We start from the raw sequence: 144,179 nt of genomic DNA, 5'->3' as shown, positions 1-144,179 counted from the left end.
CACATCTCTGATGAAGGAATAAAGGAAAAAAAATATCGCCAGGCTTATAGCTACTACCACTGGCCCTCTCCAGGGAGTGAAAAGTCGGAGGGGCAAATTTTCAATCTCTCTGGCTGATGATAATGATCCCAGGTCAACGGGAACAAAATTCAACTGTCTGGCAAGTTCGATGACCTGCTGTCGTGCTTGAATATTGTTGCTGCATATATAAACCTGCAGAAAAATACACAAGATTGATCACTACTCTTGATATTTACAAAAAAATTATCCAAGTATTCCACCAAATCACTTAGTATTTGAGGATAATAAAGTGATGGGATATTTAATACTTATCTGCAAGGATAGAGGGAGCAAGGAAGGACAGGCGGAGGAAAGTAACATTTATTTATTTTTTATTTTTATTTTTATTTTTTTGCTTTTTGGGTCACACCCAGCGATGCTCAGGGGTTATTCCTGACTCTGCACTCTGGAATTATTCCTGGCGGTGCTTGGGGGGACCATATGGGATGCCGGGGATTGAACCCAGGTCGGCCGCGTGCAAGGAAAACGCCCTACCCACTGTGCTATCACTCCGGCCCCAGAAAGTAACATTTAAAAAACTTTCTGTGCAAGCAAGGAAAGACAACACCTTAACCCTTGCCTTTTCTTAAGTGAGCTTGTGATGAAGGCAACCACTAAATTGTTTTCCCCTTATTCCACATAATTTTGAGAACGGACATGTTCCCTGCCAAGGTAAGGACAAACATTTTCTGGTGCTCATAAATATCAAAATAAAAATCAACACAAAGTATCAGAATTTGCTTTTGTGGGTTGAGCTATTTTCAGGATCCAGCACAGATTTTCCTTTTCTTGATTTTATGAATGGTAGGTTATATGGTTGTTGGCTGTGCATTCTACATGGAAACAATTTTCCCTGATTAAATTAAATTTTCCACTCAGGGCTACAGACATAGTATAGAAGGATGCTTGCCTTGCACAGACTATGGTGCAACCCCCACCAGGAATGATCACTGAGCACAGAGCCATGAGAGAGCCCGTCAGCAGTAAGGGTGTGCCCCACCCCAAACCCCAGAAAGAAAAAAAGCAAACATAAATCTCTCCTATGTATGGAGAGAGAATACAGCAGGTAGGGTGCTTACTTTGCATGCAGCCAACCCATGTTCAATCCCTCAGACCCCATAATATCTGAGCACAGAACTGGAGTAAGCCCTGAGCACAGCCTGTGTGATACAATCTCCCCTACCCCCATCTTTTAAAAAATTTTTCCCCCACTCAAAGATTTCTTAGTGCAATATTCTTTTAAAATAGTTTTAGTCACAAAATACCTTACAAATGGGAATAAAATTTAAAAGATACATACCCGTCGGCTAGCATCCTTAGGTCCTGACTGAAGTGCCCAGGCTGAGACAACATTAAATCCTTTGACAATCAAAGAATCCGGGAATAATGAAGCCAAATATTCAGCATTAGATTCTGGGTATTGGTTTACCTTCAAGTTATTGCTCACATCAATCAGGATTTTACCCACTAGCAGATGTCTCAGGTCCCACAAGGATGTGTAATGCTCTCTATGTATAGCAATAAATATTATATTTGTTTTTGTTAGAGTATCTTCATGATTAGTTACATCTACTACATGAGGAAAAAATTCAGAAGCAAATTTAGGGTTTCTACTTCCTATGACCACATGATAGCCACACCGAATAAGTCGAATGGTCAGGGACTTGGCAAAATCTCCACTTCCAATTACACCTATGGTAACCTTCTTTGCATCTTTGATTCCATTGATGCCATTAGGCAAAAAAGTTTCACTAAGGCTCTTTGGGCTTCCCATCATAGAGATCGATTCCATGATATAAGCTCTTCCAATATCACCAGGAATATTCTAGAAGATAAAAGAGAGTAACATCAATTATTACCTATCACCATACATAAATACATTCTGAGCATTCAATAATGTTCCCTGTTTCTAAATGAAAAATGCTTGCAAGCTAATCATAATGCCCAGAAGTGCAGTTGCGGGGGATGGGGGGGGGGTGGGGGGTGGAGAATGGGGAGAGAGGGAGGGGGAGGGAGGGAGAGGGAGGGGGAGGGAGGGGGAGGGAAGGAGAGGGAGGGGGAGGTAGGGAGAGGGAGGGGGAGGGAGAGAGAGGGAGGGAGAGGGAGGGGGAGGGAGGGAGAGGGAGGGGGAGGGAGGGTGGGAGAGAGGGGGGAGGGAGGGAGAGGGGGCCATGGGGGAGAGAGAGAACCCATAGAGGCAGGCCTGGGAGAAGGGGACAGGCAGCTGGGGAGGGGGGAGTGAGGGAATCTGGGGACATTGGTAGTGAGAAATGTACACTGGTGAAAAGATGGGTATTGGAATATTGTATGGCTGAACCTCAATCATGTATGATTTTGTAACCATGTGTCTTATGGCAATTCAAATTAAAAAATTACACCGCCTCAAAAATGACTGCAAACTATATATCCTAGAATAAAGCAAGACATGATTCATAAGCTAACAAAAGGCCTCTTAGTGTCACCTAGTTGATAAGCTCAAGAGAAACTTTTCAAACTTAAAAGGGGCACTTGAATGAATCATCTGAGAATTGTCAAAATTTAGATTTTGATTCTGTAGGCCCAGATTCTGCATTTCTAATAAGACAATGGTCTTTTTAAAAATCATCATGCGGTCACAGGTAATAGGAAGACACTATTATGCTGGTCTGGAGATTTCTTTTTGAGCAGCAAGGTACTTCAGCTCAATAGGGAAGTTTTGATCTAGAGCATCTTTTCAAACAAGTGCGATTACCCAGCTTCTCAGCACATCAGAGACAGCGATCAGAAATGCCACTGTGGGTAGCGGGTACAGAAAACTTTATGCAGAGATAGAGATTAAGATGGGAAAACTATAAAAAATAATGAACTACGTGAAGTAAAACTGGAGTCCTTTGGGGTGAAGTCTTTAAACTATGCTGTACTTTTTTTGCTTTTCGGGTCACACCTGGCAATGCACAGGGGTTACTCCTGGCTCATGCAGTTAGGAATCACTCCTGGCAGTGCTCGGAGGACCATATGGGATGCTGGGAATCGAACCCAGGTCGGCCACGTGCAAGGCAAACGCCCTACCCACTGTGCTATCGCTCCAGCCCCCTATGCTGTACTCCTTTAACATTAAATCATAGCAAGATGAAAGAGTAAAAATAAACTCTGGCACTAAAATCATGCCTTAAGAAAAATAGCTATTGCTATAATAAAGGATTAAATACTACAGACTTTTACCATTCACCCTTTATCCTATAACTTACCACTGAGAAAGAGTAATAATGCTTTAAAAGTATGTAGACTGGGTCTCTACTCCCAGCTCCCAAGTTTTCCAGTACCTTGGCAGTCACACTCACAAACTGCCGCCAGTGCCATATAATCAACAGCCAAGATTCAGAGACTCTGAAATAAAGTGTCACAAGCCTTGCCCAAGAGTAAATCTGCTCTATAATTGTATTCTAAATTTCAGAATTCCTGGAGCGCACACTGCATTTGACATCGTGTGACAACTCATACTCTATCCTACTGATGTACCAAAAGTAGCACGTATTTGTTTTGGTTTAACATACATGTTTGCAATCTCTTATACAAGGGCTCAATGGTTCCAGGATGAAATGCAATCTTCTCACACCTTCCTCTTATGGTGGAGGGAAGGTGCAATGGTGGTGAGACTGGTGTTTCAATATTAAATGTAATGAATTATTGTGAACAACTTTATAAAAATTAAATTAAATTAAAAAAATAAAGGTGATGTGCCCAATTAATCCACCCTTCATCATACATTATTTAAGGTTAAAGTTAAATAATGTACTAGACTCTCACAAGAACCCAAGTTTCTTATATCCATCAGAGTAGAAATTATAGCATCCCTCCAAATACATAAGGCATAAAATTTAAATCTGAAAATCTCATTAATGGGGCCAGATAGCACAGTACATAGGGCACTTGCCTTGCACAGGATTGACCTAGGTGACTGACCTGGGTTCTATCCCTGACACTCCGTATGGTTCCCCAAGGCCACTAGGAGTGATGCTGGAGCAGACTGCAGAGCAAGGAGCGAGCCCTGAGCACTGCCAGGTGTGGCCCTTAACCCCAAATTCAATAATGATTAAGGTCTTTCAAATTAAAACAATAAAAATATGAAAATCACCTATTTATTTCAATAGCAAGCTCAAACCCCTTCTGTGTGAAAAGGTAAAACTACATTAGGATTTAATAATGTAACCTAAGCCTTTCATTACATTATATGTTAATAAATGACCGTTTAACATGCTTGCAACTTATTCACATTGTTATTTCCAATGGCAAGTTCTAACTGAACTCTGAAAGCGTGACTGCGGTTACTATCAGAATTTGGTCTAATGATTGAGTCTCTTCTGGTAATAGTATTAAGGAATGTAAAAAAGCATCCGTAAGAGAAAAAAAAGAACACTTTAAGGGATCTAAGAAATGGGTTTATGCATTACTTAAAGTATGTAATAATAGCATATGTCATGTGCTACTTCATAATTTGCAATGTTTATTATACATATATTATATGACTTATTGGATTCACAACTGCTATGACGCATATTTAATGTCTGACTTAAAATGAGGAATTTGGTACTGGAGAGATAGCACAGTAGGTAGGGCACTTGCCTTGCATATGGCCAACCCAGGTTCAATACCTGGTGCCCATATTGTCCCCCAAGACTGTAGGGAGTGATCCCTGAAGGCAGAAGCAAGCCCTTAGCGCTGCTGGGTGACCCCAAAACAAAAACAAAAAGAAAGCAGTCTAGCTCATGATAGGAAAATTTTCTATTGGTTTTTGAGTCATACCCTGTGATGGCAGAGCAACTCCCAGCTTGGTCCTGGGGCACCATGCTGGTTCTGGGATCTAATTCTGACTCCACCCAGCCCCATGCAGAGCCTGAAGAGCATGTCCTCTAGTCCTTTGAATCATCTCACCAACTCCTCAATGAAATTTATTTGCTAAGGATTTCAGTTAATAGTTTTAGGATCTGCTTCAAAAAATTATAGCAACATCTCCCCAATACTGCTGCACCCGTTTTTCTTCTATGTATAGAACAGAGAAATGTGGTACAGATCCTACCATCTGCTATAGAGGGAAGTCTGCTATATAATCATATACCTAGTACACATTTGGGCTTTCAGAGAACTGCCAGTTAACAAGACCAGGAATTACGTCTAAAATGAAGGTGGGAGAAGAAAGTCATTGAACAGCATGATATGATAACCTTGTTGCAGATGTACTTGGAGATGAGGCAAATTCATTTGGCTCTCTTGTAAATAACCTATGACACCAAGACCCCGCAGGCTGCTAAAAGCTTTCAGAATCTCCAAAATATCAGTTTAGAAATCAAGTCTAAAACCAAAGATTGTAATGATTCTCATCCACCTATCCACCCTTTTATTCCCAACCATTCAGCTATCCAATATGTACCACCAGGCTTCTTCAGCGAGGTAGTGACACTCCAAAGGCATAAAACAGTCACTGGTTTCTAAGCCATCTAATTAAATATGACAGATTCCATTATAACCATTACTCAAGAAGCAACTGTAAAAATCTCTATCAGCCATAGTTTACATATTCTAAAATGCACCCATTTTTAGTGAACAAAGGATTTTCAGTACAATTTACAGTTATGCAACCATTACCACATCCAATTTTAGAACACTTCATCTGTGATAACTGCTAATACTCAAATTTTAACACAACTGGCTGAGAGAAAACACCTCTTTAAAAAAATGCTACCTCCCTTTCATGCCCAGAGTGTGACCTAAGTTTTGCTGCTGCTGCTATTACTGCTACAGGAGTCATAGTGGGTTCCCATTGCTCAGGTAAGTAAACGCAGAATCATGATCCCAGAACAGGTTCTTCCTACACCAAAGCAGTGGTTCTCAACCCTAGCTGGACACTGGAATGACTTAAGTAACTCTGTAACAATGTAACACAAGTTTGTAATAATGAAAAACAATGCAAGGGGGTGAACAGTTGCCTTGGAATGCAGGAAGCCGGGCAGCATGCATGCAGCCGCTTTCTCTTACCCACTGTGCCTCAGCAGTATCACAAGGTCAACTCACTCCCGTCTTTGCAGTTTCCTCTCACCCTGTTCTTTAAAAGTATCATCAGCCCACCACTCCGCAAACTCCATTCCCATAGTTTCCTAATCAAAATTCAGAATGGGGCAGTGATGCTATAACTTCTGTCTGACAAAGGGCTCCTCTCTTCAGCAACCAAGGCTGATCTGAACAAGGAGTTTCCTAGTAGAATGACTTGCTCCAGAATAGCACTGGTCACACTTTAATTCCAGTATTATTGTATGGGAATAGAAAAGAGATAGTACAATGGTTAAGGCACTTAACTTGCATCCCCTTGACCAGACCTAATCGCCTAATCGCCCCACCACCGGCACTATGAGACATCTCTCTTGAGCACAGAGCTGGGAGTAGTTCCTAAAGACCGCAAGGTAAGGCCCCAATGTCCCCATTCTCTGAATAAAACCCAATATGATCACATTTATTTAAGTGCATACTCTGCATTTAAATTCTTAAATTCTTTTCTGAATTCTGTAGGTCTGGCCTCGGCAATGGGTCATGTCATTCAACATGTTGACACTGGCCAGCGATTTGTATTTATTAAGCTACAGTCAAGTGTGAGTCAGCAGTGGCGGGTGCCAAGATCTATGTGTTACACCATATAGTCTATGGTATTATTATAGCAGCCTAAAGCATAGAATGAGTTTTACTTTTCATTTTATCCACTAGGCATGTCACTAGTCTTGGAAGAACACTGCTATTCTTGTTCATTTTTTGTATCCAAGTTGATGAAGGCTGAAGAAAATAACACAACTGAGCTCACAATTTAACCCTGAATTTATCATCACCAACTATCATTGGTCAGTATTCACTTCTGTCCCAGAGATGATCCCTTTTCTTTTCCCAAGGAAGTTTGGTAATTTCCTTCGCAATCTGTCAAACTATTTTGTTTTGTTTGGGCTGTACCCAGAGATGCTGGTCCATGCTGTGCTGGGGCCTCCCGAATGCAAAGCATGCGCTCAGCCTATTGAGTTAACTCTCAGGTCCAGCAGCAAATAACTCTACCTACCCAGAACTGTCCCTATCTCAGTAAACAGTACCTTAATGGCCCGTGGCTCATATTCCAAAAACACTGTGTGGTGGGGAAGGGATGGAGGAGGGGCAGTGAGGAGCAAGGGAGGCTTAGAGACTACTCCTAGCAATATTCAGTGAATAGGGACGAATTGTCCAAAACTCGGGCCTAGCAGTGCTGGGACAGCAGGGGAATATGATGCTGATGACTCAACTATTCCCGCATGGGGCTGGAGCAATAGCACAGTGGGTAGGGCGTTTGCCTTGCACGCGGCCAACTGGGGTTGATTCCCAGCATCCCACGTGGTCCCCTGCGCACGCCCAGGGTAATTCCTGAGTGCAGAGCCAGGAGTAACCCCTGTGCATCGCCAGGTGTGACCCAAAAAGCCAAAAACAAACAAACAAAAAGAAAACAAAACCTATTCCCTCAGTCTCCCAAAACATTTAATTCATCTCCACTGACACAACTTAATCCAGATCACTATCATCTCAACCTGAACTCTGGAAACATTTCCTAATAGGTGCTTTATGTTTTGCTGGAGCGACAGCACAGTGGTAGGGCATTTGCCTTGCACGCAGCCAACATGGCCGACCCAAGTTCGATTCCTCTGCTCCTCTCAGAGAGCCCTACCGAGAGTATCTCGCCCGCACGGCAGAGCCTGGCAAGCTCCCCGTGACGTATTCGATATGCCAGACACAGTAACAACAAAGTCTTCAATGGAGACGTTACTGGGCCCGCTCGAGCAAATCGATGATCAACGGGAGGGCCTTTTTACTTTACCTTTATCATTCTCCTAACAGCAGCTAAGATTACCTTAAAACATCAATCAGATGAAATCTCTCCTCTTTAAAATCATGGATAACACAGGAGTTTAGCCCACTAACTTGCATACAGCCAACCCCAGTTGATTCCCTGTACCATAAATGGTACCCTGAGCACTGCTGGGTGTGGCCCAAACATCCTCCCACCCCAAATAAACAATAAAACCATGACTTTGTTTTCTGCTTTTTGGGCCACACCCAGAATTGCTTGGGGCTCAGTCCTGGCTCAATGCTCAGGAATTATTCTGGGTGGGTCTTGGGGAAAATATCAATATACTATCACTGCTGCCCAAAACAATGACTTTCTGATGCACTTAGCTACAGCTAATTTTTCTTTAGTTTTTTTCTTGGCCACACTTGGCTAGGCTCCCGGCTTACTGCTGGCTTGTGCTCAAGGATCACTCGGAGACCATCTGGGGTGTCAAGAATCAAAAGGGCCACCTGAATGCAAGACATCCCACCCGCTGTATTATTGCTCAGGCCCCTACAGCTACTTTTCTGAACAGCACTTTGAAAAGGCTCACTCCTGCTCAGCTCTCCAATCTCATTCTATCTGGCCATAGTCTGCTTTCCTAGAAAAAAACTCCCTTCCCTCCTTTCAGGCCTTGTTAAATTTCCTTTGTCATTATCTCATGTAATTGTTTTACTCTTTCTATCCCCAACCCCCACTAGAATAAGCTTAAGGGTAAAACCATGTTTGTCTGGTTTATCACTGACTTCTCAAGCTACCCAGAGCAATCCCACCTGCACAGCAGAACCTGACAAGCTCCCAGTGGTGTATTGGATACGCCAAAAACAATAACAAGTCTTACAAAGGAGACGTTACTGGTGCCCGCTTGAGCAAATCGATGAACAACGGGAGGACAGTGCAACAGTGCTACAGTACTATCACTGCCTCCACAATGCTAACAGGAAACAAGTATGCTCAGTGCTAATAGTAGGAGCTGGAGTGATAGCACAGTGGGTAGAGTGTTTGCCTTGTACTCTGCTGACCCGGGTTCGATTCCCAACATTCCTTATCATCCCCTGAGGACCACCAGGAGAAATTCCTGAGTGCAAAGCCAGGAGTAACATCTCCATCACTGGGTGTGACCCCCCCCAAAAAAAAGCTAATAGTAAACAAGCATGCTCTTATTTGCTCAAAGATTCTGGGAGCCCTTCTCTATTCCTTGAGTTCAATAAAAAAAATTCCAAAAATCAAGGTTATTATTCCAAAAAATTTGTCCCTTTATCAATCTCCTCAGCAGGTAGTTTTAGTTTTACCTTAAAAATTACTAAAAATACTAAATATTTTAGTAAATATTTTGTTACTGAACATATAAACTGTCAAGACCCAAAACAGATGTAATGGGTCTCTAGGTGAAATCCGTCCTTTTGTGCATTAAGATATGTGGGACCAAAGGGAATAAGAGACAGGTCAATATCATGCTTTATCAGTATGGTTGCTCAAAGAGTACAGAGAAGCTATTGACAGTAATCTTATGTCCTAAATCAAAGTTGCAGTTTTTCTAATCTTTTTGGTATATCCTTTTTCTAACATTTCTTTCTAACTCATTTGAAATCTGTTCTTTAAAATTCATTTCTGTTGGGGCTGGAGCGAGAGCACTGCGGGGAAGGGGTTTGCTCTGTATGCAGCCGACCTAGGTTTGATCCCCGGCATCCCATATGGTCCCCCAAGCACCACCAGGAGTGATTCCTGAGCAAGGAGTGACCCCGGAGCATTGCTGGGTGTGGGCCCAAAACTATAAATAAATTTCATGTGTGGGGCTGGAGAGAGATATTACTAAGTGTAGAGCCAGGCGTAACCCCTGAGCTTTCCCCATGTGGCCCAGACCCTCAGTCCCCCCCCAAATTTTTGTTGGCCAGGAGATAGTACTGTTAGGGTACATGCCTGGCATGCACCCTGACCCAGGTTAAATCCCTTGCGCCATGAAGGATAGTACGGTGGGTGGGGTGCTGTCTTGCATGTGGCTGACCTAGGTTCAACCCCCAGCACCCCATATGATCCCTCAAGCACCACTAAGAGTGATCCCTGAGAGCAGATTGTAACAATCAGCTCAATTTATCAGCTCAATTTATCACAATTGGGTTTATGATATGTTCACTCATCCCCAACCCTTAAAAACTAAGAAACTGCAGCCATCTGAATTACGTTTCTAAATAGTCTGCAATAAATATATCTAGGATGGGTTATTTTTCTTCTATGAATAGCTTTTAAGTTTTGAAACAACAAAAAGTAGAGATGCAGAAGAGCATATTTTTTTTTAAAAAAGCATGGGGGGAGGGGGGCGGGGAAGACACAACAATAAAGGTGGGGCAGAACTGAACACTTTTTTTTTGTTTTGGGGCCACACCCGACAGTGCTCAGGGTTTTACTCTTGGTTTTGTGCTCTGGGCTCCTATGGGGCTCGGCCTATCTATAGGCCACCAAGGTTCGAACTCTGGTTGGAGTAGTGCAAACAAAGCCTTCTATGCACTGCAGACTCACTCTGGCCCCTGAGACCTGAAAATCTCAAACTTGGAAGATCTCGTAGGATTGGGTCAGTCACGAAGGTAGGCCAAGGGGAAAGAATGAGTTATCTCCCTTCCGATTTCCTTTTTAGCAATGAGTGATAATTAACCATGGCCTGGAATAAGATTCCCCCATCTAATAAATGAACTGCCTGAGGAGTTTAATCCCTCTCCATGGGGTGGGCAAGGCAGAAATCTCACGAAAATTCTTTTCCTCTCTGCTCTATTTTAAGAGAGGGATTTTGAGGGCATACTTTTCAACAAGTTTTAGCTGAGGCTGAAACAGGGCTCAAAAATAATTTAGGACAACCGGAGCAGAGGCAAATTACTTTCTGACATTAAAATGGCCTAAACACACACAACGGGCACACAACTGGGTAATAAATGAACTGCTGAGAACAGTTCGCAAAAGAAGCCACGCGTGATATTCAAACGCAAGGACCGACCGGCGGACTCTTGGGGAGGTTGAGGTAGCGTGTCCGTCCCTGTCCTTTGTGGGGGGGGGGGGGGGGGTGCTCATTCTACCTGGGATGAATGAAATCTGTCCGGGTATCCTTTCTCCTGGGCCCAACCTCCAGACTTCCTGGGGGCAAGGTGGGGGTAGGGGTGGGGGGAGACCGAAAAGGAGGTACATTTCCCCACCCGTTCCCGACTCCACACGTCGAGGGAGGTAGCAGGAGATCGCCGCAGGTCGCCCGCAGAGGGCGCGGGAGCCCCGGAGGAAGGATGCTGCGCGCGGCTTCCCGGTGCATCTTTGACCCTCCACCTCCCTGCGGCCACCTGGCCTCGCGTCCTTCCCCGACCCGCTCACCTCCGCGTCCTCTGCGCCGGGCAGGGGCCAAGCCGGGCAGCTGAGCCGGCGCGGCGTCGATTCTCCCCGGGGCCGGCTGGAGCTCCAGGGCCTAGGGACTAACGCCCGGGGTTGGCGACGGCTCGCAGGGAAGCTGGCGCGGCGGTCGCGCTCGGGCGGCAGCTTCCCCGCCTCCCCCGGCTGCTGGGTCACTTATACCCGGGAGGACGCGCGGGAGGGGCGCGGGGGCGGGCCTAGGCGGTGACGCGCCACCCGGAGCCGCGCGCGGGGAGGAGGAGCGCGCCCGGCCACTACGCGGAGAGCTCAAGCTTAAGGGACGCCGGGTGGGGGGCCCCGGGAGGTCAGGGAGCGTGGAGGGGCCCGAGCCTTGCACCTGGACACCTCGGACGCCTGGATAGTGTTTGCACGTTTTTCGGCCGCGGCTCACATCCCGCGCGGGGGCAGCTGAGTAAATGGCCCCGTGGCCTGCGCCCCGCCTCCCGCCCCCACCTCACTCCGCCTCCCCCCAACCCCCCTAAGGGCTCCCTCGGGATTCCTTCCGAAATGCAGCCGGCTTTTCCCTTGCACGGCTTTTGTGGAGCGTGTTCATCTTAACGCTTCTCCACTTTGCTTTTCATGACGGCGTCCTCAGCTCCCCACCGACCCCCCTCCCGGACTCTTTCCCGGCGCCGAGTTCCTGGACAAGTCTGCAAAGAAACTGCGCCTTTCCTCCCGCACGTGTTCTTTCCTTCACCTCTGCCCAAGCCGAACGTCTTGCAGCCGAACTTTGTCCTTGAGAGAAGATGTTCAGACAGGCCCTCTTCTGGACCACGTCGCGACTCCCTGTCGCAGTTAGAGGACCCCCCACAGCTGGCTGACTGCAGATGCGGCTGCTGACTTTGACCTTCACTCTAGCAGGCGCTGCACGAGCTTTGGATAGCTGAGAAAGGCGGGTTAGACCGGGACTCAGGTAGATAGATCTTCACAGGAGAGCCACGTAACTCCCCCCATCCCCTCCCCCCCCCCCCCCTCAGTGGCCTTGAAAGTTCACCTTTGTCTCTGGAACTCTGTAAATGTTCCCCCGGCGGATTACCGAGCAATCAGATATCCTCTTCTGTGTAGAAGCAGGAGATCATTCTCAGATGCAGCATTGATTTATCGAAAAATTTCAAATTAGGGAGTTTTAAAAAACTGTGTTAGTAAATTTCCATTTTAGCAAATTAAGGTTTAAAAAGTATCTTCCTGCCATTTATAGGGGTGGGGGGCGGGTGGAGTAACTAAGAAGGGGGTCTTGGATGGCTCATTGGACTCTCTGCGCTTTCCCCTGTGGTCCATAGGGATTAACCTTTGCAAAGCCTGTTTTGGAAATATCCTTTAATTTCACAGTATCCCCTCCCCTGTCGCCAAATACATATTATGGGGGGTGGGGGGATGGTAGGGGAGAACATACCCCAAAATGCTTACTCCAGACTCTGAGCTCAAGGATCGCCCCCAGCGGTGGCCAGTGGATGGAGCCCTTATCAGCTGTGTGCAAGACAAGTACCCCAGTACCATCTCTCTGGCCCTTTAAAGTTTAAAGTTTAGGAATAAACTTTTTCACTCTGTTTTTAGTGATGTGTCATGGCCTGGGGACATGGGGAAAGGAAAATCTTTCAAGTGTTTGGTGACAGGAAAAACTTACTTTTTTAAAAAAAATTTTATTAGTGAAACACCATGAGGTATAGCTGTAGACTAGCAAATTTTTGTGCTTGTGTTTCAGTTATACAATGATCGAGTACCCATCTTTTCACCAGTGCCCATTCTCCACCACCACTGATCCCAGTATCCCTCCCACCACCTGTATTACCTGCCCCCTCCCCATCCCACCCCGCCTCTGTGGCAGGGCATTCCCTTTTGTTTCTCTCTCTCCTTTTGGATGTTGTGGTTTGCAATAGAGGTATTGAGTGGCAATCATGTTTGGTCTATAGTTTACTTTCAGCATGCATCTCCCATCCTGGGCGGATCCTCCCAACACCCTTTACTTGGTGTTCTATTCAAAAAGTAAGCTTTTGACTTGTTTGTTCATTGCAGCACTGGTCAAAAACTTACCTTTTTTTGGTTTGTTTTTTAGGGGCCGTGCCTGGCAGTGCTCAGGGGTTACTCCTGGCTCTGAGCTCAGAGATTACTCCTGGTGGTCTGGAGTCCTAGATCTCAAACCCAGGTCGACCACATGCAAGACAAACACCTACCCAATGTAGTATAGTTCCTTCCCTCCTCCCTCCCTCCAGTAATTGCCCCAGTAATTTTTAAATGCATTTTATTATTTCACCACATACAAGATTTTCACATAGTGGTGTTAGCACGTTTTATGAGCACTTTTGGAATTCATTCAAAAAATACAGGAATCTTAAAAGTGCTCAGATATTTTTTAAGGCATATGATTTTCACAAAAGGATAGAAAAAGCATTTTCTAATTATGCTAAAACATTACTTGATGTATAAGAAATATAGGCAAGCCACTATATTTATAGCTGGCACCTTGGGATAGTACAAAGGTTAAGGCGCTTCCCTTGCCCGCGGCAAACATGGTTTTTGATCTCTGAGACTGCATATGGTCCCAGAAACAAAACCAGGAGTGATCCCTGAGCCCTGCCTGAAGGACTAAAAAACAAACAAACAAAAAAGTAATCGTGAGTCTCAGCATTACTGAGTTGTGGCCCCAAAACAAAACAAAATAAAGTTATCTTAGGGGCTGAAAACAAGCAGAGTGGGTAGGATGCTTTCAGGGCCATACAGGTTTGGCATCCTATATGGTCCCTCAGGCAGCACCAGGAATAATTCCTAAGTGCAGAGGCAGCAGTAACACCTGAGTGTTGCCCAGTGCAGCCCCAAAACCAAAATAAATAAATTAAAAAGAATTTTGAAAAGTGATCTTAAAGCAGGTTCTGACTTGGTAACGGTAATTTACTCATCACAAAAAGTAATGGTAAATTACTAAAAAAGTGATGGTAAATTACTCATCCTAAAAAAAGAGAATCAATAAGCCAATAACTAGCTTCCAGAAGTTAATATGTTTTTTTCATGAAATGATTTCATCTCTCTTTGATGAAGATCTCATATCATCTTAGTGTGTTAGAAGAAAACTGTGCTTGTTGATGTACTAATCTATGATTCCTTTGAGCTCATTCCATGGGAGCTGTCATTTTCTTGCTGTTTTTCAGTTTGAGTATTTCAGAGTATAAAAGCATTTCGCAAGATTTTCCAGGTCATGACGTGCTCTCTGAGAAATCTCTTCAGTTCCCTGAAGTAGTAATTGATTCCACTGAAGCGCAGCAATAATTTATAAAATGGATCTCTAGTGGCCTCGAGGTGTTAGCACATTTTTTTTCTTTGAAGTTATTATACAATTGAATCTTGTAGAGAAGTAATTTCCAAATTGTGTAACTTCAAGCACTAATCCCTTCAGATGCTCCTCTAGTAATTCATTCACCACAAACATATTTATTGAATTCCTGCTCTATTCCCTGACTGTAGGAACAACAGCAAGGAGCATAGTTTTTCTTACCTGTCCTGGTAGAATGTATTATTTGGTGAGGTAAAATAAGTAAAAAAAGTAAGTGTAAATAATGATTAAAATAAGAATTTTTGAATTAGTAAATTCTTTATATTTACAATGAATTTTAATAAATTAAAAAGTTGGAATTTTCTTATTGAAATCAAAGAAAATTACCTTTGTTGATGTATTCATGTATCTTAATAAATTTTAATATACATATAATACAAAATCTTAGTATTATATTTATATTATAAATAAAACATTTAAAAATATTTCATATTATTTTTATATTTTATATTTTTTAATATTTTAATAAAACATTGTAGCACTGTCCTCCCATTGTTCATCAATTTTCTCGAGCGGGCACCAGTAACGTCTCCATTGTGAGACTTGTTACTGTTTTTGGCATATGGAATAAGTCATGGATAGCTTGCCAGGTTTTGCCGTGCGGACGACATACTCTCAGTAGCTTGCTGGGCTCTCTGAGAGGGGCGGAGGAATCGAATTCAGGTCAGCCGCGTGCAAGGCAAACGCCCTACCCGCTATGCTATCACTCTGGCCCTTAATAAAACATATTTAATATATTTACTTAATATTTATATATATTCAATGGGCTGGAGCGATAGCACACCAGGTAGGGCCTTTGCCTTGCACACAGCCAACATGGCCGACCCAAGTTCGATTCCGCCGCCCCTCTCGGAGAGCCCGGCAAACTACCGAGAGTATCTCGCCCGCACAGCAAAGCCTGGCAAGCTACCCGTGATGTATTCGATATACCAAACACAGAAACAATTGCCACAATGGAGACGTTGCTGGGTCCACTCAAGCAAATCGATGAACAACGGGAGGACAGTGACAGTGATATATTCAATATTTAATATGTTAAATAAATATATTTACTATATTTTATATAATTTGTATTTTATGTTATTTTGTATATTTTATATTATTTTAAAAATATATTATACAATAAATATTTTGTATTATTTTATATTATACATATAATACAAAAGTTTTTTGAAGACAAAATAGTATAGATGTATGAATATATATATTTTAATGGAGTTATAAGAACAAATACATTTTATGGTCTGAAGACAGAATAAATCCCTTAAAGTATAAGAATAAATATCTGGGACTGGAGTAATAGTACAGTGGGTAGGGCACTTGCCTTACACATGGCCAACCTGGGTTCAATCCCCAGCATCACATATAATCTCCAGAGTCCCACTACAGCAGTGACCACTGGAGAGTCTGGATAAACCCTGAGCACCACCTGATGTGGTCCAGAAACAAAACGAATAGCAATAATAAAATTCATCCTTAAAAATTTGCCAGTCATGGGGCCTGGGAGAGCACAGTTGGCAGGACACTTGCCTTACACACAATTGACCTAGGTTTGATCCCTTATGATCACACTGAATCATCAGCAGTGATTCCTGAATGCAAAGTCAGGAAAAATCCCTGAACATTTCCAGGTGTGACCCCCAATTTGAAAACAAAACAAAACAATAATGTTAATATTTTTGGCATGAGCAGACTTGATTCTGGACATCCTGGATGACCACCCTATAATTATAACTGTGCAATTTCAAAGTCAGGATGTTTTTATTTTAACCTTACACTGGTGCCTAGTATTACCATCTCTATTAAAATTTAATGACAGGAACTGTAGCAGTATTACAGAAAGTTTCAAGTTGCAAGTTTCTTTCCTTGCATTCTGTCAATCCTGGTTCAAATCTGCAGCACTACAGTTATTTCCACCTGTATAGCCAAAGTTACTCCTTGGTATGGGTATGGCCCCAGAACCATAATTAGAGTACTCTGTTCTCAAAAATGAATAATAAATCAGCCAATTTTAAAATGCTAAAAATAGTTGGATAGGTATAGAGGTGTAGATATACTCTTCTCCAAAGAAGATATGAAGGCATCAATAAGGACATGGAAAATAGATCAATACTATTATTAACCCTTAGAGAAATGCAAATCAACCACCTAAGATATGAATTCATGCACACTAGGATGACTAAAATTGAACAGTTAGGTCTTGCAGAAGACTCAAAGGCATAAGTGCTTGCTTTGTATGTGGGAGACTTGGACTTGATTCCCAACAAAGCCAGGAGTCACCCAGAGAACTGTGTCAGATGTAGACCCCAGAACCCCCAGGAATGTCCCCAGAGCAATGATGTCAGTATTAGAATATCGAGTACTGTTGAGGGACCCAGAGAAATTAAAAATATCATCCTTCACTGGTTAGAATGTAAAATGGTGAAGCTATTTTAAAAAATAGTTTGACACTTCCACTTTTATACATACACTTACGAGAACTGAAAACATCTACAGAAGGACTTGCACTCAAATAGTCATTGCAGCATTATTGTATCTGAGAAGCAGAAACAATCTAACTCTTTATAATCAATGATTGCCTAAGTGAAATGTATAGTCATATTGTGGGGAATTATTCAGAAAGTGTTTTTATAAAACTGGAATGAAGGGAGCTGGAGCGATAGCACAGTGGGTAGGGCTTTTGCCTTGCATGTGGTCAACCCGGGTTCAATTCCAGCATCCCATATGGTGCCCTGAGCACCTCCAGGAGTAATTCCTGAGTGTAGAGCCAGGAGTAACCCCTGTGCATCGCTGGGGTTTAAAGCAAAAATAAGTAAATAATAAAAAACCTGGAATGAAGTACTGACACAGTTGTTAAAAAACAAATGAATCATGAAAAATTGTACTAAATGACTGGATAACCCTCAGCACCATGGGGCCCCGAACAACACTGCATCCTCAGGCCCTCAAATCAAACAGCAGCCTGGTTGACCAATAATCAATAATTACTGGGAGGGGCCCCAGGCCTCCTGAACATCACATAGGAAGTCTCCCCCCCCCCCCACCATACACACCCACAAAATAAAATTGTATTAAGTTAAAGGTGCCAAACACAAAAGCCCATAGGGCAGGTCCAGATTAACATTTGTATTTAAAATCCTTTAGTTTTGATGTCCATGAAAAAAAAAGTCTATTGTCCTTGAACAAATTATCTTGAGAATCTACTCTTGTTTTGTCTAGTTGCCAAGAAATTATCAATATATTTAAGGGATGGCTTATTACATAATATGATTTTGTCATATAAAATGTGCAGAATAGGCCAATTCAGACAGAATAAAAATTATTAGTTACTAATTTACTGAGCAAAGGAAAATGACTATTTAACAGTAAGTGGTGCGGGTGGGAGACGTGACCCCCATCAGAAAAAGTAGGGCTCCCAATAAACTCATGTGTGAGGGTGACTCCCCCCATTACCTACAACAGTAAAGAAAATATTAGATTGTTAAAGTAGTACAACTTTAAGAGTATATTAAAAACCACTAAATGTAAACTTTAGAAGGGCATTAAATTATACTTCAATAATAACAAAATAGAAATCAGAATTGTCTCAAAATAAAAGTAATGATTGGGACTGGAGTGATAGTACAGTAGGTAGGGTGTTTGCTTACACACAGCTGATCTGGGTTCGATCATTGGTATCCCATATGATCTCCTAAGCAGGAGTAATTCTTTTTTTTTTTTTTTTGCTTTTTTTTGCGGGGGGGAGGTCACACCTGGCGATAATCAGGGGTTATTCCTGCACTTAGGAATTACTTCTGGCGGTTCTCAGGGGACTATATGGGATGCTGGGAATTGAACCCAGAACGGGGGCATGCAAGGCAAATGCCCTACCTGCTGTGCTATCGTTCCAGCCCCCACGAGTAATTCTTGAGCTTGGAGCCAGGAATAACCCCCAAGCATCACTGGGTGTGGCCCCAAAACAAAAACAAAGTAATGAGACCTCCAGAGAGATAGTACAGGGGTTCAAGAATTTGCCTTGCATTTAGTTAACGTTGGGTGGATCCCTGGCACTGTGTATGGTCCCCTGAGCACTGCCAAGAATGACCCTTAAGCAGCGAGCTGGGAGTAGTCCCTGAGCAGTCCCAGGTGTGACCAAACCCAAACATGACCTCCCAAAAGTAATGAGTGAATAGAAGGCTTAAAATGTAACAAAGCGTACCCTTCAAGTAAAGACCACTGTAGCACTGTAGCAATGTCCTCCCTTTTTCATCAATTTGCTTGAGTAAGCACCAGTAATGTCTCCATTGTGAGATTTGTTGTTACTGTTTTTGGCATATCAAATTTGCCACGGGGAGCTTGCCAGGCTCTGCCGTAGGGGCGGGATACTCTCGGTAGCTTGCTGGGCTCTCGGAGAGGGACAGAGGAATTGAACCCAAGTGGGCCGCGTGCAAGGCAAATACCCTACCCACTGTGCTATCGTGAATTATCGTTGTTTGCTAAAGACCAAATAACATTAATTTGTGCACTATTAATGTATATTTAGCAGCTAAGTGGAAAGAAAAAAACCAACGGAAGAAATTAGTCTCTATCCAGTCCATTTTAATTTGGGTACGTTAAAGCCAGAAAATCTACACAGTTATAGCCAGTAATACCACACTGTTATTAAGAAATATAATTTAATTTCTGTCAAACAATATAATTATTTACATTCCCTTTATTATCTTTTTTTTAACTTTTAAATTTTTGTGAAACCTAGCTTTCCCATCTACCAGTTGCATAGAATTGGATAAGTTACTTTCCTGGTCTTAGTCTTGGTTTCTTCGTCCATTAAGTGGGCACAATAAAAATTCCCATCTGATATGGGAATTTTTGTTGTGACTATTAAATGAATTTATAATTGCTAAGTGACCAGTATGAACAAAATTTGGATTTCCTTTTAAGAAAATTCATACTAGACTCAAATCTGGGTCTAGATAATCTAGAGACAATGTGTATTTTATCTTGCTATATTCCACTCTCTCCTCTTCACTGCCTTACAACTGTCACTTTTGCACTGTAGCATTGTCCTCCCATTGTTCATCAATTTGCTTGAACGGGGATCAGTAACGTCTCTTTTGTGAGACTTGTTGTTACTGTTTTTGGCATATCCAATATGCCATAGGGAGCTTTCCAGGCTCTGACGTGCGGGCGGGAAACTCTCAGTAGCTTGCCAGGCTCTCCAAGAGGGGTGGAGGAATCAAACCTGGGTCTGCCGCATGCAAGGCAATTGCCCTACCTGCTGTGCTATCGCTTCAGCTCAACTGTCACTTTTATTATTTTTTAAAAATTTTTATTAGAGAGACATCATGAGGTATAGTTGTAGACTTACAAATTTTTGTGTTTGGGTTTCAATTATACAATGATCAAATACCCATCTCTCCACCAGTGCCCATTTCCCACCACCATGGATCCCAGTATCCCTCCCACCCCCCATCCCCCCCCACTCCACCCTGCCTCTGTGGCAAGGCATTCCCTTTTGTTCTTTCTCTCTTATTGGGTGTTGTGGTTTGCAAAAGAGGCAATGGGTGAACTGTCACTTTTAAGTCTTAAAAATGAACAGGAGTTGAGGCAGCTGGAAGCTCAGCAGTCAGGTGTACATATGGAACCTGAGTTTGAACCCTGGCAGCACACAGTCCCCCAACCATCATCCCATATTACTTTGAGCACCAACAGGAGTAATTCCTGAGAGCAGAGCCAGGAGTAACCCCTGAGCATTGCCAGGTGTGGCCCACAAACAAACAAACAAATTAATAAGTTAACTGGAAAATTGGCACTTGTCCACATAGTATTAAAAGATTTCTTCCTGTTTTCTTTCTTCACTATTTTGAATCATATATACTTTTTATGTCATTTGGCTATCATTTTTGCCAGATTTTATGTAAACAGTTGTAGAAAACTTTGTAGCTACAGTGGTAGCTACTCACCAAACATGGTTGCCTAGTGAGACACTCTATCCTTCCACTCTTTTTTTTATTCTCTTTGGGTCATACCCAGCGATGCTCAGGGGTTACTCCTGGCTCTGCACTCAGGAATTACTCCTGGTGGTGTTCAGGGGACCATCTGGAATGCTGGGAATCAAACCCAAGTGGGGCGGGTGCAAGGTAAATTCCCTACCCACAGTACTATTGCTCCAGTCCCTCCTTTGACTCTTGAGGCACCTCCCTCCCCCTATGTTGACTCTATATTTGACCCATGTGACAAATGGAGTAAAGTGGTAGAAAAGCTGTGTAGATTTTCTGGATTTAATGTACTCAAAGGTTAGCTTGCCACAAGGTTTGTAGCACTTATCTTGGTCTCTTGGAATACCAGTTCTAAGGGAAGCAAGTAGCCATTTGAAATTTGCCTTGGAAATACAGTGTTCTAAGGAACACTAAGGCTCATAGGGCAGCCATGGAAAGGGAGGTTTCTGAGTGGTCTGCTTGGTGAAAAGTGAATCATCTGAGTAAAAAGGCCATCTTGGCTGTCCTATTTAAGCCTTCAGGTGACTTCCGGTTCAACTGACGGCGAAACATGAAAGACTCCAAGGAAAGTCACCAAACTTAGGCCAACCAATTCAGAGCACTGTGAAAGAGAGGAGCTTGTCATTTTAACTTGGGATAAGTCTGTTATGCATTAAGAAGTAACCAAACCAACGAAAATAGATATTATTACTCATTTTCTTATGAGTAATGGTATCTATTTGGTCTTTTCATATGAAAGTTAAAAAAAAAAGTACAGCCATAAGCCCTTTTTACCCAGTAGACTAACATCTTTTCATTTTTGTTTTTAAAATCACAAATATGGGTCCAAGTTATAGTACAGTGGGTAGGGTGCTTACCCAGATCAGTCCCCAGTACCCTACATAATCCCTGTGCCCCACGAAGAGAGCCAAGATTAAGCCCTAAGAACCACAGACGTGACTTCCAAACAAGACAAAACAAACAAATAAAAATAACAAAAATATTTTTTCATTTTTTTCCTGTCATTTCATCATCTTTTTGATCACTAGTTTTAGACAGTTTCTTAGAATAATTGAGTCAGCTATCTCCAACTTCACAAATCCTGATCTTTTATGGCGTGGCAAAAGAAATCCGCTTTAAATCAGTTTTAAATCAGCTTAAGAAATGAAATCTGACTGTTATTTCTACAAACATAAAATGTTGACCTTTGTGACTATAAAGAGACAGAGAGGATTTGGAATGGAAGGGAGTGCATTTAAATCTATTTTTAATTATATTTTACTTAGTTCCTTTATTTATTTACTTACTTATTTGTATTATGGGCCACGCACAACTGTGCCTGCGGTTTACGCCTGGCTCTGTGCTCAGAGATCACTCCTGGCTGTGCTTGGGGGACCATATGTGGTGCCAGGGATTGACCCAAAGTCAGCTGTGTGCAAAGCAAGTGCCTTACCCACTGTACTACCTGACCAGTTCATTTATCTCACACACATTACATAAAACTGAAATGTTCTTAAAAATGTTAGAATTTTGACCCAGAGACAATCCATTTCTGAAGAGATTGTCGTTTATTTTTTATTGAGTGTTATAAACATTGATCACAATGTTCAGAAAAAATAAAGTGCCTTAGGGACTAAGAAATGGCTCAGCAAGTAAAGCACTTACCCCAGCAGTGACCCCTGAGCACAGAACCAGGAGTAAACTCTTAGGAAAAAATGGGAAGTTGAATATATGCGTCTGGTGTCCAGGTAAAAGAGTTTGATAGTTACTGACATAGACATGTAAGTCATAAAGGCACCAGTGGAGTGAGAGTAATTGCAAAGAAGAATTCCAAAGATTAAACTTTAGAGCATAACAATGTTAGATAGTAAGAGAGATAGGAGTTAAGAACAAAGAAATTAAGGAGATGCCACTAATGGGATAACAGAAAAGTGGGACAATCAAATGTCCTGAAAACCAAGTGAGAATATTTTAAGGAAAGGGGAGTAATTAGTTGTGTCAAATACTTCTGAGTGATCAAGCAGAATATGAAGTTAAGAACAAAACTTGAATGTAAGGATCATTGGTACCTCATAGGAATTGGTTCAGAGAATGGAGAATTTAAGCTGGAGACAAGATTTTTAAAAGTTTTGCTACAGGACTGGTGCTATAGAACAGTGCATAGAGTGCTTGGCTTGCAGGTGGCTGATCTGAGTTCAATCTTCAGCACCACATGTGGCCCTCTGAGCACTTCCAGGAGTAATTCTTGAATGTAGAGATAGGAGCAATCCCTGAGCATCTCTGAGTGTGGCCCCGAAAACAAATAAAAATAAATTAAAAATTTAAAAAATGCAAAAAGTTCATAATTAAAAATATAATGAAAAGGAGAGAGGGTCAGAGAGACGGAACAGGTGGCAAGACAAGATATTCTCTAGCGCCATCATTGTTTAAACAATGTAGGAAGTTAAGGAAAGGAAAAACATATGACAATTGATAAGGAGGGGAAAATTGTCATTATAAATACATGAAATGACTCTATAGGTACAGAGTTCACTGATAATTTATGAAATTTAGTAAGAGTCTTTAAGATTGCTAGATTAAACTATCTATAAAGCAGCAATGAGCAGTTAAATAATACAAAAAGAAAGGCGTCTTTATTCAAAGGTTTCCACTTAAAGATCTCATAAGCTCTGTATGGAGAAATGTGTAATTATTATTGAAAAGGGATTGAAAAACAGAGAGAGAGATACAAAGAGAGATGGGGTGGTGGAGACTAGTCCTTTTTTGGGGGGGAGGGGTCACACCCGGCGATGCACAGGGGTTACTCCTGGCTCTGCACTCAGGAATTACTCCTGGCGGTGCCTGGGGACCATATGGGATGCTGGGAATCAAACCCAGGTTGGCCACATGCAAGGAAAATGCGCTACATGCTGTACTATCGCTTCAGCCCAGGTGGAGACTGAAAGAGACAGGAAAATGGAATTAAAACTATCCAAATGAACAAAAAGTGTACATAATTATTTATTTATTCATTCATTGATTCATTTATTGTTTTCTGGGTCACACTTGCTGGTGCTTAGGGCTTACTCTTGCCTCTGAGCTCAGGGATCACTCCTGGTGATGCTCCATACGGGATGCCAGGGATTGAACCCAGGTCTGCCATGTGCAAAGGTAATGCCCTACCCTTTGTACTATCACTCACGTCCAGCCCCAAGAATGCCCATAATCTTTTTGTTTGTTTGTGGGTCACAGAGCTGGAGCGATAGCACAGCGGGCAGGGCATTTACCTTGTACTCAGCCAACATGGCCCACTGGAGTTCGATTCCTCCGCTCCTCTTGGAGAGCCCTGCAAGTAACCAAGACTATCTCGCCCTCACGACAAAGCCTAGCAAGCTACCTGTGACGTATTCGATATGCCAAAAACAGTAACAACAAGTCTCACAATTTGTTGTGAGACGTTACTGGTGCCTGCTTGAACAAATTGTTGAACAACGAGAGGACAGTGCTACAGAGCAGTCACAATCAGTGGTGCTCAGGGCTTACTCCAGCTCTGGAAAACACCCTATCTGCTGTGTGCCAGGTCTCATGAGTGCTTAGGGCTTACTCTTGATTCTGTATTCTGGGATCACTCCTGGCACTGTTCAGGGGACCTGATGCAGTGTTGGAGATCCAACCTTAACCAGTTGCATGCTAAACAAGTGCCTTAACCCTTCTACTACTGCTCCAACCCTTTAGAGAAACAATGCAATTCAATAAAAAGCATTGGTTTCCTGAGAACTTGTATGAAAAATCTGACAAAATAATAACTATTGAGCTGGTATATTCTAGATGTTTCTACAGGTCACAGTTAGGGTCATATTGACTTTTATTCTAATTGCAACTTTCATATATTTTAATGTATTACTTAATTTTTCATACATATCTAATTAAAAATGCCATTAAAACACACCACTTTCCCAAGCTAATTACTATTTTTACAGCTTATAATTTATTAAAATAATTATGAAATTATTTAAATAATTAAAATTTTGCCTTTTAAGTTCAAAAGCTTTAAAAATAATTATTCTTGATTGTAATCTTACAGGACCTAAAATAGACTAAATACTATGTAATTTTGTTTTCTGCATGACACAGAGTCATTATCAATGTAAATTACTTTGTATAGTTATAATTTTATATGCAAGTAGCTGTTTGCACACATGAATCTGGGGAATACTTTAACTGGTTAGTGTAATTTGCTCTACTGTTTCCTTTTTTTTTTTTTTTGGTGGGGGAAAGATTTGAGCCCAGGTCTGCTCAGGACTTACTCCAGACTCTGCACTTAGGATCACTCCTTGCAGTGCTGGGGGAAACATAATGGGGTGCAAGTCAAGCACTGAAACAAACTTTCTGGTCCCTGAGTCAGATTTAAAAACATGGTTCTGGGGCTGGAGCAATAGTACAGTGGGTGGGGCATTTGCCTTGCACACAGCCGACCCAGGTTCAATTCCCAGCATCCCATATGGTCCCCCGATCACCACCAGGAGTAATTCCTGAGTGAAAGAGCCAGGAGTAACTCCTGTGCATTGCTGGGTGTGACCCAAAAAGCAAAAAAAAAAAAAAAAAATTAAAAAAATTAAATAAAATAAAAACATGGTTCTTTTTTGTCATTATTCTGAACGAAAGATTTGGGGTGTTTTTTTTTATATGCTTATTAGGGATTGTTTTTGTTTAATAGGGATTTTTTTGTTTTGTTTTGTTTTGTTTTTAGGTGGGTCCAGCTGTGCTCAGGGATTATTTCTGACTCTACTCAGGAATCACTCCTGGTGAGCTCAGGGGACCATATGGGATGTTGGGGATAGAATGCAGGTAGGCCACTTTTAAGGCAAGTGTAAAGCAAGATTTTGTTTGTTTGTTTGTTTTTTACCTAGAAAAAAGAGTATGTTTTCTAATACTACCAATATATCAGCTCCTTGTACCATAACTATTTTGTTACATCTAAAGTGCAATATACTTACAAAAAAATTGATAAAACTATGCTAAGACTATTTTCTGGTAGATTATGAGTGAAGCTCTTTAAAATATGTCAATTTAAGAGCAAAGGTTTTCTGGGACTGTAGAGATAGTAGAGCAGGTAGGGTGTTTACTTTTTATGCAGTTGAGCTGGGTTTGATCCCAGCATCCCAAATGGTCCCCTGACCACTGTCAGTAGTAATTCCTGAGATTCCTGAGTACAGAGCCAGGAGTAACTCTTGAGCATCCGGGTGTGGCAACCCCCGCCCCCCCAAAAATTCCCATAGGTTTTCTATATTCCAATCCCAAGAACAAAGGTTTTCTATATTCCTTTTTATAATAACAGCTTTATTATTTTTACTTAAACTTTCTTTCACCAAGTTCCCATTTCTATTTTATACAATAATTTACAGCAATAATTATGAATTATTTTATAAGCATAAAAAAGTACTAAATGGGAATAAAATGATGGAGAATTGTTTAGATTGCGTACTATTATTATTTACATTCCAGTCATTAAAATATTTTAGTTTATGTACTTACCACTTATAACATTGATTTTATATATTATTAGTTCTTTCCCTCCTATCTGCAACTTCTATTAAAATTGTTCTATTTGTAGGGGCCTGGGATATGGCTCACATGATACAGCACATATCTGCATGCCTAACAAGTGTGAAGCCCTAGTTTTAATCCCTTTCTTTCTTTCTTTCTTTCTTTCTTTCTTTCTTTCTTTCTTTCTTTCTTTCTTTCTTTCTTTCTCTTTCTTTCTTTCCCTCCCTCCCTCCCTCCCTCCCTCCCTCCCTCCCTCCCTCCCTCCCTTCCTTCCTTCCTTCCTTCCTTCCTTCCTTCCTTCCTTCCTTCCTTTCTTCCTCCTTACCTGCTGTGCTCAGGGCTTACTCCCGAGATCAGGGATTACTATTGGCAGTGCTCAGGGGACCATATGGGATGGTGGCAGGGATTGAACCCAAGTCGGCTGCATGCAAGGCAAGCGCTTTGTCCTCTGTTCTATCTCTTCAGCATCCCCCCACTAGGTTATTTCTTTACTTCTGAACTCTGTCTTGGGTTTTTCTAGCCCATTCAAAGCTTTCTCCTCTTTTTATGGCACTTATTCAGGCAGAATTCACATGATATTTTTTATTGCTACTCTTTCTAGGATAAACTTTGGATGATTTTTGTGAATCTTTAATACAAAAATTAGGTAACTGATGAACAGGTATATTTCCTTTGAGTACACATCAAAAATCAATCTAAGAGAGAACCCGTATTTCTGTGAGGAAGTTGTGGGCCTGTTTGGAGAGGTATATTTGCAGCTAGGATATTGTGTCTACATTGTTCTACCAGGAAAGCAAACTAGACAATGCAAGCCAACACTCAGGTAATTCTGGCCAAAGACACAAACTGCATACATCTTTTAGAAGTGAGTTCCTAGAAGTAATTTGCATTGATTGTGCTTCAGTCCAAATGAGTTCCTTTAAAAGTAATAAGTCAAAATATGGTATATCTAATCATTGCAGATTGCTAGCTTGTAGTAATACTATTTAACTGTTGACTAAACTCATCTAATTATTGCAATCCAATCTAGCTCACTTTGGAAAGTCACAGTTCATTTTGTACAGATTTGTGATATAAAATACATCTCATTTTAAAATTGGAATACTGAACAGCCTGGTGTGGAAGGGATTTATTTTTTTAAGTGTGAGTATCATTATATAGTGAATAAGAAGTCAGTGAAAAAAAAGTGAGTGGAAACTTGACATATTTCCTGAAACGACATATTTCATACATTAGTTGGAAAGTAAAATTCTACTACTTGACCATAAGAAAAGATAAAGTTATGCAATTTGCTGCAATGGGATGGATCTGTAGAATATGGTGTTGAGTTATATCAGTCAGAGAGAGAGGAACAGACTGCTCAGAATGATCTCTCTAGTATGTGGATTATAAGAAAATTTTGTAGGGGAATATCCAAATGCCCAATGGCAATAGAAACAAAAAGCAGGAGAACTGGTCTTCAGCAGGAAGCTTCCATTAGGGAGGGAGATGGAAAGTGCCTGTCATAGAGGCAGACTTCAGGCCAGAGGGAAACTGGGGACATAGTTGGTGGGTAGTGGACACTGGTGAAGGAATGGGTATTGAATCAATGTACTCCTGAAGTTCAATCATAAATAGTTTGTAACTTTGTAATTCACAGTGATTCAATTAAAAGTAATTCTGTGGAAAATGCAAAAGAAACAAAAGGGAAAGTGGTTTTTTTATTTTGCCACTTTTAATTCTGGCTCTGGACTCAGGAATTCTTTCCTGGTGGTCCTGGTGAGGGGTGGAGGGGGTGTGGAGAGGTCTGTATGGGATACTGAGGGTAGGCCACTTGCAAGGCAAATGTTCTTTCTGCTGTACTCTCTGCTCTGGCCCTGAAAGTCAAATTCCCTTTTTTTTTTCTTTTCCTTTTTTGAGTCACACGCAGCGATACTTCTGCCTCTGCACTCAGGAATTACTCTTGGTGGTGCTGGGGAACCATATGGGATGCCGGGGATTGAGTTCAGGTCGACCACGTGCAAGGCAAATGCCCTACCCACTGTACTATCTCTCTAGCCCCCCCAAAAGTCAAATTCTTAAACTAGATTAAAGTCATTCATTTTTATAACTATTCAGGAGTATACAATTTAAAATTAAGTAAATATTTGTTAAGTTTACATTAAATATTAGGTTGGTATGAAAAATATGTCACAGTTCTTGTCTTTAGGAAATTAACTACTCAAATGGGTAAGTAATATGCACTATTTATTCAAATATGAATTTATTTTAGTTTGATGAAAAAATATTTACTTGTAAAAGAATGACACAGTTAAAAGATTATTGTGAGAGAGAAGGGAAGGGGAAAGGTGTTTTTAAAGAAAGAAGAATTTGGAGCTGGAGTGATAGCACAGTGGGCAGGGCATTTGCCTTGCATGCAGCCGACCCGGGTTTGATTCCCAGCATCCCATATGGTCCCCCAAACATCGCCAGGAGTAATTCCTGAGTGCATGAGCCAGGAGTAACCCCTGAGCATCGCTGGGTATGACCCCAAAAGAAAAAAAAAAGAAGAATTTAAGCAATATGAACAAGGTCACAATCAAAGCCAGTTTTCTAGTAGACTAAGTCTATTGGTTTGATTTTTGAGCGAGGTGAATGATTATAGGGTAGAAAAGAATTTGGGATCAGGATGTGGAAAAGTGTGAAAATCATGTTAAGAACTTGCACAGTAAGCAATGATAGACAGTTTGGGAGGGATATTTGGGTAAGAAAGAAAGATGATTCAAGCAGAATTTTAGGTAGATTAGTTTATCAGTCTTGTGTGATTTGAAAGGGAAGGCAAGGAACACCCAATGTCAGAACACTTTAAGACCAATAAAGTAGTTGAATGTGAGGTAGAATAGAAGACAGATGCTAGTTTTCTGGCTAACAACTACTATTTTCTGACTCGGTAGTTGTCGTGGTGCTGACTCCACGCTCTCTGAAGAGCCACACATGAGCACATAGCTGACCTGCTCATCCAAGTTATTCTGTCCCTGGGATTATAAATATTGCTGTGTGGATGGACCCACAATCTGCCAGAAACAATTAATGCTGTTTCTAGAACATTTCTTGCTAGATCTATCGAGGAATACATTATCTTCTTCAGTGATTCATTATTGTCCCCAACCTTCTTTTCTATGACATTGTGTGACAGATAGCCAGTTTCCAGGATGGCCAAATGTTTTTCTGCTACTCTTCCCTTGGCTTAATTTCCTTCCATATTATTTTGTGGCTATTCTGTGTTAGGAGTGAGTGTATGGCAGAAGTGATGGTATAAGGGAAACCTAGAGGTTTCAAACTGGAATCAACACGGCTTGGTAATTGATTGGAATTTTAGATGTGTAGGGATAAGTCCTTTTCAAATTTGGTAAAATGGTTGTATGCGAAGTAGATGTACCAATGTCTGGAAGGGGCGTATTTTGTTCCTGTTGTTGCAGGAGGTAAGGGATTCCTTTTTGGGTAGGAAACTTAAATAACCATATTAAGAGAATGGCTCATTTATATAAAAATGGAGACTACAACTGGGGTGATAGCTCAACAGGTAGGGCACTTGCCTAGCATGTGACCAATCTAGTTTTTGTCCCCAGCACAGCATATTGTCCTCTGAGTCCTTCCAGAGTGACCCCTGAGTACAGAGCCAACAGTAAATACTATGCACCACCAAGTGTCACCCTCCACCCCAACAAAAACAACAAAATAACAAAAAAGAAGGAAACTGTCTCACAGAATGAGTGTTTGATGGATAGGTTTTTTTTTTTTTTTTTGCCCTATTTCTTTTTTTTTTTTTAATTAGTGAAAGACCATGAGGTACAGTTGTAGATTTACAATTTTTTGTGCTTGGGTTTTGATTATACAATGATCAGATACCCATCCCTCCACCAGTGCCCATTTTCCACCACCATGGATAATATCCCCCCACCCCCATCCCCCCATCCCCCCCTGCCTCTGTGGCAGGGCAATCCCCTGTGTTCTCTCTCTCCTTTTGGGTGTTGTGTTCTGCAAAAGAGGCATTGAGTGGCAAACATGTTCAGTCCATAGTCTACTTTCGACATGCATCTCCCCTCCTGGGAGGATCCTCCAAACATCCTTTATTTGGTGCTCCCTTCTCTATCTGAACTGCCCTTTCCTCTAGGATACCCGGCTGGCCTCTAAGTTATGGAGTAATCCTCCTGGTGCTGATCTCAGCTATTCTTGGGTATTAATCTCATACTTTGTTACTTTATATCCCCCAGATGAATGCAATCTTTCTATGTCTATCCCTCTCTTTCTGACTCATTTCGCTTAGCATGATACTTTCCATATTGTACCACTTGTATGTAAATTTCATGACTTCATCTTTTCTAACAGCTACATAGTACTCCATTGTGTAGATGTACCAAAGTTTCTTTAACCAGTCATCTGTTCTTGGGCATTCAGGTTTCTTCCAGTTTCTGGCTATTGTAAAGAGTGCTGCAATGAACAAACAAGTGCAGATGTCACTTCGACTATACATTTTTGTCTCTCTGGGATATATTCCCAGGAGTGCTATTGCTGGGTCAAATGGGAGCTCAATTTCTAATTTTTTGAGAATCGTCCATACTGTTTTCCAGAAGGGCTGAACCAGTGGACATTCCCACCAACAGTGAAGGAGTGTCCCTTTCTCGCCACATCCGTGCCAGCATCGGTTGCTTTTGTTCTTTTGAATTTGGGCCAGTCTCTGAGGTGTGAGATGGTATCTCATTGTGGTTTTGATCTGCATCTCCCTGATGATTAATGATGTAGATCATTTTCTCATGTGCTTTTTTGCCATTCGGATTTCTTCTTTGAGAAAGTTTCTGTTCATTTCATTGCCCCATTTTTGGATGGGGTTGGATGTTTTCTTCTTGTGGATTTTAACTGATGGATAGTTTTTTTTAAAACTTTTTTTATTAAATCACTGTGAATAGACCATTACAAAACTGTTCATGATTGGATTTCAGTCATACAGTATTTCAACACCCATCCCCCTACCAGTGTACATTTCCCAGCAACCAGTGTCCCCAGGTTTCCTCCCATCACCCCCCATCCTCCACCTGCTTCTATGACACGTGCTTTTCTTCTCTCTCTCTCTCTCTCTCTCTCTCTCTCTCTCTCTCTCTCTCTCTCCCTCTCTCTCTCTCTCTCTCCTCTCCCTCCCCCAACCTCTCTTCAGCAACACATATACTAAAATAAGGTGGATAGTTTTTGGCTCAAGTGGTCTAGAACATGTTTTACCTGTGGGAAGCCCTGGGCTTGATATCCACTACCACATGTCCCACCCAGCACCTCCATAAGTAACCCCATAACAATCATAAAAAAAAGAGTTGTCTTTTTATCATAGTTCTTTATTAAGTCTGTTGGAGAGCAGACTTCTTTTTAACAATACACTGTGTAAAATTGCTTCCAGGGTTCTGAGGATGTGACTCAGTGATAGTGTAGTCAATAGTCATAGCAATGCCACTAATTCTGTCCCCCACATTACTAAATGCAATCATGTAATCTACAGTATCCCCTGCCAAGTATGGCATTCCAGCCCCTCCCCCAACACACACCACCACAGTGAAAAGAGGAAAATTCTCTCTCTCTCTCTCTCTCTCTCTCTCTCTCTCTCTCTCTCTCTCTCTTCTCACCCTCTCCACGCTCTCTCTTCATTTACCTTTCTTCCTTGAAGGAAGGAATAGTAAAACAATGGAATCAATGTCATTAATTTCTTATAAAAGTAATCTTAGGGCTGGAGTGATAGTACAGTGGGAAGGGGTTTGTCTTGCACGAAATCAGTCCCATATGGTACCTCATGCACTGCCAGGATTATGTCATTCGAGTGAGCCAGGAGTAATCCATGAGCATCACTGGATTCCAAAACTGGGAAAAAAAAATCTTAACAGAGGACCAGAGAGATTGTACAGGGTTTAAGTTTCTTGCCTTGCATTCTGCTGCATCCACGTGGTTACCAGGTGTGGTCCCTGACTGCAGAGCCAGGAATAGGAAGAGAACAGCTGGGTGTGGACCTAAAAACAAACAATCAAACAAACAAGCAACAAGTTCTTAACAGCTTTTTACCTGTTTTTTTCTTGCCTCAGGTGAATTTTAATCTCTGAGCACTGCAATCAGAATCTAGGTACTTGTGATCGCACCCTTTCCTCTATTTGACTATGCTTAATAAAACTGGAAAATGCAAGAAAATATTCATAAAGACAGACAAAAACAAAAAATGTCTTCACAAATCCATACGTAAATCATAAATGGACAAGATTTTATGCCTTTTGAGTAACTTTTCTACAGGGGCTGGAAAGATAGCATAACAGGCAAGGCATTTGCCTTGTATGAGGCTGATCTGGATTTGTCCTGCACCCCATATCCCCTGGCACTGCCAGACTCCTTACCACAGAGCCAGCAGTAAGCCCTGAGCACAGTTGGGTGTATCCCAAAAACCAAAAACCAAGCCAACAAAACAAACTTTCCTATAATGCCAAGTATACTTTTGTCTTTTTTCTTGACTTTCTTTTAAAGAACTAGTTATAATCTATGGTTTAGTTTTGAAATTTTCTCCTTTTATTTTTATACTCTTGAGAAAAAAATACAAACAAAAATTATTAGGAATAATAAAATAAATGTAGGAAATATGAGAAAGTTAGTTTGGACAATTGCTATGATTGTGTTCAGTTTATAAAGAACAAATCTAAGTACTCTGTGTTCAGTAACGTTGAGTTGCTTTTAACAAAAGCTAAAAATATTGTAATGTACCACTTCACTATTCAAACTGCTTTCTTAGAGGGGACAAATTGTTATAGAACTCTGAGTTCTATAACACTGACTCTAGGTTTGCAGTTTGCATTAATTAAATCATTTTCAAGTGTGAGCCATTGATGGTACATGCAGGAATTAACATGTTAAGAGGCCTTTAAGGGTTTGAAAAAGAAGCTAATATACTTCTTCATTAAGAATCTTATTCATAAGAAGCCAAATCTTGATATTCAATCGGATTTGTGCAACACAGCAAACAAGGAAGTGTGACAATGCGAAGAAAACAGGTTCATCAGACTTAACTCATTCTCCTACCTTCCTATATCCCACCCAGTGGATTCACTGAGTGCTTTTTCCTTTCAAGTTGAAAATGAAAATCTGTTCTGCCTTCGTGATTTGGTAGATGCCTGCCCTAGAGATTTACTATTTGATCTCCCTGCCTCGGGTATAATAGTTAAATGAAAAATAGAATTTTTTAAAGAAAATATTTGTTTTAAAGAAAACATTAAGGCAAGTGTGAAAGAATTAGCAAAAACATAAACCATTGTTGAAAACAGGCAACATTTTTTATATGTAATCTAGGAATGTCAAAAAGGTCAAACTGGGATGCAGCATTCTCTTATCAGGTTTTTGATAAGAGCAGGAGAATTTCTACTCAATCATTTCTTATTACATAGTCCCTGACTGAAAAATCTATTTGACTTTTTAAAACTGCTTGCGTAAATAAAGACAAACCCAGAGATTATTATGGATCAGTTGCCTTCATAGTTTTTCTTCTTTTTCTCTGCCCTTTACCCCTACTCCAGCTTCCTCTCCTTGTTAACTGTTCATCTCACCATGCACTATTACAATATAGAAGAGATTATCTTTCAGGATAAAGGTAGAATGCCAAAGTGGGAGGAGAATTTGGCAGTATTCTGGATTTTCTTAAGGACAATGTGCATTCTTCTTCTTTTATCCCCTTAAAAGTGAGAAATAAATCTCACCAGCTTTTACTGAATAAATTTAGCTCAGCCCTCAGTGGACAAAGTGTTCTTTTCTTCTTCATTTTTCTAATCTTCTCAGGGAAAAGATTTTCAAGCACTCACTGCACAAGATTGTTAAAAAAATATTTTAGTCTGACTTGTGCCATATGCCAACATGATTTAGTAGTAAAATTCCAGTTTCCATGTTGCAAATTTGGTTGCCCTGGTTTAAAATTATGTGTTGAATTATTAATATCAAGCCTTTGATAGTCAAGGAAAAGAAAATACTAACTTGGAATTTTGTCTATACCAGCTTGGTGCATTTCCCACTCATACATTCTTTCCAGAATGCTGTTTGGTAAACCATCCCTCTTCTACTAGTGAAATTGTACTAGCATAAGAAAAATTTGAAAAAATTTTGGTTTACATGGACTTCTTAAAACACTGCCACAGTTTATATTTAATTCTGTGAAAAGAATATATATATATGTATATATATATACATATATAACTATAATTTGGGTGTCACACCTGGTCCTATGTCCAGGGCTCACTGTTGGTATTGTTGAAGATAGAACCTGGTCTGAAATTATTCCAGGAAAACACCTTAAAACTGTGTACTATTTCTAGCACTCAAAAGATACTTTCAAGTGACTATTATGAGGAAAGCAGTTAGGTTTGGCAATAACCACAGAGATTAAAAAAAAAGGGTAAAACAATTACCTGTATTAAAATAAATGGCCTTAAAGAAAATCAGAGACAAGATATAGCAAAATGATAGGTATTGAAAACCTAGGCATTTATTTATGTTTTTATTTTTCTAGGCATTTAATGAACTATTTTGTATGTGAATTTCAAGACTTTGAAACAATGTTCAATACATTTCACATTAGGTTTACTTTATTTTGTAGGTTAAAAATAAGTTTGTAAGAGGAACAAACAGTGACTCTTTAAAAAAATTTTTTATTGAATCAAGACTGGAGTGATGATACAGTGAACAGGGTGTTTGCCTTGCACGTGGCTGACCTGGCCCAGGCTCAATCCCTTGCACCCTCACCCCATATGGTTGCCCAAGCCCCACCAGGAGTGATCGCTGAGCACAGAGTAGAAGCCAGCCCTAAGCATTGCTAAGTGTGACCTAAAATTAAACAATTGTTTTTGAATCACTGTGAATTACAAAGTTATGGAGTTATTTATGATTGGATTTCAGGCTTACAATGAGCGATAGCACAGCGGAAGGGCGTTTGCCTTGCACACAGCCAACATGGCCAACCTGAGTTCGATTCCTCCGCCCCTCTCTGAGAGCCTGGCAAACTACCGAGAGTATCTCGCCCACACAGCAGAGCCTGGCAAGCTCCCGGTGAGGTATTCGATATGCCAAACACAGTAACAACAAAAGTCTCCAATGGAGACGTTACTGGGCCCGCTCGAGCAAATTGATGAATAACGGGAGGACAGTGCAGACAGTGCAGTGCAGACAATGTTCAAACATCAATCTTTTCCTTCACTAATGTCCATTTATTTCCCTCCACCAGTATCCCCAGTTTCCCTCTGGCTCCCTAGCCTGCTTCTCTGGCAGGCACTTTTCTGTATTTTTTTTTCCCAGATCCCCCTTTTGGATAGTGGTTTGCAATACTGTTATTAAAAGGTGTCCTGCATATCACTTTACCTTCTTCCAGCATCCAGTCCTTGTCCAGAGTGACCACTTGTCTCTATCGTTGTTGTAGTTGTCCTTTCCTTGACCGATTCCACCTCCCCACAGTAGCAAACTTCTACTAAGAACCAGTTCTCTTTCTATTCCTTGCTGTTGCCTTTGGGCAGAGTTATCCCCTGACTCTTAATTTGAAAGTACCTCACAATTTTGACAAGTTCACAGGATTTTAAATGATTATTCTGGGGTTGGCTTTGAAGAGAACATTTTGTGAGAGTCCTTGATTAAATGTTATCCACAAATCCCAGGAATCTGAAAGCTGAGATGGGTCTGGAAATCACAGAGTTGACTAATGGGAGAATCAGACAGCTGTGGCCTTCTGTGTCAACAGAAAGAAGAATTTTGTCACAAACTATTTACACAACTCCTAGGCATGTATTTCTCAAATGGATCTTTTCCCAGCACTTCACCCCTGGAAATCAGAAACAATCTCAGAATTACTGTTTTAACTCGTAAGCACAGGATTGAGCCAGTTCTGGGGGATTTCAGAAAAGACAGGGGAGATTTGCTATGTTTTGAGTCCCTGAACTCTCCTTCAAGACATCAGATAAAAGTGACCAAACACGGGACTCAAGAATGACCAATGTTAAGCCCTCAGCAGGACACTGTTACAAAGTCAGGCATTTCCTATCTCATTCTGTTATCTCCAAATGTCTGAACCTCCATAAAAGTCTCCTTTCCCTGGACCCAGTGTCATTTGTTGTAAGTGAAATTTCATGGGAGATTTATAATATGGAATTATCCTGTTTATGAGATTTTACACAAATTATTTTTGGTTATATAAATGTAGAGATTTTTAAATGTAGTTTGACTTATCTTTGTTTTTATTGATCGAGGCTCTGTGATTTAAAGTACTCTTAATGATGGTTTCTCATGTGATCTTGAAAACCCAGCTTTTTACAAGAGGTGGATAGTAAACCAATTTTTTGTGAAAAATTGATGTGATGGTGGTTTGACATTTGGCAGCAGTCCATTTGTTAGGGTTTATAATTGAAATTGCCAGTTCCTATTGGAATGTGAAACTTTATGAGGAAAGTGATTATTTGGTATGGTTAGCCGATTTTTAATGAAGAGGCTTCTAGAAATACCATCTACTACCCAGCCTTTTTTCCCCAGACCCAAATTTTAGGAATGTGCACAATCACCTTAGATTGTTGCATTTTTTTGATAAAGTAAATATAGCAGGTCTTCAATTAATTGTCATGTTTATTACAATACAATATACTTCTAGTTTCCTGAAATCTACAGGAAAGAAAAAGCAATCCTTGGGGAGCAGTAGGACAGCAGAAAGGGTGCTTGCCTTGCACGCGGCTGACCCAGGTTCAGTTCCCAAGCCTGCAGGAGTGACACCTGAGGGCAGAGACAGGAGTAACACCTAGTACAGTCCAAGCACAGCCAAGTATAGTCCCCCGTACTCCCCACACCCCTAAAAACTAAAACTAAATCAAAGAGAAAGCAATCCTTGCTGAAGTTGAACTAAATGACAATTGGTTTGTAGAGCTTAGAGGCAGAGCCCTTGACTACAAAACAACAATTCAATAAATCAAGGAACAGCTTTTGTTATTCTCCATTTTCTCTTAAAGTGCCAGTTTCCCTTTAAAAAGTGTCTGTCAAGGTGACTGACTGGGAATATTAGGGGTGGGAGGGAACTTGGAAACCCTGGTAGAAGGAAGTTGACACTGGTTGTGGGATCAGTGCTAGAATATTATATGTCTAAAACTCAACTATCACTAACTTTGTAAATCAAAGTTTTTTTTAATTCAATAAATTTTTTTTTTAAAAAGTCCCAGTTTTCAAGAATCTGTTCACATCAAGTAAGGATTCTTGTAGTCTACTTATTTCCTTGATGGAAGGTTTTTGTATTCCATTCACACCAAGTCCTTGTCCTTGACACTGTCATTGTCCTGTTGTTCATCGATTTTTTGCTCGAGCGGGCCCAGTAATGTCTTCACTGTGAGACTTGTTGTTACTGTGTTTGGCATATCGAATAAGTCATGGGTAGCTTGCCAGGCTTTGCCGTGCTGGTAAGATACTCTCGGTAGCTTGCCGAGCTCTCGGAGAGGGGCAGAGGAATCGAACCCGGATCTGTCGGGTTGGCCCTGTGCAAGGCAAACGCCCTACCTGCTGTGCTATCACTCCAGCCCTCGTCCTTGTCCTTGATGGCTTGATGGCTTGATGGCTTGATGGCTTGATGCCCTTGTCCTTAATGGCTTAAAATTTCACCAAGATTGAATCGTCTGGATACATCCTGTGCTGTCCAGTGGATCCTAATAGTCTTAGTAGTCCTTTCATCTTTCTCTAGCTCCAGCATGTTTTATTACACTCCTTTTTTCTATCCTATTTATTTTTAGCTTTTTATTTATGTTTTTGGATTTTGGGCCATACCAGGTTGTGCTCAGGGTTTTCTCCTGGCTCTGTGCTTCTCCTGGAGAGGTTCAGAGACTCATATAAAGCGCTGGGGATTGAACCGGGGTTGACTGCATACAAGGCCAGCTCCCTATCTGTTGTACTATCTCTTCAGTTATTTTTTTCCTCTCCTTTCATCTTCCTGAAATGCCTATGAAAAATGCTTGAAATAATCTCTTCTCCATGTCCCCTAAGTAATCTTCAACATTTTTCACTTTATGAAATTTTCTTTTGCACTTTGTTCCAGGAGACTTCTTCAACTTAGTATGTTTTGTAAGTTAATCATCACAATCATCTATTCTAGAATTGTTTCTCCATTAATATTAATATTTTTCCTTTTTGAATTTTGAGTGTAAAAGAAGAACTTGACTATAATTCTTTAACCTTAATTCATATGCCTATAAGAATCTGACTTCCTCACTTATGTTTAAGTTTCATCTCTGATTTCACCCCTAATCTCCCATGCAGTATTTCTACTTAAGATGTCTGATATATCTACTTAAAAATATTAGTGTGTGTCTTATAAATCCAAAAACTTTGTGTATGCTTTGACCATAACCTAGTAAAGATATAATAACATTCTGATATAATAAAGTTAAAAATACTTTTTTTGCAACAATAGTTTAAATTTCTCCAAACTCAATTTATTTTATTTATTTATTCATTTATTTTTAATTTGGGATCATGCCTGGCGATTTTCAGGGGTTATCCCTGGCTCTGCACTCAGGAGTTACTCCTGGTAGTGTTGGGGTACTGTGAGGGATGTCAAGGATTGAAACTGAGTTGGTCTGCAAGCTCCTTACTTGTAGTACTATTGCTCTGGCCCCAACAAGTCATTTTATTTTAAAAAATAATTTATATTTTTAATGAATGTAATATCTTCTCAAATCTCTCCAGATATATTGTTATACTTATTTTAGACTTTTATTCTATTGCCTCCTTTATTTTTCTGTAGGTTTTCATTTTTCTGATCTATGAATCAGACGAATCATCTGATGATGTTAACTTTCCACAAACATTTGGCAATGATTATTTGTTCTTAAGACTAGTGATACTCTATTTCCTTGTCCAAATAAGAATCCTTGTTTACTTGTCTGTTAATACATGCTTCAATTTCATGAGAAAGGTGTAAAACAGCGGAACATGTGCCCTGTGCCCCCCCCCCCCCCCCAGAACATGTGTATGCGTTTCTCAGGGCTGACCTAATAAAGTATGGCTGGTCCTTCAATAGACTTTCCTTCAACAGGTTTCATTATAACGTTAATGAGAAAGATCTGTTCTCCTTAGTGACACTATCTGTAGGGAGTTAGCATATTCTCCTGAAAAAGTCTGTATGAATTTCTGCTAACATCCCAGAGATGCACTCCGAGTTAGCTCACCTATGTAACTGTGGCCATTCAAGAGAATGTGGATACATTTGAGTGTGCCCTATATCAATGGAAGGAAGACTGCCAAAATTCCTTCCTGCCTTTGTGCTCTAAGCTGCCTGGGTAAGACTCTGGCCAACTCAACTATGAACTTCAATAAGGGTGAGTGGGTGGAGTGGGAGTTGAAAAATGAATGAATGAATAAAATTTCTTGCTTGATATTAGAAATGTTGGAGCTGGAGATAGAGTACAGAGGGTAATGTACTTGCTGTGTACATAGCTGACATAGTTTTGATCCCTGGCATCCCATAGAGTATCCTGATCATTTCCAGGAGTAAATTCTGAGTGCAAAGCTAGGAGTAACTCCTGAGCATTACCAGGTGTGTGCCCCAAACAAATCAAAACAAAAATGTTGTGGTCTTTCTAACTTTGAACTTGTTTTTATAACCAGAAAAATAAGTTAAATGAAGCTAACTTTCTGTTTTGTTTTTATTCAATAAGCTTATGTTAAAATTCACACACAGGGGGCTGGAGCAATAATACAGGAGGTAAGCCACTTGCCTTGCATATACCTGACCTTGGTTAGATCCCTGGAGCCTCATATGGTTAGTTCCCCAGAGCCTCTGAGTGCAGAGCCAGGAGTAAGTACAGCACAGCTCTGTGTGGCCCAACCCTTACCCTACAACAACCCCTTAAATGAGTAAAATTCACACAGTTTTGGATAATCATATTTTGACCTATCAATGGCATTAAGAGGGGGCTGGACCTATAGTACAGCGGGTAGAGTGTTTGCCTTCCACATGGCCAACCTGGGTTCGATTCCCAGCATCCCATATGGTCCCCCCCCAGCACTGCCAGGAGTAATTCCTGAGTGCATGAACCAGGAGTAACCCCAGTGCATTGCCAGATGTGACCCAAAAAGCAAGGAAAAGAAAAGACATTAAGGGATATTACTATATTTAAATTTTCTGGCATAGGAAACAGACTGTATGAAGAAACTAAGGTAGGAATGACTTTGTGTTTGAGAAAAAGAGGAAGACCTGTATAATGGGAAAGTGGGGTCAAGAGTGTCAGACAAAAATCTGGAATCGTGGACAAATGGCATATTTAGATATTTTTAGGCCATGGCAAAGACTTAGCATTTCATTTTAAGTATTACTGGAAGACATAAGAGATTTTCCTCCTCAGAGGCCTAATTTGACACATTACTGAGGCATCACACTAGTTGCTGGGTAGAACGTTTTCTGCGGGGGTGGTGATGGAGAAGCACTGAAAGACCAGCTGGCTGACTTCAAGAATTCTAGGAGAGTAACTAAAGTAACTTGGGCCAAGATGATTTTAGTAATGAGACACAGTTGGATGCAGAATATATTTTTATGGTTGAGTCAAATAGAACTTGCTGACAAACAGGATATGAGTATATGGTAAACAGCAGAATCCAAGATGGGCTCTTTCGGTTTGCCTTGAACAACTTGGAGGGGATGAGAACAAAATCAAGATTTTTATCTTTAGAAATTTATATTTGAGATGTTTTTTAGGAGTTCAGATGAAGTTGGTTAGTAGGTATCAGATATAGTAGACCAGAATCCTGGTGAAAAGATAAGGCTAGGTATATAAACTTAGTTCTCACTAATACAATTTAAAATAAAATTGAAGCCATGTTTTATTATAACATTATAAAGGATCAGGCAGGCATCATTGAAAATAAACATGTGCATCCTCTTTATCCCCAGACTCTCTTTATCCTCATTCATTCTAGCAATCACTCGCTGGTTTTATAGTCGAATTTGTTTTATTTAGTTCATCTGCTTATTTTCTCTATATATCACAGGGGTGAATCATGTTTATCACTCTCCATGATTTATTTCACTAAGCACAACATGCTTTAACTCTATTCATATTGTTGCACATTGCAGGAGTTTGTTTTTATAGTTGAGTAATATTCCAGTTTGTATATAAACTATATCTTAATCTCACATCACTAAGCATTTAGGTTGCTTTCAGTTCTTACCTACAGTGACAATAAACTTGAGTGAACATATCAAATCTTTTTGAATTAGTGTTTCTAGTATTTTTTTAAGTAAGTACCCAGTGTAAAACAAGTGGCATATTGTGGAACTTAAACATTTTATTTGTTGTTATTATTGTGGGGTCCGGGCTGGAGTGATAGCGCAGCAGGTAGGGCATTTACCTTGCACGTGGCTGACCTGGGTTTGATTCGTCCACCTTCTCAGAGAGCCCAGCAAGCTACCGAGAGTATCCCGCCCAAACAGAAAAGCCTGGCAAGCTTCCTGTGGCATATTGGATATGCCAAAAACAGTAACAACACGTCTCACAAAGGAGACGTTACTGGTGCCCACTCAAGCAAATGGATGAACAACTGGAGGACAGTGCTACAGTGCTATTGTGGGGTCCATATGCCGTGGTGCTCAGGGGCTAGCAGAGTAATGCCTGTTTTGCTCAAGGGAGCAATGGGTGACTGGAAATCAAAACTCACACATACAAAGCATATATTCTTCTATTTTTACCACATCTTTAGATCTGGACCTAAGTTTTATTTTCCAAAATTTCTCCTAAGGTTATACCAATAATATAGAGCATAAGGATTTTCCTCTCTCCGCATTCTCTCCAGCACTTATTTCTTCTTGTCTTTTGAATAATAACCATTTTCACAGGTGCACTTCTCCAACAATAAGAGATGAACATATTTTCATGTGTCAGTTTATCAAGTGTATGCCTTCTGTGGAGAAATGTCTATTCAGATCTTCCACCCATTTGAAAAAATTAGGTTGCATTTTTCGTTGTTGAGTTTTACAAGTGTCTTTAAAATATAATTTTTAGAGTACTAATTCCTTGTCAGAAGTATCATATACAGGGGCTGAAGTGATAGCACAGCGGGTAGGGCGTTTGTTTTGCACGCGGCCCAACCTGGGTTCGATTCCCAGCATCCCATATGGTCCCCTGAGCACGGCCAGGAGTAATTCCTGAGTGCATGAACCATGAGTAACCCCTGTGCATCACTGGGTGTGACCCAAAAAACAAAACAAAAAAAAAGTATCATACACAGAATATTCTCACATTCAGCAGAATGTCTTTTAATTTTCACACAAGTATTTTTAGTTCTGCAGAAGTTTTCTCATTTTATATGTCCCATGTGCTTTTTATTGCTTTTGTTTTCCCTTGCTATTGGAATTGAGCCCCCAAATACTAAGCATGATTTCAGATTTCTGTATTTGTTGTTTTCAGTTTATCTGGATCAGTGACTTAGAGAGTTGAACCATTTTTACAACTACTTATACCTGTCAAGCAGGTGTATTTTATTGTATTATATTTGGCCTTCTCTGGCTGCCATAAGACCTGTATTTATATAGCTATGTTAACAGGGTGGGGGAGAGGCATGGTTGTGTTCAGCCTCTGTTGAGTCTATGCAGGGGTGGGGACATATATTCTTCCTCCTTGGGGACCCAGATTTAAGACTTGGTAGTTTAGGGGCTTACCGGGGTTGACCGCGTGCAAGGCAAATGCCCTCACAATGTTATTGGGCCCACTTGAACAAATCGATGAACAACGGGAGGACAGTGACAGTGACAGTGGCAGTTTAGGGTCCACTTCATGGGTAGGGTGTTTGCCTTGCATGCGGCCAACTTGGGTTTGATTCCCAGCATCCCATATGGTCCCCCGAGCACCGCCAGGAGTGATTCCTGAGTGCAGAGACAGAAGTAACCCCTGTGCATGGCCGGGTGTGACCCAAAAAGCAAATAAATAAATAAATAAATATAAAGACTTGGCAGTCTATCCACTGTCAGTACACTGTATGAGATTACTCGAAAGAGTGGAGGAGGGGGATTGTTATCCAAAGAGTGTTCTCAGTAGTCCTTGCTGTCATCTAGACCCTCTTCAGGGACTTCACCTGCAATAAGGGCCAGTACTTCCACACCATATCTTATCTCTCTCCCAGACTCTCAAGCAGGGTCAGCTGTCTTACTGTCTGTACTCTTGATTGCAACCTCGATGCCTCTCCAATTTTCTGTCCAGTGATGTGTGACTCTCCCTCATGTCTACTTTTCTACAAGATTCTAGAATAAGCAATTGAATATTTGAGAAACTGAGCAGCACTTTTATTGCCCCTGGGGAGTAATAGGACAAAATCTCTAATCCAGTGTCTGACTAGGAGGAAAGGCAAGTGGTCACTCAACTCATCTCCAGTCTTTGAGTTACAATTCCAAAGAGAATGCTTGCAAATGAGAGAGAACCATGGCTGGTTGCTCTCTGAAATTAGAATGGGGACGATTTAAGCACCTTTGGAAGTGAGTCCCATGGCTGAATTTCAAACAGTGGGAAACAAACTCTGTAACATGTTTTAATCTTATCAGTTCCTCTCTTGACTTGAGTGACTTTGGTAGATTTTTGGACCAAGCAAATAAAAACTGAACAGAAAGACTCCATTTCTTCTGTCAGAATGAAGAAAAAGTGTCTGCAGGAGGGTGGGTGTTTTGATCACATTGGCAGTACTGGAGATTTTACCAGCTACTCTTAATCCATCCAAGGTGTGCAGGGGCCACTGGGTCTGGAAAAATCAAGTTTCCTTACATTGTACTCTGGCACCTTTGTTAATTTCTATCTTCCCTTTTCAATGCTGTTCCAAGTTTTTGTTGACAGAAGTTGCATTTCAGAAAGGTCATGCCTCCAGGCAAGGGATTAGAGAGTTCTGGTAACCTCTTCAGCTCTTTTTCAGTTCAGTAATTTATATTTATTATAGCTCTATGACCTGGCAACCAGTTTCAACTTCATTCAGAAACAGGCACCCATGAGCAATCCTGAGCTGTCACATTCTCCATAGCAATAAAGAAAGCACATATCTACTGAACAAGCAGTAGCAGAAGAATGAGCTGAAAGGAAGGTACCTGACTTTAACCTTGGATCAAGTGACCACAAGCCAGTGATTTATTAATTTACTGAAGCATAAGAGTGCCTTTACCAAATAAGAGATCAAATAATTTTTCATCTTCAAAGGGCCTCTCAAAGACAAAACAAAACAAAACAAAAATACAAAAACAAAACAAACCAAAAAATCCCCAAACCCCAAAATTCAGGAAACAAGGGGTCAGAGTGATAGTAAGGTCGGAGGGTGCTTATCTTGCTTGTGACCTACCCAGGTTTGGTCCCTGGCACCCCATATGGTTCCCTGAGTCCAGCCAGGAGTGATTCCTGAGCACAGACCCAGAAGTAATCCTGAGGATTGCAGGTATGGCTCCAAAAATAAAAAATCAAACTAAAACGTGAAAAATAAAGGGCCTCTTGGAAACACAGGGGAAAATTGTCATGAAGAAGGACTTTTCATGAAGAATAAAACTTAATACTAATTTCAGACTGGAAAAATTTTGAATGACTACTTTTACATTGAAGAACTGTTTTAGAGAAAAGGAACTATTACATCTTGATCATTTCTTTGGTGTAAAATTTGAGCGTTGATGATACCAGTGAAAAACAAATATTTTTATTATTAATATTAATGTTTAAATTAATAGATCCATCCCATACTTAATAGGCCATAATTTCTTATTACTACATTTAGACTATGGTCTATGATTTAAAAATCAGATTAGTATCATGTATTTCTTGAGAAAGATTTTTTTTTTTTTTTTTTGCTTTTTGGGTCACACTCAGAGATGCACAGGAGTTACTCCTGGTTCATGCACTCAGGAATTACTCCTGGCGGTGCTCGGGGGACCATATGGGATGCTGGGAATTGAACCTAGGTTGGCTTCATGCAAGGCAAACGCCCTACCTGCTGTGCTATTGCTCCAGCCCCGAGGAAGCATTTATTTTACCTCTTTTTTTCCCCCTGCTTTTGGCTTCTGGGTTGTTCCTGGCAGTGCTCAAGACTTACTCCTGGATCGTTCTCAAGGGTCTTTCTGGGGTGGGGTACCATATGAGTGCAAGGGATGGAACCAGATTTTGACTGGGTGCAAAGCAAATGCCTTAACTCTTGTATTACCTCTCCAGCTCCAAGACAGATTTTTGGTTTATGCAATTCATAAATTATTATTTTTTGGTACCAGATATGAAAGAGTCAAGATACAGAACTGAGGGGCTGGAGTAATATTATAGCATTTATGCCAGGCAAACACCCTACCTGCTGTACTGTTGCTCTGGCCCTTGTGTCAGATGTTTTCTACAATGATGACTTCTAAAAAAAATGAGCTTGACCTTAGCCTGGAGAAATAGTGGAGGGGCTAAGGTGAGTTTAATTGCCTTGTATATGACTCAGGCTAATTTGATCCCCAGTACAGAACATATCCTACTTGAGCATTGTTGGAATGATCTGGGAGCACATAGCCTGAAGTAAGCCCTGAGGACTGAACTGTGGGTGTGATCTGCCCTCCTCACCCTCCCCACCCCACAACAGAAAAGAAATTTAGAAAAAAAATTTTATCAGGAGAACAGGTAAATTCCTTCTTTTTCCTTGCCACTGCCCCAAACTATATCCTTTTCTTGGTTTTGTTTATGAACTCTAAAATTGAAAAAAATAAATCACAGCATTCCTTAGGAAAAGGGATTATTCTAAGTTGTTTCCAATGTACAGAATACACACTCTTTTTTTGTTGTTGTTGTTATGGTTAAAAATCTGCTTCTCACATGGAATTTTCCTGGATAATGGCACCTTTCTTTTAGTCATCCAAACTACAAGGACCCAAGTTCCACCTTAATCTCCTTCCTCTCCCTCACTCCACATAGTCTATTGGTCATGAGTTCCTGGAAATTCTATCTTTCTACTTTATATAATCCTCTTTTTGTTAACTCTCCTCTTTTATTCATCCTTCTTATTATAGTCTTTGTTTGCATTTTTGTGTGTGTATGTTTTTGTTTTTGGCTTTTGGAGTCATGCTCAGCAATGCTCAGAGGTTACTCCTGGCTCTGCACTCAGGAAATACTCCTGGCAGTACTCTGTGGGCCATATGGGATGCAGGGGATCAAACTCAGGTCCACCACATTCAAGGCAAAAGTTCTACCTCCTGTACTATCTCTCCGCTGTCCCCTTCCTCCTCACCTATCTTTGTTGGCAAATCTTTGGTTTCTGTCCTGAGGTATTTGTAGTTAGGTCCTAATACCTTTCAGTCTTTAGCCTCCACAACCAGTTCTATCTCTTGGACAGTCCACAGATAATGTTATTTAAAATGTAAATTTGATCATGTTAAGCTCTGATTAAAAATTTGACTTCCCTATTCCCTGTAAAGCCAAGCTCAAACTTTCATGTCATACAATACTCTGGATCTATCTGGTCTGTGTCTTATCCCCATCAGGTATTTCCTTTACATATATTATCTGGGCTGTACACGTAATGAGGTTTAGAGACGACCACTGACTGGATTCATTACTGACAGAGCCATTACTGACTGGATTCCACAGGACGTCAAATGATCGCGTAGACGCCCACCTACAAGATGGTCAGACTTCTTCGTCAAGACCCTGAATGATCGGTTTGAGGCTCTGCATGTTCCTAGAACAAGCAGATGCCATTGGGCTACGCTAGCACGCAACAGGGATGAATGGAGACGTTACTGGTACCCACTCGAGTAAATCGATGAGTAACGGGGTATCAAGTGATATTATCTTTAGGACTTTAGTCCTAGGATTTCCCTTTCCTTTCTAATCTTTTTCCACTGTCATACTGTTCATTGCTTCCTATTTTCCCATTTTTTCTGAAGAACTTCTATTTACATTTCATTTGTTTTGGGAGGGGCAGAGGATGCTAACACATCAATGTTCGGCTCCTGGTGGTGTTTCGGTGACTCAACCTTTTCAGAAAAGGATATGGACACTTCTCAAAAAACTAAGAACCGAGCTTCCATGTGACCCAGTATCCAACCCGCTTCTCAGCATCTATGCCAAGGATCCAAAAAACTGTTCAGCAAAGTCATTTGCACTTCTATATTCATTGTAGCATTACTCACAATAGCCAAAATAACCCAAACTTTGAAGAACAGATGACAGGATAAAGAAACTGGTATATGCACAGACAACAGAATACGACTTGGCTATAAGGAAAGATGAATCACACATTTTTACTGCTATGTAATGAGTGTGGAGAGTATCATGCTGACTGAAGTTCGGAGGAAAAGATCCTGAATGATCTCTCATATGTGGGGTAAATATTAAAAAAATCGCTGTGGGGAACATAACCTGAGAACTGGTCTACAAAACTGAGTGTACCATGGTAGGGTGTCCAGGTTGGGTTGAGAAGGGGAAACTCTGGTGAAGAGTGTAGTTTTCAAATGTTGTGTATTTGAAACATTAATAGCGTTGTAAATCACAGTGCCTAAAAAAAAATTTTTTTTTTTTTGTCTTTCCTATGAGGCTATGGGAGGGTTGAAGTCATTTTTATCTGGATGCTTTCTGCCTGGCATCGAGACTAGTATATGGAAGGTACTCTACAGTCTTCATTGAAGGAGTGAAAGGAAATCCAAGTTTATACCATTGTGTGTGTATGCGCACGTGCGCGCGCACGCCCAGCAATATTCAGGGTTAGTTCCCTGGCTTTTGTGTTCAGGGATCAGTCCTGGCAGGCTCAGGGAACCTTATGGGGTGTCAGGAATCAAACATGCGTTGATTCTATGCAAGGCACTGTACTGCTGCTACAACCCAGGGTTATACCAATGTTTTGTTTCAATTTTGATTTGGGGCCAGCCACACCTGGCATTGCTCAAGGGTTATTCCTAGAGGGGATTGGGGTACCATATGGAATGCTGGGGATCAAACCCTATTGCTTGGGGATTGCTAGGGGATTCAGAGAATGTAGACTGGTGTTGTTAATCCCAAGGCTAGACAGGCCTTCAATAATCAAGTCAGAACTTGACTGTTGTCCTTGATGGGCTCACTGAAGTGCCTACAGGTTAGATTTCTGTTCGCCCACTGATGTCTGTGTCTTGTACAAGCAAGGGTTGAATGTTTTACTTCCCAGTAATGGAGATACTAGCAGTTTGCCAACTTAAAATGCTGTTCAGAGTACAAGTACTTGAACTGGTTATGTCATGTTTAAATGGCTCCATAAATTCTACCCCTTGCAATTAAGTACTAGAGCCCTTTTTCTTTTTGGAGTATGCAATGTGGAGGTAGAGTTTGGACTACACCTGACTGTGGTTCAGGGCTTGATTCTGGCTGAGCTCACGAGACCATACATTATTCCTGGATTAAAGCCAGGTTGACACCATGCAAGGCAGACTCCTTGCCTGCTATACTATTTCTCTGGTGCTACCTTTGCTCTTACATCATTTCTCAAGGGCACCATTTCTGCTTCCAGTTGTACTGCTCAACTACTTACACTATCTCCAGACATTCTGTTGTAACACTATTCTATTATCTGTGTTTCAGGGCAAATTCTATCTGTAAAATATATAATATATTTGTGTGTGTTGGGGGGGCACTGAGGGCAAGTGCCCTACCCACTGTACTACAATTCTGGCACTCTTTAAAATAATTTTTTTTTGAGACTGAAATTTAAAAGATCTGTTATCATGGGAATTTTGAAACATAAAATAAGGCATGTTATAATTAATCCATATTCCCATCATGTAGAATCAATAATTACATTTTCTAATCTTGTTTTATCTAGGCATTAAACCTCCAGATCCCAAACAGAATAGACACATACTTTTTCAATCTTCAAAAAAAATTTAAAAAATTCAATATACCATTAGCTATGTGATTTGAGAAAGGACATAGTTCAAGGCTTTTAGATGGCAAATCAGATATTGTCATGCATAGCATTTCTGAACATAGAACATACTAAAGACGGTTTTGATCAATTGCAAGAAAATACAAACTCAGTTCATTAAGATCCTCATGCATCTTTTTATTAAAGAAATATACATTTGAAATGTTTATGGTTAAATCTATCAATATTGAACAAGTATGTAAATAAATAGTAATTCTATAAGTGAGAAGACATCTCAACCTTATTAACTTTGCTGACATCTTCCCAACCACGTCTGATCTTCAAAATCTTTTTCCTGAAGTATGGCAGGAACAGTATGGCTTTACCCATCAGGACGATGATCGGAAGGAAAACAGCTATCATAAAAGTTGGAGGTGTGCACCATATAAATTGACTCATGTCTACCCATTTATCCCAGGCAAAAATCAATGCATGCATTGTGCCAAGGATAAGGGCAGCAATTCCCAGATTGCTCTGCAAAAGAAAACAAAAAGATGTGGTGAAGTCTGCTTCAGTTTATTTTATTCTATCTCTTCTCAAACTAGTTTGTTGCTTAGAAGTCCTTTCATTTGTGATCGTATTCCTTTTGCATTTCTCAACCATGTCCATTCATATCTGCTCACCTTTTCATAATTCTCATTTCCCTCTGACTCCTTTGGATTGCATATTAGTACCCAGGCCAAGTTGAGCAAATCTACTCCTCTCCTTTTTGTCTAAGCTATTTATTAGCAACTGCCTTCAATTTCCATTTTATGGTTCTTTGTCTTTTGTGCAATTGCCTTAAATTTGCCTACCGAGACATCTGAAATTAGGGATTCTGTTTAATAGGAGGTCTGCAAAATCAACAAGTTTTGAATTTTAGGTACTCCAATCTTGGTAGGCTGACTGAAGATTACTGCAAAAGTCAGTTTGACCTCAGAAATCTTTAGCAATTAGGAAGCCAAATAACTCTGATATTGGAACATAGATGCTAAAGTAAATAAGCTTACTCTATTATTAAGATTGTGATAAAGTGGAACATCAACAATTACTTCTTTCTTGAACAAAACAGTAAACACTTGTAAAAAAAATTCACAACACCACCTATATGAAGATCCTTAAAAATAGATTATTTTAGTTTTATACCTTCTAGATAACTTAAATGAACAGAAGTCTCCAATGTCCATAAGGTTGAGCCTACAAAAGTCATGGTGTTTGGGAAATGTGGCATCATTTCTAAACAGCACTGGAATAATTCAGATGAAGACACAATATCGGCACCAGTCAGTGTCTGTTGAAGCATGTGTATGGACGTGTATGACTGGGAATTTCCACAGATACCTACTCATAAAATCTAAAGCTATGTAATTTTAAAAACTCTTGGCAGTGCTTAGGACTGTATGCTTTTGAATCTCAGACATGGATCCACTTGTATTCACAAGTACAGGTTAGGGTATAATCCCGCAATTAGAGATTAGCCTCAGTAAATCAGAGAAATCGGAATGAATCCAAATTTCAGAAATTTCACACACACACACACACACACACACACACACACACACACACACAGCACCTTTGGTAGAATACTTTTGCATTAATATCACAAAATTGTAACTTAAAATGAAGTCAGGGGACAAGCAAAAAAACATTGAGTGCTTTTCTGTATTTCTGAAATATCACATTTCTACTCATTAGATGGATAAAAAATTGTATAAATTGAATAACAATTAATAAGTAAATATATGTAATATTATAAGCACAAAAAATTCACGAGTTTATTCTTATTTTACAGATTTACCTGAATGTAGTCAAATTCTCTCCATGTCAAAGTGTCACTGACAGATGGAATAGATGTCACAGCTAAAAGAGCCAGTAATGCAAGTGTAATAATCCCCACAGATACATAAATTTCCATTCTCCAAACATCATCCTCAATCCAGGCATCTTCTTTATTTTGTTGGACCTACAAGGTGAAAAGATTACAGACAAAATGTAAACAGTACTTTCCTACCCTTCTACATTCCCATGGTCAACTACAGAGGACCCTATCATCAGAGTCTCCACACTGTTTTGGGTCACACTCAGCAGTGCTCTGGCTATGCACTCCAAGATTAGCCCTGGAAGGCTGGGGATCAAACCCTAGTGGGTCATGTACAAGGTGAGCCCCCTACCTGCTGTACTATTTCTCCAGCCCCTCCACAAATTTATGACTTTGCTTTTGCATTCCTTTAAGGAGAGGACAGAAGAGCTATTCATCTGTCCTATAATATTCAATAACTTGAATAGCAATGTGCATCCATGGTAAACAGGCAGAAAATGAGAACAATCAGATCAGCATTAAATGGTAGTCTTGTGAGAATAAGAGAATACTACTGAAACATGGCCCTCTCTCTGAAAGGAAATGCTTGTTCTGTAGCTAAAGTTGTTTACAGTTGTTTACTATGGTCAACTTGTAGAACATTCAGCATGAAAGTACATAACCAAGTCCCATGAAATTACCTTACAATATAAAAAATACAGATTACTTTTTCAGTAAGTGATTCCAATAGGGGCTTGAGTATTGGTATTAAAACAACAAAGAATACATTTGTTTGGTGAATTAGACATTTTAACTCAGTGATACTGTCAATACCATCATCCTACCTGTTTATACGCCCAGTTTAGCAGCATATATCTGTAGGATCGCCTCATTGGATAGGTCAAACTATAAATTGCATGCAGCACAGCGAAAAAGAAGCTGAGAAGCCCAAATTGCTTTCTGGTTAACATCCACTTATCCAGCCAATTTGGAAATCTCTTATACTTGGTTCCATTGCGAAGTTGTACAATGGCTGCTATTACACCTGGCAAATAAACCAGCGCCAAGAGGGTGATGGAAACCATTGGCAAAACTTTGTTGATGACCAAGATTGGAATTCGATATAAGTATTGTTTATGGAATTTCACATAAGGGTAAATGACCTCTCTCATTACAGTATAAGCAAATGTCAGAAAGCCCACAACAGCAGCAATTCTTAGTGGTATGGACCACATTGGAAAAAGCTCTTGTTCTTGTTGAAGTTCTGGGGGGCAATCATATTCATCAAAATGGGTTGTTTGTTGCAAGTCCAAAACCACAGGTCTTTTCAGCATGCTTGAGTCTCCTGAATCTTTATTCTATAAAAGAAAATAAACATCTTAGAATAAAGCAATAGGATTTCCTTATTGGTTTCCCTATTTCCCAATAGGATTTCAGACTCATTGGTCACTGTGCTCATCAGTCAAAGACATTGAGAACCATGCTTTTGGGTACTGAAAAACTGGTGACGGCAGTCTGTACAACACTGATCAAAGGTGCTGTTAGTTATGTTGGGTTTCTTTAGTCATTAATGTCTCTTACTCATTTTAGTTAAATGAAATGTGTGCTTCAGATAAATCCACTACAACTTGAACTACTGTGCTTCTAGAATATTGGGAAAATGCAACAGGAAGACAAAAATTTAGGGGCTGGAATGATAGTGCATCAGGTAGGATGAACAGAGTTTGATCTCTGGCATCCTATATGGTCCCCAAGTACTGCCAGGAGTAATTCCTGAATATAGAGCAAGGAATAGCCTTTGCTGGGTGTGACTCCAAAACAACCCCCCCCCCCAAAAAAAAAACAACAAAAATTTAAAACATTTAAAATCAAGGAATCTTTGACAAAATAAAACCCAGAAGTTGTAAGTTATTTCCCTTATTGAAATAACTTGATATTCCAGCAAGTAAAAGTTGTAAAAGATGAAGTCATGCTGTTACATGTAATGATGTGGAAAGTATCATGCTGAGTGAAATGAGTCAGAGGAAGAGGGACAGATACAAACAGAATGGTTCCTTAGAAGCTTATCAGTGGAGTGAGAAGGTGGGATAGTTCAGGAAAGGGATCAATTACAAAGATAGAGGGAAGTGATAACTCTGGACCAAGACTAGGTGCTGAGAGGAGGTCAAGTGACATGCATGATGCCCTACCAGTAATGGCATTGTAAATCAGTGCTTAAAATTAAGGTGGGGGCTGGGAGGATGGGAAGAAAATAGTGCCTGCCATAGAAGCAGGCTAGAGGACTGGATGTAAACGGGACATTGGTGGAGGCAAGTGGATATTGGTGAAGGCTTTGGTGTTGGAACATTTTATGCCTGAAACTCTGAAATTCAGTGATTCAATAAAAATATAAAGAGAGAAAATAACCTCAAAATGTATAATTTCATGCTTAGAGGCTACTCTTGGTTTGGTACCATATGGTGCCAGAAATTGAATCTGGGTTCTTGCACCAGTCTGTTGAAGCATCTCTTTAGTCCACTTTTATTTTATAGGATGTTTATAAGGTTTAAATTCTTCTAGGTTTTTTGTTTGTTTGTTTGTTTGTTTTATTTTTGGTTCACACCCAACAATGATCAGGGATCACTCCTGCTCAGGATAAACTTCTGGTGGGGCTTGGGATGCTGGAGATTGAGCCACAGCCACCCTAGCTACTGTACAATCATTCTGGCCACAATAATGCTTTAATTCTTTTCTATTAACATGAATAACTACTTATAAAACTGCAAGGGAAGGTTAAGTTTGGAATCACTGGCCGCCATCCTCCAGAGGCCATTGGACAGTCAGGTTTGGACCTGCAGTGACGAGACAAGCCGGGCCTCACGCACGGGATGGGGTTGGGGTTGGAGCTGGCCCATTCCTCCCCGCCACAGCGAGACCCGAGTCGCAGCCCACAAATGACCTCTCTGGCTCCTGATGAAGCTGCTTAATGGCCACGATCCAAGAGACTCAGGAACAAATCTCGGAACCCAGCTGGTTTTGGCAGAAATCCTCCAGATTTAATTGTTAAAATTTCAGAATTTCAAAAGTGGTTGCGGCCACTACTGCAGCTGCGCAACATCCTATGTTATTCATAACCAGCAACAGGAAACAAATAGTCCACTGTTGCCTTTTCGGCAGATCTGAGTGTTGGAGGGTGTGGGATGGGAGTATGCTGGGGGTTTTGGTGATGGAGAATGGGCACCGGTGAAGGGACGGGTGTTTCATTGTATGACCGACACTTAAACCCAAAAGCTTTGTAACTGCTCTCATGGTAATTCAATAAATAAAATTATAAAAAATGGAAAAAAAAAGGTGGAGTTCAGGCCCAATTCAATCAGCCTAATCAGTGGCTGAATAGCAATACTACATTAAAAAAAATATGTTTGGAATCCTTTTCTCCAATACCAGTAATGAAAGTATTAACAAAGTTTTAATTTTGAGGTGAGGCAAAGTAAGAAGTGATATTTATTCCAAGAGTCCATTTATTTGGTTCAACAATATAGCATTGATTTACTTAATGATATCTTGACAATAATTTTGTAAGCCTAAAAGCAAATATGCAGGCTTACAAAATTATGTGGCATTTATGACTTATTAAAAAACCTAGAACTTCAGAATGTTAGAAGTAACTAGTAGGACCTTGGAGATGATTTGGTCTCTTATTCTACTGATAAACCAAAACCCAGTGACTTATTCAAGATGTTTCAGAAGTCCATGACAGTCAATCAGGTGCTGTTTGCCTCAGATACAACACTGCCTGTCATGCTCATAACAAGAATCACCTTCATAACAAGAATCAGCATGATCTCAGCACACTAGTTTAGAAATCATTTCTGTAATCAGGAATTATAGGACAACATTTGAATTATATCTATACATTAAAATTCATTATCTTATAAAAATTTATCATTTTACCAAAGACTCATCATCTTCGAGACTTCTTCTGGGCTTCATTTCCCAATGTTCTTGGTTTGTGATGTTTTGTTTGCTCTCCATGGATTCGATACAGTAGTATGGATTCAGCCACCTATAGAAAGAGAAATTAAACATCTCCTTCAAATCTTTGCTATTTATGAATAGGTACAATAGAACAATATGAAACTGTTATGTTATGAATTTAAGAATTAGAGGCAGAAAATGTACAACTGAAATTTGGATGGTGACCAATCCACTCATTTTCCTTTTTTTTCCTTCCTCTTAGCTGTTTCCATAATCAAGAGGTATGCACTCATGGCTTGGTGTTTTGCATGTTTTGGGTTGTGGCACTAACCAGGGGTCACACATGACTGCAGTGCCCACGCAATCATAGTGCTTGCCACGGCCCCATTCTTTATAGATGGCACCTGTACATAGTTTGTGGTGGTACTGAGGATCCTCAACTCCTGGGTAGTGCCCAGGATTGAACAGTTAGCTACAAAGTAGACACTATCACTGAGTTATATCCCCAGGGTCTCTGATTTACACATTTAAACTGTAATTTTTCTTGATGTCCTAGGGTCACGCCTGCTAGTGCTCAGAGTTTAGTCCTGGCCCTGCACTCAGGGATTACACATGGCAGGGGAGCATACCAGGACCTTCAAGTAAAGAGTACCAAGAATGACACTGGTATTTCCATGGAATTTAAAGGGTCTGAGTTAACTTCAGGAGCTCATTTAGAAGAAAGTAAATGTCTCTCAAAAATCTAACTTGAAATGCTTTAATTTTGTGACTATAAAAAAACTACCAATGGAGGCTGGATTTGGTTGGTACCAGATTATACTTTAGAACGTTTAATAGACTTGGTAAGGTTCACACTGGAGTTTGATATTTGATTTCCTAGAAATATGTTTAGACAATGAGCAAAATAGACACCACTGGTAATGTGACCGGATTGGCCTTTGGGACAAGACAGAGATGTAGTTACATTTGGACTAGTTGAATTATGTTCTCTCATTAATGTGCCCCATCTCCTGATCAACCCACAAGTTATCATTCAGGTTTGGTGCAAAAATTTTTAGTAAAGGAAAATATACAATGTCATAATATTCATTGCTTTCAATAGCTCTAGGATTACATCACGTATTTGTACTCTATGAAATTCAATGAGAAAAACAGATGAGTTAAATAGTACTTAGACAGAAAAATTTGAATTTTTCTGAAAAATACCAAGTTTCTAGATTTTAGACCACCTAAATTTTTTACATTTAGTGGCAAGTTATTTCTAAGACATTAATCTTTGGTGTTTTGGATTGAACATATTTCCCAAGTTTGTAATGATCTGAATCATTTCTTCTATTTGGAGAAATGGCCCTCCTTTGGCCAGAGAAGTGGGCAGCTGAGCCTAGGACTTGAACATTGGCTAATCAGAACTTTCTGTGCCCATGAACACACTGATTGGCTTGGAACCCTAACTTTAGCTGAATCAGAATCCTCCTGATTTCTAGATATGGAAGCAAAAGAGAGCGATAGCACAGCGGTAGGGCATTTGCCTTACAAGCGGCCATCATGGCCGATCCGAGTTCGATTCCTCCGCCCCTCTCGGAGAGCCCGGCAAGCTACCGAGAGTATTCGATATGCCAGACACAGTAACAACAAAGTCTCCAATGGAGACGTTACTGGGCCCGCTCGAGCAAATCGACGATCAACGGGAGGGCCTTTACTTTACTTTACTTTATTAACATTAAGTTGGAAGCATGGAAGTCTATCAAGCTTCTTCTCTGCGTGCTATAAGAAAATCTAATAAAATGGAGATGTCAATATCCATGTAAGAATAACCAAGAAATGGAGCAAATGAAAACAATGGAAAGAATGGAGAGAGGAAAAAAGAAATGTGGAAAGAAAGAACTTGTGGTTGGCAGTGAGGGGTAGGGGGAGGAGGCAGTGCCAGGGATCAAACTAAGGTCTCTGAAGAGCTTGGCCTGGCAATACCACCACATAAACCTAGCCATGGTGACAGAGCTTAACTGTTTAGAGCATCCCTAAGACCAGATTCTGAATTTTTCCCTTACCCAAGCCAACACGTTTCATTTTTGCCCTTAACCTTAGTTCAAGCTGGCAGGTCCATTATTAGAATTCAAAATAGTTTTGAAGGGAGCTGGAGTGATAGCACAGCAGGTAGGGCGTTTGCCTTGCACGTGGCCCAACCCAGGTTCAATTCCCAGCATCCCATATGATTCCCCGAGCAGGCCAGGAGTAATTCCTGAGTGCATGAAACAGGAGTAACCCCTGTGCATCGCTGGGTGTGACCCAATAAGCAAACAAAACAAAAACAAAACAAAACAAAAAAACCCAAAATAGTTCTGAGAACAGCATACAGCAATCAACTTGAGTTTTGAACTGACAAGGAAGGAAAAGAACTATGACTTCAGGTCTGTGCTGTTGAGATTTTTAATTCTGTGAGTTGTGGGATGGCAAGAATATTAATACGCAAACCAACACTTATTCACCATTAATTTGTTAACTATATTGTGCACAATGTTAAGCAGAGGCAGCATAAAGTTAGACAGTCTGGAGCTTCTGCTTTAAGCTTAGGATAGAATCCAGAAAGCTGATACGCTGATAAGCTCTTTCTTCCAAAAAAAATTTGTACCTCTGAGGCTTTTTTTTTTTTTTTTTTTGCTTTTTGGGTCACACCCGGCGATGCTCAGGGGTTACTCCTAGCTCATGTACTCAGGAATTACTCCTGGCGGTGCTCCGTGGACCACAGGGGATGCTGGGAATCGAACCTGGGTCGGCCATGTTGGCTGCTATCGCTCCAGCCCCGAGGCTTTTGTTTTTTGTTTGTTTGGCCACACCTAATGCTGCCCAGGGCTGACTCCTGGCTCTAAACTTCTAAAGAAGGGTAAGGTGTGGCAAGGTGTGTAAGGCAAGTTTAAGCCCCTGCACTATCTATTTTATGGTCAGAGCCATAAAAACTAGTAAGAACTGAAAATCAGTATTTAGTTCACTTAAAAAAAATATTGGCCTTCTAGTAAATCCTTTAGCTTCGCTACATTTTGGCTGCTATATAAAGGGAAAGCTCCTTCGGGTGATTTAAAAGCATAATTCCTCAAGGAGTATGCCTTATTTTTTCTTTATTGGCAGAGGAACTTAGGTAGAATATTATTGGGGTCATTGAGTTCAAATCCATCTCTTTAATAGCCACCAAGGAAGGCAGATTTTGGTAGACTTTGAAAAACCGGTTTTATTTGGTGCCCCATGTTTCATAGCTTGCAAAACAGCTGCTCACAAATCCTGCAGCAACAACCCCTCTCTAGCTAAGCCCTCATTCCATCCAAGACCACCTCCCCCACACACACACAAACACACCTCCAGGAGCCCCAGTTTTTTTTTCTTTTTGGGTCACACCCAGCGATGCTCAGGGCTTACTCCTGGGTCTGCACTCAGGAATTACTCCTGGTGGGTGCTTGGGGGACCATATGGAATGCCCGGGATCGGAACTCGCCTACCAGGCAAAGGTATCTGCTGTACTATAGCTCTGGCTCAGAGCTCCAGTTTCATAGACAGATGGTGATACCGGAAGGTTGAGGGTTCTCCTCTAGTCCTACTTGAGCGGCATCCAACAAGTTGGAAGCATTTACTGAATGAGGCCACTGCATTCATAACCTGGATGAAAAGCCAGATTGGCTGTGGAATGGGGGTACCCAGCCACCTCACCATGGGAGGGAGTTTAGGCTGCGGAGCAGAGCCAAAGCAAAGCCCAGAGCGGCAGGGAGCTTAACTGCACGGCTTACAGTCAACTTTGTGCCCCAAGCCAAGAAAATAAAATAGCAGTCAAGAAAAATATGTTGGTTTCCATCAGACATCAACCAGGATATTATTTCAAGTCTACGGTAAACCTTTCTCATTAAGCCGAACAACAGGAAAGCACAGTGTTCAGAATTTGACCCAAATTTCCCTAACTCCCATCTCCGTTCAGAAGCAAAGCATATTTCTGATGTGATTGTTGTTTTCCTGTACCAGGAATGCTGACCTGATGTTCCTGTTAAATATTGACACAGCTCAACAGACTCAAGTTTATGCAGAAGACTAATATGAGGAAACTCTCCCCCAGGAGGATACAATGCAAATCCCAGGTACTTGCAAATATCCACGTGCCTCTTAACCAAATTTAACACCGGGACCAGAACCGGGAGATACAGTTGTAAGCGCGGCTGTTTTTAAAGCATCGCTTCCCCTCCCGTCCCGGCATAACATTCTGTGCTAAAAGAATACGAATGACATTTAATGACATTAAATGTCGTGGGAAACATCTCCCCAACCCCACACCCCCCCACCACCAAAAGTTGGAAACGTCCGTGCCTTTTCTGCCTGCACACCCTTTCCAGTGAATCTGCTCCATGACATTTAAAACCTCGACGATTTGGAGGGAAAACCACTTCGCACCCCGACACAGATACGGAGAGAGGAGGGACGCTCCGGTCCCGAAGATTTTAAACACGGAAACTTCCTGTTACTAAGGAAACCAGCGGACAGCTGACCCAGCATTAGGCAGCATCGTTCACCAGCGCGCTGCAAGCCGCGGAAGACTTGGCCAAGTTGGAAAAGTTGCCAGCGGCACCCATGTTAAAAACCAATGTCATAATAACCCCCTACACCCTCTTAAACAGTCCCCCACCCTCACCACCACTACCACGAGTCCCTGGGGGGGTCCCCGGCTCGGGGCCCCGGGCCGAGCCACAGGAGCGCAGTATGCACTGGCTGCAGAGTTGGGCAGCTGGCCCCAGAGCCGCGCACAAGTGGATCGCAGAGTTCTCGCCGGCTCCCCGCGGCCCCTGCTGCTGAGGCTGGGCGCCAGAGTTCAGAAAAACGGACGGAAGGTACTCACCGGTTCCCCGGCCAGACCGGCCGCGCACTCGGCTCGCAACGGCTGCCTGGTACTAGCGGTGGCACGCGACGCTCGCGCCTCTTAAGCGCGGAGCTCGGGGGCGTGCTCCTGACCCCGCCCCCTCGCCGCGCGCGGGTGCAGCGCCACCTGCCGGTGCCGGGCGTCAGCGCGCCGTCCGCTTCGGACTCCCACCCCCGCCCCCACCCCGCCGGCCCGGAGAGACGGAGGGAGAACGCTGCAATTTAGATGCTGCTCCCAGAATGGAGGCAGGTCCTGGGAATTTTTTCAGGTCACCTTGGTTTTCATTGCTCCGCGCGTTGGTATATCCTACGTCCGCTCGGTGCAATGAGCAAGCATTTGTACGATTCATTTTCTCTCTGTGTGAGTGTGTGTTTTGGTTGTTAATTTGGGGGGGGGGGGGCGGTCACAGCAGGTGATGCCGAGGGGGCGCTAACACGCGGTGATGGTGGTGGTGGTGGTGGTGGTGGTGGTGGTGGTGGTGGTGGTGGGGAGGACCAAGCCGTGTCAGAGGTAGAATCTGGACTTTCTACACCCCAAACATGTGCTCCCACCCTTTAAGCCATCTCCCTGACCCCTGTGCAATTCTTTGTGTTGGGGGCCACACTGGGTGAGCTCATGGGTTACTCCTGGTAGGCCCAGGGATCACATGAAGTGCAGGGACAGAACCCGGTTGGCCGTGTGCAAGGCAAACATCCTACCCGCTGCATTATTACTAGGGTCCCCGTGTGCGATTCTTTGGAGAGTTGGTTCTCAAATTTTAACGTGTATCATCCTTAAGGCTCGTGCGGACACTAATTCACGACTCCCACTAAGCATCCTGTCCTGTCCTTCCACGATGAGGCCTGAGATCCTGCATTTCTAGCAACTTCCTGGGGATGACTCCGCACTCACAGATCTCACACCGTTTTAAGGTCTCGCTGGCTCATTTCTAATTTCACGGTGACTTCCCCAGCTGCCTGAAATGGACAACTGAGGGCTAGAAATCGAAACGTTGCGGGTCAGTGGACCCCTAAAGCGGCCAAGTCTTGCAGTCCACACACGCATGACGAGCTGAATGCTCCCTTCGTCTTCTCACCTCATTATTAAAGGGAACTCCCCACTCCCTCACCCCATCCTTCTAGGGCTCCAGACTAAAAGCATGGTTTCCAAAAGAGAAAGAATGGGAATAGGGCTTTTCTTCTCTGACTGATAGACCTGGTGATTACAGCTGGGGATCCGACCTTCCCTTTATAAATCGGATTAGCTGGGCCAGAGTAATAGTACAATGGGTAGGGCATTTGCTTTGCGTGCAGCCGACCCGAGTTCCATTTGGCATCCCATATAGTCCCTGGAGGGACTAGTCACCACTAGGAGTCATTCCTGAGTGCAGAGCCAGACAGTAGTAACCCCTGAACATCCTTGGTATGTCCCCCCCAAAAAACAAACAAAACCCAAATCAAATTAGCAATGCGAAGGAAGGGAAATATTGACCACATTTTCTGAGAGATGCTTTTCTCACAGCTAGTGTGGTCCAGCATTCACGGGTGTGTTTTTGTTTGTTTGTTTGTTTTTTGTTTTTTTTGGGTCACACCAGCGATGCTTAGGGGTTTTTCCTGGCTCTGCGCTGAGGAATTACTCTTGGTGGTGCTTGGGGGACCATATGGAATGACTGGGATTGAACCCGGTTGGCTGCGTGCAAGGCAAATACCCTACCTGATGTACCAGCACTCCGGCCCTCATGGGTGTTTTTTGGAAAGACTTTCCGATTGGCGCTTAAAATCCTGTGAAGGTCAAGTTACCAGGGACTGATGCCTTGTGGTAGAAACAGAAGCACACTTTTTATTTCTGGTGAAACTATGAAGAGAATGACTTATTTTTATTAAACTTAAAAATATTGAACTTCTGTGATTTACAATACTGCTAATGATGCTTTCCCATGCACATAATTCCTTAGGGAGAGAATAAGTTTGAAAAGGTTTAGGGGAAAAAAAATCAATCTCTGTGTAGCACAAACTACAAAGAATTAAAGCGCATTTTAAAAGGTGTTTTAAGCATTGTTGAATGATCACAAATTTTATTATTTAACCGCTTATTTTCTTGATTTTGAGACCACACCTTGCTTGTGCTCAGGACTTACTCTAGGCTCTGTGCTCAGGGATCACTCCTGATGGAACCATGCCCTGTGCTGGGGACCAAAATCTCATGGGCTGCGTGGAAGGCAACTCCCTTGGTTTGTACTTGTACTATCTTGTGCTATCTCTGTAGCTCCCTGATCTTGGAGTTTTGAATCAAAGCAATCTACTTTTTTTTTTTTTTGGAGGGGGAACACACTCTGAAATGCTCAAGGGTTACTCAGGAATCACTCCTGTCGGGGCTTAGGGGACCATATGGAATTAAACCTAGTCGGCTGTGTGCAAGACAAACATTCTATCTGCTGTATTACCTCTCTAGCATGCTATTATTATTATTACTATTACTGTTGCTATTTTAAAGATTTAATAGAGTATGGCCAGAGAGATGTACAAGGCTAAGGAACTTGGCTTGCATGTGGCCAAGCCAGGCTCAACTCCCCCTCCCTTAAAGCATGTGTTTTTTCTCCTTTCCCCCAACCCAGAGCACTGCCAGGTGTGATCCTTGAATACAGAGCAGCTAGTAAATCCTGAGCACTGGAAAAACAAACATAAAAGGATTTAGTAGATTAACCTAGGAAGGTTTTTTTTTATATAACCTAGGAAGAGCTAGGTCAAAGACGTTATCAGATTAAGATAAATTGGCTATCAGATTAAGATAAAACTGCTATCTTTTTTTTTTTTTTTTTTTTTGCTTTTTGTGTCACATCGGGCAATACTCAGGGTTACTCCTGGCAATGCTCAAGATTACTCCTGGCTTTGCACTCAGTAAGCACTCATGGGATGCTGGGGATTGAACCCTGTTTGGCTGTATGCAAGGCAAATGCCCTATCTGCTATACTATGGTTCCGGCACCACGATTTATACAATTCTTTCAGGAGATTTTCTGTTCACTATTTTAGTGCAATGGCTAAATATGATACGTTTCAAAGTAAGATGATTGAAATTTTGGGTTTGCTAATTAGACACAGATACTAAAAAAACAATGCAATGAAAAAACACGGTATTAAGGAATTTTATTCAGTTATCAGAAGTTAGTATTGTATGAAATTTTTACTGTTTGGGTGATTTCTATGATTTGGAAATGAGATGAAGAAAACATATTTTTGAAAAGTACAAAGCAAAAACACTGGAAAATGCTCCAAGTCAGTCTCTGTTGAACACTTTCCAAACCCAGCATGGTGTGTTGCAATCAGAAAATGTTGAAGAGTAATTTGCTGGTTTTAGTTTTACTTTTAAGAACCAAAGGATTAAAAAATTTGAATTCACTTGTGAGTTACAAATTTGAATCATTCAGAATATCTTGTAATGAAAATAAGCCACAGCAAGACAGGATAATCAGGGTTACACCTGAACTGATGCTCTCACACTAATCTATCCTCTGGGCAATAATGTAATTTACAACCCAGGAGACTTTTACCTATCAATCAGCAACTTCATCTTAAAATTTGGTAAAGTTTTTGAGAAGTGAAAATGAATAGCACAACTGGTAGGGTGTTTATCTTGCACGTGGCTGACCCGGGTTCGATTCCCAGCATCACTTATAGTCCCCTGAGCACCACCAGGAGTAATTCCTGAGTGCAGAGCCAGGAGTAACCCCTGTGCACTACCAGCTGTGACCCCAAAGCAAAAAAAAAAAAAAAGTGATAAATAGATAGTACAGTTGGGAGGGTGCTGCCTTGCACATACTTGACCTGGATTTAATTCCTGGCACCCCATATGGTCCCCAGGAATGATCCCTTAACTCAGAGCCAGGGAGTAAGCCCTGAGGTTCACCTGGTATGGCCCAAAGACAAAAAACAAAGAAAAAACAGATTTCTTCCAGCCCAAGTCTTTTGCTGCCTAAAACAGATAATGGTTAACTTATGAAGGTTTTGGAATAAATATGTATTAGTTGGTTTTATTTGGGTATTCAATAATATCCTTGGTGATAAACCTTTACAAGTGCACTGTTTTCTTTAGTAGGCTAAGTTTTTAAAACAGTCCACAAGACGAAGAGACTGTGGGTTCCTTTTAAAAGAAACTTTGTGGGTTGGATTCTTTTCTTTTCTTTTTTTGTACATTTTTAAAAATTTTATTTTTTAAATTTTGTTTTTATAAGGACTGGAGCCATAGCAGAGCCAGTAGGGCATTTGCCTTGCATGCAGCCAACATGGCCGACCTGAGTTCGATTCCTCCGCCCCTCTCAGAGGAGCCCGGCTAGCTACTGAGAGTATCTCGCCGGCACAGCAGAGCCTGGCAAGCTACCCATGATGTATTTGATATGCCAAACACAGTAACAACAAGTCTCATGATGGAGACATTACTGGGCCCGCTCGAGCAAATCGATGAACAATGGGAGGACAGTTACATAGTACTCCATTGTGTAGATGTACCAAAGTTTCTTTAACCAGTCATCTGTTCTTGGGCACTCAGGCTTTTTCCAGATTCTGGCTATTGTAAAGAGTGCTGCAATGAACAAACAAGTGCAGATGTCACTTCGACTATACATTTTTGCCTCTCTGGGATATATTCCCAGGAGTAGTATTGCTGGGTCAAATGGGTGCTCAATTTCTAATTTTTTGAGAATCGTCCATACTGTTTTCCAAAAGGGCTGAACCAGTTGGCATTCCCACCAACAGTAAAGGAGTGTCCCTTTCTCGCCACATCCGTACCAGCATGGTTGTTTTTGTTCTTTTGGGTGTGGGCCAATCTCTAAGGTGTGAGATGGAATCTCACTGTGGTTTTGATCTGCATCTCCCTGATGATTAATGATGTACAGCATTTTCTCATGTGCTTTTTTGCCATTCGGATTTCTTCTTTGAGAAAGTTTCTGTTCATTTCCTTGCCCCATTTTTTGATGGAGTTGGATGTTTTCTTCTTGTGGAGTTCAACCAGTACTTTGTATATCCTTGATATCAACCCCTTGTCAGATGTGTATTCGGCGAATATCCTTTCCCATTCTGTAGACTGTCTTTGTATTTTGGTCACTGTTTCTTTTGAGGTGCAGAAGGGCTGGAGCGATAGCACAGCGGGTAGGCCTTGCAAGTGGCTGACCCGGGTTAGATTCCTCTGTCCCTCTCGGAGAGCCCTGGAAGCTACCGAGAGTATCTTGCCCACACAAAAAGTCTGTCAAGCTCCCTGTGGTATATTCGATATGCCAAAAACGGTAACAACGTCTCACAATGCAGACATTACTCGTGCCCACTTGAGCAAATCGATGACAGGAGGACAGTGCTACAGTACTACTATTTTTATAAAGTAATTCACAATATTTGATTACATTTAAGTATTCAAACACCAATCCCACCACCATCACACCTTCCCACCACAATATTTTTTTTGTACATTTTAAATTTTAGTTTTAAAATGAATCGAAAAAGTACCTCAGCATTGTGCATGATAAGAGAATGTATCAGTATTTTAGGGTTCTACATTTCTTCTGTAAAATGTGACTTAAAAAATTATAATAAAAGTAAAATGCTTTGTAAAAAAATAGTCGATAGCACAGCGGGTAGGGCGTTCGCCTTCCAAGCGGCCAACATGGCCGACCCGAGTTCGATTCCTCTGCCCCTCTCGGAGAGCCCGGCAAGCTACCGAGAGTATTCAATATGCCAGACACAGTAACAACAAAGTCTCCAATGGAGACGTTACTGGGCCTGCTCGAGCAAATCGACGATCAACGGGAGGGCCTTTACCTTTTACCTTTTACATTCTTGATGCGTGGGTTATTTTGAGACTGACATCAATCTCTGTCCAAATGCTATTTAATGATGTTAAAAATTCCATGAAGAAATGCAATATATTATTTTAAAGTACTTTTTTTTTTAGTTTGTTTTTGGGCCACTTGGCAGTACTCAGGGTTAACTCTCGGCTCTGTGCCCGGGTACCACTACTGGTGGGGATTGCGGATCGATTCTAGGTCAGCTGTATGCAAGACAGTTGCCTTACCCCCGTATTATGGCTATGCCCCCTTAAAGTATGTTTTGATAGATAGTATGTTTGATCTATCTTAATGTTTCAAAATGATACATTAAGCTATATCAGTTATTTACATCCTACTATGAATAAATAATATGGTAATAAAAAATTTGTTCTGACATAGAGTTGAAATATAAGCTTGCGAAGACCTAATCTAGGAGAGTGACAAAAAATAAAAAATAAAAAAATATTGAGGCCAGGAGTAACCCTTGAGCATTGCTGGGTGTGGCCCCCAGACCAAAAGACATATTGGTTAAACTGGTTGACATTTTTTTTTTCTGTGCTTGTCCCTCTCACACAATACCTGACAGAAAATAAGCTATTTTTTAAAGAAAATCTATGAGAAATGATTTCTCTCTCTCTCTTTTTTTAAATACAAGATTGTTTTTATTGAAACTTGTTTAGAATGATGTATGGAGATAGAAAAAAAGAAGATCATGCTGGAGAGAGAACACAGGCTTCTCTAGAGTGTAAATAAGCACGCAAGGAAACTTAGAGTCAAACAAGCAAGATCCAGTTAAGGGAGAGCTTGGTTTTGATGAGCAAGCCTCTTTATCTATTTTATTTATTGAATCACCCTGAGTTACAAAGTTACTCATGATTGAGTTTCAGGCATATAATCAATGCTGAGTCAAATTACTTCTTTGAAGATAATGTAATCCTTTTCCCTTAATGTTTAGGTTCTTCCTTAACTTGAAACTTTTCTCTTTTGGGGGGAGGGAGTGAAACCACATCCCAGGATGCTCAGCGCTCATTTCTGGCTCTGTAATCAGGGATCACTGCTGGCTGGTTGGGCTCAGGGTACCAAACAGGATATCTGGATCAGAACTGGGTGGGCCGTGTATAAGCCAAACACCCTACTTATTATACTCTGGTATATTCTGGACCCAACCTGAAAAATTTTTGAGATATATTTACATAGTACTTTGTTATTTTCAACATGTAACAGCAGATATATAAAGCATTTATATATTATTTTAATTATTTAAATAAATTAAATATAGCATTTTAATTATTTAAAAGAATTTTAGGTACCAGGGTTTGGAATACTGTTGATGACAGGACTTTATGTATACAATATTCCAGCACCACATCCTCCTCCAGAGTGTCTGTCTGCTTCTGCCACTGTCCAGGGTGCCCCCCTTCAAACACCCCCCCCCATCTACTTTTCCTTCAATCTGCCTGCTGAGTTCTGTAGAGAACTTTTAAAGTTTACTCTCCTAGCAATTCTCAAACATGCAATACCGTATTGATTAATTCTCCATAGTTCATTTATGATAGGCAGTTTGTAATTTTTGATCCTCTTCATTCATTTTTCCTCTTCCACACTTCCTGGCAACCACCACTCCAAGAGTATGATAGAATGTGGTTTGTGTGTTTGTTTTTACACCACATCCGTCAGTGCTCAGGGGTCACTCCTGGGTCTGTGATCAGGAAGTCCCTGGCAGTGCTTCAGGTGCCGGAGATCCAGCTGGGGTCAGCTGTGTGCAAGGCAAGCGTCCTACCACTGGACTGTCTCTCCAGCCCTAGTGTCTGTCTTTCTCTCTGATTCCACTTAGCATTATACCCTCAAGTCCAACTATTATATTTTCTTTTATATCATGTTTCAAAATGATACATTAAGCTATATCAGTTATTTACATCCTACTATGAATAAATAATATGGTAATAAAAAAAGTTTATTCTGACATAGAGTTGAAATATAAGCTTGCGAAGACCTATTATATTTTCTTTTGTCTCTAAGATTAACACTTCTTCCCCTCTCTTTGTTGATGTTGTTGCCATGAAACACATTCTTGGTTGTTGTGTTTGCACACTTCACCGTTGTGCTTGTCAAGGGTCACATGCCTTTATTAGTGTGTCACATTCCTTATTTGTGGTCCTCGCACATATGCTTGCTGTGGAACTCCTGAATTTAGTTTTTTTTTTTTTTTAATTTTTTTCTTTACTCTGCTGATTTTTTTCTTTTTCTTTTTGGGTCATATCCGGCGACGGTCAGGGATTACTCCTGGCTCTGCACTCAGGAATTACTTCTGGCGATGCTCTGGGGACCATTTGGGATGCTGGGGATTGAACCCAGCTCTGCCACGTGCAAGGCAAACGCCCTTCCCGCTGTACTATCGTTTGGACCTGCATTTAGTTTTGATTCTTGCTTTGCATCCAGATTGGGGGGTCATCGATAACACACACACACACTTGTAAGGGGGATCCTTCCTCCCTTCCTCCCTTCCTCTATTTTTCCCTCCCTCCCTCCCTCCCTCCCTCCCTCCCTCCCTCCCTCCCTCCCTCATCTTCCTTCCTTCCTGGGATCAAACCCAGGTCAGCTGCCTTCGTGGCCAACAGCCTACTGGCTTTAGCATCTCGAAGCCCCAAGGTGGATGCTTCAGCCTGAGGGTGATTTCCTGCCCCCTGGTATCTCTATCTTCCTGATCCTTTCAATAGACAAATAGGCTGTTTCCAAATCTTGACTGTTGTAATAAGTGCTGTAAGGGATGTAAGCGGGATTATATTTCTTTGCCTATGGGCTTTATAGTTGACAGATAAATGCCAGAAGTGGAATTGCTGAATCAATGCAGATCTTTTGGTTTTGTGAGGACCCACCACCCTGTTTTCTGTGTGTGTGTGTGTGTGTGTGGGGGGGGTGCTCCGATGTTCATTTTCCTCATCAGTACATGTGGGGGCTTTTCTCCGTATTCTCACAAACACCTGTGGTTTCTTGCCTTTTGGGTAATGTTATTTTGATAAAAATAACATGGTGCCTCATTGTTATTTTGACTTACATTTCCCTAGGAATGAGAGATGTTGAACATCTTTCCATGTGTTTGCTGCCCATCTGTGTGTCATTTTAGGAGAAGTATCTCTTCAGATCCTCTGCCATTTTGTTTTTTTGTGGGGGTTGGTGGGACATTGTTTTGTTTTGGGGCCACACTGGTGGTACTTAGGATTTACTCCTGGCTCTGTACTCAGCAATTCTTCCTGACAGGGCTTGTGAAACTGTAGGGGATCCTGGGAATTGAATCCTAGTCAGTCAAGTGATAGGCAAGCACCCGACCCCTTGTACTATCTCTCTAGTCCTTGTCTGCCTATTTTTTTCCCTTCTGAATTGGGTTATATATTTGTTTTTGTTGTTGAGTTGTATGAATTGTTTATATATTTTTGATGTTAACTGCTTGTCTGATATATGATTTGCAAACAGCTTCTCCCATTCAAGAGGTTACTTTTTTATTTTTATGATAATTTCTTGTGCAGATATTTTTTAGTTTGATGTAGTTCCATTTGCTCATCTTTGATTTTATTTCACTTTTTATTGGAATCACAAAGACATTTATAATGAACTTATGATCAATATTTTATTTTTCTTTTATTTTCTTTTTTTGTGGGGGGCTAGGGGTGCACACCTGGTAGTACTCAGGGCTTCCTCCTGGCTCTGTGCTCAGAAATCACTCCTGGCAGGGCAAGGGTACCTTATGCTATACTAGGATTGAACTCTGGTCAACTGTCTGCAAGGCAAATTCCCTTCCTGTTGTACTATCATTCCAGTCTCTATATTTTATTTTTTTTTGTGTTATATTAACTAGAGAATTTCTGAACACAGTGGATTAGTTTTGATTCCATGATATCATTGCACAAAGTTTTTTTTTTTTTTTTTTTTGCTTTTTTGGGTCACACCCGGTGATGCACAGGGGTTACTCCTGGCTCATGCACTCTGAAATTACTCCTGGCAGTGCTCAGGGAGACCATATGGGATGCTGGGAATTGAATCCGGGTCAGCTGCGTGCAAGGCAAATGCCCTATCCGCCGTGCTATTGCTCCAGCCCCCTTCCCCCTCTTTAATTTCACTTTATTCTATTATATTCTTGATTTTCAGGGTTGGTGAATTCTTAACAACCATCACAACAATGTATTTGGGAATGAATATCAGGACACATCGTTTTAAGGTAAAAGATCTTTCAAATTGAATTTTTTTGCTAGGCAAGTTTCTGCCTAGAACTCCTAGTTTGAAATAAGTTATGCATAGAAGTCGTATTATATAATGAAAGAAGAACAGAAGGATTTTTGAGAGAGTTAATTAGAAAATACATGATGATTCTTTTTTTTCTTTTTTCTTTTTTTTTACTTTTGTTCTGCTTTAGGGCTATACCCAGCAAGCTCCGTGCTCGGGGAATCACGTCTCCTGATGGGATCTCATGCTGGGGGTGGAACCAGGGTTGGCAGTGTGCAAGGTAAGTACTATACCCACTGTACTAAATTGCCAGCCCCTATGAAGGCCTCTTGTTTAAACTTTCTTTTTTCTTTTTTTGCTTTTTGGGTCACACCCGGCAATGCACAGGAGTTACACCTGGTTCATGCACTCAGGAATTACTCTTGGCGGTGCTCGGGGGACCATATGGGATGCTGGGAATCGAACCTAGGTCGGCTGCGTGCGAGGCAAACGCCCTAACCGCTGTGCTATTGCTCCAGCCCCATTGCTTAAACTTTTTAATCACTGCAAAACACTCTGGGCATTGTGAGAGAGGGAATATGCCACTAGGCCTTCGTTCCATCTGGAACAGTTCCTCACATATGAATTTTCTAAATGGTTTATTAGTTTCCATGTACCTAGCATCGTGCTATATGATAGAGATACAAAAAATGAAAAGTGTGTAAAATATGTGTTATGTTCTTTTGGAACTCACAGATTACTTAGTAAGCCAAAATTCACATGAGAGTTTGGATCAGTATTTTATGTTTAAAACTTTCCAGTTTAGGGGCTGGAGAGATAGCACAGGGGGTAGGGTGTTTGCCTTGCACGCAGCTGACCCAGGTTTGATTCCCAGCATCCCATATGGTTCCCTGAGCACCGCCAGGAGTGATTTCTGAGTGCAGAGCCAGGAGTAACCCCCTGTGCATTGCCGGGTGTGACCCAAAAAGGAAAAAAAACCAAAACTTTCCAGTTTACTCTTGGATTATGCTCATTTTTTCTGTAGCAAGTAAAGTTTACTATGTGGTATTCTCATGATATGTTCTGCACTGTCTACACTGTCCTCCCGTTGTTCATCGATTTGCTCGAGTGGGCCCAGTAACGTCTCCATTGTGATACTTCTTGTTACTGTGTTTGGCATATTGAATACGTCATGGGTAGTTTGGCAGGCTTTGCCATGAGGGGGAGATACTCTCAGAAGCTTGCCAGGCTCTTCGAGAGGGTCGGAGGAATTGAACCTGGTTCAGCCAGGCTGGCTGCACGCAAGGCAAACACCCTACCGCTGTGCTATTGCTCCATAGATATGTTCAGCATACATTATTTTCTCAAATACTGTCTTGGACATCAAGGATATAATGATTAGCTGAGTTACAGGGTTTTCTAGTTTAGACCTTTTCCCCTTGTGGTACTCGGGATCAAACCAGGAACTCATACATTTAAGTCAGGTGCTCTACCACTGAGCCATTGCCCTGTTTCCTGCCAATTTAGACTTTTAAACTACCCCCTTCATTCATGAAATTTATATACAAGTGGTACAACATGGAAAGTATCATGCTAAGCGAAATGAGTCAGAAAGAGAGGGATAGACATAGAAAGTTTGCATTCATCTGGGGAATATAAAGAAACAAAATATGAGATTAATATCCAAGAATAGCTGAGATCAACACCAGGAGGATTACTCCATAGCTTAGAGGCCAGCCGGGCATTCTAGGGGAAAGGGCAGCTCAGATAGAGAAGGGAGCACCAAATAAAGGGTGTTTGGAGGATCCTCCCAGGAGGGGAGATGCATGTTGAAAGTAGACTATGGACTGAACATGTTTGCCACTCAAAGCCTCTTTTGCAGACCACAACACCCAAAAGGAGAGAGAGAACACAGGGGATTGCCCTGCCACAGAGGCAGGGTGAGATGGGAGGGATGGGGGTGGGAGGGATATTATCCATGGTGGTGGAAAATGGGCACTGGTGGAGGGATGGGTATTTGATCATTGTATAATCGAAACCCAAGCACAAAAAATTGTAAATCTACAACTGTACCTCATGGTGTTTCACTAAAAATAATAATAATAAAAAAAACTACCCCCTTCACAAAGGTTTTATACTAGGTCAACTTCTTAAGATATATCTAGCAAATATGTCTTCATACCTAGAAACGTGCATAAATCCTAAAAAAAGTTTATTGAATTCGCCATTTAATTCTTCACTTATAGGCCACTCCTTAGTTCTACCTTTGTATTCCAGTTAGCTTCTCCCAAACCCTTTGTTAAGTCTACACATCTCTATCATAGCTAATTAGCAACTGTATACATCTCTATCATACCTAATTAGTAACTGCAGAATCCTGAAGGATCTACCTATATCTTCACAGGAAGTGGTTAATTGGGGTACTCTAAGATAAAACAGAGAGCATTATGTGTATACTAAAGTGAGATTTACATACTTTTTTTTTAATCTATGAGATAGTATAGAATTCTTTCTACCAAGGAAATGATTACCCTGTGGCCTTTAGAAATTGGAACTGGGTTCGGTGTTGGCTGTTTCACTCTTTTACCAGAAGGTGGCGCCAGAGCTCTTTGCAGCGAAAAAGGATAGCCTTCTGGGTCAGCTCAACTGTTTTCAGTTAAACTGACTTTAAGGACTTAGGGAAGACATTAAAAAATAGCACTATTGTGATTGTTATGATGTTATGGTATTTATGCGTATTCTAAGGTAAATAAATTTTTAAATGAAGTTTAGGATATCAAATCTTGTATCTTCAGACTCTTGCATGTTATTGTCCTGTCTATAGTGCACATATGTGTCTTTGTATAATATCCATGGTTATCTAGAACTAAAATTGTTTCTAAAATTTAGTGAATACTTGTCATTGTAAGAATTTTATATACGTTCCTGACAAAAATCCTTGTAAAAAGCTACTTTAGGGGGTGGGGAGATGAATGTAACCTCTCCAACACCCCAAATGGCCCCGACCCCCTCCAGGAGTGATCCCTTAGCTCAGAGGCAGGAATAAGTCCTGAGCAAGGTCAGACTTGGTCCAAAAACAAAAACAGAAGCAAAAACTACTTTATAACATTTTATCATTTTAGATCAATGTGGCTATTGTGAAATAGGATAAGGAACGCTCCAGGAGATAAGCCTTTTTGCTGTTTATAAACACAATGGAATAGTTTGCATCATTTCTTTAACTTTCATGAAGCATAGATAAACTAGGAGCTCATTTGCCATCGAGTGATTACAAAGGGAAGAAAGTCCCTGTGACCAGAATGTCTGTTCCTGAACTGCTGACCGTTAGTCCCTCCCAACTCTTACCCCAACCCCTGCAAGTGTGGGAATCTTGTCCTTGAACAGTGTTAAACCTATAACAACTGAACTCCAGCTACTGTGGCAGCAAACTTAGATCTCTACAGGTTCTCACTGAAAGGCTGCTAGGGAAATCTCTGCCTTTCCCATGCAGCTTCAATATCCCCCCTTCAACCTTGGGTGCTACTTACGCAACTTACTTGAGAATCAACACCCACAGTGGCAAGTGGAGACATCATGAGATCACCAATCAATCCTTCTAGGCTTGTCCCCATAGCCACTCAAGATGCTTCAAGATCACAATCCCGATCATCCTGTTGTTTGTCAATTGCCTCAAGCAGGCACCAGTAACGTCTCCTTCGTCCTAGCCCTGAGATTTTAAAAAGTGCCACATTCAAGGCTCTTTCAGGGTTAGGAGAATGAGACCCATCATTGTTACTGGTATTTGGCATATTGGGTACGCCACGGGGAGTTTGCCAGACTCTGCCGTGTGGGCAGGTCACATTCGGTAGCCTGCCAGGTTGTCCAAAGTAAGAAAGAGATGGGGCCGCGTGCTTCTGAGAGCTTGGTTTTATCAGTCTCTGGGTTTTGGCCATTGATGGGATTACCTGGCGCAGAGGCAGTTGGTGGGTATGACCCCTGACTACTGGAAGATGGAGCATCTGGGTGGAGGATGCTCAGCCCTGATCCGAGTAGGCTTGGAGATCTCAGCCCTGGGACCCGCATGCCTTTGTTCCTCTGCCGGTTCCTTCATGCGTGTGGAGAGTGGTCTCAGCATGGTTGTGGCTGGTTCTGTAGGTCTTCGGCTGCTGGGGCTCTGCTCGGGGCGAGGAGGGAAACTAAGCCTGCTCCCCTCCAAGGGGTCCTGGTGAGGACAGCCATGTGCCGGGGCACGAGACTCTGCGCTGTTCTCTTCTGGGAGCTGGGTTTTATAGTCTCTGGGACTTGACAGTTGATGAGATTACCTTAACGCTTAATAACTATTTTATTGTATATGCTGGAATATAGTCATCACAGGGAGAATGAAGGAAAAACTTGATGAGTTTTTTTATTTCTTTGTTATTGGGTCACACCCGGCGATGCACAGGGGTTACTCCTGGCTCATGCACTCAGGAATTGCTCCTGGCAGTGCTCAGGGGACCATATGGGATGCTGGGATGATGAGCAGTTTTATGATCTGTAAAGAGAGAAAAATAATTTTACTTATCTCATAAAGTAGTCAGGATTAAGTGAGGTAATAGAACTCAAGGGTTTTACCCATAGAAAGTGTTCGATGAGCATTCCTATTAAAACTGGTGAATACTGAATGGTAGTGTTGAATGCGTGCATGGAATTGGCAGAAATTAAAAGGAAAAACACAGATTCACTGGGCTGAGTGTGGGGTGGAGGAGGCTCATAGTTGTATCCACGGGTTGTATACACTTTTAGTTCCTCATTCCTGATTACAACCAGCTACAGACTTTCTGGCAGGAGATTCAGAGATCTTCTCAGTTCAACATTATGGCAAAGAAAAGTGAGTTTGGGATTTGCTCATGGTTGGCCAGTGGCAGCTTTGAGCACTACAGGATGTAGACTCGAGGCTCCCAGTGCTGCTGTGCCCAAGTGGCCCTTCCGCATGAACCCAAGAACTGAACCATCACACCTGCAAGGCCGAACCAAGTAGCACCAGGAATGGCTCCCACCCAGGCACTGTTCTGTAGTGTCAGATTATTCATCTTTTGTTTAGTTTGGTTTAGGGGCCACACCCAATAGTGCTCAGGGGTTACTCTTGGCTCTGCACTCAGGGATCACTCCTGGCAGGGCTGGGGGACCACATGGGGTGTTGGGGCAAGGCAAGTGTGCTATCTGCTGTACTGTCTCTCTGGCCCCAGATTAGTAAGCTTTGTGAAAATTTAAAGTTGTTTAAGAAAAAGAAATAGCGACTGGAGAGATAGTACAGTGGGGGAGGCACATAGTTCTTTTCTTGGCACCCAGTATGGTCCCCCAGACCTCACCAGGAGTGATCCCTGAGCACAGAGCCAGGAGTAGGGCCTGAGCACTACCAGGTGTGCCCTCCCCCTGAAGTATAAAAGTGGAGTGAATGCCTCCATTGTGAATAAACTTAATATAACCAGATTATAAATTAGCCAGAGAAGGGGCTCAACGGGTGAATGCACACCTGGCCTTAGTCCCCAGCATTGCAGAGTCCCCAAGCATGGCCAGGAGCCACCTCTAAACACAGAGCCCAAATTGTTACTGAGCTGGATGTGGCCCAAAACAAAACAAAATACAAAGAGATTAAAAAAAACTTTTCTCTTAATATGTTGGAAAACAAAGAGACATATTTTCCAATGTTGTGAAACATTTTGACTTTGAACTCTCTCCGCTTCTTTCGGATTTTGCTTAAAAACTAGACAAATTGTTGCCTGAGTTCATCTTGCTCACAAATGAGCAGTACCTTGCTGAAGGCGGGCAATTGCAGCCGTTAAATTCGATCTTTTTCACACTTCCTGACCACTTTCCCTTGAGCTACAGACTCATGAACAGTGCTCATTCTTCAGTTGTCAAGGATAACAGTTTTATCTAGTGCTTTTCTTGGCAGTCTAGGGTTGCTAGTCTTCCAGAATTTCATGTTTGCTTACTTGAACCCTCTGTTTAACTTACACATTTAAGTTAAAAACTTTTTGTTTTGTTCTATTATACCTACTTCAGGGTAGTAGATTCCATTTTTATGTTAATGGTAGAATAATAAATATTTCTGTTATGATAAACAAACCCCTAAATCATAATGACAACATGGTGACAAAAAATGGGAGGGTGAGTGGTGGTATTTGGGTCAGACCCAGTGATGCTCAGGGAGCATTTCCTGGCTCCATGCTCAGATGCAAGGCAAATGCCTTAACCTCTACTCTTTTCAGCCCCCAATATAATGAAAATGTGTTTTAAATTTTATTTTATTGAATCCTCCACCCAGATCCTCCATCTTCCAGTGAACAGGGGTCACACCCACCAACTGGCCCCCTGGCGCCATGTAATCCCATCAACGGCCAAGACCCAGAGACTATAGAACGCAGCTCCCGGAAGCGCACGGCCGCATTCGCGGCTGCACGACAACTTATCTCATTCTTACTTTGGACAAACTGGCAGGTTACCGAATGTAGCCTGCCCACATGGCAGAGTCTGGCAAACTCCCCGTGGTGTACCCAATATGCCAAATACCAGTAACAATGATGGGTCTCATTCTTCTAACCCTGAAAGAGCCTTGATTTTGGCACTTTTTTAAAATCCCAGGGCTAGGACGAAGGAGACGTTACTGGGGCCTGCTCGAGGCAATCGACGATCAATAAGATGATCGTGATTTTATTGAATCACCGTGAAATATAGTTACAAGCTTTCGTGTTTGAGTTCCAATCACACAATGATCAAACAACCATTCCTCCACCAGTGCACATTCCCCACCACCAATCTCCCCAGTATACCCCCCTTTCCCACCCTCTCCCTGCCTCCATGGCAGACAATATTCCCCATACTCTCTCTATACTTTTGGGCATTATGGTTTGTAATACAGATACTGAGAAGTTATTATGTTTGGTTCATTATCTACTTTCAGCACACATCTCCCATCCCAACTGATTCCCCCAACCATCATTTTTTTTTGTTTGTTTTTGGGGTCACACCTGGCGATGCACAGGGGTTATTCCTGGCTCATGCACTCACGAATTACTCCTGGCGGTGCTCAGGGCACCATATGGTATTCAAGGAATCAAACCTGGGTCGGTGTGCAAGGCGAACGCCCTACCGGCTCTGCTATCGCTTCAGCCCCACCCCACCCATCATTTTCTTAGTGATTCCTTCTCTATTCTAGCTGCCATCTCCCCACCTCGATGAAAGTTTAATGTGACTAAACAGTCTAGTGGGCTGTTTGAGAGATAACTTTATTTATGATTATATAGAAAGCCAGAGTTATTTATTTATTTAGGCCAAAATTTGTCCCCTCCCAAAGAATCACATGGATTCAACTTTGGGTTTGATACAGTAACAAAGACCTGACGGTTCTCTCTTGCCCTTCATTCGTCCTGTGTTCTTATGCTTAAAAACAAAGAAATGTTACCTTACATTTTCATCCTTTCTTCCCTACCATTGTGTAGGTAAGTGAGAGAAAAGTGAACTGTAAACAGAGAAATTGTATTACCCGGCAGTGAGGACAGGAGTGAGGGGCAGGGAGGTTGGGGGAGCCGAGGTGTGAGAATGGCACTTCACAACTCTCGCTGTTCCTCTAAGTCATGCCCCAAAGTGCAAAAAAAAAAATATCCAAAGCAAATTATTGCCATCAGAAAAAAAGAAATAATTCATGGCTTTCCAGGTTGCCCTATTGCTCAGGTTGGGGGACATCATTCACATTGTCTAAGTGCCCCTGGAGATGAGTGACAGATGATGAGGTCAGGAGGGTGAAGCTCAGTTAACAATAGGCTCTTTGATCACTTTGGAACTTGTTTTACTGCTCTGTTGGACAGGAAAGCCAGTTCTAGAAGTTAATGATGAGGTTTTTGAAACTACAGGAGCTTTTATGAACTTCTGTTCCCTTTGCCTTTATTGAGATGTAATTGACATATAACGCTGTGTAAGTTTAAGCTATTCAGCTGCTGATTTGTTGCACATATGTATGGCAAAATAATGACCACCTTAGCATAGGCTAAGGTGGTCACAACCTCCATCGAGTCACAACACAGCCCTATTTATTGATTGATTTTTGTGGCGAAACATTTAAGATTTATTCCTCGCAACTTTCAAGTGTATGATACCATATAGTCACCAACTGTACATTAGATTCCCCAGTACTTACTCATCTTTTAACTGGAAGTCTGTGCACCTGCTCGGTTTCTTCCCTTTCCCCCAACCCCCAAGACCTCATCACGCTTGCTATTCTCTGCTTCCCTGAGTTCTAATTTTTTAGATTCCACATGTAAGTGATATCTTATAGTGTTTTCTTTCTCATACTCATCATTTATTCAGAACAACAGCAACAACAACAACAACAACAACAGAATATACTTCTGTTTTCCCCTAAAGACAACATACTTTTTGAGAAATAGAAGATTACTCATCTGAGATGCTTTTGGAGAATGATCAATAAGCATCTTCTCAATGGTTGAATCCTGATTCCAGGAAGCATAACCTATCTCACACATTAATCTTCATACTTTTAACTCCTTTAACTGTAATTCAGCCTTTTCAGCTTCAGAAGATAGCCACTGTGGGTTTTTTTTTTTTTATGATTCTTTTCAGGACAATTGAAGAAAGCATGGGCAATCCATCTTGATATAGGAGGTTTGTAATATTTCCAATGTTCTGGTACATGACCTTCTGGAATTTCTGCCAATTCAGTTTCACCAATGAATACATTCACTAGAGTTATCCTAATTGCTACTGGAATCTGGTCAACAAAATGTAGAATTTTATTAAATGCAAAAATAACTTATCATTGAATCCAGAAGGTTTGATGATTAACAGTCTATTTCTGTGGTGATCTCCACACTGTGGAACAAGAGCGAGAGCCTTGGGGATGCTGTGGGTGAGGAAGCCCCAAATCCAAGCTGGCTGCCAGGGTAGTGGCCTGATAGGGCCATCACCGCAGTGACCGAAGGGCATTGCAATCAACTCACCACCCCCAGGGCTACTGTGGGCAGAAGTGATATCTTATAATGTTTGTCTTTCTTTGACGGGTTTATTTCCTGTCAGGGAGGAAATATACTGGGTCCATTGCATCTAGTTGGACAAAAGGCGAAGAAGGTAAGGGAGGTTTGAAGAGAAACACGCCGTCCTTCCCACACTGCAGTGGCTGGAATCACCTCACAGGGTCACACTTTATTGTAGATGACAGATGCTGCCTGGCCATGTCTCTGGTGGTGCAAGGCAACTGGTGTGCTGAGCATCACAAAGCAGTAACTGCCATGTCCTTTGCTTTATCTTCCTTAGGGATGAAACTTCCCAGATTTTTATCCCATGGAAGAAGGGCAGTTTCCAACCGGTTTTAATTAGAAGTAAGATTTAGTGTCTGTTTACCCCCGCCTTCCCCCACCTCCCCAAGTCTTTAGAGTCATAAGAGATTCTAGGATTGTGTAGGTTTAAGATGCACACAGACTGGAGTGATAGTACAGGGGGTAAGGCATTTGCCTTGCAAGTGGCCAACCCAAGTTTGTTTCCTCCTTCCCTCTTGGAGAGCCTGGCAAGCTACTGAGAGTATCCCGCCTGCACGACAGTGACTGGCAAGCTCCCTGAGGCGTGTTCAATATGCCAAAAACAGTAACAACAAGTCTCACAATGGAGATGTTACTGGTGCCCACTCAAGCAAATCGATAAACAGAGGGAGGACAGTGCTACAGTGCTAAAATGTACAAGTTGATTACCACAACTAGTAAATTGTGTAAATATACTAATTAGTAAATTAGTAAATATTTCCAGCAACTCACATAGTTTTTTTTCCACGTGATGAGAATTCTTTCAGGATTTTCTGTGGCAGTGGTCAAGTAGAAAATACAGTATACATTACTTACTGTGGTGCTTGTAGCATATTATATTATATTCCAGAAATTATTCACTTAGAAGATTGGGCCTTTTAAGACTACCTCACCATTCCCCTTCCCCTCCCTGTCCCTAGGAACTGCCATCTGCTCTTTTTTTCCATAAGTTGGTTTTGATTTTCAAAAAGATATTTCATAAATAGGTGAGTTTGTACAGTATTAGTTTTTCTTTACTTCCCCCCCCCCTTTTTTTGTATTCCACCTCAGGTGTTACTCCTGGCTCTTCACTTAGGAATTACTCCTGGCGATGCGCAGGGGACCATATGGGATGTAGGGGATCAAATCTGGTTCAACCACGTGCAAGGCAAATGCCCTACCCGTTGTACGATCACTCTGGCCCCAGTGTTGGTTTTTCTGTTCGAAAATTAGCGTACCACCCTCAAAATTCTTCCATGTTGCCCAAAGAGGCAGGATTTCCTTCCTTGAATGCTGGAATTGTATTTTAATATGTCTGTGTGTATCAATTATAATTTCCTTAATCCTTTTTTAAATGGAAGAACACAGGTTGCTCTGTTCCTTTGGCTCTTGTAAATAATGAGGCAGAGCAGTTGCTCTGAGTTAGCGGCTTCTGTGTGCCTCGGATGTGACTCTTCCGGATCAAATATGTGGTGGCTGTCCTTGGGTATCTGGGAGTCTGGGAACTGGTGGAGTGGGGGCCCCTGGATGTCTCCCGTGGCTGGCTAGGGCTGGATCTGAGTTCTGTGGGCAGGCGGGGCTGTGGGCGCTCTTCCTGGGCTGGGCAGGATCACTGGCAGCACTCCTTTCCCGGTGAAGCTGCTGGCTTTGCACTCAGCTGCCTGGCAGGAACTACGGGCTTGTCTCCAGCACTGCCCAGTATCCCTGCTGAGGCTGCCTGATCATGCATCCCAGGAGGCTACACTCAGCAGATGGGTGGGGGTTGACTCCTTGACTCCTTACTGAGGGGAGCAGTGCTAATGGGTTCCAGGTTCTCTGACGGGGTGCTGTGGGACTGGCCGAATCTAAGCAGATGTCCAGACCAGTGCATTTCCCATGCTGACTAGGGAGTTCCATAAAACAGGTTTCATGTAGGTAAGGGCCACTGGCTGGGGATCAAGCTAAGTCTCCTGGCCACAATGGGATTGCTGGAGCTCCTCAGAGTTCCTAGCAGAGGCTGCTGTTAGTTTTACCTCTTTTCTGTCTTCTGATCCCCTGGGGTGGCGTCTCAGGGGTGTGTGTATACGTGTGTGTGTGTGTGTGTGCAGGGAGAGGGTGGATGGATGGATGGAGGGAGAGACAGAGACAGAGACAGAGAGACACAGAGAGACAGAGACAGAGAGACACAGAGAGACAGAGACAGAGAGACACAGAGACAGTGAGAGACACACAGAGAGAGACAGAGAGATAAAGATAGAGAGAGAGACAGAGACAGAGAATTGCATGATCTCTTTCTGTTGGGATTTACAACAGTTTGCTTTCTTACTGAAGTTTCCGAGGAAACAAAATAGTGTTTTAATCAAATGCTTGCTTTTCTGAAGCCAGACTGTCAGTCTGACAAGTGCCATGTAATATGGACAGGTATCTTGATTTCCTTGTCTATAAATTAGGACGATTACTAACAATAATATCACCTGCCTGATGAGATTGTTGTGAACAGCAAATGAAATAATCCATGTAAACAGCTTAGAGCAGTACCCAACTATAACCAGCATTAGTAATAAATAAACTGTCCAAGTTATATGTTAGGCACTAAAGACTGTGGGAAAAGATACCAAGAAAAGCTGTATGGATGGATACTTCCCTCTAGTCTTAAAAAATTCTTGGTTAAATAGCTCAGTATATAGAATTAAGGAAGTAGGGATAAAATGCTGCAGGAAGTAGGGCCAGAAGGATAATGCAGGGCTTAAGGCGCTTGCCTCACACACAGATGGCCCCAGTTCAGAGCAACCCGTATGGCCCCCTCCCAGTACCCCATATGGTCCCCCAGTACCACATATGGTCCTTCAGTGCCCCATGTGGTTCCACCTCCCTAGCACTAACATATGTGGAATGGCTAATATATGGTCCTCTAGTACCCCATATGGTACCCTACTACCACATATGGTCCCCAGTATCCCATGTGGTTCCACCTGCCCAGCACTAATATATATGATGGGCCCCATGACTCCAAATGACTTTTTAAAAATAACAAAATATCACACATACAGAATTTTGAAATCTATTGTTCTTTAAGCATAAAGTACAAAATTACATTTAAAAGGGTAAATTGTATTGCAGTAACAAGGAGGTGTGTGTGTGTGTGTGTGTGTGTGTGTGTGTGTGTGTGTGTGTGTGTGTAATGTGGTTCCTTCTTGCTTTAGTCTGAATTTAGACTAAAATTTGTTCTAGGGTCACATTGACTGTGCTTAGGACTTATTGATGCTGTGTGCTGAGGGATCACTTCTGGTGATGCCATAAATGGTGCTGGGGAATGAACCCAGGTAGGCTGAAGGCAAGGCAGGCATCTTACCCAGTGCCTTAATTTTTAGGAGCTCCTAATTTCAATAAAAGAACTTGTTGAAGGCAAGGAGTGTCTCCAACAATGAAATTAAAAGCCCTAGTGCTTCAAGAAGTTAGGAAAGCTCTTTAGTTCCTAGAATTTAGGTATCTCCTGGAAAACTATAGCTAATTTTATTGGCTAATTGATTAGTGAATGTTTTTTCATATGGAATGGAAATTAAGGACATAAAATAACTGAATGAGAAATACAGGCTTCTCTCCATGGCTTGATTTAAAATAAAGCATTATCTATGAATTTATCTTCAAAAGCTAAGCCAGAGCAAGTAAACTAAGTGGAGAGAAAATTCTCCTGATGATACAGGCCAATAAAACCTGCTCTTAATGTATTTTGTACTTGAAATATGCTGACACTGACTTTGTACACTTATTTGAATGCATTTGTTAGCTGCACTATAATCTCCACAATGGTTGTATTAAAATTCCCAAATTATGTGGTAATAAGATGCATATGACTTAGTTCTCAGAAATCATTAAACTGCAGATAATTCTTCCTCCATGATACTTTAATGTCTAAGGGTGAAATATCTTGTTCTATCTTCTTGTATGAAGAAATTTAGTAAGTGTGGTTTGTCTAGATGGAGATGAAAGGAATATTAAAAATGAACTCAATTTCCTCTTTCCTAAAGTAGCTTCAAATAATGTTTCAATTCCAGGTCATCATTTAATTCAAATGGGAAATGTATTTGAGAGCCTATTCTATGTAAAGTGTTCTGTAGACTTTAATGAGAGATTTAAAATTCAAGAGCAGTTTAAGCTTAGTTTTGGGGCAAATTATATGCAATTTTGATATCACACAGTTGACATGAGTTATGGTATTTTATTCAATACACATATTTATGATCTAATTCTGAAAAGAGAGTTCAAAGAATCAAAGTTTGTAATAAAGTAAAAACTCCATGGTATTGTGGACTCTTGGAGAATGAAATAAATTTTACCTGGTATGATCGGTCATGTATGTTATATTAGCAATTTTTTTTTTGGATGACTATGATTTTTATTACTAGAACACAGATCATGTAAAAACTTGTGCAGATATTTCACACAGTCACTCAGTAGAGGTATGCTGTTGATATGGATGGTAGTGTGTGATGTTGGATAATGAGACGACCCCAACTGTGATGGTGGATAATGAGTCCCCAACTGGATAATGAGTCCCAACTTGTTGAACTCAGATTTTTTTAAAGACTTGGCCTTAGGTTTCACTCAATGATTAGCCTAGATTAGCAGATTCCAACAGTCTGATTTTGAAAATGAGTGTTTGGATATATTCTAAGGCAAAAAGAGCTTCCGTGATTAAAGAAATTTTGGAAGTATTAGACCAAGAGATCTGGACACATTTTTTTTATTACAAGACATTTCGAAGCCTTTGTTTTTCTATGACAGGGATTTTTAAACATTTTCCACTCACAACAACTTTTTACCTGTAGAATTTTTATACAGTCCAGATACATATGCACATAAAATAGTATACAAATAAAACAATTCCTGACAATAAATTGCACACAAAAATGTTAAAAACTCATTTAAGAAAAGTCATGACCTATAGTTTAAGGAGCTACGTTTTTATAGTATGAGTTTTTCCCATGGCGTTTTGGAATATTTGTAAACACTGATTTAATTTGTCTGAAATATCTGGTTTTAATACTTGGTTCCTTTTAATCTACATTTAATCTAAATGGTTTAACATTTAATCTAATCTCTTCTTAATTTTTCTCCTTTGATGTTTTTCTTTCAGTATGTACTTAAATTATAATTTTAAAAAGTCTGTGACTATGGTTCTGCGTTAATGCGAAAAATGATTTTTTTTGCATAACTTTTGGAAATTAATTTTTAGAATACTGATGAAAACAAGTATTCTACACTGTTGAAATTACAATATCTCAGCTCTTAACACTACCATTCTCTGAGTAGAGCATGGCTATTATGGCCTTTATTTAAAAATAGGGGCTGGAGTGATAGTACAGAGGGTAGGGCATTTGCCTTGCACGTGTTAGGGCGCGGATCGTGATCTCCCTTTAATGACAAAGAGACTCCAGAGACTGCAAACAGCAAGCAAGGTTTATTGTAAGACTGGCTAGCCAGGGTCAAGCCGCCTACACAGACACGCAGGTCTGTTAGGTGAGGCAAGACCCCGAATTTCTTCAAAGGGGATCTTATATAGGCCTTCACTGGCCATTACAGCAAAGCCCACACATTTCATAGCCAATAGATTTGTAACAACATATGCTTTCTTAACCAATCCAATTAAGGGTACATCACTTCTTAGCCTATAGTTTAAAGATCAGCATTTTGCCTCGGTGCTTAGGAACTGACAGATTTTTAAGGCAGTCCTGGGTCTTGCAACATGGGTCTTGTGAGAGACATCCAGTTATCTGGTCTGACCCCCACCCTTCGAGTACCTGTATCTGAATTCCTTTCCCAGGGGCAGAAAAACCAGCTATTTTGCAGTGCCCGCAGATCCTATAAAGCGGATCTGAAAAAGCTTATCTAGACCTGTTCCTTGAAAAACAAGTTATTTTGCAATGCAGTTTCCTATTAAGCTAAGCTAAATTAATTCTGGTGGTAGTTCATTTTGGGTCTGTCCCTCACACACGCGGCCGACCCGGGTTCGATTCCCAGCATCCCATATGGTCCCCTGAGCACTGCCAGGAGTGATTCCTGAGTGCAGAGCCAGGAGTAACCCCTGTGCATCGCCGGGTGTGACCCAAAAAACAAAAAAAAAAGATTTTTCTTTTTCTATTTCTGTGGTGCCAGCAACTAAACCCTCTTCTTCAATTCATTCTCCCAATGCCTTATATCCTCAGTTCATAAAAGTATTTATTTTTAATTGGAGAAGAATATCTTTCAATTTTTCTTTTTTTCCTTTTCTCTCAATGTTTCTATTTTTTAATGTTAAATTTTAAACTAGAATGAAGTTTCTGAGGGGTGAAAAAAAAACACATGAGACAACTGTCCATCCACCCAATGGACTGACTCACTCTGCAGGTCAATGGGGATATCCCAACAAACACTCTCAAATGATCTTTTATTTCCTACTATGTGCAATGTGATGGAAATAAAGCATTTTTTTTCTCATTGTTATTTATAGGGTAGCAAAAATCTGTGCTCATATATGAGCAAACATATGTGCACATAATCAACATCATGAAAAGCAGAACTAGAATTAGAACTCTGGAACCTCTGATTTCAAACTGATGAAGGGTTATAGGGAAAAGAAAGCACTAGGCAGGGGGGGAGATTAAAAAGAATGGCCCTAAGGAAAAATTCCTGGCATTGGCCTCCCTGGGGATGGGCCTAGGATATGCACAAGGTCACAAGGTCTTCCCAAACATCCTGCCCTTCCCCCGCTAGTCCCATTATCTTCCCACCTAGCACACTTTAACCCAATGCAAACTGCTCACTCACCAATCCCCCCACCCCCACCCCAGACAATGAAGATATAAAAGGAAGAGATTTTCACCTTTTCTGGGCAGCCTACTTCAGGGGACCCCTGACCTGACCCCTTCCCTTCCCTTTTCTCAAATAAAATTTCTACTGAAGTCACCTCTTTTCCAGCCCCTTCCTTTTCATCTTGACTGCCTGAAGACAAGAACCTGAGTGTACTGGAATAAAACCAGTACATTTAATTGCTGCTGCCATGCAAATGAAACCTCAGTGAAATTAACAGAGTTTACACTTTTTTTTTTTTTTTTAGGGGAGGGAATCCCTGTGCTCAGGGATCAGTCCTGGTGGGGTGCCAGGGATTGAATGCAGGTCAGCAGAATGGAAAGCCAAGGCAAGCAAGCACTCTAACCGCTGGACTGGACTTATCTTCCAATTCCTCCTTTTTTGTTTTATTCTTGAAGCTAGATAGTTTTCATTGAAACTTGCTTAAGGGATGAGAGAGAGAGAGAGAGAGAGAGAGAGAGAGAGAGAGAGAGAGAGAGAGAGAGAAAGAGAGAGAGAGAGAGAGAGAGAGAGAGAGAGAGCGCAAATACATGTTTAAGAGATAACACCGGTCTCTCCGGAGTGGAAAAAGCAAGAAAAGAGGCAGAGAAACAAGCAAGTGAGATTTGTGTTCAAGGTAGAAAGGTAGAACACAGGCTTGAAGAGTAAGCAAGAATTCTGTGAGTAGTTTATATTTTTATTCTCTTTGTGGGGGAGGGGGATGTGTCACACCTGGAAGGGCTGGGGAACCTTATGGGGCGGATGGAACTCCGACCACATCAAGGCAAGAGTCTTACCCTCTCTATTGTTTTACCAGCTCTGAGGCACTCGGTGTTAACTGCAATCCGGCACCTGTTAAGACCTCCAGGTAAGGGTTTGTTTGTTTATTTTTGGCCTCACCTGGAGGTGCTCAGGGCTTTCTCCTGACTCTGCAATCTGGGATTACTACAAACATGCTCTGGGGATCATATGAGATGCTGGGGGCGGCAGGGAGGGGTGTCAAACACTGGTTTATCAAACACCCACTGTACTATCGCTCCAGCCCAAGTAGGTTACCATTCTGTAAGCTCTTTCCGGTAAATCACAATTTTTTTTGCTCTCTGTCCCCCACAAAAGAACTGTAACCTTCCTTCATTAATTTCACTGAAGTTCTCATTTGTGATTGAGGTAGACCAAATAATTTGTTGGTAAATATGGCAGTTAACATATGGACATTAAACAAACAAGCAAACAGAAAACACAGAAACCAAATGAGTCAGTAAAAAACATGACTTTTAAATTTTGTAAGTCAATAAAATACACCTTTAGGGGTGCAATAATAACACTATTCTGTGTGAAAATGACAGATACAAATGCCGTGAAACATGAATTTCACATTTGGATTAAATAAAGCCCCTTTGAGATTAATATGCCTTGCAAAAAATTTGGGAGAGTAAATTATTTATTATTTTGGTTGATCTAAAGACTATTAGTAGAAAAACTATACAAAATTTAGAGGATGATTTTTAGAAATGACTACTATAGAAATTTAATGAAGTAAAATAGCAAAATTTAAAATAGAAGCGAATAACCTGTTTTTATAGAGAAAGGAAATGCAGGAAATATAAAGTCATATACCAACAAGATAAATCTTTAACAGGAGAGCAGGACATTAAATCCTCTTGGAGGGAAGTTCAGTGGATACTGGGGACTCGGAAGTGTATACCCCTTAGGCTATGCCAGGGCTAGAGGTGTGAATAAAGAACCGGCTGATGTGTGGAATTGGTTTTTTAAAAATGTGAAAACACTTGAGGTTGACATTTGTTAAAACCTGTTCCACTAAAATGGTACAATTCTTAATAAATACACAAGAAACTAAAATGTCAAAAGATGAATCAATCTTCTCTTTTAAGATCTTTTTGGAACAGTGCTATTCTCACCCCCTACTGTGACTCTTTCACTTGGAAATTATTCACAACAAAAGGACAAGCCTCATATTTTCCGTCTACAGGGGGATGAGAGAAACATTATTTGAGTTGTAAGCCTCTCCCCCACCCCCCACCCATTCGTTTATCTATAAAAAACTTTTACCTGGAGATCAATTTATTTTTTCACATTTGCTGCCTACTGACAATTTAATTGACCATCTCGATCATTTTAATTATAAGTCTGAAATAAACGCCCTGGTCTTATATTTAAAGGCTATTTTACTTTAATTTTCATAATGAAATGAAGTAGGAAAGGTCAGGGACGGTCCTCCTAAAACCCACGTCAGAAGTTTCATTCAACCTTTAGGCAAAAATGGCTGCAACAAAACATTTAGTTATATAGGTGCTTGAAGATTGAAGAAAAAGAGTCTAGTGGGCAGCAAAGGACACTTACTCTTTGGAAATTTTTTCCAGGAATTAATGTTTCCCAGTCTATTTTATTTCCCTTGTCTTCTTCTTTGCAAAAACTAACCCTCCAGCCCACGAGGGCTGAGCTGTTCTTTTTCTTGCTGGACTGTGGTGGGTGGACAGAATTTTACTTTTAGTCTCAAAGCACTTGTCTTGCATGCATAGGCAGAGGTTCTTAGAGAATAGGTCCTTACTTACTCAGGCTCACACATTTCATTAAAATGGCAAGTTTCTTTTGGTAAGTTAAGACCTTCAGATATCCACACAGAGCAGTAGTTTGCCAATTCATGTGTGCACCAGAATCGCTTGCAGGATTAGTTTATATGAATCGCTGAATTCCAGTCCCTGGGTTTCTGGTTCCAGAGGAGGTGGGAAAGAGACAAGGATTATTTTTTCTTTTCTTTTTTCCTGACAGAATTTCCAACTGGTATACACTTTAAGAATCACTAATAGAAAAGCTAAAGGGATATACATGATGACCTTTCAGTTTCTGTATTGCAAACAATAATGCACAAAAGAAGAGGAAGAGAGAGAGAAGGGGGTGGCAGAGAGAGAGAGAGAGAGAGAGAGAGAGAGAGAGAGAGAGAGAGAGAGAGAGAGAGAGAGAGAGGAGAGAGAGAGAGAGGTGACTGTGATGGAGACATTGTGGGAGGGAAACTGGGAACATTGGTGGTGGGAAATGGACACTGGTGAAGGAACAGTGTTGGAGCATTGTATGACTGAAACCCAACCATGAACAACTTTATAACTATATCTCACTGTGATTCAATAAAAAAAATCACTAATAGGTCTTTTTGGGAATCACTATAGAACCAATAGTTCTAATAGGTCAGCTGTGACTCACTCATATCCTCAAATGAGTTTCAAATGAGCTGAAATATGGACTGTTTTGTCTGGAGATGGCAAGCAGGCAGAGGAAGGGCAGAACCATAGATCAGTTGCTTCTGGCTGTGATCAGTCTTGTCTCTTTAGCACGTTTTGCCTCATAAATATTATTATTTTCTAAATGTGCCATGACATAAAAAAAAGTTGAGGGACCATTTAAATCTATAAAGCATTTAAGTTTCCAGTGACTTAGATTTTTATTCGTTTGGCCACACCCTGGGGTACTCAGCGCTGACTCCTGGTTTTATGCTCAGGGATCACTTCTGGAGGGACTTGGGGCACATATGAGGTGCCAGAGATCAAATCTGGCTCAGCTGCATGCAAGGCAAGCACTCTACCCTCTGTATAATCTCTCTGGCTCCATCTAGTGATTTAGTTCTTGTTGAAAAAAAACTCAGGCATAACTTAATCTTTGGAATAGAATATTTTATTTAATTTTTGGGAGGGTACCACACCTCGTGATGCCCAGGGGTTACTCCTGACTCTGCACTCAGGAATCACTCCTGACAGTGCCTGGGGGGGGGTGGCTGTGTGGGATGCTGGGAATGGAACCCAGGTTGGCCATGTGCAAGGCAAATTCCATACCCATTCTGCATTTGGAATAGAATATTTTAAATGAGTCCAGTCATCCTTGAACCATTCCCTAAAGAGCTAGACTTTTGCAAAAAAAAAAAAAAACCCATTGTGCAAATTCTTTTTTTTCTATTATTTTGAAATTAATATTATTTTGAAAATTGGGCTGGAGTGATAGCACAGCAGGTAGGGCGTTTGCCTTGCGTGTGGCTGACCCGGGTTCGATTCCTCCGTCCCTCTAGGAGAGCCCAGCAAGCTACTGAGAGTATCCTGCCTCCATGGCAAAACCTGGTAAGCTACCCGTGACGTATTTGATATGCCAAAAACAGTAGCAACAAGTCTCATAATGGAGATGTTACTGGTGCCTGCTCGAGCAAATCGATGAACAATGGGAGGACAGTGCTACAGTGCTATTTTGAATCACCTTAACTATTATATATATATATATATATATATATATATATTCAAGCATGTAAATGTTTCTAAGTTTTAAGGGTTTAATAGGGCAGACATATGACAACTACGTAGCATACTATTATGTTTACTTCTCACCCCAACCCAGTGCAGGAGGTGCTAACTGGGATTTGGAGCACACAGCTAAAGGGTCCAGGATCACAGAGCTGATAAGTGAAACCTTAGTTAGCTCTGGATATTTTTGATTTGAAGACCCAATCCCTATGACATGGTTTCAGGGATGAAGCAAATGGGGAACCCTTTCTTTTCGTTGTTTAAAGCTGGATCAGCTTCAGTTAAGCCAAACTGAAGTTAATTTAAATTCCCAAAGAAAAGGAAACCAAGGCAAGTTTTCCATTATTTGTTTGCGTGATTTAGATCCTTCTAGCTTGCAGTGTCATATGGAACATACTCCTATATATAATGCCATTTTTCTTCTCCTATAGAAGCTGTGTTTTTCCTTTAACAGTGTATTCATACCTCAGAATGGAATTCGTTTTCCTCTATGTCCTTGCCAGTAATGTGCTATTCTCACTGGTGTAAGGTGCCAGGATTTCAACTGAGGTTGGCCACCACTCTACCAAAGATTAGATGTTCACTTATGTCCCCTTCCTTCCTTCCTTCCTTCCTTCCTTCCTTCCTTCCTTCCTTCCTTCCTTCCTTCCTTCCTTCCTTCCTTCCTTCCTTCTTCCTTCCTTCCTTCCTCCCTCCCTCCCTTCTTTCTCTCTCTCTTTCTTTCTTTCTTCCTTTCTCCTTTCTTTCTTTCTTGTCCACTTATTCCACTCTGTTCTATTCCATTGTTCTGATAGTAGCCCCTTTAAAGTCTACATTAGAACCTTCATTTTGTTCCAGGAAGGTGTGCAAATGAACATGCTTCCTTTCACCATCAGAACATGCTTCCTTTTTTTCCTTATGGTTTTGAACCCCCCATTCCCAACCTCCTTTCTTTTGCAGTTTCTGAAGAAATCCATTTGCTGGTATAAAAATTCTGCCTTTCTGATGTCAGCAGCAAAGGATGTGATGAATGGAGTAGTTTTGGGATAGTGGGTTGGAGATCCAAATCTTGGTTAGTTTTTCTCATCCTCCAGCACCCTTTTCTCGAGAATGTTTCTCATTGGCATTGTGACCAGACTAGTCTGAACTTTAGACTCTTCCACCTTTTTGTTCTTGCCCCCCACCTCGATTTCTAACTCTTTACATGCTTTCCATTTAATTTGTATTTCTATTTTATTTGAAGTTCTATTTATCTCTATAATGTTAAAAGGGCTCATTAATTTCTTTTATTGTGACTCTTCTTGCATTTATTTCTTGTGTGAAGTCATGCCCATTCACAGTGGGGTGCCTAAATAAGTGTTTTAAGTGGATTCTTATTAATTACATTAGCTTAAGTTCTTCAGTGACTTCAGTGTTGTATTATTGTTGTCTCTTGACTTCTCACATTTAAAGTTTGCCATCTTGTGATATAGAATTTATTTGCAGAGAAAGAAATCAGTTGAGTGAATTAATGTTTGTACTTGAGAAATGTACTGCAATGAAAAATATTCAGGATCTCTAAAGGTTACCAGCTGATAATAGGTAAAAGAATGATATCCTGGGAGATTTATGGGTAACACTGCTAATGGAAGCAGATTGGAAGTCCTCTACACCCGGGCTTGAATTCTGAGTTCTAATTAACCAGTTCTGTGATCTTGGACAACCACTTTTTTTTTATACAATAGCTTATTTACTTTATTTTTTTTTTTTTAATTTTTACTAGTGAGACACCATGAGGTACAGTTGTAGACTTACAAATTTTTCTGCTTGGGTTTCAATTATACAATGATCAAATACCCGTCTCTCCACCAGTGCCCATTTCCCACCACCATGGATCCCAGTATCCCTCCCACCCCCCATCCCCCCATTCCACCCTGCCTCTGTGGCAGGGCATTCCCTTTTGTTCTCTCTCTCCTATTGGGTGTTGTGGTTTGCAAAAGAGGCAAGAGTGGCAATCATGTTTGGTCTATAGTCTACTTTCAGCATGCTTCTCCCATCCTGGGAGGATCCTCCCAACACTCTTTACTTGGTGCTCCCTTCTCTATCTGAGCTCCCTTTTCCCGTAGCATGTGTGGCTGACCTCCAAGCCATGGAGTAAAAATCCTGGTACTAATCTCGGCCATTCTTGGGTGTTAGTCTCCTATTTTGTTACTTTATGTTCCCCAGATGAATGCAATCTTTCTATGTCTATCCCTCTCTTTCTGACTCATTTTTCTGAACATGATACTTTCCATGTAGTACCACTTGTATGTAAATTTCATGACTTCTTGGACAACCACTTTTGATTATATTCTCTCATTTAAAAGAAAGTGAGGATGGTAATAATGCAGGGTAATTGAAAAGATAAAGTATTGCACCAAAATAGGATTTGGTCCAATATTAGACTTTAAGTACATAGAATATATTTATTAAATATCAAATGGTGAACAAATTGATTTGGTCACCAGTGCGATTGGGTAATGTTATCAGAAACATTGCCAAAGACTTGGAAAAGTAGAAAAAGAAACTATGGGGGTCCTTCTAGGGGAATGTTGCCATTTGACTAAGTTCTCCAGAGACATCTGATTCTGTGGGAATATGAACCTGATAGCATTTCACTGATTAAACTATTTAATAAGCTCTTTAGGGGTAATTTAACTTGTAGAAGATGCAATATTAGTACAATTGTTCTTAGACTGTAGCTATTCAAATTATTCCTGCCTTTAGAGAGTCAAAACTTGTCTGACAGAGTAAATTTCTGTAAATCAAATTTTCTCTTGAATCAGTGTTGATATCCCACTGATTCCCCCACTAATTAAAGACAATCAAAATATTTGGTATAATTCTTTTCTTTCATATCAGTGTCATGATTTTATTTCTTAGAAAATTATACTCTGGGGAGAGAGAGATAGTACAGTGGGCAGGGTGCTTGCCTTGCATGTGACCAACTTGGGTTAGATCCTCAGCATCCCATATCAAGTCCTGAGCCTTTCCAGGAATGATCCCTGATTTCTGGCTCTGGCCAGAAATAAGCCCTGAGCAATGCTGGGTGTTGCCCCCGCAAAAACACCCTCAAAATTTTACTGTATTTTACTTTATTTATAATGAATGTTAAAGGACATGAGGGAAAAGTGAGAAATGTATTTTAATAAAATTAAATCATGTGCTACAAGTCACATTTATTTGCTATTTTAAAATAGTTGAAACTTAGTTCTCATCAATTAAAGAAAAGAGATAGCACTGTAGCACTGTCCTCCCGTTCTTCATTGATTTGCTCTAGCAGGCCCAGTAACGTCTCCATTGTGAGACTTGTTACTGAGTTTGGTATATTGAATATGTCACGGGTAGCTTGCCAGGCTTTGCCGTGCGGGCGAGATACTCTTGATAGCTTGCTGGGCTCTCTGAGAGGGGTGGAGGAATCGAAGCAATAAGGCAAATGCCCTATTGCTGTGCTATCACTCTAGCCCAGAGAAAAGTTATAGTTTATTTAAATTAAATCAAGTTTAATTTTGGTGTTTTGGGCACACCTGGCTGTTCTCAGTCTTACTCCTGGCTCTATGCTCAGGGATAACTTCTGATGGTGCTCAGTACCTGTGGTACTGTGTGTGAACTTGGGTTGACTACATATGAGGTAAGTATTGTACATGCTGTATTATTTGTCTTATCCCAAGACATAATTTAGATCAGAAGAATAATATTAAACCCATGTAACTAAACCTTTTTAAAAATTTTCTTTATTTTATTTTTCTTTCTTTTTTTTTTCTTTTCTTTTGGTCACATCTGATTGTCCAGTGGCCTCTGGAGGATGGCAGCCACTAGGCCGCCAGGGGGAACAGGCCAAGCCACGATACCTATTCCCACTTGGGGTGGCCCAGCGCCAGTAACGTACTGCAGGGACCAAACACATTTTTGCCAAAAGCCACTGGGTTTCAAGATTTGTTTCTGAGACTCTTGGATCATGGTTGTTAAGCGGCTTGATCAGGAGCCAGAGAGGCCATTCGTGGGCGACGACTCGGGGTCTCATTGGGGTGGGGAGGAAAGGGCCAGCTCTACCCCCATCCCGTGAGGCCCTTAGTGTCTCATTACTGCAGGCCCAAACCTGACTGTCCAATGGCCTCTGGCGGTTGGCGGCCACCAGGCCACCATGGGGAACAGGCCAAGGCACGAAACCTATTCCCACCTGGGTTGGCCCAGTGCGGGTAACCTGCTGCAGGGACCGGATGCATTTCTGTCAGAAGCCATTGGGTTTTGAGATTTGTTTCTGAGTCTCTGGGATCATGGCCATTAAGCAGTTCAACCAGGAACCAGAGAGGCCATGCCTCCAATTATATAGCTGAGCCGGAGGTGGTTTGTGGGTGTGTCTCCCACATACCTAACTTTTGGCCATTTACTTTCTTGGTAAAGTTTGTCCTAAGTTTTTGGGGTCTGGCCAAAGGCACAGCAGCAATTTTGGGGTATCTGGAAGTCTGAAAGTGCCTTCAGGCTTCTGATGCACTCGCCTCACAGGTACAGATTGACCTCTGGCGGCACTATACCCCCATCCTGTTTCTTTCTAAATAAGTTTTTTGTTATTGCTTGTTAAGACGAGTGCCTTAACCCCTATACTATCTCTCCGGACCCATATTTTGCATTCTTTGTGAGATACCTGGTAGGAATAAAATTTTTGGATCATCTTTTAAACATATTTTTAATATTTTGGGTGGTGACAATACTGAGCCAATTTACATTTCCACCAACAATTCATTAGGTCTCCATGTATTCCATACCCCTGCCAACATTGGTATTTTATTTATTTGTTCATTTTTCTATTATTGTCTATTTTCATTGGAATCTCCTCATCAGTGCTTGAGTCCTTTCTTTCCTTCTTTCCTTCCTCCCTCCCTCCCTCCCTCCCTCCCTCCCCCCTCCTTCCTTCTTTCTTTCTTTCTTTCTTTCTTTCTTTCTTTCTTTCTTTCTTTCTGATTTTTGGTTGATACCCAGGAATGCTCAAGTGTTACTCCTGACTCTGCACTCAGGAATAACTCTGGCAGTGCTCAAGGGACTATGTGGGATGCCAGGGATCGAACCTAGGTTGGTCACATGCAAGGAAAATGCCTTACTCACTATACTACTACTCTGGATACTCTTGAGATACTTTTGAGTCAGTATAGAAAAAAAAATTAAGTTCCGTAATAGGAATTTCCTCTTAAGCTTCTAGAAGATTTAAACAATTGGAAGCTCATCTTCCTTCCTTCCTATCTTCCTTCCTATCTTCCTTCCTATCTTCCTTCCTATCTTCCTTCCTATCTTCCTTCCTTCCTTCCTTCCTTCCTTCCTTCCTTCCTTCCTTCCTATTTCTTTCTTTCATTTTTTCTTTCTTGCATATTACCTACTATCACTTTGACCCTTCCTTACTATTTTGTTACTTGTGAGATATTAGAGGTGAGGGTTGTCATGTTGATTACCATCTCTATAAATTAATTAGAATGGAGTTCTTTCATCAAGAGACTCTGTAATCTGAATTATTAATGCTATTGGAGATAGAAAAATTTTGTATTCAGATCACAAGAGAGAAAATATTTTCTTAATTATCTATCATTATAATTCCACTGTTTATCGATTTGCTCAAGCGGGCACCAGAAATGTCTCCATTCATCCCTATCATGTGCTAGTATAGCCCTATGGCATATTGGGGGCTCTTTCAGGGTCAGAGGAATGAGGACCATCATTGTTACTGTTTTTGGCATTTGCATCCTTAATTATAGAAACATAAAAAGCTTTTTAAAATTATAGAAATACAGACTCTCAGACACATGGTTAGCTCATAGCCTAGCTGTATAACTTTAGTCAGAAGTCAACTGGAACCTACATTTTATTGTCAAGATAACACAGATATTACCCAATGTCACTGTCCTCCTATTGTTCATCGATTTGCTCGAGTAACATCTCCATTGGAGACTTTGTTGTTACTGTGTTTGGCATATCGAATACATCACGGGTAGCTTGCCAGGCTCTGCCGTGCAGACGAGATACTCTAGGTAGCTTGCCGGGCTCTCCGAGAGGGGTGGAGGAATTGAACTTGGGTTGGCCATGTTGGCTGCGTGCAAGGCAAATGCCCTACCGCTGTGCTATCGCTCCAGCGATATCCAATGAAACTTGAAAATTAATTTAGGTTTAGAAGACTGTAAGTACTATGAGAAAAAGAAAAATGGAGAGAGCAGGGTAAGTGAAGTTGGGGTCCTGGGTAGGGGATAAAAAGATAGAATAGCAAATTTTGTGGTCCAGGTAAGGTCTACGATTTGAACCAATATTTGAAGGAGGTGAGGCAGTTAGTGAAAAATTGTAGGGAGAAGAGTGTTTTGGGGGTAGAAATTTGTTAAAAGAGTGGGTGGGATGAAGTGAGTGAGAGGGAGAGGATGTATTGTAAATGCAACACTTGTGTCATTTTTTTTTTAAATTTTTGTTTTCCATCACTTTAGCTACCAAATGAAGAGGCAGTAGGTTGACGGTGGGTTAAAAAAAAATAAGATCAACTAGTACAAAGGTTCAGGTAAGAGGAGGCATAGAGGTATAGTATAGAGAGAGTGTACAGAAGTTAAGACATTTGCCTTCCACCCAGTTCAATTCCCAAAACCACAAATAATCCCCCGAGCACCACCAGGAATGGTCCCTTAACTAGAACCAGGAGTAATCCCTGAACACTGCTCCCCACCCCACTTCCTTCTTGGCCACACTGAGCAGTGGGGTGGGGAAAGAGGACATGTGGAGAGCCAATTTCATGGCATATTAGGCCTCTGCTGGTAGAGAACTATTGGAAAACCTAAGACATGTTACATATTTGTCACTTGTCACTTGTCATCCCATTACTCATCAATTTGCTCAAGTGGGCATCAGTAACGTCTCCATTTGTCCCTGTCCGTGCTAGTGTAGCCCAATGGCATCTGCTTGTTCCAGGAACACGAAGAGCCTCAAACCATTCGTTCAGGGTTTTGACAAAGAAGTCTGACCATCTCATAGGTGGGTGATCAGGCGTTCTTTTGACGTCCCGTGGAATCCAGTCGGTAACAGCTCTAGGCCAGTTGTCGTCTCCAAATTCCATTATGTGTCCAGCCCGTCTGATTTTTGATGCCTTGGCAAACGAGGCAGTGTCCCTGATTTTCGATCGTCGAAGGGGTCGGAACTCCGGATTCCTTCTCTCATTTGAGTGAAGCGTGATACTCCAAGCATAGCTCTTTCAATTCCTCTTTGAGAGACATGTTACGTACATTAACATGAAATTTTAAAGAGATCCCATAGACTCATTATCCATTCTACCATGTGAGGACACAAGGAGGAAAAAAACTAAAAAGTTTTTTTTTAAAAACTAGGAAGTTTTTTTTTTCTCTTGACACTTTGCTAGCATCTTTTTTTTTTTTCTTTTTGGGTCACACCAGGCGATGCTCAGGGGTTACTTCTGACTCTGCACTTAGGAATTACCCCTGGCGGTGCTCAGGGGACCATATGGGATGCAAGGCAAACGCCCTACCCACTGTGCTATCACTCCAACCCCTCGTCTACTAGCATCTTGATCTTAGAATTCCCACCTTTAGAAATGAGAAGTTTCCATAGTTACCTAGCCTATGGTTGTTTGCTGTGGCAGACCCAAACACACTAGCATAGGAAGTTAGTATTGGGAGGGAGGTGGTGTATTGTAACAAATATTCAGAAATTGTGGGTGTGGCTTTGCAACTGGGTAATAGGTAGAGAGTTGAAAAGATGTTGAGTGCTATCTAAATAGCCCGGAAAAACCAGAGAATTAGTACAGCATGTAGCCAACCTGGGTTCAAACATCAGCACCACTTTTGGTCCCCCCATCATTCCAGGAATGATAGGAGTGTAATCAGCTGTGGTTCAAAAGCAATAAACAAAACTTAAAAAGCCTACATAAACTGGAAAAGGTGGTTTTGGTGATAGCTCAAAGAGAAGAGAGTAAAGCTATAGCTAAAGCCACAATTATTTTAGAGAATCCTGAACAGAATGTGGCAGAAATATTGATGGCAAAGATCATTCTGATAAAATCTCAGATGGAAATAAGGAATTGAAAAATGAAGTAAAGGTCATCCTTAATATAAGGAGGCAGAGAATATGGCTGAATTGTGTTTATGGTCTTGTATTTTGTCAAGCCTAAGAACACTTGAACTTGGATATTTCTTTTTTTTTTTAGGTTTGCATTTATTTTTAATCACATGCATAATATGTAATCCTCAAAAAATGGGGGGGAAATTTTAACAAAAAAAAGATAAAAATTACTCTAAACCCACCATGGGAAAACAGGGAATAACAACATGTTGGTGCATATAGTTTAAGATTTTTTTTTTTTTATTATTAGTGAAACACCATGTGGTACAGTTGTAGACTTACAAACTTTCGTGCTTGGGTTTCAGTTATACAATGATCAAGAACTTTGATATTTCTAATAGTTTCAGTATTGTTAGAGTGAAAGAGCATAGTAAAATGTAAGAAGAGAAAAATGATTTAATGACAGAATTGCTAATCTAAAGGAAGGTAGAACTGGGGCCTGGGATGTTGACTAAAGGGCTGCCTTGAAGGCATAAGGCCTTGAGTTGGATGCTGTTACATGGCTGAGCACCAAAACAAAGTTGAAATTTCTGATGCACCACCACCAAGCAGCCCAGAGTGTTGGAGCACTGTGATCCTTGGCAAGCACAACAAAAATGTGTGTAACCCCTGTTCATCACTCCAACAAAGAGAAGAGAGGGGAGAACATTTATAAAATTAGAACTAAAAAATAAAGGAAAAGGAAAACAGAATTTAGAGAGTTAAAAAAATTCTAACCCTATTCATATTACAAAAAATAATTTGTCAGATAATGCTATGGGTATGATAGAAGGGTCTTTTGATTTAGTTTAGTTTAGGTCATTCTTCTTGACAAGAATTAGGAGCTATTGTTCAAATAATGGAAGAATGACTCTGAAGGCAGTTCTGAGGTCATCAGAATTACCCCTTGCATCACAGTCCAGGGAGCGTTGGTTTTTACAGAGCTTGCACAGGTCTGGGAGGGAGGAGGGGCTTCTGGTACCTTCAGGGCCCTGCTGCATCAGGACCACAGGAATCTAGCTCAGCCTCCACTCTTGACATTTCTCTGTTGCAATACCTTGGCTATTCCAGGTGTCGCTTGTGAGGCCCAGAATGGAATGGACTGTGCCCAGGAGAGTTGAGAACTTAGTTAGTTACACCTACATTTCAAAGAACCGTCTTCTAGCAGAGAGTGGGTGCAGGGCGACACAAAGCTGTGGAATTAGAACCGCTGCCCTAGTCTGTTGGTCAAAAGGCAGGACCATGATTGTTCCAATGATCCTGACAGGCTTATCACGGAACCAAAGATGATTATTCTTTATCTGTAAGGTCTTGAGGAATTAGCCTGTTGGATTTGAACTTGTTCTGAACCTGCTACTCTTTTCTTCCTTTTGAGTCCTCCCCTGAGGATTGGGGCTGCCTTGCTACTGGGGACACACACTGTGTGCAACTTGTTTTGGTTTTACAGCTTCACAAGTTGGGAAGAATTTGCTGCAGGTTGAAATCCAGACGTTTCGCCCGTATCTAGAATGAATGAACACTTTTGAAAGCTGTTAGAAAGAATTTTTTTTTATTCTAACCAACCTTTTTTTAAAATTTTATTTATTTATTTATTTATTGAATCACTGTGGGAAAGGTTACAAAGCTTTCAGGTTTATGTCTCAGTCATGCAAATATCAAACACATTTCCCTTTACCAATACTTATTTTTTACCATGAAGAACCCCAATAAAACCCCACCCCCCACCCCTCCCCGTCCCTGTGAGGCAGATGAATTCTAGTTAACACTCTATCTGCTTTGATTGGATTCATTGTTTCAATAAAAGATTCACCACTATTATTTAGAGTTTACCCCCCCCCCGCCCAAATCAGACATGCTGAAAAAGCATTGTGAAGTGATTTGCTTTCTACAGCTGGGTTCAAGAATTAAATGTTGGTTTTGGATTTCTGCTATTTTACCTATTGACCCTGGAAGTATTTCTACTGAAAGTCAGATAGTTAAGAAATTGGTTTCTGTGTTCTGGAGTCGTGGCCGTGCTGGAGAGTCGCTCGCGGGGGGCAACCGGTGGCCTTGGTAGGGCGTGAAGGGCGGAGCGAAACGCCCCCCTTCCCATGAGGTTTTAGTCGCCCCCACACTCCCGGCTCATACCTGCTGTCCACAAGGCTCCCATGTGGCCGCCATCTTTCTTTCCAGAGAGGAGAAGGCGACTGGGGCAACACTCTTTCCCCTCCGGCAGACTTGATGGGCTGGATCAACGCATAGTCCGTTCACTTTTCTGCTCCAAGCTGCTGGGTTCTGCATTAAGTCCTTGTGCTTCTGGGGCCATGGCCGTGCTGGAGAGCCGCTCGCGGGGGGGCGACTGGTGACCTCGGTAGGGCGTGAAGGACGGACCAGAACACCCCCCGACCCATGAGGTTTTAGTCGCCCCCACACCCCCGGCTCATACCTGCTGTCCACAAGGCTCCCATGTGGCCGCCATCTTTCTTTCCAGAGAGGAGAAGGCGACTGGGGCAACACCCTTTCCCCTCCGGCAGACTTGATGGCCTGGATCAATGCGTAGTCCATTCACTTTTCTGCTCCAAGCTGCTGGGTTCTGCATTAAGTCCTTGTGCTTCTGGGGCCGTGGCTGTGCTGGAGAGCCGCTCGTGGGGGGCAACTGGTGACCTCGGTAGGGCGTGAAGGACGGACCGGAACGCCCCCCTTCCCATGAGGTTTTAGTCGCCCCCACACCCCCGAATCATACCTGCTGTCCACAAGGCTCCCATGTGGCCGCCATCTTTCTTTCCAGAGGAAGGAGGGCGGAAGGGAGCAACACCCTTTCCCCTCTGGGCAGAAATGATTGCCTGGATTAACGCATAGTTCTTTCACTTTTCTGCTCCAAGCTGCTGGGTTCTGCATTAAGCCCTTGTGCTTCTGGGGCTGTGGCCGTGCTGGAGAGCCGCTCGTGGGGGGCAACTGGTGACCTCGGTAGGGCGTGAAGGACGGACCGGAACGCCCCCCTTCCCATGAGGTTTTAGTCGCCCCCACACTCCCGGCTCATACCTGCTGTCCACAGGGCTCCCATGTGGCCGCCATCTTTCTTTCCAGAGAGGAGAGGGCGAATGGGGCAACACCCTTTCCCCTCCGGCAGACTTGATGGCCTGGATTAACGCATAGTCCTTTCACTTTTCTGCTCCAAGCTGCTGGGTTCTGCATTAAGTCCTTGTGCTTCTGGGACTTTGGCCGTGCTGGGGAGCCGCTCGTGGGGGGCAACTGTTGACCTCGGTAGGGCGTGAAGGACGGACTGGAACGCCCCCCTTCCCATGAGGTTTTAGTCGCCCCCACACCCCCGGCTCATACCTGCTGTCCACAAGGCTCCCATGTGGCCGCCATCTTTCTTTCCAGAGGGAGGAGGGCGGAAGGGAGCAACACCCTTTCCCCTCTGGGCAGAAATGATTGCCTGGATTAACGCATAGTCCTTTCACTTTTCTGCTCCAAGCTGCTGGGTTCTGCATTAAGCCCTTGTGCTTCTGGGGCTGTGGCCGTGCTGGAGAGCCGCTCGTGGGGGGCAACTGGTGACCTCGGTAGGGCGTGAAGGACGGACCGGAACGCCCCCCTTCCCATGAGGTTTTAGTCGCCCCCACACCCCCGGCTCATACCTGCTGTCCACAAGGCTCCCATGCGGCCGCCATCCTTCTTTCCAGAGAAGAGAGGGCGAATGGGGCAACACCCTTTTCCTCTCCGGCAGACTTGATGGCCTGGATTAACGCATAGTCCTTTCACTTTTCTGCTCCAAGCTGCCGGGTTCTGCATTAAGTCCTTGTGCTTCTGGGACTTTGGCCGTGCTGGGGAGCCGCTCGTGGGGGGCAACTGGTGACCTCGGTAGGGCGTGAAGGACGGACTGGAACGCCCCCCTTCTCTTGAGGTTTTAGTCGCCCCCCACACCCCCGGCTCATACCTGCTGTCCACAAGGCTCCCATGCGGCCGCCATCCTTCTTTCCAGAGAAGAGAGGGCGAATGGGGCAACACCCTTTCCCCTCTGGGCAGAAATGATGGCCTGGGTTAACTCATCGTCCGTTCAGTTTTCTGCTCTAAGCTGCTGGGTTCTGCATTAAGTCCTTGTATTTCTGGGTCTGTGGCCGTGCTCCAAACTTAACTCTGACTTTCAGGGAGAAAGATTGGGTGGTTTACTTCTCATTGATCACTTTGTATATAGAGAGATGAGAAAAAGTCCTCGTTCCCGCATACTTGAGCTGTGTTTGTAGAGGCTTCTGGTCACCGGGGTTCCATCTGGGGGATGCGGGATGCGGCACCTACTCCATCTGGAACTTGCGGGTGATCTCGGCTCTTTTTGGAACCTGTTTTTTCTTTTTTTTTTTTCCTCCGGGATAGAAAGAATTTTATATGTGAGAAGGTCTTGCATGTTGGTGCGTCGGGGGTTAAATGATTGTGTTGCTCCAAAGTGAATGTGTTAAAACTAAACACCCACTGGGATGGTTTTACTTGCTGGGGCCTTTTGTAGGTGGTCATGAAGGTAGAGCTCTCACAAATGTGATTTGAATCCCTGAAAAAGAGACACAGGATGATTCTTCCACCATCCTGCGGCAAGATGGCCTTTGTATCAACCAAAGACCAAGTCCTTTCTAGACACTTTCATCTACTGGCATTTTGATACTGGACTTCCCAGTTCTTAGAACTGTGAGAAAAAATTAGTTATTTGATAGTTACAAAATTTATGGTATTTTTATCATAGTAACCCAAACAGACAAAGATAGGAGATGATAGTGTCACAGATGTAAGGGTTGCCAGATTATGTGAAGATACATTTCGAGTTCTTAAGAACTCATGAAGGGAATTCTGAGTGAAATGGGGTTGGGTGGGGTGGGGACGTTTAGGTTCTTAATAAGAAAAGTGATGTGATCTGACTTCTATTTTATTTTTATTGTGGGTTTTTGATCTGTGCTGATGGTACTCAGGGACTGCTTTCAGCTCAGTGCTCAGGGGCTACTCCCATCAGTGTTTGGGGGACTATGCATTGCTGGCACTGAACCAGGCTTTTTGTGTGGAAAGCAAGTGCTTCATCCTGCTGAACTCTCTTCCCAGCCCCTGACTTATATTTTAAAGGAATCACTGTGCCTATTGTTTTGAGAGTAACATATGGTCGGAAGAATAAGAGAAATAGAGGGACTTGTTGGGAAATTATTGTGGTATCCAGGTGAGAGATGATGCTGACTTTTCCTAGGATGATTGCAGTGAAAGTAATGAGAAGTGGTAGATTCTGGACATATTTTAAAGATAAAACCAACAGGATTTGCTAAAAATTTGAATTTTTCACATGAGAGTAAATGAAGACATGTATAAGGGCTGGCTTGGGTACATCAAAGGATGGAGTTGCTGTCCTTTGAGATGGGAGAATGCTGAACATAGATCAAATTTAGTGTTGTGATAGAGTATAAAAATGACTATAGGTTCTGTTTTCCCTTTGCATAAACTGATTTGTGAACACCTTGCATCAACATGTAAAGGCTTTTTCCTCCCTCCTTGAAATCTGCTGCTTTCTGGTTGACAGTCTGCCTTCCCCAAACAAGTGGGACAGACATAGACACATAGGGTCCAGTTGCCATTTATCTAGTCAGGAAAGAAGAATCCTAAATAGAAAATTGGCAGGCTGAAAAAACTGCACAGCTGACTCATAGAATCAAGAGTTAGGTTGAGAGGTTTTTTGGTCCCTGCTGACTTTAAACAACAGTATTTAGTTTAGTTTAAATTAAAAAATTTTTTTTTGCATTTTTTTTCTTTTTGGGTCACACCCGGAGATGCACAGGAGTTACTCCTGGTTCATGCACTCAGGAATTACTCCTGGTGGTGCTTGGGGGACCATATGGGATGCTGGGAATCGAACCTGGGTTAGCCGTGTGCAAGGCAAACGCCCTACCTGCTGTGCTATTGCTCCAGCCCCTTTTTGCATTATTCTTAGCTATGTTCAGGACTTAACCTTGCTCTTGGTAGGTTCAGATGACCATAAGGGGTGCTGGGGATCGAACGTTGTTCTGCTGTGTGCAAGACAAGCACCTTACCTGCTATACTATCTCTTTGGACCAATGAGATCTCTTTTTCTTTTGTTTTTCTTTTCTTCTTTGTTTTTCTTTTTTCCCCTTCTTTTCCTTTTAGGGAAACAATGTAGTTTTTATTTTTTAGAAAGATGTTGGAGGAGAAAAAGAGGAGAAATATGTTTACAAGAGAACACAGCATCAGCAGAGTAGAATAAGCTAGAAAAGCAAGTGAGAATCAAGAGATTCAAGGGAGAACATGAGCTGAAATGCAAGTCAGTCCCTAGTGGCTTTTAGAAGGAGCTTCTTATAGAGTTCTTCCAAATGTTTTTCCTGGAGGTTTTCATAACATAAAAGTTGACCTGAAGGGCTGGAGATATATTACAGTAGGTAGGGCACTTGCCTTGCATGTGGCTAACTCATGTTCAACCCCCCAGTATTCCATATGGTACCCCGAGCACCACCAAGAGTAATCCCTGATTACTTCCCGGTATAGTCCCCAAACAAAAGACAAAAACAAATTAATTTGGGCATTTGGAATCTATTTTTCAAAAGCTTCATGCTGGTTCTATCATGTTGTCAGTTACATTAAGCAATCTTATATAGCATTTCCAGATTTTAGAATATTTTACAATCTTGGTCTTTTTATTTACTTAACATACTTAGGGTTTTCCCAGCAGTACTCAGGAGGCCTTGGAGAACCTCTACGAGCGATTCTCAGCTCACTGGTTCCATTCAAGGCCCTGAGCATGTGATGGTGCTCAGGCCTGTAAAGCATAAGATAATTTCGTTGCCACTGATCCAGGGACCTGCAGGTCTACACCCTTGAGATGTTTGGGAAACATGTGGTTCTGGGAATCCAATCCAAGTTAGCTGCATGCTGGAGATGTGCCTTAGTCACTGGACATTTCTTGGCCCTTAGCCCTTCTTTAATTGCTCCTTTAGATAATGGCGAATATTGTGGGAACACATTCTGGGGACAGAATGATGCTTTAGATTTGCTTATGTATCACTGTGCGTGTGTGTTGGTCTGTCACTGTTGGACTATATTGCAGTGGAACGTTCTTTATACTTTTCTACCATAGCCATACTCTTTGCTGGAACACAATTTTTGTGACAGAGGAAAACTCAAGTTTTAAGTTAAACAACAAGTAATTAGCTTCATTTTAAAACAAAAGTTTAACAATTCAGAATGTAGGCTTCCTGGAATACATGAAATGTAGTTTTTCAAAACACATGAGGTAGCCATGAATGAGTTTTATCTAGAGTATCATATTTCTATATAATTTTGTAATTGGATTTGATTTATCAGATCAGTGTTTTGAATTACATAGTCTTTTATAGTAATACATTAGTTAAATATTCTAATGTGAATGTTTTCTTTTTATCTCTAGGAGGCCATAAAAGGGTTCACTTTATTGAAAAAAATGCACCTAAAAGATAATTACTTTACTTTATATTTCAGATAAGTTGTTCATAAAATGACTTAAAACTGCTTTTAGTGATAAACGGTTTTATCTGATGATACAAAGAAATGTGACATTATAAGTGGAAAATAAATGGTTATATGTGTAGTCTTAAGGGATTTTTTTTATTCATCTGACATATGATAAAGTAGTTTACTTCTTTGAATGTTGAGCATAAGACTTATGCATTGTGATTTTACTATACTACTCTTTAAAAAGGCAATTAGATTTTTATAGATTTATCTTACCTCTGATAGAACATCTTGGGAAATATAATTATGCCTCATATGTTAGACATATTATTTTTTATTCTTAATTATGCCTCATATGCTAGACATATTGCCTGAACAGAAAGGAAATATAACTTTAAAATATCTTAAATACTGGAAATTTATAATAAATGTACTCTTGGAAGAAACATTTTTGGAGAAGGGGGTTGTTTAAGTTTGTTTTTAGTGCCTCTTTTGTTAATCAGTCTTTCAATTTCTAAGCACAGATGTACCAGGACATTTATTTGTACTATTTATTTACTTTTGTTTTTGGCTCATATGCAGTGGTGCTCAGGGATTACTCCTGGATCTGCACTCAGGGATCTCTTTTGCTGGGCCCAGGTGATAATATGGGGTGCCAGGGATTGAACCAGGTTGGCCATGAGCAAAAGAAGTGCTTACCTGATGTACTGTCTTTTTAGCCCCAATTTAATTGTATAATATTTGACTATAAACTAAATAGGAGAATACTTATATTTTAAAATTTTAAAAACAATAACAAAAATAATTTTGTTAATTTTTTGCCCTCGGGATAAAAAAAGAGAAATCAGTGTCAGACTACTCTTTTTTTCTTTTTCTTTTTTTGGTAGGAATATCCCACCAGTGATTTGTAATTATTAAATATATATATGTATAAACATTCAGTGGGAAATGAAATATCTGTACGCTTTAACTTTATATTTAAGGTGGAAAGATCTCATTATCAGAGGAAATAATAATAAGATCTTTTCTCATATTATAACTATTCTATAAATTAATTGGTCAAATGATGTAATGTGTAGAATTAAGTAGTCTATAAAGTACTAGTGAATCCAGTTTTCAAAATGTGGCTTTTAGATCCTTGGGCTTTTGAGATCTTCACAGGCAGCTAATGAGATCAGAGTATTTTTATTTTAATGCTTGGATGGACATCGTTTACCTTTCACTCCTGTTTTCTCATAATTGTACAGAAGAGTTTTCCAGGGGTGCTTGATATGTGATGTTGCAGCAGAATGAATGCAATAAATAGATATTTTGGTTTAGTCAGATATATAAGGAAATGAGAAGGACCAAATAATGCTACCTGTGATGGGGCAAGTTATGGTCTAAAGATGTCTACATCTTGAGGCTGGTGAGCTAGTACAGTGGATAAGACTTTCGCTTTGTACATGGCTGATCTGGGTTTGATTCCTTAGCATTAGCTATGGTCTCTCAAGCCCTGCCAAGAGTGATCTCTGAGCATAGAGCCAGGAGTAATCTGTGAGCACTGCCAGGTGTGCCTCCAAAAAAGAGCAAACAAAAAAGTTTTCCCATATCCTAACACTTGAAATCTATGAGTATGCTTCTTTATGAAGTAAAAAGGACTTTTGATTAAATTAAGGATTTTCAGGAGGGAGATTATTATGACTATGTAATCATATCATGACTCTGTACTATCACTCCAGTCCCCTTCAAAAAGAATTTTTCCACAATGGTGTATTACTTCTCTTTACATCCTTCAAGGATTCTGTCTGCTTTTTTTAAAAAAAAATATGATGCTCATGTTTCCAAGATAAAAGTCAAAACAGATGAACAAGTTGAAATATATGTGCATCCTAAGCCATTGCAAATCTAAATTATATACCAAATGAAAAACGCATACTAAATGTGCCATGGTATATAGTGGTATGTTTTTGAAGTGAAGTAATTAATATACAATATAAACTTATACCTGTGTTTAAAATAATGAATTTCCTTAATTAGTAAGGGCTGGAGCAATAGCACAGCAGGTAGGGCATTTGTCTTGCAAGTGGCCAACATGGCCGACCCGAGTTCAATTCCTCCACCCCTCTCGGAGAGCCCATCAAGCTACCGAGAGTATCTCGCCTGCTTGGCAAAGTCTGGCAAGCTACCTGTGACATATTAGATGTGCCAAACACATTAACAGTTGTAACAATGGAGATATTATTGGGCCTGTTCGAGCAAATCGATGGACAATGGGAGGACAGTGACAGTAAAAAACTGTAGTAAAGTAATGCCCTATATGATTTTTTACATATATCATTGGAGACACTGGGAATTAATTAGTCTAATTTCCTCTTTGAGAAAACTTGCTCCCCTACTTTCCTCTTCCATGTTCACATCAGCCTTAGTAAGTAAAAGTAATAGAGTAGACAGAAGTACTTCCTAGATTGCATTCACTCAGTCTGTGGAATTTATTGCCACAGGAGGTCATCAAGTTATAACAGCTGGATTCCAAATGAGGTTGGGAGAATTTTATGACCAATAACATTTATATAGTAACACAAGTGATTTAAGGATTTTATGCTTTAGGTCATAGATCATACTTCAGTTCATAAAATATTAAGTGATGGAATTGGACAGGAAATTTTCCTTGCAAAATATCCTTGCAATATCTTTTGATAGAGACCACTTCTAGGTCTTATGATAGAATAACATAATAGGATAACATAATAGAATAACACTGATGGCTAGTCCAATATTTATGTAACACTACAACCAAGTACAGCAAGCAAAATGTCAAGCAAACATTGCTGTTCTACCTGGTTACATCTGCACAGTAACAACAAAACTAGCCAAAAGAATTAGATTTCAGTTGACTAATTATTGATATTATAAAGACACAAAAATTTTTTCTGTTTAAAACTCAGCTTAAAATGTGGACTCATAAAACAGTCATCTGTTCTTGGGCACTTGGATTGTTTCCAGATTCTAGCTATTGTGAACAGTGCTGCAATGAACATACAGGTGCAGATGTCATTTCTACTGTGCTTTTTTGCATCCCTGGGATATATTCCCAGAACTGGTATTACTGGGTCATATGGAGGGTCAGTTTCTATTTTTTTTTTTGAGAAATGCCCATATTATTTTCCAGAAAGGCTGGACCAGTTGGCATTCCCACCAACAATGAAAGAGAGTCCCGTTATCCCCATGTTTGCTATGGTACATCTATGCAGTCGAATACTATGCAGCTATTAGGAATGATAAAGTTGTGAAATTTGCTTATAAGTGGATGAACATACAGAGTGTCATGCTAACTGAAATGAGTCAGAAAGAGAGGGACAGATAAAATGCTCTCATTTGTGGAACATAAAATAACTTTATATGAGACTAACACCCAAGGACAGTAGAGAGAAGGGCTAAAAAGATTGCTCCACGGTTGGAAGCCTGCCTCATGAGCTGCAGGAGAAGGCAGCTGGGCTAGAGAAGGAGCCACTAAGTCAATGATGGTTGGAGGGATTGCTCAGGATAGGAAATGTGTACTGAAAGTAAACAAAGGACCAAACATGATGGCCTCTCAGTTTCTGTATTGCAAACCATGAGGCCCCCAAATAGAGAGAGTATGGGGGAAATTGTAAAATTACCCTAATTGTAAGATTAGGAAGTATTAGTGGATTTAAGTCACTTTTTTAAAAATTTCTTCCAGATTTTTCCACATCCTTTCATCCCTTGGCATGTGGAAACTTCTAAGCAAACTTGCGTTGGGGGTAGCTGATTCTTATTAATATTTCCATTTTCCATGTTCACTTTTTATGTTACCTACCTTGCTTTTATTCTTGATCTAATGTTGGCAGAAATGAAGTCAACAACTATAAATACAGAGCTTCAAATGAATTTTTTTTTTTTGGTCAAAATAGCAACTATTCCTCTTCCAGTTCTAAGAAGGTTTGTAGTTCCAGAGAGATATAAAGTGACTTGTTAAAAAAAAAAGTCCACGTGATTGCTCATTGTACATGCCAGCTTTATCGAATCAAGAAGTACACAGATATTTGGCTAAACATTATTTCTGAGTGTTGTGTGCTCTGAGAGTGTTTCAGATAATAGCATTTGAATCAGTAAACTGAGCAGATGGCCCTCCCCAAAGTGGGTGGCATGCTCAGCCTTTGTATCTATAAATTGACTACTTATAAGTAATATCTTTATGTATTTATCTGTATCTTCTTAGTTTCTTTGGAAGGACAGAGAGAAGTTTAGAATATAGTCATCAGTCTGTTTGCATTTGTCACACCATGCCTTAGAAAATGCCTAGCATGGTGCTTAGCAATAGGAAAGAGACAGGCAATACGTATTTTTGAAATGATAAAGGAATATCTGATGGTTAGAGAAAGCATTCTTATTTTATCTTGCCGTGACTAGACAGTGTATGTGGTAGTTGCAAATCTACAGTGCTCCACTGATCCTTGCAAATCAAGATATCTCTGGGCCCAGGCAATAAATAGTAGTTAGGGCCCACAGCCGACCAGGGTTCCAGCCCCACCATCCCATTTGTCCCTTAAGCCCTCCAGGAGTGATCCCTGAATGCAGAGCCAGGAATAACCCCTGAGCACTGCCAGGTGTGGCCTCAAAACAGACAAAAAGCAAATGAAAATATGTTCCCCTTTTCTGCTCCCCATCAAGGCTGGGGCAGAGGTGATAGCCAAGAAAATGCAAAGAAAAACTGAAAGTCAGCATCAAGTTATGCCTTTTTCTTACGTTGGATGTGAATTTGCTTGTCACAACAGAGATTATAGCCTCTGATGAGATTTTATACTTGTGCTCACATATAGCCAGTTCTTTGTATAAATGTGTAGGAAATTTGAAAAATTGGTCAAGTAATTATAATGACCACATCTTAAAGCAGCCTTTAGGCAAATGAAGTTTATTGACCACATCTGCTAGATCTTTAGAGGTAATGGGATCAGTCAATCTAAGCAGCGTCTTGTCATGAACAAAGGCTATACAGAGCATACAAATCGCCTGGGAGTCTTGTTAAAATGCAGATATTCTGACTCATAGGTCTGGACTGGGCACTGAGGCTCTGAATTTCAAACAAGCTCCCAGAGGCTATGGAAGTTTCTAGTTTGGAGTTTACATGGATAAGGTGCAGCTAGAGACTCCTGGGTCTGATTCTATACTTTTGCCTCTGGCAGAATCTTGTTGAAGATTTCATATGTTAATTGTGGAATTGTGGGAATCAGCACCATATAGCACTACGGTTAAGCAAAAGACACTAAGTTAAACAGAAGACACTAATTTTATTTTATTTTATTTTATTTTTTTTGGTTTTTGGGTCACACCCAGCGATGCTCAGGGGTTATTCCTGGCTCTGCACTCAGGAATTACTCCTGGCGGTGCTTGGGGGAACCATATGGGATGCCGGGGACAGAACCCAGGTCAGCCGTGTGCAAGGCAAACACCCTATCCGCTGTGCTATCGCTCCGGCCCAAGACACTAATTTTGATCTAGCTGTTTTTATACTTAAGCTCTGTGAATAAAAGCTTTAGTGTTTTTTGTTTTTGCAAATGTAATTCCAGATTTATGTTCTGTTTCACGCTACTATTAGTGGAATAATATCAGAATTTGGAGGAAGCCTCTTAAAAAGCACAGATAATATTGTCTGAAAAACATGGTTCACTCAAAAATGTGCAGTTTAATTTAGAAACTAAAAGGGTTTTTTGATTAAAAATGATAATTACTGGGCGTATATGCAGTATTGAAAGTCGCATGTTCATCAAGCAGAGAGAATGAGAAAGGAAAACATTTAACCGCTAGGTGGCAGTAGGACATATATGAAAGAGGATTTGAATTGATTTCAAGCGGATCTCTGAGGAAATGATTGTCAAAATAAATAACATTTCCTAATGCAGTGGTATGCAGAAATGCCTCAGCGAAGCTACATATTTGTATAGCCATTTATATAGGCATTCTTGTATAGGCACTCTCCCAATTATATACTCTCTCTCCTTATATAGAGCTGAGCATCTTCGTGAGTTGTTTCTCAGTAAACATTTATGGAAGGGAATTTTCTTTTTTTCTTCTCTCTTGAAAACAAATTTTATTTTAGGAACCACTGTTAACAAAACAGTTAATGGCAAGGTTTTATGTGTAAAAAATTTAAGCACCACACCCTCCACCAGAGGGACAACTTTCGGTCACCATGTCCCCAGTGCTTTGTTCTTGCACCCTATTCCCTCCTCTTGTCTCCCCATGGTAAACTTCCTACTGAAAACTAGTTCTTAGTTTCTGTTGCCTTTGGACATTTTGGGGTCCCTTTATTATGTTTCTTTTTATCACACATATGAGAGAGCATTCTATGTCTTGCCCTCTCTTTCTTCTGATTTCTCTCAGCATGATTCTCTCCAGATCCATCTTTTTGAAGGTGATTTTTAATGCACAAGTCTCTTGTCATTTAAAAAACTTCAAAAAATCTTTTATTTTCTTTAACTTCTTATTTTTTTTATCTTAGTTCTTAAGACATCTGTATTATCTATTAAAAACTGGGTTGGTAAAAGTTCAAGAGTGTATTACCATTTTCATTCTTTGTTTCTGTATATACCATATAGAAGAGAGATCATCTGCTGTTTGTCCTTCTCCCCCTGAATTTATTTTCCTTATTAGAATATTCTATAATTTCTTTTTTGCTTAGTATGTACTCCTCTAACAAACCCTTGGACTTTGACTGCAGAACTGAGGTCACTGTGTGTGTGTGAGCAGGGCTGGAGGATAGGGAAGGAAGAGGTGAATTATAGTGACACAAGGACAATGGTGGAGGGTATTGGGCACTTGTGGTGTGGGGGAATGCAATAACTTTATGCACATTAACATTTATATGTTAGCACTATTACACTTATGTTGCCTTAAAGTCAACTAGACAAAATTAGATTCATTGTGTTATGAATCTTGTCAACAGCTCATTGGAAAACTAAGATTAAGTTCACTTAAACAGGGCTGGAGAGATAGTATAATGTTTGCCTTGCACGCAGCTGATCCAGGTTTGATCTCCAATCCCTGGCAATACATATGGTCTCCAAGAACCACCATGAGTGATCACTGAACACAGAGCCAAGAGTAAACCCTGAGCACAGCTAGGTGGCCCCCAAACCTACCTAACTAATTAACCAAACAATAAATTTCCCTAAACAGTGTAACCATAGAAAATTATGAGAAGTATTGTAAAAGTCATAGACTCTCAAATATATGATCACTTAATATTTGATAAAAGAGCAAGAAATGTGAAGTAGAACAAAGAAAACCTCTTCAACAAGCAGTGCTGGGAAAACTGGAAATTTACCTGCAAAAAAAATGAACTCTGACCTCTGTCTAACGCCAGGCATAAAAGTCAGATCAAAGTGGATTAAAAATCTCAATATCAGACCTGAATCCATAAGGTTCATGGAGGAAAATGTAGGTGAGTCCTCCATGGCATTGAAGCTAAAAACATCTTTAAGGATGAAACACCACTGACCAAACAAGTGGAAACAAACATAAACTAATGGGACTACATCAATCTAAGAAGCTTCTGCATCTCAAAAGAAACAGTGACCAATATACAGAAAGAGCCAATGGAATAGGAAAGAATATTTACTCAATACCCATCGGATAAGGGGTTAATATCCAGGATATACAAGACAAGAAAAAACCTCCAACCTCATCAAAAAATGGGGAGAAGAAATGAACAGAAGCTTCCTCAAAAAAGAAATACAAATGGCCAAAAGGCACATGAAAAGATGCTCTACATCACTAATCATCAGAGAGATGAAAATCAGAAAAATAATGAGATATCATCTCATACCACAGAGACTGGCATACATCAAAAAGAATAAGAAGAACCAGTGCTGGTGCAGATGTGGGGAGAATGGGACTCTCTTTCATTGTTGGTGGGAACGCCGACTGGTCCAGCTTTTTGGGAAAACAATATGGACATTTTAAAAAAATACTAGAAATTGAGCTTCCATATGACCTTGCAATACCACTTCTGGGAATATATCCCAAGGGTACAAAAAAAAAGCACAGTAGAAATGACATCTGCACCTGTATTTTTATTGCAGCACTATTCTGCAGCACAGAATCTGGAAACAATCTGAATGCCCAAGAATAGATGAGTGGTTAAAGAAACTTTGGTACATCTAGACCATGGAATACTATGCAGCTGTTAGGAAAGATGAAGTCATGAAATTTGCTTATAAATGGGTGTTCATGGAGAGTATCATGCTAAGTGAAATGAGTCAGAAAGAGAGGGACAGATGTAGAAGGACTGCACTCATTTGTGGAATATAAAATAACTTAATATGAGACTAACACCCAAGGACAATAGAGACAAGGACCAGGAATATTGCTCCATAATTGGAAACCTGCCTGGGGGAAGTTTGAGCTGGGGGAGAAGGCAGCTGGAATAGGGAAGGAATCACTAAGTCAATGATGGTTGGAGGGATCATTTGGGATGGGAGATGTGTGCTGAAAGTTAGGTAGAAGACCAAACTTGATAGCCTCTCAGTATCTATATTGCAAACCATACTGCCCCAAAGTAGAGAGAGAGTATGGGAGAAATTGTCTTCCATAAATACAAGTGGAGGGTTGGGATGAGGAGGGGATACTGGGAACATTAGTGGTGCAAAATGTGCACTGATGGAGGGATGGATGGGTTTTCAATCATTTTATGGCTGAAACTCAAAACATGAAAACTTTGTAACTGTATCTCACAGTGATTCAATTAAAAATATATGTATAAAAATTAAAAAACTACTACAGTCAAACAACAACAACAACAAATGTCACAAAGGCAACCAAATGAATGAGGTACTCTTTTCCTTTTAGAAAGGATTTGGAAAGCTCGCGTTAGAGGATGTTAGGATTCAAAGAGCCAGGAGACAGACTGAATTATTCAACATTCATCTGTGTTCTTTAAATAACTTTTTAATGAGGTTAAACTATATTCTACATATATTCAGAACTGGAAAATAGCTTCGAATGTCAGCTACAAGTCAAAACTTTTGGTAGCCAACTGGGGATGAGAAAGGAAAAAATGTTCTTGCTGAAGAAATAGATGGAGTTTCTTTTGACTGCTGCCTTTGGCATGATGCCTAGATCTTCTTGGTGCTGGGGCTAGAAACCAGCCACAGTAGAGATTCCAAAGCCAGGAATGAAACCTGTGTAGACGTACCTCTTGTTCTTGCTCAGGCATCCTTTATTCAGATTTATTTGTTATTTTAAAAAATTAAATATTATAATTATTTTTAAAATTAAAGAGCAATGTTTATGAAGTTACTAATAGTTGTGTTTTAGGCATACAATAATTCAACACCAGTCCCTCCACCAGTGTCAACTTCCCTTTAACAGTGTTGCCAGATTCCCTTCCCATCCCAACCCCCACTCCAACCCCACCTGTCAGCTTGACAAGCACATTACAGAGTTTCAGTGGTTGCCACTTAGATCTCATTTTTTCAATTCTGTTGAATCTGTGTTTTGGGTATATGGCTATTTATTCCCCTCACTCATATCACTGGTATAACTGAACCCCTGATACCTCAGGCATCCTTTGGACAGTATACTTTGAAAATTATTTTTTAAAAAATCTAGACACAGTAATTTACCAAGTTGTTTGCAATAGGGTTCTAGGCATACAATAGTCCCACATCCAATGTGACTCTATCTCTATAGAGACTATATTTTTGTTTATGTTAGTGTGTTGGATAGTTGGAAAGAATTATAAGTTTAAAATATGAATGAGTTTCTGTCAAAATCAGTGATCAGCAGTGAGGAGGTAGTCAAGTTGGAATTTATGAGCACAGAGGACTTTATGTTTATGAAGTTGGCCATACAGAGTGCTCTTTTATTATTCTATTTTGAATTTAAAGGATGCAGTAAAGTCAGTCTATACACAAGATGCTTATAGTTGTTGCCTGTTGGAATTAAAAAAACAATGAGATAAAGATTAATAGATTTAGTAAACATTCCAGGTGGTGCAATATTATATTCAGAGTTGATTCTGGAAGTTTCTGTTCATACAAGTCTGAGACCATTGCTAAGAAAGAAGATGTTCTAAACCATGGTGTTATTTTGCAGATATGCAATAGTTAATAGATCAATGAAACCCTTACAGCTTATGCACAATTTACATACTAAAAATAAAGAGATAAACATAAAACTGAATTCAGTGTAATACAATGTTCCTAAGTATAGCTAATATTGACATTTATTTTACTATTACTAACAAATTCAGAAAGGGTGTGTCCGTCCCCCAGTGCAAATCTAGTGACAGAATTTGAGTAGGTATGAAATAGATAATACTAATTTTAGTTTTCCAGTTTAGTTGATATAAACTTTTAGTTTAAAAAAAGTCTTGATTAAAAGTTGAAATACTTATGACAATGACTATATACATGACATTTTAGGCCTACTAGACCACCATCCTTTTTGACACATGTGGGGATCTTATGGATTGATTGGATCCTTATTCCTTAGGCAGTGCAACAAAATTGCCTTGTTCACAGTGGGTGTCAACTTCTGATTTGTAGTGGTTAATACTGGGTTAGCTGTACCTGCAGCAGAGAGGGACTCAGTTTATTCCAGTGCTCACTCAGATGTAATTCACTTATTTCCAAAGCTTAAATTTATTTATTTATTCCAGAATTGATCAGGCTTATGATATCTTTGTATTGGATAAACAGTATGGTATGGGGACTTTATTATTTGATGACAGTGAGAAAGTTACTTCACTAGAGATGGTCAAGGTGAAAAACTTTGGGCCAAAAGCAGATAATTGTCATATTCAGTTCCTATTATTCTCTGGCTTGTGATTAGGCAAAGGCATTGGGAATCCTATACTGTGAACTATGGTGAAGGGATTCCAGGTCAAACAAATACCAACATGCTACTAACTTCCTGACGAAACCTCAGAAGGAGAAAGATTGTGGCTGTAGATTCTGGAAACACAGAATAGAAGAGGTGCTTATTGTCAGTTAGAGATCTAGAGACAGGAAGATGTTGTCTTGGTATTTAGGCCAAGTGGAAGGACGATCCAGTAAGGATTGTTAATTTCTTTATAGTAACACTTATGTGTCTCTTTAAGTTTGGGGCATCATATGCCTGTATTTCCCCTCAGCTCGAGAATGCATGCATAATTGGCTGAGAATCCAGCGGACTGACCTATAACACTAATTATGGGAACCTTAGCATCATAACTTGTTTAGTCAGGTAAGCCTCTCATGAAAAAGCTGAGTTTACAATTGTTACTTAGTCCTAAAATCCAAGTCTCTCATCATACATAGTTTTAACTAGGTCCCACCAAAGGAACTTTGAAACTGGAGCTAATCCTCAGTCTACAGATCCAAAGAGAATTGATTCTCCAAGATGGGTCTATCCTGAGGTACCATGTTGTCACAAGACCTTTTGGGGCTGAATTACTGTAGATCATGCACTTGAAAGCCCTGTTAGGTGCTTGATGTCATCTTTGATGCTTGCTTATACTTGTTTAGGAAAGTTGAAAAGGAAGGTGCTGTGATTCTATTTATTATTTAACTGAAGAGACACATTTTGAGAAGTTCTGTTATGAAGAGTTTTTCCTTGGTGAACAGGATGCTTAACCATGATTAATTTATCTTCAGATTAACAACCTATAGACCAAGAGATGCTTGATACAATCTTGAATGAAAACTGAGATTTTTAAAAAAAATTTATTAGTGAGACACCATGAGGTACAGTTGTAGACTTACAATTTTTTGTGCTTGGGTTTTAATTATACAATGATCAAATACCCATCCCTCCACCAGTGCCTATTTCTCACCACCATGGATCCCAGTATCCCTCCCACCCCCATTGCCCCCATCCCACCCTTCCTCTGTGGCGGAGCATTCCCTTTTCTTCTCTCTCCTATTGGGTGTTGTGTTTTGCAAAAGAGGCATTGGGTGGCAATCATGTTTGGTCTATAGTCTACTTTCAGGCTTGGAGGCCAGCCACATATGCTAGGGGGAAAGGGAGCTCAGATAGAGAAGAGAGCACCAAATAAAGGGTGTTGGGAGGATCCTCCCAGGATGGGAAAACTGTGATTGTTTTAGCTTATTTACCTCAAACTTGGGAGAAGAAATATCAGCAGGAATAGAAGTGCCCTCTTTGGCAGCCCAGTTGACTCTTCAGATGAATTATCTAGGATGCAATTTTTACAGTTACCATCCACCATAATTATATCCTCACAGTGTTTGAATTCACATTAACTGCCGCCAAAAAGGAGCCAGTATTAATTCTGTAATTTTGTCTCAAAGGCCTTTCATTTGTTTTTCATGCTGAATCTACCCAGGGACTCATTAGTCTGAGTCTTCAGGAATCACCTCTTTCTGTCTTCATTTTCTTTCTTTCTTTCTTTCTTTCTTTCTTTCTTTCTTTCTTTCTTTCTTTCTTTCTTTCTCTCTTTCTGCTGTTTTTGGGTCGCACCCAGCAATGCATGGGGTTTACTCCTGGCTCATGCACTCAGGAATTACTCCTGGTGGTGCTCAGGGGACCATATGGGATGCTGGGAATTGAACCCTGGTCAGCTATGTGCAAGGCAAATGCCCTACCCACTGTACTATTGCCCCAGCCCCTCTGTCTTCATTTTCAAGTCATTTTCCATGTTGGCTCAGTGTATTCCAAAATATATTCAGGGAACTGGAGGGATAGTACAGCAGGTGGGTTTGCCAGGTTTGCCACACACATACAAGGCAAATGCCTTATCCACTGTGCTATCATTCTGGCCCCACGTTACTATTTACATGATCTCTTCTGACCAACTTTCATCACTTGACTTCCCGTTAATCATTGATTTGCTTGAGTGGGCGCCAGTAACGTCTCCATTTGTCCCGGTCGCGTGCTAGTGTAGCCCAATGGCATCTGTTCGTTCTAGGAACATGAAGAGCCTCAGGGTCTTGATGAAGAAGTCTGACCATCTCTTAGGTGAGTGGCCACACGGTCTTTTGACGTTCTGTGGAATCCAGTCAGTAATGGCTCTAGTCCAGCGGTCATCTCCAAATCTCATTACATGTCCAGCCCATCTGATTTTTGACGCCTTGGCAAACGAGACAGTGTCCCTGATTCTTGATTGTCGACGAAGGTCGGAACTCCAGATTCTTTCTTTCATTTGAGTGAAACGTGATACTCCAAGCATAACTCTTTCCATTCCTCTTTGGGAGACCCAAATAGTGTTCTCATCCTGTTTTCATAGGGCCCAGGTTTTTGAGGCATATGTTAATGCAGGAAGAACAGTGGAGTCGAAGAGATGTGCCCGGAACTGCAGGTTCTTTGTCCTCTTAGCTATTTCTTCGAGGCTCTTGAAGGCATTCCAAGCAGCTCTCTTCCTCCTGCGCAACTTTCATATATAATCAATTTCTTGAAGTTTAATTTGCATATGACAAAAGATATCCGTTTTAATTGTATATTTAATTGTAAATTAGTATACATGAAAGTACTCATTGCTTCCAATTCAAATATTAATTATTTCCAGAGCTCGAAATTTTTCTTGTATCCTTTTGTAATTAGTCTCCCTTACTGCCTGTCCCAGGCAAACACAGTTCTGCTTTCTGTCCTCAAACATTAGTTTGATCTATTTTAGGAGTTTCTTATCGAATAGGTTATACAGTATGTAATACTCAATGGCTAATTTCTTTGGCTAAGCATAATGTTTTGAGATGTCTCCATGGTTTACCTGCATCAATAGTTTGTTTTTATTGCTATTAGTATTTCATTGTTTGAACGTACTAGTCTGTCTATTCTTTCACCTGTTGATACAGATTGAGCATTTCCAGTGTTTCATCTTTATAAATAAAATTGTTGAAAAATTTTTATACAGATGCTGTGGATATGCATTATTTTTTAAAATATGAGTTTTAATAGTATTTGTAAATATTTTGTAATCGTATATTTTTATTTATTTATTTATTTATTTATTTGTTTTTTGAGTCACACCCAGCAATGCACAGGGGTTACTCCTGGCTTATGCACTCAGGAATTACTCCTGGTGGTGCTCAGAGGACTATATGGGATGCTGGGAATCAAACCCAGGCATGTGCAAGGCAAATTCCCTACCTGCTATGCTATTGCTCCAGCCCCATAAGTGCATATTTTTAATAATTAGAATTCCTGGGTTATCAGATAATATTAATATTAATATTCTGGTGGCATTTAATTTTATAAAAATATCCAGGCAATATTTTAATATATATTTTTTCCAAAGAGTAAATTTCTTTGAAATCTATCTGTCTTTTACTGTGTTCATGTTTTCACAATTAAACCCTCTTGAGGGGAGAGTGAAGATTCAAGTGTGCCTACTTGAATTCAAGCCAATGATGCTGGTATAGAAATTCAGGAATATCATTAAAATAGGGAAAAGATCCCTTTCCCCAGAATGCTGTGGAAGAATGATGTCCCTCTTTTGGAACTTCTGGGAGGACTGAATAATAAAAAATAGTTAAACATTTAAAATTTTTATTGTCTGTCATGTTGTTTATAAATTATGGTTTCAACTATTTGTAATCATCATTTCTTAAAAGCTTACCTCTCAACATTCCTAGTTACCTGCATGACTGGCTAATAATGTGTTTTTATCTGCAATAAATATATGAAAGCAAGTTCAAAGGATCAAAACATAGAGAAGGACAGAATCCAATAATGTTATAAATTACAAAATGTAAAAATAAAATAAGAGCAGAATTACAAGGTCGAAAATTATAATAATTTAATGCTGAAAAGGTAATTTTGTAAAGACTTTCCAGTGTTGTAAAATATAGTAATTTTGTTAAAAACTATGACTACTTATGACTTTTGCTAGACTAACTTTGTTGCTTAAATCTGTTCAGAGAAAAGAAACTTGCTGACAGATTGTGAGTTTCATTTCTCTGCCTTTATATTTTAAAATGCAGCAATCTTTAAGATTCCTTAAAGATTGGTGGCATTACTAAACCAGAGGTGGAGAGAGAAAAATATCTAGTTTACAAAGAAACTGAGTTATTAATTTTTAAAAATTTTATAAAGTAGTTCACAGTATTTGATTACACTTAATATTTCAAATACCAATCCCACCACCATTACACCTTCCCACCACCATATTTCAGGTGATTCTATCCCAAACTCCAATCCCTGCCCGAAAGCAAAACTGAAATTTAATATTTCCCTCTAAGGTTGGTTGCCTCCTACTTTGAATCCCATCAAATGTGGTACTTTTAGAGTATGGGCAGGGTGTGGCCCATGAAGTGTCCTGGAAAAGATTCACTCATGGTTTTTGGCTGCAGGGGCTGGGTCCCTTGGAACTGGGAGGGGTCTTACCCACCCCCTTCTGGGGAGTCCCCAGTAAAACAGCCTGGTGCCAGGGCTGGTTGCGTGGTTATGGTGAGTGTCATGAGAAACTGCATTTTTAAAGCAAAAAGAATCTTGGGGCTTGAGTGATCGTGTAGCGGATAAGGTGCTTGCCTTGCATGTGGCAGACCTGGGTTCGATCCCCAGCATCCCAGATGGTTCTTGGAGCACTGCCAGGAGTAATTTCTGAGCGCAGAGCCAGGAGTGCTGGATGTGACCCAAAAACAAAAACAAAAGCAAAGGGTATCAAATTCTATAATTGCACTGCACTGTCACTGTCCTCCCGTTGTTCATCGATTTGCTCTAGCGGGCCCAGTAACATTGTGAGACATGTTGTTACTGTGTTTGGCATATCGAATACATCGTGGGTAGCTTGCCAGGCTTTGCCTCGGGGGAGAGATACTCTTGGTAGCTTGTTGGGCTCTCCGAGAGAAGGAATTGAACTCGGGTTGTGGCCGTATAAGGCAAACGCCCTACCTGCTGTGCTCCAGCCCAATTGCTATAATGTACCTAAAAATACAATACACTTAATTTTTGTTCCTTGGCTGGTGGTCTTTGCCAGAGCCTGATGCTTGTCTAAAAACTCAGGCATCCAAGGCATTTGGGCAAGCTCTTCTCATTCAAAAAGTTATTGGTTACTTTTTTAATTTTTAGCAAAGCAGAAATATAACAAGTTTTATTTTTTGTAAAGTTCATTTTGTATAATTAGATTTAACTTTTTTTTTTATTGAAAAAAAGTTCACTGCTCAGACTGTCACAGTGGGGGGTTCCCACCAAGAGAAACCATCTAGTGTAGGATAACACTGTTTTGTCCTTTCTCAGGTAGCTTAGGTCACACCCATCCCAGTGCTCCTGAGTCACTCCCATTCCTCTGTTTATCTGTAAACTCTTCTCTGTGCTCTCCTCCCCAGCTAGTTAATTACGTTTTCTCCCCTAATCAGATTCTGTTAGGCTGTTAGATTAGATCCTTCTAAGAACACTGAAGTTGTATTGTAAGTTATGTCTTTTGCATAGTTTACCTTAAAGCAATGTCCTTTCTGTATGAATACAGGAAGACAGTTAATATTATGCTTTGTAACTTGGGAGTTGATTGACTTCGAATAATATTTACTCCTGGGCATCTGCTTTCTTGACTCAGTTTGCCCTTAGTTCCTAGCACTCCAAAAGCAGGGTCCCAACCAGGAACTGAATGGACCCAGGGCAAGCTGTGAGCTACCTTGGCATCGAAATGGGCCAGGCCAAAGCACCATGATACTCAACCATAAGTTGAGGGCATGATCATGGACAAATTCTGTCATGATCCAAAAGTAAGTAACGATGAGACTAGGACCCTGCTGGGGCTAGGAAGACTAGCCTGGCCTGAGGACTGCAGAATGTATAGTGAGATGTTTATATCTCTTACTGTGCTCACACAGAATGACATTGCTAGAAATATTAGAAGTAGATTTACTACAACTATTTAAGTAGATTACTAGCTGAGGAAAGAACACACCCTTGTTAGGATCCCACCCTTGAGCGGATCTTCTAGCAATCTGGAGTAATCTCTTTAGATTAGATTTTATCCTTGAATTAATCTCCTGGAGGAGTGATCTTACCTCTCTTTGTTGATTTGTCCATGTTCAACCACCATTGTGTCACCACCCTACTTGATTGCTATATAAACTAAGAATGTAAGTTCAGAGAGAGCAGAGTCAGAAGTGAGAGAGCTCGGGCTCCAGAGATCCAGAGTCAGAGCCAGAAGGAGAAAGGTTCAAGATTGGGGCTCAGGAGAGAAGGAGGCAGAGGAGAAACAGGAGTGAAGAGGATTGGAATAAACTACAATTGATATCAACTAGCCTGGACCTCATTTTCTTCCTTCATCAGCCCTTGGCCAACAGCCATCCCGATCCAGGCCACACACACACAGTGGTTCAAGAGCACCGAACGTGGGTGGTGAGATAGAGCTGTCCAGAGAGCCCGCGAACACACAACCTTCAGCGTGCTAAGACGTTACAATCTAGCATTCATTTAAAAAAAAATTTATTAGTGAAACACTATGAGGTACAGTTGTAGACTTACAAATTTCTGTGCTTGGGTTTCAGTTATACAATGATCTAGTACCCATCCCTCCACCAGTGCCCATTCTCCACCACCACTGATCCCAGTATTCCTTCCCCCCCCCCCCACCCCCCCACCCCAGCCCACCCTGACTCTGTGGCAGGGCATTCCCTTTTGTTCTCTCTCTACTTTTGGGTGCTGTGGTTTTCAAAAGAGGTATTGAATGGCAATCATATTTGGTCTAGAGTCTACTTTCAGCATGCATCTCCCATCCTGGTTGGATCCTCCCAACACCCTTTATTTGGTGCTCTCTTCTCTATCTGAGCTTCCTTTTCCCCTAGTGTGTGCGGCTGACCTCCAAGCCATGGAGTAAGCCTCCTGGTACCCATCTCGGCTATTCTTGGGTGTTAGTCTCCTATTTTGTTACTTTATGTTCCCCACATGGATGCAGTCTTTCTATGTCTGTCTCTCTTTCTGACTCATTTCGCTTAGCATGATACTTTCCATGTAGTAACACTTGCATGTAAATTTCATGACTTCATCTTTTCTAACAGCTACATAGTACTCCACTTTGTAGATGTACCAAAGTTTCTTTAACCAGTCATCTGTTCTCGGGCACTAAGGTTTTTTCCAGATTCTAGCTATTGTAAAGAGTGCTGCAATGAACAAACAAGAGCAGATGTCACTTCGACTATACTTTTTTTTGCCTCTCTGGGATATATTCCCAGGAGTGGTATTGCTGGGATATATTCCCAGGAGTGGTATTGCTGGGTCAAATGGGAGCTCAATTTCTAATTTTTTGAGAATTGTTCATACTGTTTTGCAAAAGGGCTGAACCAGTTGGCATTCCCACCAGCAATGAAGGAGGGTCCCTTTCTCGCCACATCCGCGCCAACACTGGTTGCTTTTGTTCTTTTGGATGTGGGCCAGTCTCTGTGGCATGAAATGATATCTCATTGTTGTTTTGATCTGAATCTCCCTGATGATTAATGATGTGGAGCATTTTCTCATGTGCCTTTTATCCATTCGGATTTCTTCTTTGAGAAAGTTTCTTTCCTCAATATAGTTAAAGCCATCTACCATAAGCCTACAGCAAGCATCATCTCATCCTCAATGAGGAAAAAATGAAAGCCTTCCCTCTAAGATCAGGGATGAGACAAGGATGCCCACTCTCGCCACTGCTGTTCAATATAGTACTGGAAGTACTTGCAATAGCGATTAGGCAAGAAAAAGATATAAAGGGGCATCCAGGTAGGACAGGAAGAAATCAATCTCTCACTATTTGCAGCTAATATAATGAGATACTGTGATACTATACGTAGAGAACCCTAAAACCAAGAAACTCCTAGAAACAATAGATTTGTATAGTAAAGTTGCAGGCTATAAAGTCAATACCCAAAAGCCCATGGCTTTCCTATATGCAAATAGTGAGAGAGAAGAAAGTGACATGAAAAGAACATTCTGTTTATCTAGAAAATAGTGTACTGTTCCTTCGAGTTTGAATGAGAGTTTAGCTGATAAAGTATCCTTGATGAAGTGTTCATTTCAGTGAGTTTTTTTCACTATATCCCACCATTGCCTTTGCGTTTGGAGGGTTTCCTCTGACAGGTCTGCTGTGAATCTAAGGGGTGCCTTCTTTGACCTTGCTGCTTGCAGTATTTTGTCTCTATTGGGGGCATCGATTATTCTAACTATAATACGTCTTGGAGTGTTTTTGTTAGGGTCTCTTTTAGCTGGCACCCTTCGGGCTCCTTGAATATGAATGGCTGCATTGTTGAACTCTGGGAATTTTTCAGCAATGATTTGTTTAACTGTGGCTTTTTCATTGGGATTGTTTCCCTTATCTTCTGGTACTTCTATGATTCTAATGTTTTTCCTCTTGGAATCATCTCCTAGAATTCTGATTCGCTCCTGAGCTATTTTGAGGTCTCTTGCCATTGTTTGTTGTTTTCTGTTGGCTTGGTGCAGCTGATCTTCAAGCTCACTGATTCTGTCCTCAGCTGTGGTCATTCTACTGTTTAGGGCACAGACTGAGATTTTTATTTCATCTATGAAATCTTTTATTTGTGACATTTCTGCTGTCATTTCTTCCTGTAATTTCTTGATTGTTTCTGTCATATTACTGGATATGTGTCTAACTGTTTCATTGAGTTTGTTGCACATCTCCATGACTTCATATCTGAATTCTTTCTCAGAGAGGTCCTTTAGGTGAGTAGCACCTTCTGAGGTTTCTGGCCTCTTTTCATCTTCATCCCCAGGTGGTGGGGTTTTGCATTGTTTCTTCATGTTTGTGTGTAGGTATGGGAACTGAGATGTCACACTAGATTTCTTGGCATGAGTAAACTATCTGTGGCACCCGCTGAAAATTAGGCCCCACCCACTTCTGCAGAAGCCACCCCCACTTCTGAAGATGTCACGCCCTCACGGGAACCTGGTGTGTGTGGGGGGGTACTAACTGGGAGAGGAAGAAGATGGGCACCGTGTTGGGGACGAAGAGGAAGAGGCTTATGGCTGCTTTTGTCCCAGAGTCCTAGAGGATGCCCGGGGCGCCTACATTGTGAAAGCCAAGTCCTGGGTTCAAATACTCTAGATTTAACTTTGATTGAGAAGCTAAGTCAGGATTAAATTGATTCAGTAAATATAGGTGTAGTGATTGTTTCCAAAATTGACAATGAATTATATTTAAAAATACTGCAGGAGTCAACAATATGTATTTGAAGAAGACTATATACTCCCAATTTTTTCTTTCTCAATATGGCTTTGGCTACTTGGGGTGTTTTATGATTTAGTACAGACTGTGTTATTTGTTGTTTATTTGTTATTTGTGCTCTTTGTTGCTCAGTAGTTGTTATTGACAATTCAAAGTCCTTGAAGATTGTCAATTAAATTTGGATGGAGGATGAATTAAATGTATGTAATTATATGTAATATAATAAAATAATAATGTATGTAATAATATGGTCATTTTGACTATATTGATTCTTCCAATCTATGAGTGTGAAATATCTTTCTATTTCCTTAGCTAATTTTTTAAATCTCTTTTTTAAGTGAATTATAGTTTTTTAAAATTTTTTTTTATTAGTGAAACACCATGAGATACAGTTATAGACTTACAAATTTTTGTGCTTGGGTTTCAGTTATACAATGATCAAGTACCCATCCCTCCACCAGTGCCCATCCTTCATCACCAAGCGTCCCAGCATTCCTCCCACCCCCCCATCTCCCCATCCCACACTGTCTCTGTGGCAAGGCATTCCTTTTTGTTCTCTCTCTCTCTCCTTTTGGGTCCTGTGGTTTGCAAGAGAGGCATTGAGTGGCAATCATGTTTGGTCTATAGTCTATTTTCAGCATGCTTCTCCCACCCTGGGAAGATCCTCCCAACACCCTTTATTTGGTGCTCTCTTCTCTATCTGAGCTTCCTTTTCCCCTAGCACATGTGGTTGGCCTCCAAGTCATGGAGCAAAATTCCTGGTACTAATCTCGGCCACTCCTGGGTGTTAGTCTCCCATTTTGTTGCTTTGTGTTCCCCAGATGAATGCAATCTTGGTACATTTACACAATGGAGTACTATGCAGCTGTTAGAAAAGATGAAGTCATGAAATTCACATACAAGTGGTACTACATGGAAAGTATTATGTTAAGCGAAATGAATTATAGTTTTTAAGGTATAGCTTAGTCACATCTTTTGTTAAGGTGATCCTGGGCATTTTATATTTTGGAGCACTATTTTGAAAGGAGTAGACCCTTTTATCTCTTTTTCTTCTATTTAATTACTTGCATATAGAAATGTGACAGGCATTTGTTAACTTTTTGGTGGGTTACTTTGTTGTATTGGTTTATTGTTTCTAGGAGTCTTTTAGTGGACTCTAGGATCTTTTACATAAATTATTATGTAATCTGCAAATAGTGATAGTTTGACCTCTTTTTCAATTCGTGTCCCTTTGATTTATCTTGCCTGATTGCTGTTCCTAGATCTTCTAATACTATATTTAGTATCAGTGAAAACAATGAACAACCTCACCTTGAACCTGATTTCAGTACTAATGCTTTCAGTTTTTCAGTATTAAGAATGATATTGTGGAGCTGTAGTGCCACCAACATGTCAACCTGTACGTGCAGGGTGAGTTGCATCAGCAGCCTGATAGTGCCGTTAGGCTTCTTGATACCCCAAAATTGCCTCTGTGCCTTTGCCAGACCCCAACAACTTGGGACCAGTTTACCAAAAAATTAAATGACCAAAAGTTAGGTATGTGGAAGACATGCCCATAAACAACTTTCTGCTCAGGTAAACAAGTTCATTTATTGACCTTATTTCAGAGACTCATAGATAAAGCTTGAAAGAGATTAAAACCCAGTTAATCTCAGACCCGCACATGGCTAAACAGACTGGGGTAAGTTGGAGGGGGACAGGTTGGCCTTTGCCTGCCCAGGCAGAGCCCTCAGAAGCCGCTTGCTTCCACAATCCAAAATCACAAACGTATCCCAGCCTGACTCCACCATCTCAGAACGGACCTCACCAAGGTATCATCTGCTGAAAATTCCAGTATGCGGGTTTTGTTACTGAAATCTCCAGGCTTTCATGGAGTTGGGGTAGGCAACTTCCCCCCACTTCCCAATACATATGAAAGCACTGGTAGTCACCCCCCCATGAACCAACTCCAGTACCACCCTTTAAACTCTATTACTGGCTCTGCTTCTGAGACCCATGAATGAATTTCAAAAGAGGTCAAAAGTCAGAGACACATCAGTGCGTCCCAGAAGACACCACAGAGCCAAAGACCTCTCTGGGCGCCATACTGAGCCAATTTCACAGGGACACCCCAGATGGAGCTGGTGCATCTCCCTGCCTACTCCAGGTGGAATCCTGGTGACCAAGAGCTTCCACAAGCAAGGCCCAGGTATGCGGGTTTTCAGGACTAAATCTCTATGCTGCATGGTGGCAATAGTGGCTGGGCTGTCCCTCTCCACCTCTTCGTCTGCTCATTGGCCTGGCTGTGACACCCTCAGTGTGACTATTGGCCCCATCTTACTGCACCAACAGCCTTGGTCTAGAGACGCCCAATTGAATCCCAAAATGAATTAGTTCCCTACAGAAATGTCTCTGGAGCTCAACCATTTTACAATCTAGAATTCCAGAAGTGCATGGCTGTGGCAACCATGGTATTCAAAATGAACAATGGACAATAAATGATCTAGCATCTGCCTGTGGCAGGTAGGTTTGAATGGTGGTGGGAAAATTTGAGCAAAACATAATGCCCCAAAGTAGAGAGAGAGTATTGGGGAATTTGCCTGCCATGGAGGCAGGGTGAGGCCTGGGATTTGGGGGGATATACTGGGGACACTGGTGGTGGAAAGTGTGCATTGGTGGAGGGATGGATGTTCGATCATTATACAGCTGAATCTCGAGCATGAAAGCTTTATAACTGTATCTCACTGTGGTTCAATAAAAAAAAAATAGTAATATGGCATTCATGCCAATTCAGTCAGCTCAATCGATGGCTAAATAAATACCAGTACTCCTACATTAAAAAAAAGAATGATATTGGCTGTGGATTTGTTTTAAATGGCTACTACTATCTTGCCAAAGATTCCATCTACTTCTATTTTATTGAGGGATCTTACCATGAATGGTTTTAGAATTTTGTTGAAAGATTTGGCTGCATCTGTTGTTACAATCATATGATTTTTATCTTTCCTTTAATGATCACTTGATCACTTGACATCTTGTTACTCATTGATTTGTTTGAGTGAGTGCCAGTAATGTCTCCATTCATCCCTGTTGCATGCTAGTTTAGCCCAATGGCATCTTCTCGCTCCAGGAACACGAAGAGCCCCAAACCGTTTGTTTAGGGTCTTGAGAAAGAAGTCTGACCAACTCGTAGGTGGGCGGCCATGAGATTCCATTACCTGTGGAATCCAGTCGGTAATTGCTCTAGCCCAGCGGTTGTCTCCAAATTGCATTACGTATCCAGCCCATCTGATTTTCGATTCCTTGGAAAATGAGACAGCGTCCCTGATTCTCGATCGTTGATGGTCATTGGAACTCTGGATTTCTTCTCTCACTTGAGTGAAGCATAATACTCCAAGCATAACTCTTTTGATTACTCATTGGGAGATCCGAATAGCGTTCTCATCCTGTTTTCGTAGGGCCCAGGTCTCTGAGGTATATGTTAATGCAGGAAGAACAGTGGAGTCGAAGAGATGTGCCCGGAGAAGGAGGTTCTTTGTCCTCTTAACTATTTCTTCAACGCTCTTGAAGGTGTTCCACTCTGCTCTCTTCCTCCTGCGCAACTCAGGTGCCAGGTTGTTCGTCATATTGAGTTCTTGACGTAGGTACACATTACTGCTCCATTCAGAGATGTTCATTCCTTTGAGAGCAAATGGAACGTCAATAATGAGTCCGTTTCTCATGAACATTGTCTTCGTAAGATTCAGCTGCAGTCCAACCTTTCCACACTCACAGTTGAAGTTGGACAATATTTGTGCTGCTTGGCTAGTGTTTGGTGTTATTAGAATGAGGTCATCAGCGAAGCGGAGGTGGTAGTTGCTGACTGTCTATCTTCACTCCCATTTCTTCCCATTCCAGTCATTGCATGTTGTTCCCCAGGGTGGCACAGAAGAGTTTTGGTGAAATGGTATCACCCTGCCGAACCCCTCTCTTGACATCGATGATCACTTCCTTGTAGAATGGTGAGATCCTGGTGTTGAATCTGTAATACAGCTCATGGAGGGTCCTGATGCATTGAATTTGAACTCCCTGTTTGGCTATGACTTTGATGACTGTATCAGTCTCAACAGAATCAAAGGCCTTCTTTAAATCAATGAACTTTAGACAGAGCAGCATCTTGAACTCCCGAGAAACCTCAATGAGCTTGGTTACTGTGTGGATATGGTCGATTGTGTTGAATCCTTTTCAGAACCCAGCTTGCTCACCTGGTTGTCCTTCATCAAGTGTTCTGCCAGTTCTATTCAGGATGACTCGATGAACAGCTTGTAGACGATGGACAACAGGCAGTTTGGATGATAGTTGCCAATGTCGTGATGCCTCCCTTCTTGTACAGTAGAATGGTTCTGCTGGTTTTCCATTGGGATGGAATCTTGCGTTCAGACAGGTAGCGTTTGAAGAGCTGAGCCAGTGTATTGATGATTACTGATGGCAGATTCTTCAGGTGTTCAGGTCTGACCTTGTCTGGGCCGGGTGCTGTTCGCTTCTTTACTGACGAAATAGTGTGTCGGATTTTGGAAGGGAGAACATTGGGAATGACATATCCATCCTGCGGAATTTGGTATGTGGGCAGGTGGATGTGGCTATCAAAGAGATCCCAGTAGAAGTCATGGATAATCTTTTCCATGCCCATCTGGAAGATGTGATAGATCCATCAGGACATTGGAGGGCAGTCATCTTGGTCTTGTAGTTGGTGAAGGACAGGCGGGTGTTGTGAATGCTTTCCCCAGCTTCTGCCACATCTGCCAGCACTGATGCTCTTCTCTCTTTGAGGTCTTCCGTTATTGCTTCTCTGTACTGCTTTGTGAGCTCGGACATTTGCTTGTGGTTGCCTGAGGCTTGCACCAAGCCACATTGGCGAATGAGCTTGAGAGTTTCTTAAGACAGGTGTCTTTTTATGGCTTTCTCTCTCAGAGTTTGTTGCACAATCATGGAGGTGTTGAACCAGTCAATCGTATTCTTTGTCAATGTTGTCAACGATGGCATCTTTCCATGTTGCTGCAATAGTGCCAAAAAGCTCCCAGTTGGTGGTCATTCTGGGAGTTCTCTTCTTAAACTTTGCAGCCCTTTCTCCCCACTCAGAGAAGTAGAATTTTGCATGAAGGAGATGGTGGTCTGATCCCATTTGGAATTTTGGGACAAGAGCGACATCGGTCAGGCAAAACCGTTGATTGAATATGATGTGGTCAATTTTGTTGTGGAACTGTCCACTGGGAGACTCCTATGTCCAACGTTTAGATTCAGCCTTCTGGAACTGTGAGTTACCATGGATGGTCTTGGTCGACATGATGAATTCAGACAGTCTCTCACTCTGTTTGTTCCATTCTAGGTCATGGGTCCCAATGTGGAGTTCTTCATTAGATCTTCTCGGTCCTATCTTGGCATTAAAATCACCAACAATGATCTTGTAGAAGGTGTGGTCTTCTTCATAGAGATTCTCCAGCTACATATAGAACTTCTCAATTTCTTCTTCGTTGTAATTGGATGTTGGTGCATAAACAACAAAGATAGAAACTGCTGGCAGTGAGCCACATCTATTCAAGTGTAATTGTCTGATTCGGGCTGTTAGGCATTTGAATGAATCAATGCTCATGGCCAAGTTTGTGTTAACAAGGACACCGACACCACCAAAGTCTCTTTTGTCGCATGTCCTGAGGAACAGTTCTTCACCAGTGTCAAAAATGGTGTGATGTCATCTGACAAGGGGTTGATATCCAGATATACAAAATACTGGTTAAACTCCACAAGAAGAAAACATCCAACCCCATCCAAAAATGGGGCAATGAAATGAACAGAAACTTTCTCAAAGAAGAAATCCGAATGGCAAAAAAGCACATGAGAAAATGCTCTACATCATTAATCATCAGGGAGATGCAGATCAAAACCACAATGAGATACCATCTCACACCTCAGAGACTGGCCCACATCCAAAAGAACAAAAGCAACCGATGCTGGTACGGATGTGGCGAGAAAGGAACACTCCTTCACGATTGGTGGGAATGTCGACTGGTTCAGCCCTTCTGGAAAACAGTATGGACGATGCTCAAAAAATTAGAAATTGAGCTCCCATTTGACCCAGCAATATCACTCCTGGGAATATATCCCAGAGAGGCAAAAATGTGGAAGTGACATCTGCACTTGTTTGTTCATTGCAGCACTCTTTACAATAGCCAGAAACTGGAAGAAACCTGAATGCCCAAGAACAGATGACTGGTTAAAGAAACTTTGTTACATCTACACAATGGAGTACTATGTAGCTGTTAGAAAAGATGAAGTCATGAAATTTATATACAAGTGGTACAACATGGAAAGTATCATGCTAAGCGAAATGAGTCAGAAAGAGAGGGATAGACATAGAAAGATTGCATTCATCTGGGGAATATAAAGTAACAAAATATGAGATTAATACCCAAGAATAGCTGAGATCAGCACCAGGAGGATTACTCCATAGCTTAGTGGCCAGTCGGGCATTCTAGGGGAAAGGGCAGCTCAGATAGAGAAGGGAGCACCAAATAAAGGGTGTTTGGAGGATCCTCCCAGGAGGGGAGATGCATGTCGAAAGTAGACTATGGACTGAACATGTTTGCCACTCAAAGCCTCTTTTGTAGACCACAACACCCAAAAGGAGAGAGAGAGAACACAGGGGTTTGCCCTGCCACAGAGGCAGGGTGAGATGGGAGGGATGGGGGTGGGGAGGGATATTATCCATGGTGGTGGAAAATGGGCACTGGTGGAGGGATGGGTATTTTATCATTGTATAATCGAAACCCAAGCACAAAAAAATGTAAATCTACAACTGTACCTCATGTTGTTTCAATAATAATAATAAAAAAAAGAAAAAAATGGTGTGATGTGATGATGCATTCTCATATCGGTCAGGCCAATGATATGGTATATTATGTCAATTGATTTGCATATGCCAACTCATCCTTGTGTGCCTGGAATGAATCCCAATTGATTGTGGTATATTTTCTTTTTATATGCAGTTTCCTCAGTTTACGGGTCCAGTACGGGCTAGGGCTGGAGCGATAGCACAGCGGGTAGGGCGTTCGCCTTACAAGCGGCCAACATGGCCGACCCGAGTTCGATTCCTCCGCCCCTCTCGGAGAGCCCGGCAAGCTACCGAGAGTATTCGATATGCCAGACACAGTAACAACAAAGTCTCCAATGGAGACGTTACTGGGCCCGCTCGAGCAAATCAACGATCAACAGGAGGGCCTTTCCTCAGTTTGTTGAGTATATTTTGGCTAGAGCAATAGTACAGAGGGTAGGACACTTGCCTACAATGTAGCTGACCCGAGTTTGATCCTGGGCACCACCTATGGCATCTGATCTCAATCAGGAATGATTACTGAGCACAGAGCTACACCAAAAAATAACTACACCAAAAAATAACAACAACAACCAAAACAAAAGCAAAAAAAAAAAACCCACCCCAAAACAAAACCCCCACCATTTGCAGTATATGCAAAGCCATACTAACAAAACCAAACCAAGAAAGAAGAAATGGGAAGATATCTTATTACATTATGTTAAAGTCACTGTGATCAAAACAGCATGGGACTAGAATAAGGATAGACTCTGACCAATGGGTTAGAATTGAATATCCAAAGACGAATTCCTAGACATATGATCAACTAATTTTTGACAAGGGACTTGATATTTGAAATTGAATAAAGATAACTTCTTCAAATGGTGTTGGCAAAACTGGATAATTATGTGTAAAGAAAAAAAAAGTGAAGCTGGAGCCATATCTCACATTTCACACAGAACTCAATTCAGGGCCTGGAGATATAGTACAGTGGGTAGGGCTCTGACCTTGTATGCGGCCAACCCGGGTTTAATCCCTTGCCCCACATTGGGTCCCCCAGCCTACCAAGATTGACCCTTGAACACAGAACCAGGAGTAAGCTGACTGAACATAACTGGGCATGGCCCATAAACTAAAAAGAAAGAAAAGTTACAACTTGTAAGTGAATTATTATTCTAAACTTGTAGTGAGGGAGGCAGAGTAAATCTTAAGCAAGTAAAAAAGAATATGAAACAAGATTGTGTGAGGTATTTCAAACATTTTATGAACTGTAATGGAGGTTTTGGTGCATTTGTTGTTCATTAGTTGTCAATATGGCTGAAGCGATAGTACAGCAGGTAGGCCGTTTGCCTTGCATGCAGCCAACATGGCCGACCCAAGTTCAATTCCTCTGCCCCTCTCGTCACGTCATTCCTCTTTCTTTCTCGTCCCGGCAAGCTACCAAGAGTATCTTGCCTGCATGGCAGAGCCTGGCAAGCTACCCATGTTATATTCGATATGCCAAACACAGTAACAACAAGTCTCATGATGGAGACGTTACTGGGCCCGCTCGAGCAAATCGATGAACAACGGGAGGACCGTGACCGTGACCAAAGGCTTGCTGGATATTGACCCTGGGTCAGCCACGTGCAGGGCAAGCACCCTACACACTGTTCTATCTCTCTGGCCCCTGTGCCTATTTTAAAACCAGTTAGAAAATATGGAGAAAGATAGAAGAGTCCAGATGTGATTGGATTTGAAAATTTCACTAGATTCTACTAATGTGCCTCATCTTTTATACTTTTCAGTTATACTTTTAAGAGTGTAAGTTTTGTGATTCATCTCACTTGTACATTCATCTCTCTCTTACTCTTGCTGAGGGTTGCACACTTTTAGTTGCAGTGCTTTTGCATGTGCTTGCGGGGTCAATTTATGCAGTTTGAACACCTGTGCACCTTCTTGTTACAGTTCTCATCGCAGGTTTTTGTGGTCTCACACACATGCTTCCCAGGATCACACTCTTGCCCATGGCATATGCCCTTCTGTAGTTCACACATTCACTAATATACTGGAGATTGTGTACTCTGCTGTGACAAGAGGTTTCAGATAGCAGAGTCCAGGACTGTGCTCAGCACTTGCAGGTGGCTCTGGGGATTGAACTCAAGGCCTCATGCTTGCAAGGCATATGTTTTTGCCACTGTGTCATCCCTTGGCTTTTCTTAATTAATATTCTTAAATCAATCATAGTTACATTTTAAAAAATGTATGAAGGTTTGTGGCATTAACTTCTGTCAATGCCACTGATTTAGTTTACTGAAAAGCTACCCTTCATGGAATAGAAAGATAGTACAGCAGGTAGGGAGCTTGCCTTGCACATGAACAAGCCAGGTTCGATCCCTTGTACTTAGATATCCCTGTAGCTCTGCTTGAGCACAGAGCCCTGAGCACTGTCAATCGTGGTCCCCAAACAAAACAAAAGTTGTCCTTCACTGCTATTAAAATTTAGAAAACTTTTATTATCTTATCAAGAATTCATATATCTGTTAGAAGTTTTTCTGTCTTTCCTCCTGTGCCTTACTGTTACTGATGTTCTAGGCCATAGTTAATTACTTTGTTTCTTTATAATTACCTATTTTGACATTTAAAATAATGTAAAAAATTGGGGTCACATAAATATGGTCATTTATGACTGACTTTGTGTGTGTGTGTGTGTGTGTGTGTGTGATGGCAGTGAATTACAGATAAATCTTAATTCTTAAACCCCAAATTCAATGTCATCTCTTTTTTTTTCTTTTTTTTAAAATTATTTTTAGTGAAACACCATGAGGTACAGTTGTAGATTTACAATTTTTTGTGCTTGGGTTTTGATTATACAATGATCAAATACCCATCCCTCCACCAGTGCCCATTTTCCACCACCATGGATAATATCCCTCCCACCCCCATCCCTCCCATCTCACCCTGCCTCTGTGGCAGGGCAATCCCCTGTGTTCTCTCCAATGTCATCTCTTTGATACTTTCAGCTTATATTTGTCAAAGATGGACCATCCTTGTTATTCTATTTCCTAGTCTTTTCCTTGTTTTTTCATTTTCTTAGCATACTTAAGATAACTTGAAATTATTGTAATAGTGAATAGTGATTCAGAGTGTGTGTATGTGTGAGAAAAAGAGAGAGAGAGAGAGAGAGAGAGAGAGAGAGAAGAGAGGATGTTTCCCTTTCTAGAGTTCAGACTTATGAGTGAATGACCCACATGTATCTTGCTCATCATTGTCCCTCCAAGCATTCAGCAATTCCCTCAAGGAAATGCAATCTTAGTTAGAAATGAAATCCATTTTATAGGAAGTAAATTATTTTATGTTATAGAGATGAAATATTAGACCTTAGAATTTGATTATGACTTATAGTATGTTATTATAAATAGGGTTATAAACATGGACCATTTCTTATAATTTAGGTAGTTACAGACTAATCAAACATTGCATCTTTAATTCTTTTGTTAATTATACTGTTACTGTTACTGTCCTCCCGTAGTTCATCCATTTGCTCCAGCAGGCCCAGTAATATTGTGAGACTTGTTACTGTGTTTGACATATCACTTGTTACTGTGTTTGAGTAGCTTGCCAGACTTTGCCTTGTGGGCGAGATACTCTCTGTAGCTTGCCAGGCTCTCTGAGAGGGGTGGAGGAATTGATCTCAGGTCGGCCGTGTTGGCCACGTGCAAGGCAAACACCCTACCCGCTGTGCTATTGCTCCAGCCCATTGTTAATTATATTGTAATAAAAATAAAGATGAGCAGAAAGATCTTCTTGATAAAATTCCTTCTTGAGTCAAAGCCACATGTGTTAGGAGAAATACAGAATTTAATTCAAGTGCTGTTTTCTTCAAAGATATGAGTAGAGTATGATGACTTTGATCTTTATTATTTACTAATGTATATAAAAATTGGGGTTGGAATGTTAGTACTGAGGGTAGGGTGCTTGCCTTGCACAACCTATCTGGGTTTCATTCTTTTCATTCCGCATGGTTCCCTGAGCCCTCTGGAAGTGATCTCTGCGTGCAGAGCCAGGAATAAGGCCTGAGCATCACTCACTGGGTGTGGACTTCCCCTACCCTCCAGAAAAAGTATATGAAAACATTTAAGAGGAAGTTTTTATAACTACATATAAAAACATATAGTTTTTATACACTTAAAGGTGAAATATGAGTAATTATATATTCTAGAAATCAATTTTCCAGGCTGTTTCAATTGGACAAGTAATACTTAATGATATAAAACATAAATTATGAAACACACACATGTATATATAAAAGTGTTGATTGGCACTGGGACTATTCTGACATAAGGCATGGTAATTGTGCCAGCATAACCATCCTTATCACATTAATGTACCCCATTATATGATGATTAAAAGTTTCCATTTATTTAGCTTGCCATAATGTTTGCATTCCAAGCAGAAATGAGAGATACAAATTATGCTTAGGCAAGGGAAAAAACTTACACCGAAATAATTATGACAACTTCCAGTAGACAGTATATAGAAAGTTGGCAAAGTGCTTTTCACATAAATTTGCTCATTTGCTTTTCATTACAACCTTGAGAAATTCATGTTGCTGTATTAGCTCTACTTTATTGCTGACAAAACTGAGGATCAAAAAAAAGTTATGTTTTTCCAGGGATGTCTGATAAGGAGGCAAGCAGGAGGAGGCAGGGAGAAACGGTATTTGCAGAATAAAGGAATGAATCTTTTGGTCATTCATGGAACTGTCTTCAAATAACTGCCAATCACAGAAGTATCTATCTTCTAATTCCTGAAGTCAAAGAGACTGAGCTCTTTATTCTAAGAACAGTTCATTTCTTATGTGGTAAAAGAAGTGGTTCTCCTCTGGATATGAATATACAAAATTTGCATAAACTCTCTGTTGACATTTAACTTACAGTGGCCTGCACAAATCTTAGGAATGCACATTGATTAAATTTAAGTAGTAGACATTGATTAGTTTTCTCAAAGTGAAAGTAGCTGCTAGCAAAACTCCAGATCAGAGACAGACATTCCCAGCAGGCCACCATGGAACTTTCTCTTCCTCCTCCTTCAGTCCTCTCCTCACCACCCCAATTGCCCAGATTCCTTCATAATAGATTAGCACTATCTGTTTTTACACTCGATGAATGATGTTAGATGGCATGCACTTAGCTAACTGTCTTCTTTCAATCAGTTTGTGCGGTGACATCCATATTTTCAGTGGTAGCAATTTATTTTGCATCCTTTTACATAGTATTTCATTTTCTAAGCATCTCAATGGAATTAGTCAACATTTTTTCCATTCTACCTAAAATGCTTAGCTTTTCAATTAATGCCTTTTAAAAAATAAATTATTTATGATTTACCATCAGCAAATGTTTGATTTGTATGCTTGTTTTGTACACTAGGAGTCATGTAAAAGTTTCTCAGGCAAAAAGGGGTCAGAGTGGAAAACGTTTAAGAAATTTTTAATGGACATTTTTTCACTTCCTCCATTAGAATAAAGTCATACTCTGTTGTATGGCAAAGGTTTGGTGATAATGTTCTTTTTAATACTTAATGTGTTGATGCCAGTGCATACCACTGATAGTTAATACTTGGATGTCACATCAGACAGACTGTACCAACAGAAATGGTACTTACCCAGGTTTCTTATTGCACTCCAGTTTGGCATTTGAGGCATACTTTAATCTGTATTATCTCTATGACTGTGGATAACTTACATAGCTGTTATTCTTATTTGTATATTTTTGGTTTGGGGGCCACACCTGGCATTGCTCAGTTTTTACTCCTGACTCTGCCTTCAGGAATCGCTCTTGGTGGAGGAGCTCAGGGAACCATGGAATCAAACCTGGGCTGACCTCTTGCAAGGCAAGTAAGTGTCTTACCCTCTATGCTATCTTTCTAGCCCCATTATGTTTTGGAAAATGGGTAATGAAACTAATTTTCTAAGGTTGTTGAAATAAATTAATATAAATAGAATACTTGATTTTATGTCTGGCACTGTGAACTGTGACATAAATGTTAAGCATTTATCTTTACAGGTGAGGTATTCCTTAGCAGATAACCCTGTCTGCCCTCAATAGAAACTTGTATTTCAGAAAGGAGAAAGACTGGGTGGGGGTGGTGTGGGTGGAAGTGGCTCAGTGGTAGAGAACCTGCACTGTAGGCATGAAACCCTGAGTTCAGTCTATGGCACCGTCCCACATTGTCTACTCCAAGTTTCTACCCTTGTAATCCTTGGCACAACATAATCAAGAGGCAAATCAGCAGTGAAATGTGAACATCACAGCCAACTGTGCGATCTCTGGACACAGCAGCAAAGAAAGGAGAAAAATTTTAAAAAAAGGAGAAATCACAATTAATAAAGTAGTATGTAGTGTTGGGAACATTTGGCCAATTCTTTAAAAATACTCAATAAGAGGATTCACTTTCATATGTGTATCAAAAGAAATCCTAGGAGAATTAAAAGTAAAGAAAATGCTTTTATTTATTTTATTAAATTAAAAAATATTTTTGAGCCTATCTTTCCAGCCCCAAGGTAATACTTTTAAAAGGAACCTCCTCTCCACAAATATTAGGCAAAAATGAAATGATAGGAGACAGATAATATATATGATTATCTGAAAGTTTAAACCTCTTGATCGCTGAACCACTGTGAAGTAAATTCAAGTACAAATGCTAATCCTGCTTACTATAGAGATGGTGGCCATAGCCAAAATCATCTGTCAATACCCCAATATATAAGCAGGTTGGTTTTGTGAACAAACATTCAAGAAACTGAAATTATTGGCTGATAAGTATATTAAAAGTTCTGATCTGTGGGTAGTAAAAATTATAAAATAATTCAAATGTATTTTTTGATTATAAATTAGTAAATGAAGCCATTATGCAAGTGACAGTATGGGAAGATAGGCACATCTCTTCTCCCAATTTTTTTTTTCTTTTTGGGTAACAACTGGTGATGCTCAGGGGTTACTCCTTGCTCTTCACTCAGGAATTACTCCTGTTAGTTCTTGGGAGACCATATGGGATGCTGGGGACTGGACCTGGGTTGACTGAGTGCAAGGCAAATGCCCTGCCTGCTGTACTATCGCTCCAGTCCCTCTTCTCCTCATGTTTTTAAAATGGTATTATTTGTTACTGAGATTTGTGAGTACTTTATATCTTTTATATTAACCAAGATGCATTATCTGGTGCATTGTGCACAAATATTTTTATACATTCAGTAAGCATTGCACTGCCCTTCCATTGTTCATCGATTTTCTTGAGTGGGCCCAGTAACGTCTTCATTGTGAGACTTCTTGTTACTGTGTTTGGTATATTGAATACTCTCAGTAGCTTGTCAGGCTGGGCCGAGGAATCGAACCTGACTCGGCTGGGCTGCCTGTGCGCAAGGCAAACACCCTACCACTGTGCTATCTCTCCAGCCCACATTCAGTAAGATGTCTTTAAATTTTAACCCCCCCCCTCGCCTTTTTCTTGCCATGAAAAAAGTTTGTTTGACGTAGCTTCATGTGTTTACTTTTGTTATTAAATGGAGTCTGTCAAAGGAGTCAGGTCATTGAAGACACGTAGGAGGTCTCTCCTGGACAGTTCTGCCTATGTTTTCCTCAATGTATTTTATGAAGTCTTGTGTAATCATGACATTCTTTAAAGACTCAGAATAGAAATTGAGCTCCCATTTGACCCAGCAATACCACTCCTGGGAATATATCCCAGAGAGGCAAAAAAGTGTAGTCGAAGTGACACCTGCACTTGTTTGTTCATTGCAGCACTCTTTATAATAGCCAGAAACTGGAAGAAACCTGAATGCCCAAGAACAGATGACTGGTTAAAGAAACTTTGGTACATCTACACAATGGAGTACTATGTAGCTCTTAGAAAAGATGAAGTCATGAAATTTACATACAAGTGGTACAATATGGAAAGTATCATGCTAAGCGAAATGAGTCAGAAAGAGCGGGATAGACACAGAAAGATTGCATTCATCTGGGGAACATAAAACAACAAAATGGGAGACTAACACCCAGGAGTGGCTGAGATTAGTATCAGGAATTTTACTCCATGACTTGGAGGCCAACCACATGTGCTAGGGGAAAAGGAAGATCAGATAGAGAAGGGAGCACCAAATAAAGGGTGTTGGGAGGATCCTCCCAGGATGGGAGAAGCATGTTGAAAGTAGACTATAGGCCAAACATGATTGCCACTCAATGCCTCTTGCAAACCACAGGACCCAAAAGGAGAGAGAACAAAAGGGAATGCCCTGCCACAGAAGCAAGGTGGGATGGGGGCATGGGGGATGGGAGAGATACTGGGACCCGTGGTGGTGGAAAATGGGCACTAGTGGAGGGATGGGTACTTGATCATTGTATAACTGAAACCCAAGCACAAAAATTTGTAAGTCTATAACTGTACCTCATTGTGTTTCACTAATAAAAAAAAATAAAGACTCAGAATAAACTCTATTAACATTTGTGTGGAAATAATAAAACTGCCTGAATAGCCAACGCAATTATTAGAAAATGATGAGAGGCATTATATTTCACGACTTTAAATTTTAGTATAAAATTATAGTAATAAAAAAGGAATGGAGGGGCCGGATAGATAGTGCAGCAGGTAAGGCCATTGCCTTGCACACAGTTGACCCAGGTTCAATCTCCAGCATCCCATATGAATACCATTAGGAGTAATTTCTGAGTGCAGAGACAGGAGTACCCTTGAGTATTGTCAGGTGTAACCCAAAAGGCCACATCCCCCAATAAAACCAAAACCCTAAAAAATAAAAAGTGAGGGGGGGAAGCAGGTGGAACAATAGTACAGTGGACAGAGTTTCAAACCCTGCCATCCCATGTATCTCCTCTAGGAGCGATCCTTGAGCACAGAACCAGAAGTAAGTCTTGAGCACTGCTAGATGTGACCCTCCACCCCTTCCTCCTCCAAGTTGCATCAGAAATGATCCCTGAGCTCTGTTGGATGTAGCCCCCAAACCAAGATTAAAATAATCAAATTATATTTATCAGGCCTGAGGGATAGTACAGAGCTTAAGGCATTGCTTTGCACGTAGCCAACACCAGTTCAATCCCCAGCACTGGCTTTGGTCTCCTAGCACTACCAGAAGGGATCCCTGAGGTTAGTGATCCCGGGAGTAAATCTTGAGCACAGGTAATTGTGCCCCCCAAATCAAACAAAAAAACAAGCAAATAATCATATTTGCCTCTAACTTTAAATTATATTTAAGTAATTTAATTTCCCTTTTAAAACCGATCTTTAGTATTAGAAAACATTTAAATCTATTTGGAGGAGATGCAGGTCAACTTCTAGCTGTGAGGCGAGTGCACCAGCATCCTAATGGTGCCTTCAGGCTTCTTGATACCCCAGAATTGCCACTGTGCCTCTGGCCAGGCCCCAACAACTCGAGACCAAGTTTCCTGAGAAATGAAACAGCTAGTAGATATGTGAGAGTTACGCCCACAAACCACCTCCAGCTCAGATATACAAACTCATTTATCAGCCTTGCTTCAGAGACCTATAAATAAATCTTGAAAGAGATCAGAAGCTGTAGTTAATCTCAGACCCACAGAAGGATGAAAAGACAAGGTACATCAGAGGGGAGCATGTAGCTTGGTGCCCGCCCGAGCAGAGCACCTGGCAGCCACTTGCTCCCATAATCCAAAAAACTGCCATGCTCCCGGCTGGACTTTACCATCTAGGACAGACCTTACAGAGATATTAACCTGTTAAAAATTCAGATATGCAGGTTTTGTTGCTGAAATCTCCAGGCCTTCTCTAAGTCGGGATGGATTACCTCTCTACACTTTCCAATACTCCTGGAAGCACTGGCAGTCACCCCATGAACTGACTCCAGCACCACCATGTGATGTCTTGCGTCAGAGACCCATAAATAAATCTTGAAAGAGAACCAAACCCTCAGTTAGTCTAAAACTCCTACAAGCTTGGTCTTAGACTAACTGCAAACAGACCCGAATACGTAGGAGAAGGGCGGGTCAGCCTGGTGCTTGCCCAAGCAGAGCCCTTAGCAGCTGCTTGCTTCCACAGTCCAAAATTGCCATTATGCCCCCTTTCCCCTCTTTCAACGTTGGACTTCATTGTCTCAGGACAGACCTCACCAAGATATAATCTATTGAAAATTCGGGTATGCAGGTTTTGTGACTGAAATCTCTAGGCTTTCTCAGAATCAGGACGGCTACCTCTTCCCACCTCTTGTATTTTCAAAAGTCTTGGCAGTCATGTCCACACTCTAAAGCTGCCAACCAGTTATGAAGCTACTGCAGTCTTACCTTCCTGATAAAAATACAGAATGCTCTGAACAAACATGATGACCTCTTAGTACTTGTATTGCAAACCATAATGCACAAAAGGAAAAGGAGAGAGAAATAAAGAAGAAAAGTGTCTGCCTTAGAGGTGGGATGGGGTGTGGGGTATAGAGGGATGATGGAAGGGAAACAGGGGACATTGGTCATAGGAAATGTATGCTGGTGGTGGAGGGATGGGTGTTTTATCATTGTATGACTGAAACCAAATCATTGAACATCTGTGTAATGGTCTATCTCACAGGTATTCCATAAAACATTAAAAAAAATATAAGTAATGTGAAGTTCATGCCCACTTCAGTCAGCTTAATCAGTGGCTGAATAAATAGCAGTACTCCTACATTAAAATAATCTATTTAGAATAACTTGATTATTTGAATCAATTTTTTAAACTGTATATTCTATGAATTCTAAACACATATTAAGGCATTTTATTGTGAAAAATTAGTGTCTGCATAAGCTTTTCTATTTTTAGCTATCGCAGAAAGAATCAAAGACGAAACAGTTTTTCAAGTACAAGTACTTACGCACACCATGCTTAAGAAGATTTAGAAACAATTAAAACCATGACAGTGCTAGGAGATAGTTCAACAGACTGCATATATGCTTTGCCTGCAGGAGGCCCAGGTTGAATCTCCAAGCATCATCAGAATTGACCTCCATGCAATGCAGAGTCAGGAGTAGCTCCTGAGCACCACCCAATGTCCCCCCCCCCCCACACACACCCAGGCACTCATGTACAAACACACAGAGCAAAATAAAACTATAAAAATTCAATAAAAGGTTACATTAAAATAAATTCCCTAAGAAATATAAAGTAACAGAATGCGAGACTTACACCCAAGAATAGTAGAGGATATACCAGGATGATTGCTCCACGGCTTGGAAGCTGGCCTCACATGCTGGGGGAAAAGACAGCTCAGATAGAGAAGGGACCACCAAATAAAGGGTGCTTGGAGGGCCACCCAGGATGGGAGATTTGAGCTAAAAGTAATCTATAGACCGAACATGATCGCCACTCAATACCTATATTGCAAACCACGACACCTAAAAGGAGAGAGAAAGCGAAAGGGAATTCTCTGTCACAGAGGTGGGGTGGGGTGGGGGTGCTGGGAGGGATACTGGGATCATTGGTGGTGGAGAACGGGCACCGGTGGAGGGATGCGCACTTGATCATTGCATGACTGAAATGTAATTAAAAAAAAAAGGAAAATCCTTTCCCAATCTGTAGACTGTCTTTGTATTTTGGTCACTATTTCTTTGGAGGTGCAGAAGCTTCTTAGTTTAAGATAGTCCCATTTATCTATCTCTGTTTTCACTTGCTTGGCCAGTGGCGTGGCATCTTTGAAGATACCATTAGCTTCAATGTCATGGAGGGTTTTGCCAACTTTATCTTCAATGTACCTTATGGTTTCTGGTCTGATGTTGAGGTCTTTAATCCATTTTGATCTTTTGTACATGGTGTTAGGCAGAGTTCTGAGCCTATTTTTTTGCTTGTAGCCGTCCAGTGATGCCAACACAATTTATTAAAGAGGCTTTCCTTACTCCACTTCACATTACTTGCACCTTTATCAAAGATTAGATGAGCATATGATTGAGGGGAGATGTCAGTGTATTCAA

General features: G+C 41.0%; 2 protein-coding genes and 1 pseudogene across 2 annotated transcripts in view; all 3 read right to left on the bottom strand.

Moving 5' to 3' along the window:
• Nucleotides 1–11,359, bottom strand: part of STEAP2 (STEAP2 metalloreductase) — a 14,592-nt gene extending 3,233 nt beyond the window's left edge. Inside the window, exons 1-3 of the mRNA XM_056118523.1 lie at nucleotides 11,279–11,359; nucleotides 1,361–1,885; nucleotides 1–213 (exon numbers count right to left, since the gene is read on the bottom strand). The exon at nucleotides 1–213 is cut by the window's left edge and continues 315 nt beyond it. Of these exons, the coding sequence (XP_055974498.1) occupies nucleotides 1–213; nucleotides 1,361–1,852 (705 nt within the window). The 5' untranslated portion in view covers nucleotides 1,853–1,885; nucleotides 11,279–11,359. The remainder of the gene's footprint in view (nucleotides 214–1,360; nucleotides 1,886–11,278) is intronic.
• A 37,825-nt stretch (nucleotides 11,360–49,184) lies between these two features.
• On the bottom strand, nucleotides 49,185–59,669 carry STEAP1 (STEAP family member 1). Its single transcript, XM_056118563.1, has 5 exons — nucleotides 59,629–59,669; nucleotides 54,738–54,849; nucleotides 51,650–52,162; nucleotides 50,805–50,969; nucleotides 49,185–49,501 (listed from the first exon to the last, which is right to left on the bottom strand). The coding sequence occupies exons 2-5, from the start codon at nucleotides 54,816–54,818 to the stop codon at nucleotides 49,244–49,246; spliced, it is 1,017 nt and encodes a 338-aa protein (XP_055974538.1). The 5' UTR covers nucleotides 54,819–54,849; nucleotides 59,629–59,669; the 3' UTR covers nucleotides 49,185–49,243.
• Nucleotides 59,670–60,545: 876 nt separating this feature from the next.
• On the bottom strand, nucleotides 60,546–126,790 carry LOC130027674 (NADH dehydrogenase [ubiquinone] 1 beta subcomplex subunit 5, mitochondrial-like; annotated as a pseudogene).
• Nucleotides 126,791–144,179: the final 17,389 nt, after the last annotated feature.

This window comes from Sorex fumeus, unplaced genomic scaffold, assembly GCF_029834395.1.
Source record: "Sorex fumeus unplaced genomic scaffold, SorFum_2.1 ptg000037l, whole genome shotgun sequence".
NCBI classification, from domain to species: Eukaryota; Metazoa; Chordata; class Mammalia; order Eulipotyphla; family Soricidae; genus Sorex; species Sorex fumeus.
Note: the sequence above shows the minus strand (reverse complement) of the source record. Positions and strands in the feature narration are given on the sequence as shown.

What these genes read in the sequence shown, in the direction of transcription:
- STEAP1 (XM_056118563.1), bottom strand. Translation starts at nt 54,818, where the DNA reads ATGGAGAGCAAACAAAACATCACAAACCAAGAACATTGGGAAATGAAG. An exon ending in TCGAAGATGATGAGTCTTTG is followed by an intron (nt 52,163 to 54,737) that starts GTAAAATGATAA and finishes TTTCTTTTATAG; the next exon opens with AATAAAGATTCAGGAGACTC. An exon ending in TAAACTGGGCGTATAAACAG is followed by an intron (nt 50,970 to 51,649) that starts GTAGGATGATGG and finishes TTCACCTTGTAG; the next exon opens with GTCCAACAAAATAAAGAAGA.